Source organism: Nelumbo lutea, chromosome 3 (assembly GCF_056320005.1).
Source record: "Nelumbo lutea isolate HS-2025 chromosome 3, American lotus-T2T, whole genome shotgun sequence".
NCBI classification, from domain to species: Eukaryota; Viridiplantae; Streptophyta; class Magnoliopsida; order Proteales; family Nelumbonaceae; genus Nelumbo; species Nelumbo lutea.
In genome coordinates this window covers 68,857,876-69,002,054 of record NC_142686.1, presented here as the reverse complement: position 1 = coordinate 69,002,054, position 144,179 = coordinate 68,857,876, and the positions used below count along the sequence as shown (strand labels likewise).

At 37.9% G+C, this 144,179-nt stretch overlaps 2 protein-coding genes across 6 annotated transcripts; both read left to right on the top strand.

The window, feature by feature from the left end:
- The first annotated feature begins 32,150 nt into the window (after nt 1-32,150).
- Nucleotides 32,151-91,085, top strand: LOC148865439 (6-phosphogluconate dehydrogenase family protein). 3 transcript variants are annotated; one of them, XM_088978994.1, is made up of 11 exons: nt 32,924-33,101; nt 33,445-33,533; nt 33,825-33,939; nt 34,058-34,138; nt 52,178-52,328; nt 67,168-67,250; nt 68,372-68,467; nt 76,287-76,429; nt 81,964-82,048; nt 88,643-88,722; nt 90,733-91,085. In XM_088978994.1, the coding sequence occupies exons 1-11, from the start codon at nt 32,991-32,993 to the stop codon at nt 90,818-90,820; spliced, it is 1,122 nt and encodes a 373-aa protein (XP_088835120.1). In that variant the 5' UTR covers nt 32,924-32,990; the 3' UTR covers nt 90,821-91,085. The 3 variants fall into 3 exon arrangements, with proteins under 3 accessions (XP_088835121.1, XP_088835120.1, XP_088835119.1); XM_088978993.1 differs by having other exon boundaries at nt 32,927-33,104; XM_088978995.1 differs by lacking the exon at nt 33,445-33,533 and having other exon boundaries at nt 32,151-33,101.
- Nucleotides 91,086-115,925: 24,840 nt separating this feature from the next.
- Nucleotides 115,926-132,783, top strand: LOC148865438 (RNA-binding (RRM/RBD/RNP motifs) family protein). Of its 3 annotated transcripts, none has more exons than XM_088975615.1 (10): nt 115,926-116,466; nt 116,917-117,019; nt 117,123-117,243; nt 117,364-117,419; nt 119,106-119,153; nt 119,237-119,334; nt 130,771-130,840; nt 130,950-131,060; nt 132,295-132,367; nt 132,484-132,783. In XM_088975615.1, the coding sequence occupies exons 2-9, from the start codon at nt 116,921-116,923 to the stop codon at nt 132,343-132,345; spliced, it is 654 nt and encodes a 217-aa protein (XP_088831741.1). In that variant the 5' UTR covers nt 115,926-116,466; nt 116,917-116,920; the 3' UTR covers nt 132,346-132,367; nt 132,484-132,783. The 3 variants fall into 3 exon arrangements, with proteins under 3 accessions (XP_088831741.1, XP_088831743.1, XP_088831742.1); XM_088975617.1 differs by having other exon boundaries at nt 116,224-116,466; nt 132,487-132,783; XM_088975616.1 differs by having other exon boundaries at nt 116,268-116,466; nt 132,465-132,783.
- Nucleotides 132,784-144,179: the final 11,396 nt, after the last annotated feature.

Here is a 144,179-nt window from a genome sequence, read left to right as displayed (position 1 = left end):
CAAGGCTGTCATCATCTTGCAGGGGCGTTAGGAGTAACAAAAAATCAAGAAGGCAGGTCGCATACGCATCACCCTCGGCAAGAGGAGTAACAGAGTCCTCAGCAGCAACAAGAGAGATAGGATCCTCAATAGGAAGAGTTTCGACATCCGAAGGGACCTTCAGCTCGCTTTCTGGTAAATCCGAAGCCAAACTCATCATCTTGAGCTTTGTATCCTCGATCCCTTCCAAATAGGATATCATCTTCCAAATGAGGACGGTGTCCTTGGCATTCGCCTCAACCTCTAACACCTGGGCCTGGGCCTCCACTATGACGTCATCGAGTCGGATGTGCTCAAGCTCAGATTTCTTCAAAGACTCTTGAAGCTCACCTGTCTAAGACTTCTTCACCTTCAGATTGTCCTCTAGCATCTTCTAGAGGTGCTTCTTGTCATCTAGAGCCAAGAGGATGGCATCTCGGCCTCGGCCACCTTCACCGCAATCTGTTCACTCTTCTCCTCGAATTTCTTTAAGCGATCAAGGAGGAGCCCGACTCGGTCACCCAAGCCAACGTAGTACTGGCAAACCTATAACAAAATCATCCCCATCAGCAAAGTTAATCAAAAAAGGGGAAAAGGCAACCAACGAAGCAACGGAAGGAAAAGCATACTTCGAAATGGTGGTCCAAACCATGGTCCTAGAGGGTGAGGGGGTTCTCGTTCATCATGGAAAAACAATCCCCCTAAGGGATCATCCCCTTAACCAAAGCCTTGTCGACCACCTCGGCATCAATAGAATCCCCCTCTCGGACGGACCACTGAGGGTGAAATAACTGTCGTATGTCGAGCTCCCCCACTTCTTAGGGCTCTGCGGAAGAAGGAGCGACGAACGAAGGCCTGGTCATAGGCCCCTTTGCTGAAGGCCCCCTTTGTGAGGTGATGGCCTCTCTTCCTCACTCATGACCCTCGACTAGGCGATCTTTGTGCGCTAACCTCTTCCCCGGAGGGGGTTGAGATGCTTCAGGCGACCTCTTTTGGCCAATTTCTCATTGTCGGCTCCCCTCAACCAGCCTCTTTCCTCGGCCAGTGAAGGGATGAGAGATCCATCATATGGACGCCAAAATCTTGTGGAATAAAGGAGCGAATTTCAAAAATTTTTCTCTCCCTTTCAACTAGGAATCGCATTCCCTATTTAGAAAATCATATTTTCAATGATCAATCTTGATCCGTAAACTAAACCAGATCTAAACCAAAAGTAGTAGGAGAAGATTATACCTGATACAAATAAATAATATCTCCCAATGAAGGTGTTCACGCTCAAGGAAGGATCCAAAGACGGCTCCCACTGAAGATGGCACAGTGTAGGATGGAGCAGAATCGGCAGTATTCTTCTCTAAGAATTCTGTCCTTCGCAAGAAACAGCAGGATGACACGTGAGCACAACTTCCTATCTATTCTTTCTCAAAGAATTGGTGTCAAGATCGAATCTTGACTTCTCCCACAACTAGAGATCGAACTGGAAAACAGGGCGGCAAGAAAGAATTCTACAGGGTTGCTTAATTCTTTCTTCCGTGTTTTTCAGCACACAAGAGAATGTGAGTATATCTGTTTTTTTTTTCTTAAAGCTGCTGCCCCCTTCTTATTTGTTTTAACTCCAAAGGATCAGCTCCTAATCCAATTAGGAGTTGCTGATCCAGATCTTATTTGGATCAAAATATCTCTTTAGGTGATAAGGATTAACCCCTATCTTATCTACAGATTAGATTAGCTTTCTCCCAATCTCATTAGGAGGTTTCTAGATCTAAATCACATTCAGATCTGGACTCTCTAAGTGGATAGGGTCAAGACCCTATCCTATCTGCTAATCCATCTCAGAATTCGCCCCATATTTAACTAATTAAATAGCCCAGTTCGAAATGGGCTATAGGCCCATTAAGTTTATGTGCTCACTTAACCTTCCTAACTGCTACCCAGTTGGGCTTCCTTGTATGGCGTGGGACCCAAGCATTGATCTACACATCAGCTTGAAAGAATGGTAGGATCCATCTAATGGACGCCAAGAAAGGTGATGAATGGGTGGGCAAATTTCAAAAAATTTTCCTACCTTCACCCAACTGGGAATCATATTCCCTAAATTTAGAATGCAATATTCAAGGATTCTACTTGAACCATAATCAAAACAGATCTGAACAAAAAGGGAACAGGAAAGATTATAACTGATCCGGAGAAACAATATCTCCCAAAGTTAGTGTTCACGCCCAAGGAATATACCAAGATCCACTCTTGCTGAAGATGACACAGTTGTTGATGGAACGGAACCAGCAGGGTGCATCCTACTCATTGGATCCTTCGCAAAAACCCATTGGAAACTCTAAACACTGAATCCTTTTTAGTCTTTTCTGTAAGATTGATGTCAAGAACTGATTTCTTGACTTCTTTCTCCTACAAAGATCGAATCTTGCAAGAGTGGTTGGCGGCGGCTGGAGGGGAACTCCTGAGACGAAGATGGCTGAACAGCTTTTCTTATCTCTAGAGTTCTTGAGATCTAATCTCTGTATGCAGAAGACTTTCTTCTCTCTTGGAAAAAACTTGGTTCGAAATCTGGTATATTCAAAATATTTTTCTCCTCCTTTCTTCTTGATTAATAAACCTCCTAATTAGGAGTTATCCCAATCCAAATCAATATTTGGATAGGAGATAATCTTAATCCTATCTGTAGATTAAGTTAGTTTCTCCTGATCTTATCAGGAGGTTACCAAATTCAAATCTAATTTGAATTTGGTCTCCTAGAATGGATAAGGTCAAAAGCCCAATCCTTTTACTAACATCAATCTCAGATTCGCACCTTAAATGGGTGATCATATCAGTCCAGCTCGTAATGGGCTTTTGGCCCATTAAGTGTTCAGTGTTTAATTAGTTTCCAATCTACTGCCCAATTGGGCTTCTTTGTATGGCGTGGGACCCAAGCATTGATCTACACACCATCCACATGGGTTCGGCCTAGCCTTTATTACAAGGCCCAGCCGAATTCACTGAAAACTTAGTGACCCCTCGAGCCCATCACATGGACCCTATGGGCCCAACACTTACATTAAGTGGTCCTTGGGCCAAACCATCTTATAAAAACCCAGGGACTGTGGGCAGGTGCAAAATTAGCCCATCAGGTATTATCCTAAATGGTCTTACACTTAACCTCTCAGCCCTTAATGATCAAGCACTGCCCGACAAGAGAAGACCTCTCCCTCGGCTACAAGGAACAGTGCCGCACTCTCAACGGGATGGGTGATGTGCTGGATGGAACTACTCCCAATTCGTGAACGAACTTCTTCATCCACTCAGCTTCTTTCACAGTCTCATTTGCGGCAATGTACTCGGTCTCGGTCGAGGAGTCTGTAGTGAACTCCTGTTTGCAGCTTTTCCAACAAACAACACACAATCCTATCGTGAAAACATACCCAGATGTAGACTTTCGATCGTCTGGATCAGACTGGAAATCAGCATCTGTATACCCTTGGATCTGTAGTGAGCTACTGTCGAATACTAGACAAAACTCTTTTGTCCTTCGAAGGTACTTAAGTATGTTTTTCACAACAGTCCGGTGCTCTTGTCCTGAGCAATGTCAGGACGAGTGCACAACATGGCATACATGATGCTCCCTATGGCAGAGGCATAGGGAACGTCTTTCATGCCATCAATCTCCTCAGAAGCCTGAGAGACACCTTCTTGGAGAGTGTGACTTCGTGCCTGAAAGGAACATTTCCTTTCTTGGAGTTTTCCATGTTGTATCTTTTGACTATTTTGTCAATGTAAGCAGATTGAGATAATCCTATTATCTGCTTCAATCTATCTCTATAGAGTCGAAGATCCAGTATTTCTCCAAGATATTTCATGAAGAATTGTTGTGAAAGCCATGCTTTCACCATAGTTAGCATTCCTACATCATTCCCAATGAGTAGAATGTCATCTACATACAGAACCAAGAAGGCAACATTATCTCCATTGTACTTCCTGTAGATACAGGGTTCATCCAGATTCTGCTCAAAGTCAAATGATTTGATAGCAGAGTCAAAATGGATGTTCCAATTTCTAGAAACTTACTTAAGTCCATAAATGGATCTGTTAAATTTACATACCATGTTTTCCTGACCTACAACAATGAAGCATTGCGGCTGCTGCATATAGATATCTTCAGTAAGATCTCCATTCAAAAATGCAGTTTTGACATCCATCTGCCAAATCTCATAATCATGGTATGCTGCTACAGCTACCAGGATCCTAATGGATTTAAGCATGGCCATAGGCGAAAAGGTTTCTTCATAGTTGATGCCCTCTTTCTGAGTGTACCCTTTCGCCACTAGACGAGCTTTGTACATTTCAACCTTACCATCGGGGCCCTTCTTCCTCTTGTAAATCCATTTGCAACCGATTGCTTTTAACCCGGAGGGTGGATCTACTAGAGTCCAGACTCCATTGGTCTCCATTTAATCCATCTCTGTTCTCATGGCCTCCACCCACTTCTAAGAATCTATGTCCAATATAGCTTCCTGTAGTCATGGGATCCTCCTCACTAGTCAAAGTTTCCACCAGGTAATTATCCTGGTCATAACCATAACGGACTGGTGGCTTGGATTCCCAAGTGAATCTTCTACGTTGGTCACTACCTAGAAATTGTGGGACATCTCCCACTTCCCCTGAGCCCTCCTCATCAAGAACTATTTCCTGACAATGGATGTCCAGGTATAATCGGTTTCCAAGAACTGTGCATTTCAGCTACAAAACACCTTCTGCTCACTTGGGTCATAGAATAGGTAACCCATAGAGCCTTTTGGGAAGCCTACAAATAGGCAATGGCTAGTTTTGGATTCCAACTTGTCTATACTTTTTCTTTTAACATGTGTTGGACAAGCCCAAATCTTCAAGTGTTTGACACTTGGTTTCTTTCTGGTCCAAAGTTCATATGGAGTGTTCGGAACCGATTTGGTTGGAACCCGATTTAGCACGTAAATCGCAGTCTCTAATGCGTAACCCCAAAAGGATGTGGGTAACTCTGAGTGTATGAGAAGTGACCGAACCATATCCAACCTTGTGATTCGGTCAACACCGATGTGGCAAAATCGGTAATGCCACAGACACGTGGGATTAACTGTATCACGGGCTCTCTTCTTGGGGATTTCAGACAACATAGTTTCGGTTATGTTAGTTTCTAAAGAAGGATGTAGAACATAGAGATCGTTCTCCAATTCCACGTATGCGATGAATCTGTTATTTCTTTTAATAGTAATCGTATTACTAAAGAAGACAGAATAACCATCTGCACACAGTTTTGAAACAGAAATCAAATTTCTTCTCAAGTTTTGTACATAAAGACAATCTTTTAGTACAACTTTTCCTTCTCTAAAAATTAACTCCATGGTTCCTATTGCCACGACTGCAACAGTTGCAGTAGTCCCCAAATAGAGAGTGACTTCTCCTTCACTCAGCCTTCTGCTTACCTTGAACCCCTACAGTGAGTTACACGCATGAGTTGAAACCCCGGAGTCAATACACCAGGACGCAGAAGTTACCAATAATTTGGTTTCTATAACACAAGTTTTGAAATTACCTTTCTTGGATTCCAAGTAGGCAAGACAATTTCTTTTCCAGTGGCCAATCTTCTAGCAGAAGTGACAGGCATCCGATGCTTGGTCTTTCTTCTGCCCTTTGCCCTTGGTGGCTTTCTTCTGAGGCTTCTTTGCCTTTCTCTTTCTCTTACCCATTTTGCTTGCTTCAATAAGCATAGCTACAGGCCCATTCCTTTTAATCAGTTCTTCAGCTCTTTGCAACATATTGCTGAGCTCTTGCAAGCTGACATTCAGCTTGTTCATGTTATAGTTCATGATGAACGGATTAAAGGAAGGAGGCAAAGAATTAAGGATAGCATCTATCTGGGTTGCGAGGTCCAGCCCATATCCAAGAGCCTCCAGCTCTTTGTGCGATCATGAACTGTTCCAAGTCCTTTTGTCGAGTAGAACGATTATGCTCTTCATACATCATCCTGAAACTGTCCAATATATCCTTGGCAAGTTCGATCTGATCGAACTACCTCTTTATCGAGTTGTCTAAGGAGGCAATGACGTAACACCGGGCAAGGGAGTTTTTCTTCTCCCATTCCTGATAGTCTCTCCTTCGGGCCTTAGAAGCCCTATCACCCGGATGCTCCGAGGCAATGACGTAACACCAGCATAAGGTTCCTGTACCAGTCGGCATAGTTTGGGCCCTTCAGCTTGTTGTTGTCAAGCAACTTTGCAAATTGTCCGTTTGCCATTTTCTGATAAAAGAGCAAATATCAGTCCATAACCTAATTTGATTCATGTTCATTACATAGATATGGATTTTAACCTACGTTCCATTTCTATTTATTCATCTCTAAGATTTCCCTCATTTCTCAGTGATGGAGACTGCGAGTTGTCTCTGGAAATGTGGAAAATCACATAGGTTGCATGGAGCCAACTGTTTCAACTACATAACCCCACCACCTTTTTGTGAAAGATCATATCCACTCATCATATGAGTTTTCCCTTTGACCTCTGTTAGACAAGGTTCAGAGCAATTTTCAGGTAAACTTTTATGTCCAGTGAGTGCTTACCCATCATATTTGTGAACGCCAAGGTACCGTGAGAGAGTTCCCATTTTCTAGTGAAGCCCCTCCCACATCGATCTATGACGCCCCTATCATCTTATGAAACACTTAGATAGCCCAACAACAAATGGATAGCCCATTTTCTAGTGTGTTTCCTCATTACTGAAAGACCCATCCCTCATGCTAATGATGGAAAGCCTTTAGAGAGTTCATCATATGAATCTCCCTATCACATGCACTCTTATTAGTTGGATGGAACAATTAATTATGCCCTAGTTTGATCTAAGTCAAACCAAAGTGGCTCCCACTGACTTTCATAAAGCCAGATTTCAGTGGGTCTAAATCGGCTAGGGTTCCGCATGTAACCTCTCCATGAGGTGTGGGGCCCACCAAGGAGGCAGGTCATCCAATGACCAAAAGGGACACCATGGCAATGATGTGCATTCAGTCATGGTGTGCGCAAGAGCCATTGTCGATTCAGCATGGGTCAAACACTTATAGCCCATGTACGTAGCACATCACACATCCAAACATCTCATGCAGGAATAAATTGATCCAATAAATTAATTATCTATAAAACCCATTTGAAGCCCATTTTAAATCCATAATAAAATAAATAGAAATCCTAATTTCTATTAATAATTTCAACATATCGAATACATATACATTCAGTCTAAAAATAAAAAATAAAAAATTATTTTACAAACCAAATGTAACAAAATAACCCATAATCTACAAAATCGCAGGTTCCCTGTGCAAATCAACATTTCGATCTCCTCTTGTATGAACAGCCCATAAATCAAGAAAATCATAAAGAACAATTCTAAACAATAATCAGATTTATATAAAATTAATTTCAGATTATTCGCCCATTAATTTTGGGAACAAATTTCCCAAAACCCATATCTGCGCAAATCGGGTAGAACGCCTTCTGCCCATTTGCAAAGGTTCAGATCTGAAACAAATTGCTTCAAGATTTGAACCTGACTCTGATACCACTAAAGGGATGAGAGATCCATCGTATGGACGCCCAAATCTTGCGGAATAAAGGGGCAAATTTCAAAAAATTTTCTTTCCCTTTCAACTAGGAATCGCATAACCTATTTAGAAAATCATATTTTCAAATATCAATCTTGAACCATAAACTGAACTAGATCTGAACCAAAAGTAGTAGGAGAAGATTATACTTGATATGGAGAAGTAATATCTTCCTGTGAAGGTGCTCACACCCAAGGAAGGATCCAAAGATGACTCCCACTGAAGATGGTGCAGTGCAGGATGGAGCAGAATCATCAGTATTCTTCTCCAAGAATTCTGTCCTTTGCAAGAAACAGTAGGATGGCACGTGAGCACAACTTCCTATCTATTCTTTCTCAAGAATTGGTGTCAAGATCGAATCCTGACTTCTCCCACAACTGGAGATCAAACTGGCAAATAGGGCGGCAAGAACAAGGAAGTGGCAAGAAAGATTTCTGCAGGGTTGCTTAATTCTTTCTTCTGTGTTTTTCAGCACACAAGAGAATGTGAGTATATCTATTTTTTTCTTAAAGATGCCACACCCTCCTTATTTGTTTTAACCCCAAAGGATCAGCTCCTAATCCAATTAGGAGTTGCTGATCCAAAACTTATTTGGATTAAAATATCTCTTTAGGTGATAAGGATTAACCCCTATCTTTAATTGTGCAAATCGGGTAAAATGCCTTCTGCCCATTTAAGCAGGTTCAGATCTAAAACAAATTGGTTCAAGATTTGAATCTAGCTCTGATACCACCGAAGGGATGAGAGATCCATCATATGGACGCCCAAATCTTGTGGAATAAAGGGGCGAATTTCAAGAATTTTTCTCTCCCTTTCAACTAGGAATCGTAACCTATTTAGAAAATCATATTTTCAATGATCAATCTTGATCCATAAACTAAACCAGATCTGAACCAAAAGTAGTAGGAGAAAATAATACCTGATACGGAGAAGTAATATCTTCCAACGAAGGTGTTCGCACCCAAGGAAGGATCCAAAGACGGCTCCCACTGAAGATGGCACAATGCAGGATGGAGCTGAATCAGCAGTATTCTTCTCCAAGAATTGTATCCTTCACAAGAAACAACAAGATGGCACATGAGCACAACTTCCTATCTATTCTTTCTCAAAGAATTGGTGTCAAGATCGAATCTTGACTTCTTCCATAACTGGAGATCAAACTGGCAAACAGGGCGGCAAAAATAAGGAGGTGGCAAGAAAGAATTATGCAGGGTTGCTTAATTCTTTCTTCTATGTTTTTCAGCACACGAGAGAATGTGAGTATATCTGTTTTTTTTTCCTAAAGTTGTCGCCCCCTCCTTATTTGTTTTAACCCCAAAGGATCAGCTCCTAATCCAATTAGGAGTTTCAGCACATGAGAGAATGTGAGTATATCTTTTTTTTTTTCCTAAAGCTGTCGCCCCCTCCTTATTTGTTTTAACCCCAAAGGATCAGCTCCTAATCCAATTAGGAGTTCCTGATCCAAATCTTATTTGGATCAAAATATCTCTTTAGGTGATAAGGATTAACCCCTATCTTATCTGCACATTAGATTAGCTTTCTCCTAATCTCATTAGAAGCTTTATAGATCTGAATCACATTCAAATCTGGACTCTCTGAGTGGATAGGATGAAGACCCTATCCTATATGCTAATCCATCTCAGAATTTGCCCCATATTTAACTAATTAAATAGCCCAGTTCGAAATGAGCTATAGGCCCATTAAGCTTATTGTTAGACAGTTTTGTATGCCCTTAGCTTCAATCAAAATGATGTACTTTATGAATTTATTATAAATGAATAAAAGTGCATATTTGATTCATGTTCCCTTGGTATGTTTCTGTGTAATACCCTTAAACTGGACACTTAATGAGACTCGTGTTAGTTTAGAATGTTCACAGCTAGTGGGTCGGTCTAGGGAGATATATTCTGACAAGGCTGACACTGTGGTGCCACCAAGTCAGTTGGGGTGGCTTGTCTCAGCTACCAGGGTGAAACCCTAGGCACACACAATGTGGGATTAATTGAATCTTTGAACTGGACCAGATTTCCAGTATGCCCTGGACCTTGGAGATTGATGGGCAAAACTGGAAAGTTACACCCGACCCCTAGACTCGATTATGATACTGCACTAGGTATCGGATTGGGCTGTCTCTGATGTACCAATTAGTGAGATCCTTAGCGGGGGTCAAAACCTGGGTATATTGGGGCAGTCTGAGAATTCATCTGAGTGGGTGATCATAGTGACAGGATCAGCCCTTTTGTCGGACAAAGGTAATGATCGGGGATGCACTCTCACTAATGGAAACCAAGACTGTCCGCAGTAGATTTCAATCGTTGAAATTTGTTTTGCAAAATATATTTTATATGAGATATAAAAGTATATAAATTATGGTTTCGAAATGATTTGAAAAAGGTTTTAATTCCCGGGATCCATACTTGAGATAGTGCAACACTGTTCCTTGCAGCCGAGAGAGAGGTCCTCTCTTGTCGGGCAGTGTATGATCATTATGGGCTGAGAGGTTCAAGTGTAAGACCATTGAGGATAATACCTGATGGGCTAATCTTGCATCTGCCCACAGTCCCTGGGTGTTACAAGGTAGCTTGACCCAGGGACCACTTAGGGTAAATGTTGGGCCCATAGAGCCCATCTGATGGGTTTCAGGGGGTGCACTATCCATAACAGTGTATTCGGCTAGGCCTTGTAACAAAGGCTAGGCTGAACCCATGTGGCTGATGTGTAGATCAATATTTGGGTCCCACACCATACAAGGAAGCCCAACTAGGTAGCAGTTTGGAAAGTTAAATGAATGCATAACCCTAAATGGGCCTTAAGCCCATTTCGAACTGAGCTAATTTGATTAGTCTTTAAGGGGCAAATTCTGAGATAAGATCAGCTGATAGGATTGGGCCCACACCCTATCCACTCAGAGAGTCCAATATCTAAATGAGATTTAGATTTGGAAACTTCCTAATTATATTAGGAGCTGGCTGATCTAATCTGCAAATAAGATTAGGATTATCCCTTATCTTAAAGGGACTTCTAATCCATATGTGATTTGGGTTAACAACTCCTAATGGGATTAGGAGCTGATCCCTTTAAGTCTATAAAAGGAAGAGGGGGCGGCAGCCTTTAGACACAACGTCACAACAGACAACCAACTGTCTTGTCTTCAGAGCTGAGATCATAGAAGAGAGAATTCTACACCCTGCAAATACTCTCTAGTCGCCACCTTCCTGCAGCCGCCGCCTATAGCAGTTCGATCTCCATTGTTTGGGAGAAATCAAGATCGGATCTTGATTCCAATCTTTTGGAGAAAAGATTGGTACGAGTTGTATTCACAAGCCGTCCAGGTGATTCTTGGGAAGAATCAAGTTCTTAGGAAGGACACTACTGATTCTGCTCCATCTTGCACTACGCCATCTTCAAAGGGAGCAGATTTTGGTTTCTACCTTGGGCGTGAACACCTCCATTGAGAGATATTATTTCTCTGTATCATGTATTATCTCTCTCTCCTCCTTTTGGTTTAGATCTGGTTCAGTTTATGGTTCAAGAATGATCTTTGAAAATATGATTTTCTAAATAGGGAATTCAATTTCCACTTGAAGGAAAAGAAAAATTTTTGAAATTCGCCCCCTTTATTCTGCATTCTTGGGCGTCCATGTGATGAATTTCCTATCCCTTCACTTATGTGCTCACTTAACCTTCATAACTGCTGCCCAGTTGGGCTTCCTTGTATGGCGTGGGACCCAAACATTCATCTACACATCAGCCACATGGGTTCGGCCCAGTCGTTGTTACAAGGCCTGGCTGAATACACTGTTATGGACAGTGCACCCCCTGAAACCCATCAAATGGGCTCTATGGGCCCAACACTTACCCTAAGTGGTTCATGGGCCAAGCCACCTTGTAACCCCAGGGACTGTGGGCAGATGCAAGATTAGCCCATCAGGTATTATCCTCAATGATCATACACTTAACCTCTCAGCCCATAACGATCATACACTGCCCGACAAGAGAGGACCTCTCCCTCGGCTACAAGGAACAATGTTGCACTCTTTACTTTTATATCACATATAAAATATACTTTACAAAACAAATCTCAACGATTGAAATTGGTTGTCGGTAGTCTTGGTTTCCATCAGTGATAGTGCATCCCGGATCATTACCTTTGTCCGGCAAAGGGGTTAATCCTGTCACTATGATCACCCACTCAGATGAATTCTCAGACTGTCCCAACATACCCAAGTTTTGACCCCCGCTAAGGATCTCACTGATTGGTACATCAAAGACAGCCTAATCTGACACCTAGTGCAGTATCATAATCGAGTCTAGGGGTCGGGTGTAACTTTCCAATTTTGCCCATCAATCTCCAAGGTCTGGGGCAATACTGGAAATCTGGTCCAGTTCAAAAATTCAATTAATCCTACACTGTCTACGCCTAAGGTCTCACCCTGGCAGCTGAGACAGGCCACCCCAACCGACTTGGTGGCACAACAATGTCAGCCTTATTAGGATAGGTCTCCCCAGACCGACCCACTTGCTGTGAACATTCTAAACTAACACGAGTCTCATTAAGTTTCCAGTTTAATGGTATTACACAGAAACATACCAAGGGAACATGAATCAAATATGTACTTTTATTCATTTACAATAAACTCATAATGTACATCATTCTGATTGAAGCTAAGGGCATACAAATGTCTAACAGTCAGCCCCTCCACCAATTGCAGCTTAGGTCCGAGGTGTCCTCTCGACAGGTGCAGGAGCAAACCTCCTTGGCGTCTGTCCGCCCGACGTACCCTCGTCCGACATCTTCTTCTTCTTGGCCTGGGCACTCTCCAACAACATCCTCTTCACATCAACTGGCATCTCTACAAGAAGGTGGAATGCGAGTCAGTACCTCCAAGTAAAATGAAACACTGATGTGTTAAAAGCCAATAGCAGGACTTCTCCTACCGAGGGGAGTGGGGTTGAGCCCTGCGAAAACTAAGGGAAGCTCCACCTCCACTAGGGGCTTGGTTCGAAGGGATGGGAGATCCATCATATGGATGGCCGAACCATGCAGGGTGGCTTGGCAAAATTTCAACAATTATTTTCTTCTATCCGGGAATCCTATAACCTGATTAAAAAAAAAAAAAACTGCATTTTCAAGGTTCGTTCATGAAATAAATCGGACTAAATCTGAAACCAAGATTAGGGAGAGAAATAACTGATACGGATTCCATGCAAAAAGCTCCTCCCAACATAGGTGTTCACGCCCAAAGAGGGTACTAAATCCTTCATCCACTAAAGATGAAACAACTTAGGGTAAGGTAGGATCAACAAGTGGTTCTTCACCAAGAACCTTAGATTTTTCAGCAAGAATCAAACAAGGTATTGAGCATAGCTTCAAGATTGTTTCTTCTACCAAGAAACAGTATCAAGATCCAATCTTGATCAATCCAAGAGGTGGAAATCGAGCAGGGTAGGGCGACAAGAGCAGAGAGAGAGAACTGGAACCAGAAAGCAGTACAACTATGTGTATGTTTTCCAATTCGCCATCCTCTTTATATATAACCCTTAAAGAGTCAATCTCCTAATCTGATTAGGAGTTTCTTGATCCAAATCTTTATTTGGATCTGAACTCTTTAAGTGATAAGGATAATCCCTTATCTTACTTGCAGATCAAGATCAGCTACTCCTAATCAAATTAGAAGTTTTCTAATCCAAATCTTTATTTGGATCTAGACTCTTTAAGTGGATAAGAGTTATCCTCTTATCCTTATCTACTGATCCATACCTAGATTCACTCCCTATTTAATTAATTCAATTAAACCTATTCAAATTGGGCTTTAGGCCCATTAAGCTTTTAGGATCACTTCCTTTAATGCTGGCTAGCTTGGCTCTCTTTGTATGGCGTGGGACCCTATCATTGATTTCCACATAAGCCACATGGGTTCAACCTAGCCTCTGTTGCAAGGCCTGGCAGAATTCACTACTGAATACAATGAACCCTAGAGTCCATCAGTATGGGCTCCTAATGGGCCCAACATTTACACTAAATGGTCCTTGGGTCCAACCATCTTATGAAGGCTCGAGGATTGTGGGCAGATGTGAGATTAGCCCATCAGATTTATTATCCCTAATTGGTCTTACACATAACCTCTCAGCCCATAATGATCATACACTGCCCGACAAGAGAGGACCTCTGTCTCGATTGCAAGGTATAGTATTGCACTCTCTACTCACATGGATCTCGGGTATTAAAACCTTTTTTAAACATTTTGTGAAACCGTAATATATATGTATGTCTCTATATAAATATATTTTACAAAATAAATTTCAACAACTTTGAAATCAACTGCCAGTAGTTTAGGTTTCCATCAGAGAGAGTGCATTCCCTGATCATTCACTTTGTCCGACAAAGGGGTTGATCCTGTCGCTATGATCACCCACTCAGGTGAATTCTCAGACTACCCCAACATACCCGGGTTTTGACCCCCTTTAAGGATCTCACTGATTGGTACATCAAAAGTAGCCCAATCCAACACCTAGTGCAGCACCATAATCGAGTCTAGGGGTCAGGTGTAACATTCCAGTTTTGCCCATCTATCTCTAAGGTCCAGGGCAATATTGGAATTTGGTCTACTTCAAGGTGTCAAGAAAACCCACACTACATGTACCTCAAGCCTCACGCTAGCAGTTGAGAAAAGCCACCCCAACCCACTTGGTGGCACATCAGTGTCAGCCTTGGTAAGATAAATCTCAACAACTCTATCCAACGGCTATAAAGATTCTAAACTAACACGAGTCTCATAAGTGTCCAGTTTAAGGGTATTACACAGAAACACACCAATATAACATGAATCAAACATGTACTCTATTCATTTATACAGAAACACACCAATATAACATGAATCAAACACACCAATAAATGTCATAATGTACACCAAGTTGATTGGAGCTAAGGGCATACACTATCTAACGGAGTGTCCCCAATACGAGAATGTGGGTCATCGTAGTGGCTTTATCATCCTAAAGTAAAGGCTTGGACTTCTTCGTGGCTAAGTGCATATCCCCTAGCCCGACTTAAACGACCAACCCTCGGGACAAGAAATAAAGAAGAATTTTCTCTTCTAGTTGTGGACAGACGAAGGGTTGTCTATAGAGCGGCCTCTCTGATGATGAAAGTAGTACACACTAGCCTCGGTAGGATGTGGCCTCGGCACGAACAAGGCACAGAACAATTTTGGGGTCAAGTCCATGTCCCAAAGTCGAGCCACCACCAGCATGGCAATGATAGTCATAAGGGCATTGGGGGCTAACTGGCTAATGGATATGCCATACCACCTCAACAGCTCAGAGACGAGAGGATGGAGGGAAAATCTAAGGCCGAACTCCAAAAAGTGTTGATAGACACAGATTTTCCCCTCCTTCTGGCCGATCATCGGTATGAGGGACCCTAAGCCTATAAAATTGGGGTATGTAGTACTTTCTACCCAAGGACTTCACATGTTCGAAGCCAAGGGTATTGTCTAGCTCCGAGGGGGAGACGACCAATCGTCACCCTCGGGCAGTGTATTCAACCACCATCCTAGGTTTGGGCTCAGGGACCTCTTCCCCTTCAACTATGACAGGGGATCCCTCGGCCTCCGGCAACCTCATCGAACCAGAACTCTCATGCAGAGAGTCATCACCCTCTCGGTTGTTCTCAGTGCCTTCAGAGGCAGTCCTCTCCCTCAGCACCTCGACCTCAAGTCTCGGAGCTAGGATCTCAGCCACCAAAGAGCCTTAGTTGGGGCTGGCTAGTGACGGGGTTCAATAGAAGCTTGCTCCCGAGAGGTCAGGAAGCTCATAGCACTCTAGGTTGGAGTCAGAATAAAACATGATGATGGTGAAGTATTTACCTAATAAGGATGAAGACTGAAAAGCTTGAAGGAAAACAGGTAAGTCGAGGTCTCTGGAAAGCAAAGATCACTCAAAGGCAAGAGATCTAGAAAGCAAATGGTGGGGAAGAAATGCGACTAAGGCCCCTATTTAAAGGAAAATGGACGTCCCAGATTGCCTCCAATCCAATGGCTAAGCAGCGACTTCCCTCATGGTCCTACCTAGCGACCAACACGCGTCGCACACCTCGGGAAGACAAAACGACATCGGGCGAGGCAAATAACCCCTTTGCCATGTTAATCGGTCCGCCCAGCTTCGCCAAACCGGAGAACGAGCGACCCAACTTGATACCATACCTCCTACGGGCACGACACCATGACCCATCATGGGCATGATTTTGACCCACCAGTATGAGGACCCGTGGGATGTATGGTCCATGCCCGTCACCGGGACCCGTTCTACTCATGGGCTATGATTCATGAACAACAACACCCATCCAGCATGTGGCTAAGTCACAACCTCCTGCCTCCAAGTGTTATGCCCTCGGCGTCCTTAGCCGAGGCCGACGCCCTCACGGATTAACCTTGGCACCAACGAGAAGTAGGGCAGGGGGCAAGGACTCCTCTCGCCATAGGAGCCCCACGACATCCCTCAAGAGAAGGAGCAAACATTGAGTCAACGTCACTGCACATAATGCCAAGATCACCTCTAACGAGCTGAGGTTGATGCCCTCGTCAAGCAAGCCCAATGACGCCTCTCAACACAGGGCAAGGTACTCTCTTCGACCAAAGCTAAGGTCCTCAACTCAAACCTCCACCCCGACCTCGAGAGTGGGGGGAAATGATGTAAGCACACCTGGCCCGAACCAATGGGACGGTAGCGCGTGTGCAGCAGCAACATCCAGAGCAGACCCAATCAGCGCATACGCAGAGCAGAGCTCGGCAGGGAACGCAAAACTAATAGCGGGAGCACACTTGGCAGCCCCGATGACCACACCTCTCGCGTACGGGCCATATCCCGACTGTTCAAGCTCACCTACCTCCAGACAACCTCAAGTATAAATAGGGGAAACCCCCTCAAGATAAACATTTGGAATCTGGAACCAATAACTCTAAAAGCTCTTTGATTACTTGTGGCCTCATTTGAGTGCTCCCACCTCAGGCCATGTCCACCTTGTACTACCTTGAACTAACTTGACCATCAAAGTCTCTTCCTTAGGTACTCACCCAAGGCCTCTAATGATCTCCCTTTGTTACTCCTCGCAGGACAGGCCTATCGGCCCTCGGCCAATCCAGGCCTCGAACTACTCAGCCTCACCATTCTGGGTAGCAACAACTAGTATGTATTTTATGGGAAAAATAACTCATCAAATAACAAATTTGTCACCTTTAATGATGTTTTGCATTAAGTCAAATGGATAAGACTGCATTTGGCATTCCTTATTTTAATGATTTATCTCCTTTTTGCAGTTAAAATATCTTTATGGGCACTGAGTTTTTAATTGCAAATAGGAGATAAGTCCTTAAAATAAGGAATGCCAAATGCAGCCAAGCTAAACCTATCTAAATTAATCAAAGAATAAGATTGATTTATATAATTTACTTATTTAGTGGACTAACTAGGGGCCTAGATAACTTCTTTTGTAAAACAACTATTTTTATTAGTTTGCATTCAAATGACGTTAATAGCTCATCGTACTACTGTTAAATTTTGTCAGTAATGCCTTGTTCCATTTTGGGATTTAACATCACAAGTCACAGCCACACCAGCCATCTTAGATCAGTGTTGTCTAACTGAACCAAACATAAGTGATCCAACCATCCAATTTGATTACTTAATTTATTTAAATAAAATTGTGAAAATAAGTAAAAAATAGTAAATGATTTTTTATTATGATTCGTAAATATTTAAACCACTATTGTTGGTTCTAAGGCCCCGTTAGCTTTTCAGTAAGTTACATATCTAGGTAAGTGTTTCCTAAAAAATATTTACTCAGGTAAGTGCATTTATTCATTTTCTTTTATTTTTCAGGTAAAATAAAATATTGACCATTTTAACCATAAAAATTCCATTATCAAAAGGGGCATATTTATCTCAAGTATTGCCAAGATGAAAAATGAAAAATTTAATTTACCCATTTAGGAGATGGGTATCTCTTACCCAAATAAGTAATACCTAGTAAAATAAATTTTCTCTATTCCCCACATAAATCAGAAAAAAAAACATGAATTTCATGGTCAACGTATAATCCCATTGACCAACTTTCTTCCCTCTCAAAATCCCAAAAACGAACACCCCCTAAAAGTATAATCATTGCTTCCACCAATGGCAACGAATCAGAATTATCCTGAGGCTCACTCAATAGATGTCTAGCTGAACTGTGCACACCAGTGGCTAAAATTTGCCTCGACTATTAATTTTCAAACTTCCTTCTCGAGTACTTATCACAATGGGTGCAAGTGGGCCGGGTGAGGTCAGGGTAACGTCAATCCTAAACCAACTCGAGCTGTGGAACTCCCAATCCCACTACAAGAAAACTAAGGATATAGTGGCATTCCCAAAGTGTCACTGTATCCTTGGAAAGCCGTCGCTACATGTTTGACAGTTTAGTGACGGTTTTGAAAGGGTCGTTGATGCAATGGATACTAGGGACTTTTTTTTTGAATTTATCACTAAATCCTTTATATATTGACGGTCTTACCATCACTTCAAATCATGGTTTTCGAACCATCATTGACCCAGATGGTTGGACCATTTGGCTCGGGAACTGTCCAAGCAACTGGTTCCGTTTTATCTAAAACCCGGTCCTTGGCCAAAAACCGTTGAATTAATCAATGACCCCTTGACCCAGGTGGTCAAATCATCGACCCATCAATCCGTTCATTAGTTATTAGCCGCTTTTTATTTTTATTATTTTTTAATTTTTTGTTAGAACGAGTCATCCATTTAAACCGGACGATCAAACCATCAACCTAAAAACCGGTGGTCAAAATGATTCTATTTCCGGATCATTTTTTAAAACCATGCTTCAAACTATTAAAACGTCACTAATACATGCCTATAGTTCCGAGAACTTATAGTGATGGTTCAGGAGCGTCGGTGTAAAGGTTCAGGAAATTACAAAAAAAAAAAAGTGGGTCTATAGCGGCAACCATAGCCACCAGCATAGACCAAGGTAACCGCTGCTTATGTATTTTTTTATATTGAATTTTGTTTATGGTATTGGTCATTTAATTTAAATTAATGAAATCTCTAATTTATTCCTTTGCACATAATTTTTTATTAAAAGTTATTATAAAAGATAACTACATTTCAAGTATAATTTACATGCAGCCATGTGTTCAATATATATTAGTATTTCCAAATTGCTTAATTATACAGTCAACATGTAAAAATTTGATCAAATGCGTCTAAATCCAAAAGCTGTAGCCATGTACTCTGGATCCATTACTTGAAAATGATCAACAAAGAACTTCACCAAAAAATACAACCAGGAAAATGATTAATATTTTGTATCAGTGCAATCCATGACTTAGGTAAAACTGTTTAACAAATTGTCCAAATAAGAGAGCTTAAAACTATTGGTCCATATTATTGGACAAATCACTCAGGGGCTTTGGGGTTTGATGCTTCAATCATTTTTGGAAAGAAATAGTTTTAACACACTTCATAGTCCACCCAATTCATCTTTCATGAAAATCAATTTTTTCAGAACTTTCTCTAAGAAAGCCCGTTCTATTTTATCATAGGTTTTCTTCATGTCAATTTTACAGGCCATTATACTTATCTTTCCCTTCTTTATCCTCATAGTGTGCATCATTTCATGAGCAATTAATATATTGTCATTAATTTGCCTATTTGGGACAAAGGCACTCTGAGAGGAAAAAATCAAATCTTTCAAGAAAGGCTCGATTCTATTCACCAAAATCTTAATAATGACCTTATAAATAACATTACAAGGCTTATGGGTCTATAGTTATTTACAAACTTAGGATTATCAACTTTTGGGATCAGAGTAATAAATGTTTTATTTAGAATATGACATAATTTTCCTTAGTGAAAGAAGGCTTTTACAACCCAAGACTCTTTGACAGTTTCCCAGATTTTTTTATAAAACATAGCATTAAGCCCATCTGGGTCAACAGCTTTGAAGTCCCCAATGCTCTGAAGAGCTTTGAAATTTTCAGATTCAGTGACTTCTCTAATGATGCATTTGTTTTGCTCTTTAGTGACACACCTACTAATATTGACAATGAACTCATTCACCCCTCTAGTTCCCTCTGATTGGAATCTTTTCTTAAATTCCTCATAGAAGTGATTGAATATACTTATGTCATCCTAAAGCTTTTCCCCTTGGTCATCTTTTATAACAGTGATTCTATTTCTGGCTTTTCTAATTATAGAAATTAAGTGAAAGGATTTGCTATTCTTATCTTCCAAATTGATCCAATTAACTCTAGATTTTTGGGCCCAATAGGCCTCTTCCTTGAGAAGCAACTTATTAAGCTGTTTTTGCAAGGCAGCTTCAAGATTAATTTGAGATCTATTGGTACCATTTTTAGCCAGATTTTTTTGAACTCTGTCAAGAGAGCACAAGATGTCCTATTTCTTTTTAAAGGATTGGATGGTGATTCAATGATTCAACAACACAGGTTAAAGGTGAGAGGAAAAATAGGGGTGCAAGTTGAGAGTGGCTAGGTTGGGTTTAAGCTCAACCCTAGGCCCAACCCTATTATGTATTGGGCCTAAGTCCCAAGCATAGAGCAAGCCCAAGGCCAAGCCCAATTTGTCAAACCTAGGCCCAACCATAATGAAATTCAATGCACTTAGGTTGGGCCCGGGCTCATGCTCAGGTCAAGCTTGAATTAGTTAATCAACCCACACTAAAATTTGACATTATTAAATGTTTATTTTTATATATAAATACAAATATATGCTTATATATGCATCTATATATGGTTGGGCTAGGCCTTCGGTTATAATAATTAATGATGGACCAGGTTTGTAACAAGTTCAAGCCACCTAAGAACTAGGTGAAAGAATGGTAGGATCCATCTAATGGACTCCATAAAGGTTGCGGAATGGGTGGGCGAATTACAAAAATTTCCTACCTTCTCCCAACTGGGAATCATATTCCCTAAATTTAGAATACAATATTCAAAGATCCTACTTGAACCATAATCAAACCAGATCTTTACCAAAAGATAAATGGGAGGAATATACCTGATCCGGAGAAACAGTATCTCCCAAAGTTGGTGTTCACGCCCAAAGAATGCTCCAAGATCCGTTCCTACTGAAGATGACACAGCTGTGGATGGAACAGAACCAGCAGGGTGCGTCCTACACACTGGATCATTCACAAAAATCCTCTGGAAACACTAAACACTGAATCCTTTTAGTCTTTGTTGCAAGACTAATGTCAAGAACAGATTTCTTGACTTTCTTTTTCTGCAAAGATCTAATCTTGCAAAAAAAGATGGCGGCGGCAGGAGGAGAACTCTAAAGGCGAAAAGGCTGAACTACCTTTTTCTTTTTCTGGAGTATGAATGAGATCCTATCTCAATTCGCAGGAGATATCCTATATCTCTTCAAGGTGGTTCGAAATCTGATATTTTTCTCTCTTGGTTAGGGTTTCTCCTCCTTTCTTCTTGATTAAGAATCCTCCTAATTAGGAGTTATCCCAATCCAAATCAGTATTTGGATAGGGGATAATATTAATCCTATCTGCAGATAAAGTTAGCTTACTCCTGATCTTATCAGGACGTTACCAGATTCAAATCTAATTTGAATTTGGTCTCCAAGAGTGGATAAGGCTAAAGGCCCAATCCTTTTACTAACATTAATCTCAGATTCGCCCCAACGATGGGTGATCATATCAGACCACCTCGAAATGGGCTTCTGGCCCATTAAGTGTTCAGTGTCTAATTACTTTCCAATCTGCTGCCCAGTTGGGCTTCTTTGTATGGCGTGGGACCCAAGCATTGATCTACACACCAACCACATGGGTTCGGCCCAGCCTTTAATACAAGGCCCAGCCGAATTCTCTGAAAAACTCAATGAACCCCTTGAGTCCATCATATTGACCCTATGGGCCCAACACTTACATTAAGTGGTCCCTGGGCCAAGCCATCTTATAAAAACCCAGGGACTGTGGGCAGGTGCAAGATTAGCCCATCAGGTATTATCCTCAATGGTCTTACACTTAACCTCTCAGCCCTTAATGATCAAGCACTGCCCAACAAGAGAGGACCTCTCCCTCGGCTGCAAGGAACAGTGCCGCACTCTCCTCTCACATGGATCCCGGGAATTAAAACCATTTGCAAACAATTTGAAACCGTACATATATATAAATATATTAATTTTGCAAAACAAAATTCCAACGATTGAAATCAACTGCCGGCAGTTTGGTTTCCATCAGAGAGAGTGCAGTCCCGATCATTACCCTTTGTCCGACAAAGTGGCTGATTCTGTCACTATGATCACCCACTCAGATGAATTCTCAAACTGCCCCAACATACCCATGTTTTGATCCCCGCTAAGGATCTCACTAATTGGCATATCAAAGGCATCCTGATCCAACACCTAGTGAAATGTCATAATCGAGTCTAGGGGTCAGGTGTAACTTTCCTGTTTTGCCCATCTATCTCCAAGGTCCAGGGCAAGACTAGAAATCTGATCCGGTTCAAGGATTCAAATAATCCCATATTACATGTGCCTCGGGTCTTACCCTGGTGGCTGAGACAAGCCATCCCAACACTTGGTGGCACACCAGTATCAGCCTTGGCAGGATAAATCTCCCCAGACTTATCCAACGGCTGTGAACAATTAAAACTAACACGAGTCTCTATAAATGTCCAGTTTTAGGGTTTTACACAGAATTAAACCAAACAACATGAATCAAACATGCACTTTATTTATTTCCACTAAATAACAAAAGCACATCAAATCAGATTGAATCTACGGGCATACAAAAACTGTCTAACAGCTCCCACTTGCACTTAGGTCCAATCTGGTACAAGCCGAAGTCCCATACTTTCCACGTGTTTCTCAAACACCTTTTGTGTCAGTGGCTTAGTCAATGGGTCTGCCACATTATCCACTGATGCTACCTTCTGAATCAGGACGTCTCCTCTACCAACGATCCCCCGCAGTACATGGTACTTTCTCTCGATGTGCTTTGACTTCGAGTGAGCCCGAGGCTCTTTAGCCTGGGCGATCGCTCCATTGTTGTCACACAACAACGGGATGGGAGATGTGCTGGATGGAATCGCTCACAATTCGTGTATGAACTTCTTCATCCATACGGCTTCCTTGGCAGCTTCACTTGCGGCAATGTACTCGGCCTCGGTTGTGGAGTCTGCAGTGGACCCCTGTTTGCTGCTTTTCCAGCCAACAGCACACGATCCTATCGTGAAAACATACCCAGATGTAGACTTTCTATCATCTGGATCCGACTGGAAATCGGCATCGGTATACCCTAGAACTTGCAGTGAACTACCATCGAATACCAGACAAAACTCTTTTGTCCTTCGAAGGTATTTGAGTATGTTCTTCACAGCAGTCCAATGCTCCTGCCCTGGGTTTGCCTGGAATCTTCTTACCACATTCACCGCTGAGCAATGTCAGGGCGCGTGCACAGCATGGCATACATGATGCTCCCTACGGCTGAGGCATAGGGAACGTCTCTCATGCTCTCAATCTCCTCAGAAGTCTTGGGAGACATCTTCTTGGAGAGAGTGACTCCGTGCCTGAAACGAACGTTTCCTTTCTTGGAGTTCTCCATGCTGTACCTCTTGACAATTTTGTCAATATAAGCAGCCTGGGATAATCCAATTATCCGCTTCGATCTATCTCTATAGAGTCGAAGACCCAGTACGTATGAAGCTTCTCCAAGATCTTTCATGGAGAACTACTGTGATAGCCATACCTTGACCGAAGTCAACATTCCTACATCATTCCCAATGAGTAGGATATCGTCCACGTACAACACCAAAAAGGTGATCTTATCCCCCACTGGACTTCCTGTAAACACAGGGCTCATCCGGATTCTGCTCAAAGTCAAACGTTTTGACTACAGAATCAAAACGGATGTTCCAACTCCTAGAAGCCTGCTTAAGTCTATATATGGATCTATTAAGTTTACATACCATGTGTTCCTGACCAGCAGCAATGAAGCCTTGCGGCTGCTGCATGTAAATATCTTCACTAAGATCTCCATTCAGGAACGCGGTTTTGACATCCATTTGCCAAATCTCGTAGTCATGGTACGCTGCTACAGCTAGCAGGATCCTAATGGATTTAAGCATGGCCACGGGCGAAAAGGTTTCCTCATAGTCGATGCCTTCTTTCTGAGTATACCCTTTCGCCACCAAGCGAGCTTTAAAGGTCTCAATCCTGCCATCGGGGCCCTTCTTCCTCTTATAGATCCATTTGCAACCAATTGCTTTTACCCCGGGGGGCGGATCCACTAGAGTCCAGACTCCATTGGTCTCTATTGAGTCCATTTCAGCTCTGATGGCCTCCACCCACTTCTGGGAGTCTATGTCTAGCATAGCTTCCGCGTAAGTCACGGGATCCTCTTCACTAGTCAAGGTTTCCACCAGGTAACTATCCTGGTCATAACCATATCGGACTGGTGGTCTGGATACCCGGGTGGTTCTTCTAGGTTGGTCATTACCTGGAATTTGTGGGACATCTCCCACTGCTCCTGAGCTCTCCTCATCAAGAACTATTTCCTGACGATGGGTGTCCAGGATGTAATCGGATTCTAAGAATTGGGCGTTTCGACTGCATAACACTTTCTGCTCACTCGGGTCATACAATAGATAACCCACCGAATCCTTTGGGTAGCCTATAAACAGGCAACGACTGGTTTTAGATTCCAACTTGTCCGCACTTGTTCTTTTAACGTGTGCAGGACAACCCCAAATCTTCAAGTGTCTTACACTTGGCTTCCTTCCAGTCCAAAGTTCATATGGAGTTTTCGGAACTGATTTGGTTGGAACCTGATTCAGCACGTAGATAGCAGTCTCTAATGCGTATCCCCAAAAGGATGTGGGTAATTGTGAGCGTACGAGAAGCGACCGGACCATGTCCAACAAGGTCCTATTCCTCCTCTCTGAAACACCGTTGAGTTGAGGTGTAGCAGGAGGAGCTAATTGTGACACTATCCCATTGGCCTTTAAGTAGTCCCTGAATTCGTCAGAGAGATACTCGCCACATCGATCTGATCGAAGGGCCTTAATTTCTCTCCCTAACTGTTTCTCGACTTCCTGTCTGAACTCTTTGAACTTTTCAAATGATTCAGACTTATGTCTCATTAGGTACACGTAACCATATCGTGAAAAATCATCTGAAAAGGTGATGAAGTACACATGTTGATTGCGTGTCCTAACACTCAGGGGACCACATACATCAGTATGTATCAGGTCAAGTGTGCCTTCAGATCTTTCAGGCTTACCGTCAAATGGCCGCTTAGACATCTTACCTTGAAGGCAAGGTTCACAAGTGGGAAGATTTTCTACGGTTAGAAAATCCAAAGGACCATCCTTTACCAGCCTTGTGATTCGGTCAATACCGATATGGCCAAGTCGGTAATGCCAGAGGCACGTGGGACTTACTGTATCACGATTCCTTTTCTTGGGATTTTTGACCGACGTAGTTTCGGTTAAGTTAGTTTCCAGAGAAGGATGTAGAACATAGAGACCGTTCTCTAGTTCCCCGCATGTGATGAATTTATTATTCCGTTTAACAGTAATCATATTACTAAAATAAACAGTATATCCATCAGCACACAGTTTTGAAACAGAAATTAAATTTCTTCTCAAGTTCTATACATAAAGACAATCTTTAAGTACAAGTATTCCTTCTTTAAAAACTAATTCTACGGTTCCCATTGCCGCTGCTGCAACACTTGCAGTTGTTCCCAAGAATAGTGTCACTTCACCTTCACTCAACCTTCTGCTAACTTTGAACCCCTGCAGTGAGTTACACGCATGAGTTGAAGCCCCGGAGTCAACACACCAGGACACAGAAGTAACTAACATGTTAGTTTCTATGACACAAGTTTCGATGTTACCTTTCTTAGATTCCAGGTAGGCAGGACAATTCCTCTTCCAGTGGCCGGTCTGCTTGCAGAAGTGACAGACATCAGATGCCTTGTTCTTCTTCTGCTTCTTAGGTTTGGTAGTTTTCTTCTGGGGCTTCTTTGCCTTTCTCTTTTTCTTGCCCGATTTGTTAGCTTCAGCAAGCATAACCACAGGCTCATCCTTCTTGAGTAGATCCTCGGCTCTCTGCAACATATTGCTGAGTTCCTGGACGCTGACATTCAGCTTATTCATATTGTAGCTCATTGTGAACGCATTGAAGGAAGAGGGCAAAGAATTGAAGATGGCGTCCACTTGCGTGCGAAGATATAGCCCGGATCCAAGAGCTTCAAGTTCGTTAATGTATCCCATCATCCGAAGACAATGGTCATGAACTTTCTGCCCTTTGGTCATCTGCGCGGTCATGAACAATTTCAGGACCTTCTGTCGAGTAGAACGGTTCTGCTCTTCATACATTGTTCTTAGACTGTCCAATATGTCCTTGGCTAGTTCGATCTGATCGAACTGCCTCTGTATTGAGTTTCTAATGAGGCAACGACAAAGCAGCGGGCTAGGGAGTTCTTATCCTCCCGCTCTTGGTAGTCCCTCCTACGGGCCTCAGAAGCCCTATCACCCGGACGTTCCGGGGCAGGATTTTTCACCACCTTATCTAACTTTTCGGAAGTTAGGACCAGCATAAGATTTCTGTACCAGTCGGCATAGTTTGGGCCCTTAAGCTTGTTATCGTTTAGAAGCTTTGCAAATTGGCCGTTTGCCATTTTCTGATAAAATAGCAAAATCATTAGTCCACAACCTTAGTTTGATTCATGTTACCTACATAGATATGGCTTTTAATCTATGTTCCATTCCCATTTGTTCATCTCTGAGATTTCCCTCCTTTCTCAGTGACGGAGACGACGAAATGTCTCTGGAAATGTGGGAAATCACATGGGGTGCGTGAAGCCAACTGTTTCAGCTGCATAACCTCACCACCTTTCTGTGACGGATGATATCCACTCATCAAATGAGTTTCCCTTTGGCCTCTGTCAAACAAGGTTCAGAGCCATTTTCAGGTAAACCTTTCTGTCCAGTGAGTGTTTACCCATCATATTCAGGTTACGCCAAGGTACCGTGAGAGAGTTCCCATTTTCTAGTGAAGCCCCTCCCACATCGGTCTATGATGCCCCTATCATCTTATGAAACACTCTAATAGATCCAACAGCAAATGGATAGCCCAATTTTATGGTGTGTTTCCTCATTACTGAAGGACCCATCATTGTGCTAATGACGGAAGGCCTTTAGAGAGTCCATCATATGGGTCTCCCTATCACATGCATTCATATTTGCTGGAGGGAACAAAAATACGCCCTAGTTTTAATTTAGGTCAAACCAGAGTGGCTCCCACTGACTTTCATAAAGTCAGATTTCTGGTGGGCCTTAAACGGCTAGGGGTTCCGTACGCATCCCTTTTCAGGGTTATGGGGCCCACCAAGCAAAGAGGGGTCATCCAATGACCTTGAAGGACACCATGGCAATGATGTGCATTCAGCCATGGTGTGCGCAAGAGCCACTAACGAGTCTTCATGGGCCAAGTACTTATGGTCCATGGTCGCAACACATCAAACATCCAAACATCACATGTAAAGGAGGAATTGATCCAATGAATTAACTGTTGTAAAGCCCATTGAATAGCCCATTTAAAATCTAAGTCATTAACAATTAATGTCTACTAGGTGTATGGGCTGAATCGCAGATAGCAGTTCGGCCCATACAGCTTATCTCACAGTAATGGGCCTTTTGCAGTTTTAACCCTTTAAAACTGGGCTTTACAGGTGGGCCGAATTAATCCCTGTAATTGAACATCAGATTTGGAACAGCAAGTGTGAGAAATACAGACTGAAAACACAGTCCCTATCGAACCCCATATTCGGTCCAAACAGTTTTGGTCCAATCTAGTCCGAGAGGATCCAAAACTGATTTTCAATTCAAGAATTAATTCATGAAAGATCTGAAATTAATAATTTTGATTTCAAACAATCACAAATCAAACTATGGACTGTTCGCACCACTTGCAAAACAGAGGTTAATCACAAGGGTTGTAGTTTCACAAACTGCAAATCGTAGAAAGCGATTTCTCCAGCGCCGCCTTCTTCTTCCTTCTTCTTTAATCAAGAAAAATAACAGAAATCCTATTTCTATTAATTACATTCTTGATCAAATCCTATACATTCAGTCTAAAAATAAAAAAAAAATTATTTACAAACCGAATTAAATGAAATAAATAAATAGAAAGAAAAAGGGTGCGCAGACTATCTGCGCCAAATCTGCACTGTGATCTCCAGGTTTGAACAATCCATTAAATCAAAATAAATAAAGAACAATTCTAAATAAATTTTGGATTTAATAAAAATTAATTTCAGATCAATCGCCCTTAACAAGAAACAGTTTCTTGAAAAAAGAAAACAATCTGCGCAAATCTTGAAAGAACACCTTCTATCCATCTGCGCAGGGTCAGATCTGATTTTCTTTTGGTTCAAGATTCGAACCTGCTACTCTGATACCACTGAAAGAATGGTATGATCCATCTAATGGACGCCATAAAGGTTGTGGAATGGGTGGGCGAATTTCAAAAATTTCCTACCTTCTCCCAACTGGGAATCATATTCCCTAAATTTAGAATACAATATTCAAGGATCCTACTTGAACCATAACCAAACCAGATTTGTACCAAAAGATAAATGGGAGGAATATACCTGATCCGGAGAAGCAGTATCTCCCAAAGTTGGTGTTCACGCCCAAAGAATGCTCCAAGATCCGTTCCTGCTGAAGATGACACAGCTGTGGATGGAACAGAACCAGCAGGGTGCGTCCTACACACTGGATCATTCACAAGAATCCTCTGGAAACACTAAACACTGAATCCTTTTAGTCTTTGTTGCAAGACTAATGTCAAGAACAAATTTCTTGACTTTCTTTTTCTGCAAAGATCTAATCTTGCAAAAAAAGATGGCGGCGGCAGGAGGAGAACTCTAAAGGCGAAAAGGCTGAACTACCTTTTTCTTTTTCTGGAGTATGAATGAGATCCTATCTCAATTCGCAGGAGATATCCTATATCTCTTCAAGGTGGTTCGAAATCTGATATTTTTCTCTCTTGGTTAGGGTTTCTCCTCCTTTCTTCTTGATTAAGAATCCTCCTAATTAGGAGTTATCCCAATCCAAATCAGTATTTGGATAGGGGATAATATTAATCCTATCTGCAGATAAAGTTAGCTTACTCCTGATCTTATCAGGAGGTTACCAGATTCAAATCTAATTTGAATTTGGTCTCCAAGAGTGGATAAGGCTAAAGGCCCAATCCTTTTACTAACATTAATCTCAGATTCGCCCCAACGATGGGTGATCATATCAGACCACCTCGAAATGGGCTTCTGGCCCATTAAGTGTTCAGTGTCTAATTACTTTCCAATCTGCTGCCCAGTTGGGCTTCTTTGTATGGCGTGGGACCCAAGCATTGATCTACACACCAACCACATGGGTTCGGCCCAGCCTTTAATACAAGGCCCAGCCGAATTCTCTGAAAAACTCAATGAACCCCTTGAGTCCATCATATTGACCCTATGGGCCCAACACTTACATTAAGTGGTCCCTGGGCCAAGCCATCTTATAAAAACCCAGGGACTGTGGGCAGGTGCAAGATTAGCCCATCAGGTATTATCCTCAATGGTCTTACACTTAACCTCTCAGCCCTTAATGATCAAGCACTGCCCAACAAGAGAGGACCTCTCCCTCGGCTGCAAGGAACAGTGCCGCACTCTCCTCTCACATGGATCCCGGGAATTAAAACCATTTGCAAACAATTTGAAACCGTACATATATATAAATATATTAATTTTGCAAAACAAAATTCCAACGATTGAAATCAACTGCCGACAGTTTGGTTTCCATCAGAGAGAGTGCAGTCCCGATCATTACCCTTTGTCCGACAAAGTGGCTGATTCTGTCACTGTGATCACCCACTCAGATGAATTCTCAAACTGCCCCAACATACCCAGGTTTTGATCCCCGCTAAGGATCTCACTGATTGGCATATGAAAGGCAGCCTGATCCAACACCTAGTGAAGTGTCATAATCGAATCTAGGGGTCAGGTGTAACTTTCCAGTTTTGCCCATCTATCTCCAAGGTCCAGGGCAAGACTGGAAATCTGGTCTGGTTCAAGGATTCAAGTAATCCCATACTGTATGTGCCTCGGGTCTTACCCTGGTGGCTGAGACAAGCCATCCCAACACTTGGTGGCACACCAGTATCAGCCTTGGCAGGATAAATCTCCCCAGACTTATCCAACGGCTGTGAACAATTAAAACTAACACGAGTCTCTATAAATGTCCAGTTTTAGGGTTTTACACAGAATTAAACCAAACAACATGAATCAAACATGCACTTTATTTATTTCCACTAAATAACAAAAGCACATCAAATCAGATTGAAGCTAAGGGCATACAAAAACTGTTTAACACTAGGCTCAAAACCAACCCAAAAAATAAAAAAGCCCAAACATTTGGGCCCACACCCTAATAAAGTACAAAAATTCTAAGCCTAACCTATGTAAAATTATTAGCTAGGTTGGGCCCGCTCAAGGTTCCACTCTTGGTTGAAAATTTTGAGTTTTATCTAAATTGTTTAAGAGGGTTTTAGCCTATAGGCTATAATGACGGTTAAAGATTGTTTATAACAAAAAAAAAAGTTTTAAATAACAGTCTAAAGGTCAACTGAGACGCTTAAATAATAGTCACTAACAATTTTAAATTTAGTGGTTTGCCTAGGTAAAAAGTCACTAATCCTGAAAATAATGTGACGGTACTAAGTTACATAGTGACACTCATTGATGAGCGTAACTAAAAGGTCTACAATTAGTAACACGCACAATAGATCGTTCCCGAATATGTAAATATAGTGACAAACATTTGTGAACGTCACTGGCTTACTGTCACTAAATCTCATGGCTCAGTTTGGAAGGAGTACAAATACAGATATGTATAATGCAAATATATACAAAATGCAAAGTTTTGCACTCTATAAATTTGCATTTGTACTCCTTCCAAACTGAGCCCATATTTTTAGGTTGGGCTCAAATTGGAATAAATTTGTTCACTTTATTCTTCAACCCTAATCTTAAAAGGAAGTTCAAACCAAAGCTTTTGGGTTGAATTTGAGATGGACAATACTTCCCATAGGTACACTAAAAAAAAAATCACCAGTTCTACATTTTCCGTTCTCCTTCATCCCTTGGTCCCCAAGAGAAAATTTCTGTCTCTACCATTAATGCTATGCTAATCGTTTCTTTCAATTCATTGTTCTAGCCTATGATATTAGAATTCAAAAAATATAGACTACAACTTTCAATGGTTTATACTTTTTTATTGACATATCCGCAAATCCCTTCATATAGTATTATATTAATATAAAATTAAATTTGAAGATAGTTATTAATAATGTAGAATATTTGCTTAGGGTTGAAGTAACTAAAGAATTGCTTATTTATTTTTAATATTATAAGACATCTAATCTTATTATTAATTTTTGTATTTAATAATTATATTAAATAAATCTTCTAAGATAATTAATAGATCAATACTAACTTAAAAATGAAAAAATAATTAATAAATATTTCAATTTGTAAGTAGATAACAATCACAAAACCTATGATGAGGGTCATAATAATGCAACGGTGACCACCACAAACCTTGCGTGAAGACTATGTCTATCACCAAAATTAATACAAACCACACTACAAGTAGTTGAAATCAAGGGCAGAGAGAGAAATTTTTTATGAGAGGGGCCAAAACCTAAACTGAAATAAGTATGGATGGGCCCATATGGGGGCAACCATTGGGGTGGGGAGTTTGAGAGAGGGGAATTTTACATAGAAAACTCTATTCCAAGTGGAGAATTCTGGACAATAGGCATGGCTCCCCTACATCCCCTTGGCTCCACCCCCTGGTTGAAACTGTAGGACCACGTGATTCCCTAAACCACATTAGACCTGCAATGACGCTTTGCAATGAGCCTGTTGATCCCCTTATCAACAGACATGTCATTTAGAAGAAATAACTGCGAAGAGGCACACTGCAATAACAATACTAAACATCACATTGCAGCCAATGGTTGATGTGCTATTACATTCGCCAAATCCCTTGACTTGACAAAGCATTGCATGATGACACTAAGACATCGCCTAATACAACAATGATGATGGTTTATCTGCGATATGGCATATTAACCCTTAGATGCTTGTGCAAATGAACGTCATCCCACGTGATTACAAGAGAATTTTCAAAAGGGTTGTAGCTATAAACGTGCTCATGTGATAACTTTAAAGACAGGTTCTTGATCCTAAAGAGATTTTCATGAACACATGGTGAAACCCTAAATTATTTACCCATTACCAATTCAATGAGTTATAACTGCATTTGTGCCTTCTGGGATAGGAAAGTATCCCTCTATTGTTATTTTTGTTCTTCCTTGTAATCACCAAGGATCAAAATTTCAATACAATATGACCCATAACGGGTATATTACATTGTATCATATTGGTGGTTTAACGATACGCCTTTACAAGGTCGTATCGAGGTCTGACTTAGTTTGATTTAGGGGGTAGACCAACCTTAGGCTGATCCCCTTGAACTAGTTTAAAAAGGGGGAGGGGGGAGAGTGTATTGATATTTTAAATCTGAGGCCTGAAACCCTACACACGAGATTATCTGGAGAGAATTGCAAGAATCTTTAACAACCGGGCCTTCTACTTCCATAACTCCCCATAAATGTGCCATAACCAACATCCTTACTTCCCTGACCTCTCCAGTCGTTTACCGTCACTCATGGAGACCTCCTTTGTAGCTTTACCTCACCGATTACGAATTCATGACAATGAGTTATTAGTTATTACTTTCTTAAAAATATTTTTAGAGATCCAGTGGTTCATTCGATATTGGCTGCATGTTAAATCCCGATCATAACCAATTATTTTATTTTTTTATAGGAAAACCAATCACGCTAAAAGACATCTTACTTTTCATTATTTAATATATCACAAAAAACGTTGAAACAAATATCTGCTGCAGTTCTGCACATGCACCGGATGCAAGATGGATTTTACCATTTTTATCTTTTAAAAATTTAAAAAATACAAAAAATTTAGAAGGGTAAAGAAGAAAATTAATTCAGCCAGTGATCTCGTCAACATCGTTAATTGGACAAATTGGCGGAAAACAGGGAGTCTTTATCCCTAATTAGTAATTAATTAGTACTCATCACACGGTGTTAAAAGTGAAATACATATACACCCCGAAAGAATAGTATGATTTCATTTACTTCTTTTTTTTGTGTCGGAGTATAAGCCAGTCTACTCACTAGGCACTAGACATCAATGGCGACCTGCAGAGGGAGAGTCCTCCAAGCTATTTCCAAGTGCGAATGGACACTTCTTTCATCTTTTGTCCGAAGGTTCTCTTCCTGCAACGTCCCATCCGAGTTGGAGGTGGTCTTTCTTTCGTTCTTCCATTTTTCATTGTTCTACTGTTCTGGTTCTAATAAGTAATCACTATGGTACACTCCAGGCCTTAGTTTTTGTTTCTTCTGCATTTGGCTTTGGAGGAATTGGCTCTAGTTAAGCTCAATGAATGCATAATCACTTAATCAGTTCTTTGGGATGTTAACTATTGACTGAATATTTGGAAACAAGACCATTGTTTATGTGTTCTTTTAACGATAAGTTTGGGGTCTTTTATGTGGGATTGCTTTTATTTTATTTGTTATGCGTGTATGATCTTATTTTCTGTGAGGAATTTGCTTATAGTTTCATTTTCATTGATAAACCGCAGAGGGTTGGATTTATAGGTGTTGGAAATATGGGTTTTCATATGGCAAATAATCTAGTTAATGCCGGATACAAAGTTGCCGTCCATGACAAGTAATGTGTTTATATTCTATCCTCAAATTGTTTTAACTACAATCGATTATTTGATCTTCTTTGAACCATATTGAAAGCTTATAAATTTTGGTTAGAAAAAAATATTGGAGTGTAATCTCTTGATCATATTAACTTGGGATCGAACTGTATACTTAGAGGTGAACTGAGCATTTTGTTCATGATTGTTTAAAATTTCAACTTTGATTTAGTATGCAATTCCTAGATGACAATATGTTTACTTTTGCATTTATCTATTGTTAAAGAAAGTTGGGAGTCTGAATGGTTTTGCAGAAACCGTGATGCCATGAAAAAATTCCTAAAAAAGGGAGTTGTTGCCAAAGAGACGCCTTTTGAAGTTGCAGAAGCAAGTGATGTTGTTATCACAATGTTGCCTTCATCATCTCATGTGAGTTTAAATATTACATTTTGTGTGTCTTCTAGAACTCCGAGCCTCATTCTGCCATGTCCCCTATTTTCCTTGCTTTTGTGCATCTATTGATGCCATGAAAAATTTCCTAAAAAAGGGAGTTGTTGCCAAAGAGACGCCTTTTGAAGTTGCAGAAGCAAGTGATGTTGTTATCACAATGTTGCCTTCATCATCTCATGTGAGTTTAAATATTACATTTTGTGTGTCTTCTAGAACTCCGAGCCTCATTCTGCCATGTCCCCTATTTTCCTTGCTTTTGTGCATCTATTGATTAGAAATGTTTTGTTTCACCTGGTACTTCTCCTGTATAAAGAGAAAAAAGAAATCCTGCTCCTTCTCCTCCATACTCCTTTGGTTATTATTGTTTTGGAAGAGAATTTAAATTCTGTTTCCTAATAAAGAGAAAATCACTTAAGCTTCCCTTGACTCGACTGATAATGGAGTCAATATCCCCTAGCTTCAGTGAACTTCTACTAACAATGCTTATCATAGGAGTTTTGTTCTATTTTTTTCTTTATTTTTTTTCAATTATAGCAACAAAACATGTTTTTTGTTCAGCAATACAAAGAAAAAAAAATTATTAAAGAAGAGAGAGAAAATACAACAAGAACTTGTGAAAAACAGTCCAGAACAAGACTAGCCCCACCCATAAGTGTTACAATTGCACCCAAAACAAATTTTGTTTTTGAACCCCTTGCTTAGCAAGACTGTCTGCCAAGCTGTCAGCAGATCTTCTAATCCATCTTGCTTGAATATTCAGAGCAATTTGAAGGGCCTGAATTCATTTTTGAGTTGCCAAATCACCCCTTCGCCTTTTCTCAGCCAACCTACTACAATCTTTGAGTCGCCTTCAATGATCAACCTACCAATATCCATTTCTTTGGCTTTTTCCACCCCAAAAATTGCTGCTAAGAATTCTGCTCTTACCGAATCTCCTTGCTCAATTGGACCTGAAAACAGGGCTGGCTAGCAGCACTTCCATCTCTGAATACCCCTCCAATACCTTATTGGAAGGAATCTATGGATACTAAGATGTGTGCCTTGATTGAGAATGACACATGGGAGATGGTTTTTCTTCCTCCTAATGATGCTCAACTATTGGTAGTAAATGGGTATCGTCTGTTAAACTAGAATGTAAGGGGTTGATTATGAAGAAACCTTTGCTCTTATTGTCAAAATGATAACGGTCAGCCTAATTCTTGCATTATCTACTATTTGTGAATGGTTAGTTTTTTAAATGGATGTCACTAATGCATTTCTTCATGGTACCTTAAGGGAAATTGTTTACATGAAACCTCCACCTGGATGCTATACTAACCAACATTTGGTATGTTGTCTCAAGAAACCACTATATGGATTGAAGCAAGCTCCTTGTACCTGGTTTGAGCGTTTTCATCATGCTCTTCTGGAAGTTGGTTATCATTAGAGTCTCTATGGTTCATCTCTCTACTTTTCTTATGGAGATTGTGGTCTCAACATTTTGTTTGTCTATGTTGATGATATTCTTTCATAACATTTGATCTTGAAGGAATTCAACAACTTAAGTTATTGCTCCAACGTACCTTCAAGATGAAGGATGTAGGTACTATGACTTTTTTTTTGGTTAGGAGGTGCAATCTTCTTTGAGGGGTCATTTTGTGAATCAAAGAAAATATACTACAAATTTAATTCAACTAGCTTACATCATTGACTCCATGTGGGTTGACACTCCTATGGAAACTTAATGTGAAATTATCTCGTGATGAAGGTGAGCCCCTACAATTTCCTATTATGTGTCATAAGCTAGTTGGGAGTCTTATTTATCTCATTGTGATCCACCTGGACATTGCTCATGTTGTTCAAGTACGCTAGTTTATATTTGCACCTAAGCATCATCTCACTGCGGCTCACCATATTATTCAATATCTTTGTGGGACTCTTTATCATGGATTGCTTTTCCCTTCTTTATCTTTGATCCATCTCTGTGCATACTTTGATATCAATTGGGTAGGGTGTCCTGATTCATGTCAGTCTACAACAGGGTGGTGGGTATTCCTTGGTGACTTTCTTCTCATGGAAATGTGAGTATCTAAGTCCTCTACTGAAGCTGAATATAGGGCAGTGTCTGCTGCTTGTTGTAAAATCGTTTGGTTGTGGGGTCTTCTTAAGGAACTTCACTTTCCCCTTTGAACTCTTACACCATTATATGTTGGTAACAGCAGTGTTATCCAAGTTGCTTCTAACCCAGTTTTTCATGAGCACAACAAACACATTGAGGTTGATTGTCATTTCATTTGTGATCAATTTGTTGAGGAGACAATCACTCTCCCACACATTTCATTTGAGCTCCAACTTGCTGATATCTTTACTAAAGCCATGCCTCATGTGTGCCATGAGTTCCTTGTGGGTTGAGGGGGAGTGTAGATGGGGCTTGTATTGTATTGTTATTTTATTCTTGTACTAGTGGGTCACATTGTATTTTAGTAGAATATATTAGAGTATCTTGTAATCTGCCCACATAATAAGGGGAATTTATGTAATTGTACATAGCTTTTTCTTATACAATAAAATACTCTCTTTGGGGGTGGGGGCATTCATTCGACTCTGTATTCAGCTTCAGCACTTGACCTTGCCACAACAACCTATTTCTTGCTTCTCCATGTGACCAGATTTCCACCCACAAAGGTGCAATGTCATGATGTAGATCTCCTGTCTCCATGGGAACCAGCCCAATCAGCATTTGTGAATGCTTCAACTTCTATTTTGTCATGCTTCTTAAATAGTAGCCCTTTCTCGGGACATGACTTGTGGAGCATGCATGAATTGGTCCAATTGGCTAACTACATGGACTGAATATGCAATATCCAGCCTACTGAGAGATAGATACAATAGTTTTCCAACCAACCGTTGATATTTTTCTTTGTTAGGATATGGTTCCTCATTACCGCTTTGCAATCCATGATTTTTCTTTGTTAGGATAAGTCAAGAACATACTTTCTTTGACAGATGTAAATCGCTTCCTTGGATCTAGCCACTTCTATTCCCAAGAAGTATCTCAAGTGCCCTAGATCCTTGATTTCAAATTTTGAGGCTAAGAAACCTTTTAATTCCATAATTTCCTTTGCATCATTTCCAGTAACCACAATATTATCAACATAGACAATCAGAGTTGTCAACTTTTCACCATCCTTCTTATAGAACAATGTATGATCTGCACCATTATGTTTGTATCCTATTTCTTCATTGCTCTGCACAATCTCTCAATCCATGCTCTTGGGGATTGTTTGAGTCTATAGAACGCCCTTTTTAGTTTAGGAAGGCATTCTTAGCATCCAATTGATGTAGTTCCCAGGAAAAGTTTGCTGCTAAAGAAGGTAACACTTTTATTGTATTTAATTTGGCAACTAGAGCAAAAGTCTCCTTGTAATCAATACCTTCCCTTTTGTTTGAACCCTTTTGCAAACAATCTAGCTTTATATCTTTCAATAGTGCCATATGCTCTATGTTTAATTGTGTATGTTACAGGCCCACGAATAGGATCTCGTCACGGGTCGGTCCACAGGGAAAACCTCCTGTTTTCTCTTGTTCCTCCCTTTTCTTGAGGAACCTATCTTGGCGCCTTAATGGTGATTTGTTCAAGAAATCACCAACTCTCCTCTACTCTGTCTTGATTGAGAATTTCGATGCCTTTATTGAATATTATCAGCTCCTTAAATAGGAGATTACAAGAGATAAGAGTCCTTACTAATTAGGAAGACTCCCTACTAATCTATACTACTGAACAGATAAGATAAGAACACTGAATAGATAAGACTCCCTACTAATCCTATTACTAAAAACAGATAAGATAAGAATGCTGAATAGATAAGATAGAACTTTATCTAGCTGGAATTAGATAAGATGAGAACTGAGAACACCCAATTATTGCTGCTACCGGCAGCAATACTTCTTCCCAATAAACGCGTCCACATCAGTGTAAATCCACTTACACCCCACAGTGTTCTTCCCATCTGGTAGATCCACTAGCTTGCAAGTGTTTGCTTTTAATAATGCTCTCATTTCCTCATCCATAACTTCCTTCCATTTGGGGTCAACAACAACCTCTGAAAACCTAGGAGTAGAAACAGAAGACAATGCACAAACAAAAGAGTGATAGGTAGGAGACAAATGAGAATACGAGACAAATCTATTTATAGGATGGAGATTGCAGGATCGAACTGGTTTCCACAAAGCAATGGGAAAATCAGGATCAAGACTAGTGGATGTAGTGGGAGGAACCATACCTTGACCGATTTTAGAGGCATCCAATTGGTTGCAATCATGAACTAGCAAGTTTCTCTTTCTTTTCATTTGATAAACACTTATATCGCAATGGTTAGGAGCAGTATGTAATGGAACACCCATCTCTTCCCTCCCTAAGGGCCTTTCCAGGGGCTTTTGGACTCTTCCAAAGACTTCCACACATGCCTAGAGCTTCTTAGGCTATTCTTTGTAGAGATATCTAGAGTTTCCTTGTAAATATCTTGTATTCTAGAAAGAGGATATTCTTAGGAGATTCCTAGAAGCTTCCACCAAAGGAGGTGGAATGTGTGGTTGTAATAAGGAGGTGGAAACATGTGGTTGTGGTGAGGAGGTGCTATCCAACGGTCCACATAAGGAGGTGATAAATGAAGGGCTAAGATTGCACCCCCAAAGGAGATGTAGAGCCCTATAAATAGGAGTGGCTGCCCCCCCTCCCCCCCCCCCCCCCCCCCCCATTTGTATCCAATAAGCTTTGAGTTCAATAAAGCCTTAACCTTCCACAAAGAGCTCTCTTTTTCCACTTGCCTTAAAGCTTTCCTTCCCTTTGTTTTCTTATTTCTTTGTCTTTAAGTCACTTAGCTTGGGAAGCTATCTTTTGGGTGTTTGGCTTACTCTTTCTAGGAGCCAAGAGTGCCACATGACTTGGTCTTTGAAGAGTCGGGTCGTGACAAGTAGCTTCTTTGGCTTCTTCATCACAATGGTTAGGACTAGTGGCTTCTTCATCAACTGGACAAGTAGACTCAGTAGGTTCAGAAGGAACTAGATCAGGAGTAGTTGGAAGAGGAGGAGCAGGAACGAAAGGATTAACCCCCAAGGAAGTCTCTTCCACCCCATTAGTCTCCCCTTGAAGAGGATTCTGAGGAGGGTCAAAAAAGGACTGAGACTCATGAAAGGTAACGTCTTTTGTAATGAACTTCCTCCCATTAACTGGATCAAGACACTTGTATCCCTTTTGTGTAGGAGAATAACTTAAAAACACCCCCAGATTGCCTTTGGATCCAGCTTTGTCCTTTTAGGATCCTTGATATGAATGAAACACACACAACCAAAGACCTTTGGGGGTAAGGAAAAAGCAGGTTGATCTGGACACAAAAGAGAAGAAGGAGCCTTCATACCTAAAACTCTAGATGGCATCCTGTTTATGAGATAAGATGCAATGAAAACAGCATGAGACCAGATTTTCTTTGGCACCTTGTTTTGAAACAAGAGAGCACGGGCAGTTTCCAATAGATGTCTATTTTTCATCTCTACAACTCCATTCTATTGTGGAGTGAAGCTGCAAGAGGACTGATGTAATGTTCCCTCATCTTCAAAAAACACATTTAGAGAATTCTTGAAGTATTCTCTTGCATTATTAGAACGAAATTGTTTAATCTTTTTCCCAAACTGAGTCTTAATTATTTTATAGAAAACCATGGTGATTCTATGTACTTCCTCTCTTCCTTTCATCAAGTAAATCCAAGTACATCTTGTAAAGTGATCAATAAAACTTATCTTTATAAAGTAACGATAGCCATCGATGGAAGTAATGGGTGAAGGACCCCACACATTGGAATGAACCAAATCAAAAGGAGCATTAACTTCATTACTAGAGCTGGGATAACTTTTTCTACAATGTTTAGACAATTGACACACTTCACAAAACAGACTCTCAATTGACACATTTTGAAACAATTCTGGAAACAATAAACAAGGTAAAAGATAAATGACGCATCTAGCATGCCAAAGATAGACGGTAGCACTAAACTCCTTGCATTCCCCAATGTGACTTGTTGAAGTTTGATGAGCTGAACTGATATCTTCATTGAGGTAGTAGAGACTACCAGCCTCATGACCACTTATATTTATTTCAGGGGTATTTATGTAACTCCACTACAGTTAAGATGCAAACTATAAATACTAATCTGATGGGGTGGAATAATCATTGAACCACACCCTTTCTTTCTCTCTTTCTTCTTCTCTTCTTCTCTTCTCTCTTTTCTTCTGTTCGTGACCTTCTTTTCACTTCTTTTTCTACTGAATCTATATCAGAAAAACAATCAGTTTCTTGTCTCATTTATCCAAGTCGAACCATAGCCCGATTTAGAATATCTACCTCTGCTGCCGTAAATTCAGGTACTTGGGGAAGTAGTGGTCTGTCCCACACACGAAGAAGCACTCAAGGTGATAGGCTTTTGCACTCCATCCACCAGATTTGAACTTGTCACATGTCCATAAGGTCCCGGACCTTTATTCAACTTTTTTTCCTTCTTAAGAGCTGCTGGTTTAAGGTGAGGATGCAAGATCCAACAGGTATCTTTGGTATGTCTTTCTCCCCCACAGTGAGAGCACTACAAGTTTCTTTTATCTCCCCCTTTCCCTCCTTTTTGTGTGGCTGAAACAAGGGCTGAATGTTCACCCAGCTGTGGAGGGGCTTCTACCTTCATTTATTTTCTCCGGATCTCCTCATTTCTAATTAAGTAGTAAACATGCTGCAAAGAGGGAAGTTCATCTCTCCCCAAGATCTGAGAACTGATGCTCTCATAAAAAGAGTTGAGTCCAGCAAGAAATTTGAACACTCTCATTTTCTCAGTTTGCTTTTGGTGCATTTCTTGGTCCTCAGAATTCTTCCAATTAAGAACAAGATGATCAATCTCTTTCCAAAGCCCCTCAAGAAATGTAGGTTGCAACCAATAAACTTCCTTGAGTCAAGGCTGCAATGTCTTGTGTCAGTCTAAAAATTCTTGCATTATTTTTCCTTTGCCCATAGGTGATAGATAATTTCTTCCAAATCTTATGAGCTGTAGGGTAATGTTGGACTGTCCTAGCAATCTTTATCATAACAAGTGCATTTTTTTGTCCAAGTTCCATATGTAGGTTCTTCCTTCTTAGGTTCTTTGACTTGTCCATCTATGTACCCTAGTAAACCACAGCTTGTGATGTGAAGTTTTGCAGAAATCGACCACTCCTTGAAGTTGTATTCATCTAGTTTCACATTAGTGATCTGAAGATTTGGGAAACTAGTGTTCTCCATGTTGAATGAACTCTCACTTGGGCTGACTTTCCTTGGAGGTTACCTCACTAGAATTTGAGGACATAATGAACTGTTTCTGGTGTGAAATTTTACCCAAAAAACAGAAGAAAACAACCAGTACTACCGGCCTGTAGACTGGAGAATACTCCAGCACAAAACAGTAGGACAAAATTTGAGGAACTTGGGCTGCAACACAAAACAATCACCTGTTCTGCAACCAGGCACTGTTCAGCTTCTAAAAACTTGAAGTAGAGGGCAACAACCTATACTTCACTCCCAGTCTGATGGAAGCCTCTTGTTAGAGCTAGCTGAATAAGGGTAGATTAGTCAATTGATTTCTGTTAAGTTATGTGCTTATGTGGCAGTCTTTATAGAGACTTCCTGTCTCATACTTAAGTGGGGGCAGTTTAGTCTTTATACTACTAATTAGAACCTAATCAATATTAAGGGTCGGCTAATAGGGTTTAACCTTTTAGGTTCGACTGTTCTTTCATCATCTTCTTCTTCTTCTTTTTCTTCTTCTTCTTCTTCTTCTTCTTCTCCTCTTCTACTGGTTCGGACTACTGTAGCAACAGAGAAAACATGGTATCAGAGCAGGACGTTGCCCTCTAATCTCCTCACAGATTTGTGACCTGCTCCTTTCTGCTCGTGGCCTCTTCTTTTTCTTCTTTCTGGGCTGACAATGGAGAACACAGGTTCGGCCTAGGTCTGAGAACACCTCAGTTCCTCTTTCTCTGTGCAGAACCTTTTTTTTTTTTTTCAAGAGAACAACTTCAGCAGTGAATGGTCGACTGAAGCTCTCAAAAGAAGGTTGGTTACCTCCTTTTTTTTTGTGCTGTTGATATTTCTGGATTGAAAGTCTTCAAAAATCTGTTAGGACTGATCAGAACCTAGAGAACCAGGTTGTTGTTGCCTTGGTTCTTGGAAAAAGGTCCAAGAACAGGCTGTGTTTACAGTGGCCGAATGGTGTAAGGGTTACTGCAGGTGGCTGGATGGTTTAAGGGTTACTGTAGGTGGCCAAATGGTGTAAGGGGTACTACAGTGGCACTAGTTGAGTTTTCTTTGGACTTGTAGTGCCCTCTGAAAAAGGTCAGACAGGTCTGCACCATGTGTGACAGCTATGGCTGTGTGGTGTTGCTTTTGATGCACAATCTCTGCTGAGTAGCTGTAAGAGGGCTTGTATGTGGTCAGTAAATGCTGAATTAATATCAGTGTGATTCATGGTTTTGTGAAATCAGTAGTGGTGTGAACAAGAACAAAAGCTTGTGTACCTATCATTGTGTTTGGGGACTGCTGTAGTTCCTGGAACATCAAACTCCTGACAGCAGTACTTAGTTGGTGACTGGGAATTCATATTAGAAGCAGCATTGGAAGAGCATCATGGCAGCAACTGGAGATGGTTGTAGTGATCAGAAACCTAATGTGGTGTTTCCCTCTGACTATCTGGTTGTACAGATGACTTCAATTAAACTTAATGGTGAGAACTATGTTCCATGGGCCAAGTCAGTAGAAGTTTTTCTCAAGGCAAAGAGGAAAGTGAAGCATGTGAAGGAAGATAAACCACCAGCTGACTCTTTAGGGTTTGATGATTGGGAACAGGAAGATGCCCAAATTATGACATGATTATGGAATAGTATGAAATCCAAAATAAGTGCCAACTTTATGTTCTTAGGTACAGCTAAGGACATATGGGAACATGCCAAGAAGCTATATTCTGGGTAGGATAATACTACAAGGGTATATCAGCTCTATCAGGAGTATTTTGATCTGCAGCAAGGGAATAAAACCCTAAAAGAGTACTATGCCAGTATGAAGAACTTCAGAAATGAACTCAATGTCTATCATCCCCTCACTCCAGATGTTAAGGTTTAGCAACAACAGAGGGAACAACTAGATGTCACTAGGTTCTTAGTGGGGTTGAAATCAGAATATGAACTAGTTAGGGTCCAAATATTAGGGGGCTCTACTCTTCCTACACTTGAGGAAGTGTTTGCATGACTTCGTAGGATTTCTTTGGGACCTACAGAGAATCCCACACAGTCTGACAGATCAGCATTTGTGATAGCCAGAGGAGGTGGACGTGCTACTAAAGGGGGAGGACATGCCTCCCGAGGAGGTCGTGGTGGTGGTCGTGATTCAGGGGGAGGTTGTGGCAAAGGAAAAAGTAACTCTACAAGGAAGTGTACCCATTGTGGCAGGGACGGACATTCGGTAAAATTCTGTTATGATCTCCATGGCCCTCCTTCTACATGGGCCAATCATGCTGTAGCTGGTGGGGTTGATGTTAGTGATAACCAACAGGCAGATCTAACTCCTTCCACATCTACATCTGTTTCCGGGAAGGAGATGGTGAGTGTACTGCGTGATGAGTATGAGTGGTTCCTCCAGACTACATCATAGCATACTACTGCCACCCTTGCCCACTCAGGTATAACTTGTCTGTCATCCAAACCCTCTCCCTGGATTATCGACTTTGGAGCCTCTGATCACATGGCCGGGACTCTAGGTGTGTTCCCTTCCCTCTCTGAAACTTCCACATCTCAAACTGTTACCCTTGCCAACGGTTCCTCTTCTCCCATTTGTGGTGTTGGTAATGTTGACACGACTTCTCTCTCTTTATCACCTGTTCTATATGTCCCTAAATTTCCATTCAATCTTATGTCTGTTAGTAAATTAACCAAGACTCTTAAATTTCTCTATTACATTTTCCCCTTCCTTTTGTGTTTTTCAAGATCTCAAGACGGGGAAAAAGATTGGTGGGGGGCACGAGGCTGGTGGATTGTATTACCTTGATGGTGGTGGATCGTCAGTTGCACTTCAGACTTCTCTCACTCCTCTACAGTGGCATCGTCAACTAGGACATCCATCTCTCAAGGCACTCAAGATACTGGTTCCGTCTTTGAGTCATTTGTCGTCGTTACAGTGTGAGTCGTGTTAGTATGGGAAACATCGTCGTGTTCCCTTCAGTCCTAGAGTTGAAAGTCGTATGTTGAGTTCTTTTGCTTTGGTTCATTCAGATGTTTGGGGCTCGATCAAAATAGAGTCTTATAATGGTTACAAGTATTTTGTCACTTTTATTGATGATTGTTCAAGGATGACATGGATTTACTTAATGAAAGAAAGGAGTGAATTATTTTCCATTTTTCAAAAATTTCATGCTGAAATACGTACACAATTTGGTGTTTCAATCAAAGTTCATTCAGATAATGGTCGTGAATACTTTCTTATTTCCTTTCAACAGTATTTAGAACATCATGGCATCATTCGTCAAACTTCATGTGCATCCACTCCTCAACAAAATGGGGTGGCTGAACGAAAGAACCGTCATCTCCTTGAAACTACTCGGTCTATTCTTCATCATATGAGTGTTCCGAAATGGTTTTGGAGTGATGCTGTACTTACTGCGTGTTTCCTCATTAATCAGATGCCCTCCTTCATTCTTCATGGTCGATCTCCCTTCTCTATCTTGTTCCCCACCTTGTCTCCCTTTCCATTAACACCTCGTATCTTTGGCTGTGTGTGCTTTGTTCACAATCTGAGTCCTGGAATAGGCAAGCTGGATGCACACTCCATTAAGTGTGTCTTTCTTGGCTACTCTCGGACTCAAAAAGGGTACAAGTGTTACAATCCCATTACTCGGAAGTGCTATGTCTGTCCTGATGTCACATCTTTTGAGTCTGTCCCCTTCTTCTCAGAACCTGAAGTATCTGTGTCTCCACCTTTGCTTCCTCTTCCTCCGTGATCCCGTTCCGGGTGTTCCTGTTGGGATTGATCCTTCACCTCCTGCAGATCCCTACTGAACGACCACCGATCCGGCACGCGTATACTCATCGATAGACACCGGCTCATTCTCCAGCTTCTACCTTGTTTGCGGATCCTGTTGTTGCTCCTGTCCTTGCACCCTCAAGACTGATCTACCCATTGCTTTACGAAAAGGTAAACGTAGTTGTACCCTCCATCCCATTTCCAATTTTGTTTCAGTATCTCGCCTTTCCGCCTTACATTGCCAGTTTGTTTCACTACTGTCATCTATTTCTATACCTAAGAATGTCCAAGAGGCTCTTAGCTCACCTGGGTGGCGGTAGGCAATGGAGGAGGAACTCTCTGCCCTTCAGCATACTCACACATGGGAGCTCACTACTCTTCCACTTGGTAAGCATGCTGTGGTTTGTAAATGGGTGTATACTGTTAAATACTTGCCAGATGGTAGTGTGGAGAGTCTGAAGGCCAGACTTGTTGCTAAAGGTTATTCACTGTTGTATGAAGTAGACTATGTGGAGACCTTCTCTCCAGTGGCTAAGATTGGCTCTGTCCGTGTGTTAATTTCCCTGGCAGTTATGTATGATTGGCCCTTGTTTCAACTTGACATTAAAAATGCCTTCCTTCATGGTGACCTTATGGAGGAAGTATATATGGAGCAACCACCTGGGTTTGTTGCTCAGGGGGAGGATGGTAAAGTGTGCAAACTGAAAAAGGCAATTTATGGGTTGAAACAATCGCCTCGTGCTTGGTTTGGGAAGTTTAGTGAAGTAGTGAAGAATTTTGGAATGAAACAATGCCAGGTTAACCACTCGTGTTCAACTATGATTCAGAAGCCAGAAATATTTTATTAGTGGTCTATGTGGATGATATTGTCATAACTGGTAGTGACAAATTGGGGATCGATAAACTAAAGGTCTTTCTGTAAAATCATTTTCAAACAAAAGACCTTGGGACATTGAAGTATTTCTTGGGTATAGAAGTTGCTAGATCAAGACAAGGTGTAAACCTGTGCCAAAGAAAATATGTTCTTGATCTACTAGATGAAACAGGACTATTAGGTGCAAAACCGGCTGAAACTCCTATGGAACCAAATGTTAAGTTGAGCAGTGATACAGGGGAAATATTTGATGATCCTGGAAGGTATAGACGGCTAGTGGGGAAGATGAACTATTTGAGAACTATCACGAGACCAGACATCTCCTTTGCAGTCAGTGTGGTGAGCCAATTTATGTAGAAACCTCGTATACCTCACTAGGATGCAGTTCTTAGAATTGTAAGGTACCTGAAGGGAGCTTTGGGTCGTGGGTTATTGTACAAACCAGGAGGAAAACTTGAAGTAATTGGGTATACAGGTGCAGATTGGGCAGGCTTTGTGTCTGATAGAAGATCTACTACAGGTTATTGCACATTTCTCGGAGGAAATCTTGTGACATGGAAGAGTAAGAAGCAGACGGTTGTGGCTAGAAGCAGTGCTGAAGCCGAGTACAGAGCCATGGCACACACTACATGTGAATTAATATGGTTGAGGAATCTCCTACAAGAAATCGGGTTCTCCATGGATAAACCTATGAAATTGTACTGTGACAATCAAGCTGCACTCCACATCTCATGCAACCCTGTTTTTCATGAGAGAACAAAGCACATATAGATTGATTGCCACTTTGTGAGGGAGAAGGTCCTTACTGGAGAGATAAGCACAGAACATGTGGGCTCAAGTGATCAATGGGCAGATTTGTTTACAAAAGGCTTAAGCTTAGGGAGAATGAACTATAAATGTAACAAGCTGGGATTATATGACATATATTCTCCAACTTGAGGGGGAGTGTTAGAGCTAGCTGAATAAGGGTAGATTAGTCAATTGACTTCTGTTAAGTTATGTGCTTATGTGGCAGTCTTTATTAGAGACTTCCTCTCCCATACTTTTCAGTTTAGTCTTTATACTACTAATTAGAGCCTAATCAATAAGGGTCGGCTAATAGGGTTTAACCTATTAGGTTTGACTCTTCTTTCATCATCTTCTTCTTCTTCCCCTCTTCTACTGGTTCGGACTAATGTAGCAACAGATAAAACACCTCTAAATAGAACATAAAAAACTTCCACAAAAATATCTGAAAACCTTCTTGGACTGCACCTTCCTGCAGTTCAAAATCTTAACCTGCTTACTGCAGGTTACTCTAGTAGTCTAGAGACTACTCACAGCTTGTCTTGCCCTATTGGAGCATTACCAAACCTCTTCTAGGTTCCCTTGGATCTTCTCCCAAGGGAAAACCCAAGGAAGCAACTGAGTTTAGAGCACCACGAGCAGAACTAGGGTTTCTTTAACACCCTAAGTAAAGAAAATGAGAAAAAAAAGAATAGAAGAACAGTGTATAAAATTTTGAATCAGTGAAGAAGATAGTATCAATGCTCTGATACCATGTTTGTTTTCAGTTCTATAGAAGAAGAGAAAAATAGAAGAGAGATTTAGAAGAAATAGGCGGCACACCTTCTCCAGCCCTCCAAGACAGCTTTTATACTAGGGCAATAAGAAAGAGATACAATGACAAATCTGCCCCTGATTAGTAGGCAGTAAGAAAACATAAAAAACAAAGTAAGCCCAGGCCCATTTAGCCTAGGAAGGAAGTTACACAAGTGTCATGACATAACATAAACAGGCCCAAGCCCACAATGCTAAGCTACACAACAAAGAAGGACGGATCATGGCGTTTCTGCATTGACTACCGCGCACTTAGCAAAATCAGTCCGTGACAAATTCCCTATCCCGGTAATAGACGAATTCTTAGACGAGTTAAGGCATGTATCCATATTCTCCAAGTTGACCTACGTGCAGGACATCATCAAATCAGATTACATCCAACTGATATATCCAAAGACAGCCTTTCAAACTCAAGATTGGCATTTTGAGTTTCTAGTCACGAACGATGTCTTTAGACCCTATCTTCACAAATTCATACTTGTTTTCTTCGATGATGTAGAGAACACTGATGTGGGCCCCACAGCTGTGGTCCCCACTGTGTTCGTAGGACAGCATGTGTAATTATTTGTTTCAGTCATAGTAGTGTCAGTTGGGGTCAGTTTGTTATTTCAGTTGTTATTTATTTCAGTTTTTATTTACTTTATTTGTCATGTAAGTACTAAGGGCAGATCTGTCCTTTTCTCTATGTACTGAACATAACCTATAAATACTAAGAGAGTGGCGGCGGCAGATGTGTTAGAATCTGTCCCTCCTTTCAAACCCTTGTGTTCTCCTGTTTCTCCTCTTCCTTCTCCTTCCTCTCACTTTTCTTCTGTTTTTCTTAACCTAAAATCTATTAGGGTTCAAAACTGATTGAGTCTTGATCTTCTACTGATGACATTCTAGTATATAGCCCTGACTAGCCACAACACTTGAAACATTTGCGGACAACACTAGAAATTCTCCAACAGCACCAGCTTTTTGCCAAACGATTTAAGTGCGAGTTTGGTCAAACTAGGGTTCACTACCTAGGTCATGTGGTTGAAAATGGTAGTGTTTCAGCTGATCCAGACAAAATCAGATGCATATTACAGTGTCCCATACCCAAGAATATCAAAGAATTAAGGGGTTTTTTTGGGCCTCTCCAGATATTACCGTAGATTCATAAAAGGGTATGGATTGATTGCTGAACCCAACACAACTATTGAAGAAAGATGCATTTGTCTGGAACACTCAGGCCAAATTAGCATTTGATTCTCTTAAGCAAGTGGTCACTTCATCCGATGTGTTGACATTACCGGATTTCACCAAAGAATTTGCGGTAGAGTGTGATGCTTCAGGAGTTGGGGTCGGGGCTGTGTTGATGCAAGAGAAAAAGCCCATAGCATACTTCAGCAAAGCATTGTCTATGCAAGCATGTGTTAAATCAGTCTATGAAAACGAATTAATGGCAATTGTGATGGCAGTACAGAGTTGGCATTCTTGCGTATGAGTAGGGGTGAGCACTATTCGGTTAAAACCGAAAAACCGAATCAAAAATTTCGGTTTCGGTTTTTGGTTAAATTGGTTCAGTTAATTCGGTTTTTGGCTAATTCGTTTTTCGGTTTTGGTTTTTAGAATTAGAATTTTGGTTAACCGAATTAACCAAACTTTTTATTATTATATGTAATATATAATATATAATATATAATATTTAACATATAATATATAATATATTATATATTTATATATTAATATATAGTATACTGAAATTTGATTTCATAATATATATTTTATAATATATGATATATATTATATGTTATAATATATATAATAGAGTATATATTATTAAAATTCAGTTTTGACCGAAATAACTGAAAACTGAACCAAAAATTTCAGTTTTTCTAAATTTCGGTTTTGGTTTTTATTTTTTTACTTCGGTTTATTCGGTTTGGTTTTTAACCGAATAAACCAAATGCTCACCCCTACCTATTAGGACTCAAATTCGTCATTAGATCAGATCATAGAAGTCTGAAATTTCTTGTGGAACAGCCAGTGCTCAGCCCAGAACAACAAAAATGGGTCTCCAAGCTCCTGGGTTTTGATTATGCAATTGAATACAAGGCAGTGGTCTCCAATGTGGCAGCTGATGCCCTTTCAAGAAGTCCAGAATTGCAGCTCACGGTCATTTCGAAACCAGTCTACCCATTCTTGGAAGCACTGAAACAAGAAACCCAGCCTCATCTTAGCTTGCAAAAACTGCGAAATGCGTGTAACCAGAATCCAACTACAACACCTGGCTACACTATTATGGATCCCATGCTATTCTATAAAGGTTGGATGGTCCTTCCAGCATCATCGAACCTTCTACCTGAACTCGTTCATCTCTTCCACTCTTCAGCACTAGGAGGGCATTCAGGTATCTTCAGGACTTAGAAATGCATTTCAGGCCATTATTATTGGCCAGGAATGAGAAAAGCCATCCATGACTTCATTTCAGCATGGTTTGTCAACAGTATAAGTATCTAGCATAGTCACCGGCTGGAGTGCTTCAACCGTTACCCATTCCCTCTCAAGTATGGGAGGACCTTTCTATGGACTTCATCTCTGGATTACCGTCTTCCTCTGGTAGGTCAGTTATTATGGTCATAGTGGATCGTCTCACTAAATATGCCCACTTCATGGCACTATCACATCCCTATTCAGCAGCTATGGTTGCAGAAATTTTCATTAAGGAGGTAACCAGATGACATGGTGTCCCTTACTCTATTGTATCTGACAGAGACCTAGTTTTCATGAGTCAGTTTTGGGAGGCTTTCTTTCGACTCCAGGGTACTAACTTGGCGGGATCATCAGCATATCACCCTCAATCAGATGGACAAACTGAGGTGGTAAACTGCTGTCTAGAAACATACCTCCGTTGTTTCATTGGTGATCACCCCCGACAATGGCTCAAATGGCTGCCTTGGGCAAAATTATGGTATAATACCACATACCATGTATTAGTAGGCATGACGCCCTTCCGCACCTTATATGGAAGAGAACCCTCAGCCATTTTACCATATGAGAAGGGATCAACTGCAGTAGCAGCAGTGGATGATCACCTCACACAACGAGATCAAGCTGGCTCCACGCTTCTTTGGTCCTTTTAAAATCCTAGAAAATTGGTCCTGTGGCATACAAATTAGACCTCCCTTTTTTTTCTAGATTGCACCTAATATTCCATGTATCTTGCCTCAAAAAACACATCAGTGGTGTAGTTTACAGCTCCATGCTACCAGTTTTTTCTCTAGGTGGCATCCTACAAGCGGAACCCCATAAAATTACCAACTTCATATGGGTTAAACGGAGTCAGCACAATATCAAAGAAGCAAAAGTCCGGTGGAACTACCAGCAGAAGATAGTACATGGGAACCGTATGATTCACTTGACGAAGAGTTTCCTCATCTCAACCCTGAGGACAAGGTTGACCTTGAGGGGGGAGGTACTGTTAGAACCACGAAGGCAATAGACCCAAGTTGCATCTGGGTTTATTCAAGAAGGAATCCAAGAGAGCCACGTGGGCATAACTGAAATGTAACAACCAAGACTGTAACAACAAGAATCCAAGATTTGATTCAGTGTAAGCCTATATAAGGCAGACTGCTAATAACAGAAGTTAATGTTCTCTCTCTCTCGCTCGCTTGTTCTCCCTCTTATGGCAGGAGGCTAGACACCTCGAGCAGTCTCTGATTTAGGCAGTATCTAACACTAGGACATCCTAATCGAGGACCAAGTGGCCACTTGAGCCCCCAATTTATTTTTGTGGGAAGACAACTGATATAGACTTGACTGATAAAGACTGTGAATAGTCTACCTTCTGATGTGAATTCAATATGAAAAAAAGAAGAAAACTGAGAACAGAAGAAGAGAAGAGAATAAGGAGAAGAAAAGAAGAAGAAGAGAGAATGGAAAAAAGAGTGCAGTTAGGCTAGACTTGTCGCCCCACTCCACTATTTATATGTTTGCAATTTACAACATTAGTGTAGTTCCACTAATGCCCCTCCCGTCTACGTAAGTAACACAACTAACATAAACTGTCATAACTAACACAACTAACATAAATAACATAAAACAAAGACAAACATGAAGTGGGGACAACACTAATAATTATTTCTCTACATCTCTACACTCCCCCTCAAGTTGGGAATAGATATTAGTCACTCCCAACTTGTGTAAATCTGTTTACAACTTGATCTTTGTACCTTAGTAAAGAGATCAACTAGTTGCATATCAGAGGCAATATATGAAAGACACACTTCTTGAGAAGCAACTCTCTCTCTCTAATAAAGTGTCAATCCACTTCAATATGTTTAGTTCTGTCATGTTGTACCAGATTATTAGCAATGTTAATGGGTGGCTTGATTATCGCAATACAACATCAAGGGTGCAAAATTCAGGTGGTCATAACTTTTGTGTTGGTGATCTCCTGGTGAAAAGTTTTTGGTGGTGGCATTCCTTTGCGTTTTCCTTTTTCCTAACAGTGTAAATTATCCCCAACGATGGGTTATCAGATTTTCTCTATCATAGTATTGTGTCTTTACATGATTTATTTTTCGCTTGAAGTGTTACCATCTGATGCTGTAGATCTATTATTAGCTGTAGAAAACTGGCAGAGATTTCTACTCTTGCTCTGTCTTTCCTTTTCCCTTTTAGGTACCTGGTATCCATTGAACTTTTTTATGCAGGTACTGGATGTCTACACTGGACAAAATGGTTTACTTCATGGTGGGAGTCTCCTAAGACCATGGCTGTTGATAGATTCCTCCACAGTTGATCCACAAACTTCAAGAAGACTTTCTACAATCATTTCCAAATGTGCCTTGAAAGAAAAGAAAGGTTATGCCTAATGAAGATTATTTCATCCATCTTCATATTTAGCATTTGGATCTTCGTGTAGATTTACTTAAAAATAATATGCACGTTTTCTTTTCTTTTAGTATATTTTTTTGGGATAAGCACACTGCACTCCACATAAGAATTCTGAATTCCACTGCAGACCTACAACAATTCAAAATTTCAAACACCTCCACCTATAACACCAAACACCCCCTCCCCCCGTGTATTGGCATCAATTTCGAGCACCTACCCCAACTGTACGGTGGAGCTAAGATTTGTTGGGGTGGATTGAATAGTAAAAACCCATTTTTTTGGTTAATAGTTTTAATGGAATGCAAGCCCATCAATGGGTGTCTTGTTTGTAAGCTTGATTATATAAGTTATAAATCAAGTGCCAAGGTTGAGTATCGTGTCATGGAACAAGGAGTGGCTAATTTTTAAGGTTAAAAAACCTTTTGAGTTGGGGTTCTAGCATTCAAATTCCATGTCTTTATATTATATTGTGACAACAAGGCAGCCATTAGCATTGCCAACAACCCTGTTCTTCATGAGAGGACCAAACATTTAGAGGTGGACAGCACTTTATTTGTATACAATTTGAGTTATTTGTGGTGAAAGAGTTGTTGAAAGTATCTAAGATGATGCTATACAAGTCGGGCTTTGGGCCTAGGCCAAACCGGGCCAATCTTTTTTTTTGTTTTTTTTATATTTTGATTTTTTTTTCATTTTTTGCTAAGTGTTAAAGTGGTACAAACTTTGGGAAAAAAATTTAACAAAAAATATTTAACAAAATACAAAATAGACAACAAATTGGAAAAAATGGAAATTTTATTTCATTTGAATTTGAACAATACAATAGATGAATGAAATATTGGAAATGGAATAAAATATAAAAACAATATAATAAAATTATAAATTTAAAATAAAAAATTACATTGTTGAAAAAATAACTAATAATTTAAATAAAATTGAAAAACAAAATCTACAATAATTTTAAAAATTCTATACAATTATTGAGTATACAAAAAAATGTTGACTTCATCATTTTTTTTAAGTTCCACCTACATCTCCTTGACCCTGACCGTCATCTACTTATGGTGAAACATTAGGTGAAATGTCATGCCCTCCTTTATCTTGTAATCTATTCTTAGCATCTAGACAATCTTTCAAGCATATGCACATCTACGAACTTTCATCATTCATGCAACTTCTCTTGTCGTCCAACACCCTAGTAGTTGTACTAAAACAAGGCTTTGATGGAACTATAGACTCTGAAGGGGTTACTAGATCACATGCCACGGTGGCAAGAATTGGATAATTTTTTCCATATTCACTCCACTAGGCTAGAATATTGAAATTATTTATTTCTTCTAAGTCAAAGGAACCACCTAAATTAGAAATATTTGCTTGTAAATAAAGATTAAGTTCAACAAATGAACTTGTTGATGAAGTGACAGTAGATTTCTGCCATTTTACTTATTAGAGACCAAAATTTGTCTTTCCACTACTAGAACTAGATGTTTCTAAAGTGGAAGTTGTAGTTTTCCTATATCCTATCATTTAAGATTCATATAAACTGTACATTTCAAATAATAAATTATTAATTTCTTCTTTTTTATTTTCAATTTTAATATTCATATTTTCACAACATGATTCAAGTAAAACATCTAAACTATCTTTCCTAGTCTTAGGATCTAATATTGTAGCTAAGCAATAAAGATAAAAAATTTTCTCCCAATATATTTTAAATTTATTTTCCATTAATTCACCAATACTTTTAAATTTTGAATTATTTCTATATTTTGCAAAACATTCAGTAATCATAAATAAATGATTAACTAAAATACACTAGTTGGGTGATAAACACCTGAAAATTCATTAGTTGTATCATACAAATTTTGTAAAAAATCTTTTATACATATGCCATTTTCCAGTCATTTTAAAGTATAATATCATGTGACATTTTTGCATTATAAAAATCAGTAAGAATTTGTTTCTAAGAAATACAACTTTCTAACATTGAATGGGTAGAATTCCACCTATGTTGAACATCTAATACAAATTTTTTTATATTTTAAACCATAATTTTGACAAAAATATTTAAATTCTTGTTTTCTTGTTCCAAAACTTCTAATATATATAATGAAATTTTTTAATTTTAGAAATATGATGAGAAATAATATTTAAAGCATCCTAAACACATAAATTTAAGATGTGACATGCACATCTAATATGAAATAATTTACCATTTAAACATGGTTTTAATTGAGATTTTAAAATATTTATCATAATTATATAAAGTATTTAAAATACTTATAGCAATTGCTAGGCCAATATGTGGCCATTCAAGCCTAGTAAAACATAAAATTCTTTTTTTGCAAGAGCCAATTTTCATCAATAAAATGACCATAGCACAAATATAACTTATATTTTATTTAGAAGTCTAAATATTAGAAGTAATTGCAACTTTAGAAGATTTGATACAGTAGAAATTAAATTCTGTCTATATAAAATTTTTTCAAAGCATCTTATGTAATAGTATTTCTAGACTTTTTTTTTAAATTGTCTTTAAATAATAAAAATGGTTGTCCAGCATGTACATATATTTTGCTAATTCTTGCGTCATTTTTTTTAGAATATATATAAAAGCGCAAAAATACTCACACCAATTTGTGTTTGTGATAATTGTTTCCCTTCTTTTTCTTTATTTTTTTGACGGCTGAGAATGTGTCTACCTAAGTGGCCAGTACCACCCTTACTACATAACTAAGGTCACTCCTATATTTACGGTAACAACTCTTTTTCCCTTGCCCTCAACCTCTTCTATGATGAGTATTCCCAGACCAGGCTAGTCAATAATGCCATTCTTTTTCTTTCCCTTAGTAACAATACTAGGGGTGGGAACTCCAACGATATTAATAGCAATCATACCGGTGCTAACACTATCTTATTATGATTGAACATCATCGACATTGAACATGTTGGCAAATTGGTTTCTAGTGATGTGGGTTTTGGTGTCTCTATCTGCTACTTTTGAATGGTCTCTACACCAATTTGATGTTAAAAATGCCTTCTTGAATGGAGATCTACATGAAGAGGTCTATATGTCTTTGCCTTCGGGAGTGTATGGAAAGGAAATGCAAGGAAATGTGTGTAAACTGCAAAAGTCCATTATGGTCTCAAACAGTCTCCTCGGGCTTGGTTTGAGAAATTCAAGGCTGCTCTTGTCTCATTTGGTTACACATAAACTCAAGCTGACCATACCTTGTTCTTGAAAAGAAGTGGCCCTCTGGTGACCCAGGAGATCAGTACAGTCAAAAAGTTTCTTAACTCTGAATTTGATGTCGAGGATTTAGTAGATCTCAGGTATTTCTTGGACATTGAAGTTGCTAGATCTAAGGATGGTATTTTCATTTCTCAACGCAAGTATGTCATTGACCTCCTTGCAGAGATTGGTAACTTGGGTGCTAAACCAGCCTCCACTCCTATTGATCCCAATCATAAGCTTTATGCTACAGATGGTGAACTTTTATTTGATAGGGGAGTGTTTTAAAAACTGCTTGGGAAGTTGTTATACCTCTGCATGACTTAGCCAGATATTTCCTATGCAGTAAGTGTTATTAGTCGGTTTATGCATTCTTCTAGAGATACACATTTAGATGCTGCAGAAAGAGTTTTGTGTTACTTGAAAGGTATTTCAGGGAAAGGCATTCTATTTGCCAAATATGGGCACATGAAGCTGGAAGCATACACTGATGCTGATTGGGCATGATGTATTGATGATAGGAGATCCACTTCGGGTTATTGTGCTTTGGTGGCAGGGAACATTGTTTCATGGAGGAGTAAGAAACCGTCTGTACTTGCCAGATCCTCTACTAAAGCAAAATATAGGGCAATGGCACATGGTGTGTCAGAATTACTATAGTTGTGATCACTTTTAGAAGAATTGGGGGTTAACTATGAGAAGCCAATGATGCTCTACTGTGACAACCAGGCAGCTATCAATATTGCACATAATCCTTTTCAATATGATGGAACTAAGCACATTGAAGTTGATAGACATTTTATACGAGAAAGAGTTTCCTCAGGAGAGGTTTGTTTGTCATTTGTCGCCTCAGAAGAATAGTTGGCTGATGTTTTGACCAAGGGAGTTCCAAGAGGGAATCTGACACTATATAAGCAAGTTGGGCATGATTAACATCTATGCTCAGCTTGAGGGGGAGTGTAGAGAGATTGGGCCGAATGGGCCCTAGTATCTTTTCTTGTAGTGTGTTATTTATTTATTTGTTTGTTAATGGGCCTATCTTTATGGGCCTGCTATTTCTTTTTGTAAGTTCTCTTTATGTTACTACCTAGTTGGCCACCCACTTAAGGGCATATTTGTAATTAGCCTAAAGAATGAAGTTTAACAAAAGGATTAGAGAAGGGAGGGAAGAGATAATTCAAACTCTTCTTCTTGTTCCTCTTCTTTTCTCCATCTTCTTCCTTTGTGCTGCTATTCTCTACTTTTCTTCTTCTCTCTTATTTTAATCAGCTTTATATCAATTTTGGAGGACTGATTCACATCTCTACTAAAGGACAATAAGTTAATAGGAAGCTTGGGAACACAAAGGTCATGAGGTAAAACATGTCCATTGGGAAGGGATACAAATCCTTGACCAGCAATGGTGGAGAATGATCCATTAGCTAGTTTCACTTTCTACCAGAGAGATGAGTGTCAGTTTGAAAAAAAATTGACTTACCAGTCATAGGTTAGAAGCCCCCGAGTCAATGATCCAAAGGGAATCTGGAATTGAGGTAGATACATGAAATGCAAAAGCATTTCATGGCGGCTGAACAATGACAATGAAGCCCCCGAGTCAGATTTGGCCGCCCCCTCTCATTGTTATAGTAGTCGAATAAGACTACAATCTGTCCTAGGTTTAATGAGAAAAAGGCAAACAAAGATTGAAAAGAAGAAGAGAAGAGAAGAAGAGAAGAGGAGAAGAACTAGAAGGGAGAATTCATAAAAGAGAGAGTGATTTACAATAGCCACCCCACTCTTATAATTTATATTAATATTCGATAACAGTAAAAGGGCTGAATTACCCTTACTGCTGACATGGCAAAATAATAAAAGAAAACTAATAACAAAAGGCTGAAATAAACTACCAACTAACAAACTGAAATAACTAACTATCAATTACTGCTATACGAACACAGTGGGGACCACATTAGTGTTCTTTACACTTCCCCTCAAGTTGGGAATTGTTGAAACACAAATAAAGGGAATATAAGTCTACAAGAAAAGGCCACGTCAGCCTTTAAAGAATATAATTAACAGCCAACCACTAGAACAAACTAGACAAGTGGACTGGACAAGTGGAGAAGCTGGTACAACAGAATTAACAGCCAACCACTAAAACAAACTAAATAACAAACTAGACAAGTGGACTGGACAAGTGGAGAGGCTGGTATAACAGAATTGTAACAGCAGTGTATAAATAACAACAGTGTTATAACAGAATCGATTATTGAATTGGGAATACAATCTCTCTTCCTTTCTCTCTCTCTCTTCTCTCTCTCTCTCTCTCTCTCTCTCTCTCTCTCTCTCATTTTGGAGGCACCCTGAGTTAGGCAGTTCCTAACAAGTTGGTATCAGAGCCAATTCAGAGCCAAGATGCCAAGCACAAGATCATCAGCAATGGAGAACAAAGTCGATTACATGGAAGAAGAAATGCAAAGAATATCAGCCGATATCAAAGAAATCAAAGAAAGCTTTGCATCCTTGCTGGAAAGACTGGCATAGGCACCATCTGCGCAAATTCAGCAAGAACGCAGTGACACCAGTCATCGAAGTGGATCAAGAACTTCAAGAATCGAGTTTCCCATCTTCACAGAAGGAGATCCCACTTCTTGGCTTCTGCAAACAGAAAGATACTTCGATTATCATGACACACAAGGCCCTGATCGTGTTCCACTAGCCTCTGCACACTTGGAAGGAGAGGCGATCGTCTGGTACCAATGGTACCGGCGACGACACCCAAGGGCCACATGGGCCGACTTCACCGACCCTTAACCATGCGATTTGGGGTCTCAGCCTTTGAGAATTATGACGAAAGCCTCGCTAAGCTACGACAGACCGGCTCCGTCCAAGATTATCAGATGGCGTTTGAAAGATTGGCAGTGCGCGTACAAAGCTGGCTAGAAAACGCGCTTGTCGGCAGTTTTGTTGGAGGACTTAAGGAGGAATTGTGGCTGGAGTTAAAAGCCATGCAGCCCACCATCGTTCTTGAAGCAGCAGCAATAGCCCGATTCCATGAAGACAAAATAAACCGGGTGAGAAGGATCAGCCAATCCTTGGGAGCTGCGATCAGACCTGGTGTAACCAACCAAGAACCTGGAATCTTGGGTAAACAAGAGCCCAGATCAGGAGTAGGAATCACAGGCAAGGATGCCGGCTCTGGTTCAAGCCTCGGCTCAGCCAAGAGGTTAACCTGGGCTGAGATGCAAGCTCGACGAGAAAAGGGCCTTTGCTATGCATGTGGAGACAAGTTCGGGCCAAGCCATCGCTGTAAGGTCCCACAAGTTTTCTTCCTGCAACCTGAAACTGAATATGTCGAGCAATCAGCCGACATTGAGGAGCCAAAGGATGACCAAGAATGGGTACCAGGGACAAAGGAATACCCGGAAGTATCCCTGCAAGCCTTGACCGGTCTTGCTTTTTCTCAAACGATGCGAGTAACCGGACTGATACAGGGGCGCCATGTATCGGTTCTGATAGACAGTGGCAGTACCCTCAATTTCATCACCCAAACCTTGGTCAGGCAACTAGGGGTTCCAGTCCAACCATGTGCAGCCTTTCGGGTGCACGTAGTTAATGGGAGCAACCTGGTATGTGACAGTACGTGCACAGAATTAAAGATAAGGATACAAGGACATGAGTTCGAGGTGGATCTACACCCCCTGGAAATCAGTGGAGCAGATGTAGTTCTCGGAGTCCAATGGTTAAGGCAACTAGGGCCGGTGATATGTGATTGGACCCGCCTCACCATGGATTTCCAAATGGGCAGCTCACAGGTGCATATTCAAGGGCAGTTGTCCAAGGGTCCAAGGCCTATTAGCCTCGCCTCCCTAAGGAAACAAGCAGCAGACCCAACCCACATCGTTTTAATGTAGATAGACTCCCACAAGAACGGCCCCATTCTAGCCCAAGAAAGCAGATCTGAAGAGGGCCGCACACAACTACAGCAGCTACTTCAGAAGTTCTCAGGGATCTTCCAAGAACCTAAGGAAAGATTTCAGGTGCATACGCAAAGGAATCACATCGAACCAGAGGCAGCGGTGGTATGGTCAGGTCTCCCAATTGAGGATGCAACTTGGGAACCTTACTTGGATTTACAGAATAGATTTCCACATCTAGACCTTGAGGGCAAGGTCGCTTTCAAGGGAGGAGGGACTGTTGAGACACAAATAAAGGGAATATAAGTGTACAAGAAAAGGCCACGTCAGCCTTTAAAGAATATAACTAACAACCAACCACTAGAACAAACTAAATAACAATCTAGACAAGTGGACTGGACAAGTGGAGAGGCTGGTACAACAGAATTAACAGCCAACCACTAGAACAAACTAAATAACAAACTAGACAAGTGGACTGGACAAATGGAGAAGTTGGTATAACAGAATTGTAACAACAGTGTAACAGCAGTGTATAAATAACAATAGTGTTATAACAGAATCGATTATTAAATTGGGAATACAACCTCTCTCTCTCTCTCTCTCTCTCTCTCTCTCTCATTTTGGAGGCAGGCTCCCTCGAAAGAGTCCCTAAGTTAGGCAGTTCCTAACAGGAATAGATATTTGTCATTCCCAACTTGCATAGTTCTGCTTCTAACTTTTTCCTTGGAACAGCCTTGGTGAGAAGATCTGTAAGCTGCATGCTAGTCCACTTCAATATGCTTAGTTCTGTCTTGTTGTACCTGATTATGGGCTATATTAATAGCAGCTTGATTATCAAAGTACAACATTAAGGGCTTCTCATAAGCAATGCCCAATCCGTGGACCTATATTCAACTTCAGCACTGGAACGAGAAACAACATTTTGTTTCTTACTCCTCCAAGAGACATGATTACCTCCTACAAAAGCACAATATCTAGAGGTAAATCTTCTATCATCAACACACCCAGCTCAATCAGCATCTGTGTAAACTTCTATCTTCATATGATCATTATCCTTGAATAGAACACCTCTGCCTGGACACCTCTTCAAATATGCCAATATCCTCTCAAATGCAAGTAGGTGAGTAGTTCTAGGAGAGTGCATATACTGACTAACAACATTGACTGCATAATTGATGTCCAGTCGTGTGAGACAGAGATAGAGGAGTTTTCCAACTAACCGTTGGAACATAGCTTTATCTTTAAGGGCCTCTCCACCCTCTGCACTAATCTTGTTATTTTGTTCAATAGGTGTGTCAATAGGCCTAATGCCCAACTTTCCAGTTCCTTCCAACAAATCAAGAACATACTTTCTTTGAGAAACAAAAATCCCATGCTTGGACCTAGCTACCTCAATACTCAAGAAGTATCGTAGCTCTCCCAGATCTTTTACCTCAAACTCCTAATGAAGGAGTTACTTGAGAGACTCAATCTCATGTTACCACTCCCTGACACTATAATATCATCCACATATACAGCAAGCAAGGTTAAGGAAGAATCCACTTTCTTAATAAACAAGGTGTGATCTGACTGGGCCTGTACATAACCGAACTTTTCAAGGGCTTGTCTAAATCTATCAAACCAAGCTCTGGGGACTGTTTTAGTCCATACAAGGCTTTCTTCAGCCGACAAACCTTCTTTTCTGTTTCTACACGATAAAATCCAGGAGGCTACTGGGTTTCTTCCCTTTGGGCTGATCAACTAGCTCCTAGGTATTGTTTCTCATAAGGGCATCCATTGCTACCTTCATTGCATCCTTTCACTCAGGAACTGACAAGGCTTCCAGCACTGTTCTGGGAATGGGAATATCATCAATGGATGCAAGAAAGGACTTGTAAGAGGGGACATATGATCATAGGAGACAAGAATTGGGAAATGCAGTGGGTTGTGGATGTGGTGCAATGGCGTTTGCCTTTACGGACTGCAATGGGGAGCTCAAGGCCATCCAATGGAGGTGAGGGCTCATTAAAAGGTGGTAAAGGCTTAACAGTAAAAGGTATCTCATCTATAATATCAGATAAAGAAACTATGGTACTTGGATCTGGATCCACAGAAGGAATTGGGGCTGGCCTGGACTGTTGATAACCAAAATCAACATCCCTCCACCGTTTGTGATAGACTCTCAAATCCCGACACCTCTGACAACCCTCCCCATTACATCCCTCTTCACTCAATGGGACAGGTAAAGGAACTTCTGATGATTTAACCCCAACCTCACTACTCTCCCCCTAAGGAGAAACCCTAGGATAATAGGGTACATGCTCAAAGAAAGTGAAATCTATAGAGACAAATCTCCTCCCAGACGTGGATTCATAGTTGCAATATCCCTTTTGAGTTTGTGCATAGCTAAGCAAAATACATTTTGAGGCCTTAGGATCAAATTTGGAATGATGAGGGCCAAGAATTTGAACAAAGCAAGTACAACTAGGGATGACAATTTTCCCAATCCCAGGCGGGGACCCGACTTCCTCGACCCCATCGAGTCAGGGATGGGGGTTGTTTTGGCGGGGCGGGGACGGGGACGGGGATGGGGATTAATAGGAAATTAGGAATCCCCGATCGGGGTCAGGGTCAGGGATAGAGATTGAGGTCCCCACCCCGTTCCGACCCCAATTATGTATATATATTATTATATTATTTATATTATATATTAAAACATTTAAAAAATTATAATTTAAATTTTTTATTTATTTCAAGTAATTTTATTTTTCAAATAAATATTGTTATCTAAAAAAATTCGGTGATTCAGGTCCCTGTGGAAAACCCATCCCCGTTGGGGATTGGGGATGGAGGACAAATTTTATCCCCGGTGGGGATCGGGGACGAGGACGGCGGTTACTTTTATAATCGGGGTCGGGGACGGGGAATATAATCCCCGCCCCGAACCTGCTCTGTTGCCATTCCCAAGTACAACCAAAGGTTTTAAGGGGAACGGTAAACAACTCTTTATCAGAATATAAAAGGGTGAATGGAGGTTTCATGTCAAGAACCCGTGAAGGAATTCGGTTGATGAGATATACTGTTGTAAGAATGGCATCTCCCCATAAACGTATAGGCACATTGGAGTTAAACATGATGCTTCTAGCCACCTCATATGTGTTTATTCTTTCTCTCAGCAACCTCATTCCACTGAGGTGTATGAGGACAAGTACTCTGATGGATAATCCCATGGTCAAGCAAATAAGAGGCTAATGGTTTTGCAAAGTATTCTTTCGCATTATCGGATCTACAAATTTTGATTTTGACCCCAAACTGGGTTAAAATCATCCAATGAAAGATCCGGGTCAAGGCAGGAACCTCATCTCAAGAACGCATAAGGTAAACCCAAGAAAAATGGGTATAGTCATCAACAAATAGCAAGAAATATCTGTGCCCCCCATAGCAGTGATGTGATAAGATCTCCAAACATCGGTATGCACAATGTCAAAAGGAATACTACTTTTATTACTCAATGAATAAGTTGTTCTACAATGCTTTGCAAGCTCACAACTTTCACATCTCAAACTGGACATCTGGACAGACTCAAACAAACTAGGAAACAAACTCTTCAAAGACCGAAAAGATAAATGACTCAACCGATTATGCCAAAGCATAACCTAACCAACAGACTGAGAAACAAAAAACATCTTGGCTTCTCTATCTTCCCAATGAGAACTCCATCCAAGCAGATAGATCCCATTCATCTCACGGCTAGTCTCAATCACCTTCCTTGTCTCCAAATCCTGAAAAACACATCGATAAGGGAAAAAGTCACTGAACAATTCTGGTTTTTAGTAATGCTACTAACTGAAAGTAAATTAGTACTAAGTTTAGGAACATGCAAAACCAAAGACAAGGAAATGGCATTAGACAACTTGATGTCTCCCTTGCTAGAAATGGGAACAAAGGAACCATCAACAATGGACACTTTGTCTCTGCCAAAAGATAAGTGGTAGGTAGTAAACAGTAAGGATGAGCCATTCATATGGTTAGATGCACCTGAGTCTATTACCCAACAATGTTCAATGTTACCTGGAGCTAAAGCATGATAAGTTGAGGCCCAAGTACCTGAATGAGCAAAAGCTAAGGTGGGAGGAGCTGATGGCGGCTAAGGTGATGGAGCTGAATTACCAACTTCACTTTCCAACTGAGTCTAAGCAGCCCGGACAGCATCTAGGGTGTCTAGTGATGTGCCTCTTGTGCCCGATGAGGTTGCACAATCAGTATTAACAGACATATTAGCATTACCTTTTTTGTTCTTGAGTTTTGCTGGAACTAGATGATGATGCAACTTCCAACATGTGTCTTTAGTATGCTTAGGTTTCTTGCAATGTTCACATACTAGGTCCCTTTTGTCCTCCTTTATATCTCTCTCCTTATCACCCCCAGACTTAGGTTTAACTACTGACAAGGCTGATTCGAAGGGCTGATGCTGCAACATAACCTTTCTCCTAGTCTCTTCACTATGCACTAAGGACCAGGCTTGAGATAGACTGGGTCACACTGTCTCTTGTCAATAGTTGTTGTCTCACAATATCATATTCAAAATACAGATCAGCTAGGTACTCAAAAACCCTATTAGTTTCAACCTACTTTCTATAAGTCTGTGCATCCTTCTAACTTTCCCACTCAATTGTTTCTAGGTGGTCAATTTCATGTCACAAGGATTTCAAGGTTGAGAAGTAAAAGGAGACTGGTTTCTCTCCTTGCTTAAGATTATTAACCTCACATTTCAGCCATAAGCCCTAACAACATTAAGGGGTTGGGAGTAGGTCTCTTTCATGATATCCCAAATTTCCTTAGTTGTTTTTGCCCACAAATAGTTTCGGATATGTGGCTGCATGGAGTTGCACAACCATGTTATAACCAAATAGTTCTCCTGAACCCATTTGACATAAGCTTGGTCCTCCTTAGTTGGTTCCTTCACATCCCCCAATAAATAGTTCAGCTTTCCTCTACCCCCAACAGCCATCATGGCTGATTGGGCCCATTCTAAGTAGTTTGATCCATCAAACTTAACAGTTGTAATCTGAAATGTGTTCTCAGACATGTTACCAGAACCACCAGCCCCCAAAACACCTTCCCCTTGGGTCTTAAACTCTATTCTTGGTTAAGAGTTAATCAAAAAACACTTTTTTAATCATTGTAAATTTGTAATAAGAGAAACTGCACCCAGAAATTGATAACAGCCAACCTAGGAGGATGAATTAAGTTCAGCAACTACCCCGAAACAGTGAACAGCTCTACTAGATCTTCAGAGAACAAAAAAGAACTCAGATTGAATAGAAACAGGCCCAATACTGCCCTGGAATCAACAACAGTCTTGAATTTTTAGGGTTTTCTCTTAAAACCCTAAAAACCTCAGGAGAAGAGAGGAGATTTACCAGCCGCACCTCACAGAATAAACAAAAATAATTTTTTTCGGATCGATCTCAAGGAAAGCAACTTCATGAAAAAATTCTGGCCGCCACCTTCTAACTGATGTCTAAACCCTAATCTCGAGGATTCGAACCTTCTTCAGATTCTTCCTGATCACTAGAACTCTCCAAGGCTCTACAATCTCTTTAGTAGCAGCCACACACTGCCAGTAACCTCCAAGAATCAGCCGATTCACCTTTTTCTGCTGAAAACTTCCAAACCTAGGAAGTTCTCATGTAGTCGGCCTGATTAGACTAGCATAAGAACTCGAAGGAATTCAGAAAAGAGAGAGTGACTTACAATAGCCACCCCACTCTTATAATTTATATTAATATTCGAATGACAGTAAAAGGGCTGAATTACCCTTACTGCTTACATGGCAAAATAATAAAAGAAAACTAATAACAAAAGGCTGAAATAAACTACCAACTAACAAACTGAAATAACTAAAATAACTAACTGTCAATTACTGGCATACAAACACAGTGGGGACCACATCAGTGTTCTCTACAATTATTTAAAGTAAAAAGCAAGTACAATGACAAGTATGCCCTTATATGGCGGCTGAACATAAATACTCAATAAAGAACTTAAAAAAGGCACTCTAAAAGACTCCAAAGGGTCCCAGCAAGTGTGTTGTGGTGCCCACTACCTATGAACCTATCTAAACAAATAATCAATAAAATTAACTCATAAATCTACGCACAATCCTCAACATTGTCAACCAGCCAAATAGGTTCAGATTAGAGAAAATAGCTAATTGTGAGTGAATAAATAGGTTTCAGCAATGGAAGAGGAAAAATAGAGAGGAGAAGAGAAGAGAAGAGATAATTTGAGAGAAACATATCATGGGGCTCAATGTAGGACCTCATTGCTTTTATACCTTTTTAATAATAATAATGGCCAAAATGCAAATCTGCCCCTACTAAGATGGCAGCAGTTATAACACCTTATAGCAACTTTAAAAATATGGCACAACCCACTAATAATGTTATTCTACTATGTTTATCAAAAAAATAATAATGTTATTCTACTAGTTCGAACAAGAGAGAGAGCACAAGAATTCAGGGGTGTCAATAGAATGAATCAACCCCCACCCTCAAAGAGTCCTATATATTAATGATATGTACAATTACAATAATGTCCTTACAAGGCTGAAAGAAGAGGAAAAGAAATAAGAAAATATATGTAAGAGTAAAACAGGGACATTAATATTATAATACATCAAGACTCTCCACACTCCCCCTCATTTTGATGCAAAGACATAAGCATCAGTTTGCCCACAAGAAAGATAGAACCAGAAAGAAACAAGTCTCTAAGAAGTGCCGGTCCACCTCAATGTACTTGGTCCTCTCACGAAAAACTGGATTAGATGGAATCTTGATAGCACTGGTGTTATCGGCATAGAGAGTAGTAAGAAATTGATCAAAAAAAATATAGAGTAGTAAGAATTGGGAGATGAACACCAAAGTCTACAAAGAGATATTGAAGCCAAACTATCTTATTACAAACAGATGACATAGCCCTATACTTGGCTTCTTTAGATGACTTGGGACTGTCTATTGTTTCTTGCACTTCTGGGAAATGAGGGAATCACCCATAAAGCACACAACCGGTCCTCAGTTGGATAGGAGAGGAGGAAGAAAGGAATAGTCTCTGTGATAACGTGCATGAACATAACAAGAATCCGATGAACAACAATCACGTGAGGCTAATGAAGAGCAGAAACTAACTGACTAACAACCTGAATTGCGGGAGAGATGTCAGGATGAGTCATGGTAAGTTAAATGAGAAACCCCACAAGTTGTTGATATAGAGTGGCATCAGGAAGTAAAGAGACTTTAAACTTAGATAACTTGTCATTCAGCTCTAGAGGGGTATCAACCTATTTGTCATCAGTAATACCAGCCAATTTAACAAGATCAAAAGCATTATTGGTGCTGACAAACAAAGTATCCCCAATCACTACATTGGACTTCATGTCCTAATCATATGAAAAGAACTGTGGAGAAGAGCTAAACCTGGTATCAGAGCAACAAAGCTATTTCTTCTTCTAACTCTTTTCTATGGTAGATAACATGGTATCAAAGCTAAACCTGATTAGATGAAAAATGCAATTGTAATAGGCTATTGTACCCATTAATTGCTTCATGTGATAGATAATTGTTGTGGTTTATTTATGTATGTTCATATGATCCAACAACATTGGCTTCTAATGACTGATTAAGGATATTTTATATAGGTTATGAAAAAACCCCTTTCATGTTGGATGCTCCTGTCTCTGGAGGTGTGCTTGGTGCAGAAGCTGGGACTCTCACTTTCATGGTTCTGTTTTAAGCTTAACTTTGTTACAATGCATTGAAGTTAACTCTTCCTAGTATAACTATGCTCCTTTAGATTGAACACTGCAGGAGTGACTGTATATATATCCTACTCTTTTTTTTTTGGCATGATTAATTTAGCTATATAGTAAATAGGGAGATTGATACACTTCTCCAATGAATTCACTTCCATTTTATTATTTTTATCCTTGTTAACACAAAAGACAATGGAGTGGATGCAAAAGTTAGGGCTAACTCAGTCCAGAACCTTTGCTCAATGTTGGGTTACTGCCTAATACAGGAACCACTTCGAGGGGGTTCACCTCCACAGAGAAGGAAGAAGAAGAAGAATTCAGAAGAAAATATCTCTCACCTCCCTCTCCCCTCTCAAGACTACTATTTATACTATTTTATTACAATCATTATTTACTTATCGGTTCGTAACCGATTCTGACTACCCATGTGCAGATTCCAACTGATTAAACCGATGTGTCCTTCCTCCGAGTGTACACAAAATGAATTGGGTGACAGGCCTGGTTCTCTCCCTCTGCTTCTGGGTGGTCATCTGCATGGGCCCTCTCCTGGGCTTGAGTCTCAGCTGAGCATGATGGGCCCTCCGGGTTCCCAACACTCAACCTGCTTGCACCTTTATTTGATCAAGTTCAGCTTCAGGATCAGGGGAAAAATAAAACATAACTCAGTTGTAGAGCAGTTGGGTTTTGATTATTTCCTCGCTTAGGACAAGAGAAACAGAATCTCATTATCCTAAATTATACATGATATAAATTCCTAACCTTGTGCAGAAAACCTTATCCAGTTATTCATTTATCAAGAACCGTCAATTAGTTGACTTTCTACATGATGTACCACCAGATAAATTCTCATCATTTGATGTGTCTACCTTTAGTGATGTGTAGTCTTCTTGCCAATGGATAACTGTATCTTGTTTAGCAACTCAAGTTTTACCTTTGATGAAATCAAGGATACTCTAATGCTAGAACTGTTTGGATTGGTATCTGAATGCTAGAACTGTTTGTTTAGCAACTCAAGTTTTATCCATTTGTAATAAAAAACCACAACTTTTTATATTACATTTTAAGAATATAAGCTGTCAATTCAACTCAGGTTGGTGGATTAGAGGAAGCTTATCTGGCTGCAAAACCCTTATTTCTCTCAATGGGAAGACATGCAATATATTGTGGTGGGCCTGGCAATGGTGTTGTAAGTTCTCTTATATAATCTTCACTAATTAATTTCTTTTTGAAAGCTTATTATTTGTTAATTCCTATAAAAGAGGGTACTGAAATAATATACATGTTATGTTCTATTCCATGTGTTTGCTCATTTTGCATATATTCTTCAGTATTCAGTGGCCTTTAAGTGACATTGTATTTTTTTCCTTATTAGTGCTTTTCCATGTGCTTCATTCAGTCCTTTTGGATAAGATTGTAAGACAGTGACTTTTCATCAAGCAACGAAAATAACCAAAGAGTATTTGAAATAACATGATGCATTGCTCTATAATTGTATTGGGGTCTAGACCTGCAAACTCTCCTCAACAATTAGTTTGGAGAAAACAATGGTGAGGTTCTAGTAAGAGACAGCCATAGAGGCTGGTCGGGAGGTTACTGTACTTGTTTATTGTCCAAATATGGCCTATGCTGTGTTTAGTCAATTTATGAAATCCCCTAGAACATCTCACCATGAGGCTGCTGATAGGGTTTTTAGGTACTTGAAGAATCATTTAGGAAAGGGGCTTCTCTTCACTAAACATGGGCACATGTAAAGGCCTATATTGATGTTGACTGGGCTGTCTCAATGGATGATTGAAGGTCCACTACTAGTAATTGTACTGTAGTTGGTAGAAATTTGGTGACTTGGAGAAGCACAAAGCAATATGCTGTGATATGATCTAGTGCAGAGAAAGTAGTATTGTGCCATTGCACATGAAGTGGTTGAAGTTTTATGGCTGAGGATATTGTTGGCTGAGTTGAGATTCCCTATATTTGGTACTGTGTTTTCCTACCATGGCAAGAAGGCAACCATTAACATTTCTCACAACTCCATCCAACATAACAAGCCAAACATGTAGAGGTTGTTAAGCATTTCATCCGTGAAAAGGTGGAAAGAGGATAAATTTGTCTTCCTGTTGTAGTCTCTGAGGAGAAAGTAGCTGATTTATTTACTAAGGGTGTTACTAGCTTGTGCTATAATGAAGTAATGAACTATGTAACAAGTTGGGTATGCCAAAGTTGGTTTGGATGCAAGAGAAGAAAGGTGAGAGAGAACAGTATGGGTGTGTCTACACAGACCCAGAAATAGATATTTATATTAAATACATAAAAGGACAATTCTGTCCTCAAGATACAAATAATGTACAAAAAAGTACAAGAAAAAGAATCTAGTATACAAGGAGTATAATATAAATATAATCCCAATATACAGAAAACGTATAAAGACAAAATTAACTATCTTTGTCTCTACACTCCCCCTCAAACTGATACCAAGGAATGAGCGTCAGTTTGTCCATGACATAAGTGTACTGTGCTCTTGTCATAGCTTTAGTAAAAAGGTTTGCAATCTGGTGTCCAGAAGAGACATGAGGGAGAGAAATATGGCATACAAGATGGAGGTCCCTAATAAAGTAACAATCAATTTCAATATGCTTTATATGCTCACAGAACACAAGATTGGAAGCAATCTTTGATAGCACTGAGATTGTCAGCAAAAAGTGGAACAGAAGACTGGAGGTCAATATGAAGGTCATGTAAGAGAGCCTTAAGCTAAATAATCTCATTTCAGACAGAGGACATGGCCCTATACTCCACTTTAGTAGAAGATTTAGAAACAATAGATTATTTTTTACATTTCCAAGATATTAGCGAATCCCCTAGAAATACACACCAACTAGTAATCAGCATCAGCAAAGGCAGAAAGACGGAGAGATGATGATGATGAAAAAGAGTAGGCCCTGAGATAAAGTCCCTTTTAACATATCTAAGGATACAATAAACAACTGATAAGTGTGGTTGTCGAGGAGAAGACGCAAACTGGCTCACAACCTGCAGACCATATGAGCTATCTAGGCATGTCATAGTGAGATAAATCAAGCTGCCTACTAACTGGCGATAAAGAGTAGGATGTTTAAGGAGAGGACCAAAATCCTTACTGAGTTTCAAATTGATTTCCAAGGGAGTGTCAACCAAGTTAGAATTTAGTGAGATTATCTATCTGAACAAGGCCTGTGACAAAGTATGTTGCACCTCCAAACCCAAAAGATAAGTCAAATGACCAAAGTCCTTCATCTTAAAGGAGTCACTCAAGTCTCTTCAAATCAACAAGCCCTTCTCGATCATCTCTTGTAATGATAATATCATCAACATACAACAGAAGCATAGTCATTCCCTAAGGCCGATGTAAGGAAAATAGAGAATAATCTGAGAGGCTCTGAATAAATCCAACACCAATGATGACAGGCCGAAATCTCTCAAACTAGGATCTAGGAGCCTGTTTAAGACCATACAATGATCTCTTGAGATGACAAACAAGACAGGAGTTATTGCAATACAATGCAGGAGGCTTCATAGACGTTCAATTCCCCATGAAGAAAAACATTCTTCACATCCATTTGATGAATCTCCCATTGTTTAATTGTAGAGATAGCGAGAAGTAATTGAACACTAGTCATCTTTGCCACCGGTACACGTGTCTCATAATCTATCCCATACTCTTGCTTGTAGCCTTGAGCAACAAGACAAGCTTTATATCAATCAAGGCTCCCATATGATTTCAACTTTATAAGATAAACCCATTTGTCACCAATAACAATAGCATTGGGAGTAGGTGGGAAAAGCTCCTAAGTGTCATTTTCCAAAAGGGCTTGAAGTTTAGTGTCCATGGAATCATTCCAACGGGGAATAGCAGCTACCTTGTTGGTAAGACTTAGGAATATTTGTAGAGAATAGCGCAACAAAAAGAGAGCTATGGTTTGAAGGAAAACCATAGCGGTCAGGAGGTCAAGAAACTCTAGTTGAATGACATAAGATAGGAACAAATGATGGACAAGAGAACTTACAGGAGCTGATGGCATAGATGGACCAGCATCCGATGATGAAGGAAGATGTATAGGGGCTGGAGCAACTGGCAACTTCTAGAAGGTCTGAAGAGGCTTCAAAAGAGATGTGGAGGCTTCTAAGGAATCTATAGAGTCAAAGTTGTGTAATAGAGATACAAAAGGAGTAGGCAGCATAACAATATGTTCATAGAAAGATATATTCTCAAGGAAAATAACATTGCGATATATTCGAATGCAATGAGGTTTGGGATCATAGCAAAGAAATCCCTTATGATTAGGATTATAGCCCACAAAAGCATACAAGGCAACTTGAGCAATTAACTTAGTGTTCTTATGGTGGGAGGTGAACAAAACAAACAAAACCAAAAACACAAACATGGAAAAATCAGAAGGGTGATCAAAAAGAGACTAGAAGGGTGAAGAATTACCTAGAACTGATGAAGGAAGAAGATTTATCAGATACATAGCAATGTTGGATGCCTCCACCCAAAACCAAACAGGAACATAGGAATCTTACAATAAGGTACTGACAACACTCAAGATGTGTTTATCCCTTCATTCTGCCACCCCATTTTATTTGAGGGGTACCAGTACATAATTTTTGGGATCAAATGCCTTGTTGTTTCAAGTAGTTTTGAACGTCTTCATCAAAATACTCTCCCTCTAAGTCAGAGCGAATGATGCATATATTAGATTTGAACTGAATAGCAACCTAAGCTTAAAAATTCTTGAAGGTTGAGAAACTTTTGATTTCTTTCAAAGGAAGAAAATCCAAGTGAAATGGGTACAATCATCAATAAAAGTCACAAAATATCTATAGCCCAATCTAGATACAACTAAACATGACCAAACATCACTATGCATTAATTGAAATGGAATAGTTGCATGTTTAGAAGAAGGAAAATGTAGAACATGACTCTTAGACAAGGAACAAATAATGCAAGTTCTATTAGTATCCCTAAAAGAAGTAACAAAGGATGGAAAACTACTAGAAGCAAACAAAAAATCTAGTTTGTTAGAATAAGGATGACTAAGGTATCTATGCCATAAAAATCTAGTTTCTTAGTAGTTTCAAAACAAGGAGTAGTAGAAAGTAAACAAGAAGAAAATATGGAGGAATCCTTCTTCTCAAATTCCAAAGCAAACAGTCAATATAGTCTATGCCCCTTCCCTTTCACCTCTCTTATTCGTTGGTCCTGTATCAAACAACCTTCATAAGAGAAATAAATAGTGTTACCATCTTCAAAAAGTTGTCCAATAGAGATCAAATTAGTTGTAAGCTTAGGCACAAATAAGGTTTTGGGTAGGTAAAAGTGAGAGGACTTAGAGGTTGACAAAAACAAATCATCACCTCCAAGAATATCTTTTTTTTAACCATTAGCAGTCACAATGTGTCTACCAGAGAAGGTTTAGGGGACTAACCGAAGGAAGCCCCTATCATATGATTAAAGGCCCCAAAATCGTTGACCCAACGATGATAAGGTGAGACACAAAAAAGGAAGACTTACTAGACAGACCAATTGTAAAGAATGCATAATAGATAGTGGTGGACATAAGTTGGCGAATCTTTTCTTCAGTCATGACACCTAAAGTATCCCCCTTTGACATCAAGGGTGGAGTAGAAGTAGATGAACCATCTAAAAGTCTGATATGCCTTATGTGTGTACCTTTCTTCTAATTAGAACCACTTCCCTTTGGAGACCGAATGTTCAGTAATAGTATGCCCACGTTGCTTTGCAATAAGTACAAATGTTCTTACAATGTGAAACATGTCTAGACTCCTTACACTCATAACACTGAACATGGGAGATGTCTTTCTTTTTTTTTAGGTTTAACAGCAAGAAAAACAACATCAAAGTTGGGATCCTTCTTCCCCTCAGAAGTTCTCCAAGAATAGTATCCAGATCTTGTGTGGTACCTCTACTAAGAATATTTTACCTTACAACTTCATATTCCTGCCTAGATGCATAAAAAAATGCTTAACTTTTCTCCTGTGAAAGTGTTTCTTCATAAACTTCACACAACAATCGGAAGGGCCCTCACCCAAATGTACCAACTCATATTCAGTCCACAAATGAGCAAACGCTGCATAATACTCCTGAATCCTTTTCTCCCCTTGATAATAGGAAAATATATCAATTTCAATTTGATATTGCCTAGAGAGATTTGATTGTTGATAAACCTTTTAAAGATATTGAAACATTTCATATGCAGTCCAATACCCACACATAGGAATCAGTGATTTAAAAGGCACGCCTAGGTGCATAGGCGAGGCACATTTTAGGGTATGCCTCGAGGGGACTTGTGTGAGAACTAAAATCATCATTTTTAAGACCTAACGTGGATTTGTTTGGGCTTGCCTCGAGGGGCGTGGCACAAAGGCAGCTTGGAGAATCAGGAATGTAATATGTTTTACATTACATTAGTTACTTGAAGTAATGCAATTGAGAGAAAAAGGAGATTAGAGGTTTTACATGCTTGAAAATGTTTTATATGTTTGATTTTATTTTTAAATTCTCATTTGGATATGCTTTACATCTTATGTTTATGTATTTTAATTTTAGATAATAGGTTTTTTTAAAACATTTGTTTTAAATTTTAAGTTTATATTTTTTATTAGTATTATGTTCAATATTTTCTTTTGAATTTTCTGACATTTTTTTTTTATTTTTTAGCATTTTTTTGTATAGTCTTGCATCAAAAAGGCATGCACCTCGCCTTGTGCCTCAGGTGCAAATTGACCTCTGCGCCTTTTTTGCGCCTTGCGCTTTTAAAACACCGATAGGGATGGCAATATCCACCTTAATCGGCCCAAGAATCCAAGATGCAATATTGGCTTTACCCTTATAAATAACCCCACAATCCCTTGCCTTAAACATGGAATTGGAAGTGTAACTTCCATAATGCATAGTTGGTACCATCGAACTTAACAACACAGTATAATGCTCCTGGATCTTTTTCTCCCCTTAATGATAGGAAAACATATCAGTTTCAATTTGATATTGCCTAGAGAGATTTGATTGTTGATAAACCTTTTAGAGATATTGAAACATTTCATATGCTTATCAATACCCACACATAGGGATAGCAGTATCCACCTTAATCGACCCAAGGATCCAACATGCAATCTTGGCATTACCCATCTAAATAACCCTACAATCCCTTGCCTTCAACATGAAATTGGAAGTGAAACTTCCAAAATGCATAGTTGGTACCATCAAACTTGATAGGTAGGAGATCAGTTTTCTCCAAGGCCATTTCAGCACAAGACTAAACAAGTAAAAGAGAGGTAGCAGCAAAAAACACTTCCAAGGCTTACCCTACAACTAGAGAGTAAATCAGCAAGAAGAAACCAACCTGAACTTCAAGGAGGAATTTCAGCAAACACCCTTCTAGGCAAAACTGAACAGTTCTTCCAGAAACTTGTAGAGGCAAATATTATAACTTCCAAGATTTTTTTTTTCTGGAGGAAAACTAGTTTATCTAAAGACAAACAACACCACCAAGGATATTAAACACTGCCGCCTGTCCAGATATGGTACCTGTAACGAAGTAACAGCCCAAAGAAGAGATCAAAACTCTTCCAGATCAAAATCAATATACCAGCAGAATACGGGAGTAAGAGGAGAAGATCAGGGTGACCCAAAAACTCAAGTTTCTGTAGACTCAAACCTCTAGAATTTGAGAAGGATAAGAACTCCCAACACAGAATGCACAATCTTTAGGAAAATGGCACGTTAGGGCTGTACAGCCCTGTGAGAATTCCACTAACAAGGGTAATCGTACAGGGAAGATTCCTAAAAGGACAATTCAGAGGCAAGAGAAACAAGTCAAATGAAGACCTGCTCTGATACCATGTCAAAGTAGGATGCAAGGGAAGAAAGGTGAGAGAGAACAGTATGGGTGTGTCTCAACTGTCTACACACCCAGAAATAGATATTTATACTAAATACATAAAAGGACAAGTCCTTCCTCAAGATACAAATAATGTACTAAAAATGTACAAGAAAATGAATCTAGTGTACAAGGAGTATAATATAAATATGCTCCCAATATACAGAAAAAAGTGAAAGACAAAATTAACCCTCTTTGTCTCTACAGGTTGTGATTGATATCCACCACCCAACTTGAGGGGAGTTCTTTAGTAGTCTATATTCATCTACATTTGGTGCAAGATTATTTTTGTCTTTTCCCTGTTATGTTTCAAACATATATCATTTAAGTGTGCACCACCCAACTCATTGTTTTGTCTTATCTTTTTCTTCTTCTCTCATTCTCTTCTTCTTCTTCTTCTCTTCTCTATCAGTCTCTTAATGTCATTATTAGTCTTGGATTATTTGTTCTTTCGCATGTTCACCTTTATATTTGAATATGGTATATATACTAATATCAATAATAAAAGAAAAAAAATGAAATCCATTATAAGAAATTCCTAGTAGACATATTTTATCGATTTTGTCATTTCAACTTTGTCTTCAAACCTCTAATTGTTTAATTGTAAATATCCATTACCATCTGTTGTACATTGGATCTTTTTATAATGAATAAAGTATTTATGTCCCCATGCTTGAGAAACTAGTCTGTATATAATATGTGCCTCACCCTGTCGTAGTGTCGTTAAATGAAAGACATTACACAATAGAAAGGTTCGACCTTTTAAATTATCAACATCAAACTACAGATTGACCATGCCATAATCTGAGTGTCATCTAATACATCATCTACTAGCTAATTTCAAATAATCTTAGGAAAAAAAAAAACAGTGATTATAAAACTTGTATGTTGGTTAGATGTCTATAATCTTGTTATCTCAAATCATAAATTTCTGTAATCCAGTGTTGCTTTCATAAAATTGAAATTGGCATCAAATCAACTAGTGTTTTGATGCCCATTGGAATCTTATGACTTTGTGAGGCTCGGCAACTTATGACTTTGTGAAGCCTTTGGCATGGGTTTGTTATTTAGGCAGCAAAGATATGCAATAATTTGGTGATGGCAGTGAGTATGCTCGGGGTGTCAGAAGCGTTTTGTCTTGGTCAGTCTTTGGGAATTACTGCAAATACATTAACAAAGATATTCAACTCTTCAAGTGCCCGCTGTTGGAGTAGGTATCATATATTTTCCTTAACCCTTCTTACTGGTAACATTTTGTTTTGGTAATTCTTCTTGCTGATAACATTTAATAAATCCAAATTCACAAGACATAGTTTCTTGAATTGTGTAGCAAGATCAGATGTCCTAAGGAGCACCTTTTGCAGATGACCCAGAAAAAAGAATGTGCCAATAGCAATAATATACATTTAAACTGGGGCACTGAGATTTTCCATCTTCATCTTAAGAGAATTTAAAACCTCCTGAGATTCTAAAAGCATCTATTTCTCTTGATTCAATAACAATAATATACAATTTAAAACTCTATCTATTTCAAAATCCCTGAAGCATCTATTTAATAAAAAATTCCAGGGCCAGGTGTAGTACCTGAAGACAAAACAGAAGTACTTAATGCCACTTTGAGAAGGGAGACAAAATACATTCTTGGAAATCTGAATGCTAAGTGTTATTCATAAGTGTCCATTTTCTCTCATTCAACTTGCTAATCCCCTTGCTCCTACAGATTTGTATTCATATATCAGATCCCAATAAATAAGATGGTCCTTTTCTGAGTTTATTACTGAATGGTACAGGGAACCTAAGAAACTTCAATCTTCTTGAACCATGGTTTAAAATATCCCTAATTTCCCTAATATTTCCATGACCATTTCCATTTCCATTTCCATGGGTAGCAACATGGAGTTTTACCAGAATTGACATTTTCCCAATGAACACTACCAGCATTATGTGGAGAACAAGAGATACTTTGCACGGCTTATTTCCATTTCCACTTCCATGGGTAGCGACATGAAATTTTACTAGAATCAACATATTTCCCAATGAACACTACCGGTACTATGTGGAGTCCAAGAGATAGTATTATAACATAATTTGGTGGTAATATTGTAGAAATGAAGTAACAATTGTTATTGTTTGCCTAACTTACATGATTACCACTTGGAGCTAGCTCAATATTCATTTCAAACATGAAGTTAAATATTACTTTTTTGCTTGTGTAATAGATTATTTGGTTGATCTATTACAACCATTTACATTTTCTATGAGTTAAAATTTTGCTTTATCATGAAGCTTTGAATCTTAAGGTTTACAAGGAAACTTCAGAACGTATTCTTTTGTCTATAACGTTAGTTTCTTAGCTTTTTTTAATGATATGGAACAAGACAATAATTTAAAAAGGCGTGACTTAGCTTCTTTTATCATTTCATAAAATATCATTCTATATTTTGCATATTTTCCAATGGTTGCACCATGTCTATAAGTTTTACAACATTTTCATACGATATTTCCGACATTTCTGATATGTTTCTTATATTTGGATGACCAACGTTTCCACCGACATCGACATTTTAAACCCTGTTCTTGATCACCTTAGTCGGTGCTCTGGATAGAACAAATATTCTTGAAGGTGTCATTGTTCTCGGTTTCTTCTTGGAGGGTTGTTGGCATAATGTGTGTTGGGTTTAGTTCATTTACTTTTTTTGGTATATTAGTGGTGTTTGGGGGTTTATGCTTTTTTCTCTCTTTATGATGTCTATTCTGCTTATATTGTGTTTGTTTTCTAGGTATCGGGTTTTACTGTATATCTGATGTAAAAGAACTTATCAGAAAAAAACTCAAATATGAATTGCCACCATTTTTTATAGAAAAAATGTGAGAGAAGTATCAAGTTAGCTTGAGATCAATTTCAAGCCATTACCAAAATTCTTGACAAATCCTCCTAGATCAGAATCTAGGGTTCTCCCTTGACCATATGGTTGTTGATGTCACCCATATGGCAATGATGTCAGCATGTGGTCTGTGCGATCACTTTGGTTTCTTTGTCTGGATCAGTCTGATCTTTGCTCTGATAGCAAGTGGAAAGTGTAGAATGGATGCAAAAGAGAAGAAAAGTAGAACTAAAAAAGAAAGAATTAAAGGAGAAAGCTTAGAGGGAATAATGAATTACATTAGTTTGTTTACCTACTCAGCTTTATTATTTATTGGGTTTGCATAACAAGAGGTGAAAGAACAATTATACCCATAATTTACAAACTCACATCCATCTGTCTATATTTCTCTACAACTAGTTGAGGAATTAGGAGTTTCAGTTCTTCTATGGTAGTTACAACATGGTTTGTAGTTTCAATATCAATGGGCATTTCACCATGTAGAGATGGAGATATCTCAGAGATATTTCGTTAATTTCACTATGATATATGGAAAATCTAAAAAATCCGGAAAGTTTTCCAGAAACATGGCAATAGTTAATAAACCTTTAAGGAATCATTATAAAAAGTATAGTTGCACCTTAAGGCTCAAAAAACATAGCAAAGAACTGTATAAATCAAATAGGAGAAAATTAGGAGACTTTAATAGGTACCTTTCTCTCTCTCTCTCTTTTTGCCTTTTAGCCATATTCTCTTCATTAAATATGTCAATTACTTGCTATTTTGACCTTTGTCTTTTTCGTTACTAAATGTTTTGATTAGGTTGAGAACGCTCTTTGTAGTTATATGCATTTTCTACTTCTTTTGAATTATAGCGACTTAGTAAGTGAATCATATGAAAATAGTAAGCCAATTATCCAGTCACAAATTCTCCTTTGGTTCTTGTAGAAAAATACTTTGAAAAAATTATGATGATTGTAATGAAACATTGGAAAGTTTTTAATAATACTCTAAAGTTTTAAATCTTAAATATATAGTCTTTCAATGAAATCTAAAATATCGCTGACATATCGGCAAAATATTGGAGATATTTGTGAAAAGAAAGATTCCCAGAGAATTTTGTATTGCTACTTAGCAAAATGAGAAATATCAGGGATATTTTGCCAAATATCGCTGATATTGTAAACCGTGGTTATGATGAAGGGATGAGAGATCCATCCCATGGACGCCCAAAGATTGCGGAATAAAGGGCGAATTTCAAAAATTTTTCTCTCCCTTCAATTGGGAATCACATTCCCTATTTAGAAAATCATATTTTCAATGATCATTCTTGAACCTTAAACTGAACCAGATCTGAACCAAAAGGAATAGGAGAGAATTATACCTGATACGGAAAAGTAATATCGCCCAACGAAGGTGTTCACGCCCAAGGAAGGATCCAAAGACTGCTCCCACTGAAGATGGCGCAGTGCAGGATGGAGCAGAATCAGCAGTGTTCTTCCCCAAGAACTCTGTCCTTCGCAAGAATCAGTAGAATGGTACGTGAGCATAGCTTCCTTCTCAATCCTTTCTCAAAGAACTGATGTCAAGATCCAATCTTGACTTCTCCCACAACTGGAGATCGAACTGGCAAACAGGACGACAAGAACAGGGAGGCGGCAAGAGAGTATTCGCAGGGTGCAGAATTCTCTCTTCTTGATTTCAGCACTAAAGAGGATCTGATGTATCTCTTCCAAAGGCTGTCGCCCCCTCCTTCTTTTTGTTAACTTAAAAGATCAGCTCCTAATCCCACTAGGAGCTGCTTATCCAAATCATATTTGGATCAGCCTTCTCTTCTAGTGATAAGGATAAACCCTTATCTTATCTGCAGATTAGATTAGCTTTCTCCTAATCCCATTAGGAGGTTTCTAGATCTGAATCACATTCAGATCTGGACTCTCTGAGTGGATAGGATTAAGACCCTATCCTATCTGCTAATCCATCTCAGAATTCGCCCCTTTAATTAACTAAATAAATAGCCCAGTTCGAAATGGGCTTTAGGCCCATTAAGCTTATGTGCTCACTTAACCTTCCTAACTGCTGCCCAGTTGGGCTTCCTTGTATGGCATGGGACCCAAGCATTGATCTACACATCAGCCACATGGGTTCGGCCCAGCCTTTGTTACAAGGCCTGGTCGAATACACTGTTAAAGACAGTGCACCCCCTGAAACCCATCGAATGGGCTCTATGGGCCCAACACTTACCCTAAGTGATCCCTGGGCCAAGCCACCTTGTAACACCCAGGGACTGTGGGCAGATGCAAGATTAGCCCATCAGGTATTATCCTCAATGGTCTTACACTTAACCTCTCAGCCCTTAATGATCATACACTGCCCGACAAGAGAGGACCTCTCCCTCGGCTGCAAGGAACAGTGTTGCACTCTCCACTTATATGGATCCCGGGAATTAAAACCTTTTTGCATACATTTTAGAAACCATAATATATATACTTTTATATCTCATATAAAATATACTTTGCAAAACAAATCTCAACGGTTGAAATCGGCTGCCGGTAGTCTTGGTTTCCAACAGTGAGAGTGCATCCTCAATCATTACCTTTGTCCGACAAGGAGGCTGATCCTGTCACTATGATCATCCACTCAGATGAATTCTCGGATTGTCCCAATATACCCAGGTTTTGACCCCCGCTAAGGATCTCACTGATTGGTACATCAAAGACAGCCCGATCCGACACCTAGTGCAGTATCATAATTGAGTCTAGGGGTCGGGTGTAACTTTCCAGTTTTGCCCATCAATCTCCAAGGTCCAGGGCAATACTGGAAATCTGGTCCAGTTCAAAGATTTAATTAATCCCACACTGTATGTGCCTAGGGTCTCACCCCGGTAGCTGAGACAAGCCACCCCAACCGACTTGGTGGCACCACAGTGTCAGCCTTGTCAGGATAGGTCTCCCCAGACCGACCCACTAGCTGTGAACATTCTAAACTAACACGAGTTTCAATAAGTGTCCAGTTTAAGGGAATTACATAGAAACATACCAAGGGAACATGAATCAAATATGCACTTTTATTCATTTACAATAAACTCATAAAGTACATCAATTTTGATTGAAGCTAAGGGCACACAAAACTGTCTAACATATGACTCCAAGTCTTCAGATGCATATCCTCCAACAGATTTCAAAGAGGATTATACCCACAATAAGTCTTTGTCTTAGGCACCAGTAGAAATAGATGGATCTTTCAGAGAATATCTATTGAATGTTCCATCCTGAACAACCCCTTAAATGTCCAAGTAAAATAAGTTCACATATCATTAACATCTCCTGGGATGTTATTGAAGCATGAATTTAGCCTCATATGGCTTCAACTATGCAAGTCTCCCAATTAATGCGGGTTTATATTTTTTATCAGGTAATGCAAATGGTGTGGATCATCTTTGTATCTATCTATCTTAACATGATGCAATCATTCCAATTTCTCACTCACTATAGCTTGGGTGATTATTATTTATTCACTTTTTAATTCGTGTATCACCACTTATTTTGCAATTTGGGTTTATCCATAAGTGCCAACTAAATGTTGGAAATTCTTTTATCTGAATCATCAGGAGGGCTGTGTATTTAGATGAGTTGTCTTTCTCTTGTACTGTTAAGAAAGTTTTATCTAAATCATCATTTAAGTTGTCCACTAAATGTTGGAGTTTAAACTTCATTTAGTTTTCTTTACAATTCATGGGAAGGTTGACAGAGGCTTGTAAAATGCTTCATTATCTTTAGGTACTAGCTACTTTATCAAATATTGTTTTCATCACTGACATGCTATCAAGATATTCAAATTTTACAGTGGTTTGGTTAGTTTGCTGAAATGCTCATACATGGCAGTGACACCTACAATCCAGTTCCTGGAGTGATGGAAGATGTGCCTTCTTCAAGGAATTACACTGGTGGATTTTCATCCAAGCTTATGGTATGCTATTATGATTTGCTTGCTAAGTTATAAGTAAATATTTGGTCACTGAAATCATTCTAGGAATAATGGTAGCATGTAGTAGATGTTTCCAATCAAATACCTTTGGGATTGCTTATTTCTAGTTCATTATTTAGGAGTTTGAAACCTCATCTATTTATCCTACTCTTTGATGGGAAGTATTATCAAATGTACTGTATGTGAAATTTATATTGTAGAGAAGATGGGCCGAATGGCTCATAGGTTGTTTATTCTTCTTGTTATTTTGGGCCCATCCTGTCAATATTAAGTTATTTTTAAGTTCTTTGTAAATTCTTGCCCAACTAAGGGCCTCCTTGTAATTACTCAAATATATCTAATAAAACAGTGTTAGAGGGCTGAGATAGAGTGAGTTCGAAAAACTCTTCTCTGAACCCTCATTGCAGAACACACAAGTCTCCTCTCCTCTCTTCAGTTTCAACATGGTATCAGAGCGTATCTGAACTTGAACATCCTAGGGCTGGAGACTTAGTCACATACTGCCTGATTCTTGGAGGTCATTGGACGAGCCCAAGACTAGAATCTCTTGGAGAAGGGGTTCGGTGACCAGGAAGAATCAGAGAAGAAGAAAAAAAGGGAAGGGGAACAACTCGGTTCTGTTTTTGAAGCTCAACTGTGTTTGGACTGTTGAAGCTCGAACTGTAAGTTGTGCTCAGCTTTCTGGTTCTGTTTTGTATTACCTTCGACTGTGTTTGGACTGTTGAAGTGTCCGAAAATCCTAGCTGTTCTGTACTACCTTCAACTGCATTAAATCTGGTTTAACCCAGAAATTTCTGGGCTGTTGTTTCTCTTCTTCTTGGACTGTTAAAACCTGCTGAAACATCCTTGTAACAAGGCTGTGTATTGTTACTCTTGTTCGGCTGTTTTAGGGGGCTGTACGAACTGTTTTTTGGGGTCTTTTCTCTTCCTTGACAGTGGGGTTGTCTCTATTGCCCACACTGTGTTTGTGAAAAGGCCTATTCAGCAATACCGATTGGTACTTATTCTTCTTGGCTGAGTGTACAACCTTGAAAAAGTACTTCGGCTGAGTGCACAGTGCCTAGGAGTTTCTGATTACTTCTTGAAGCTTGAACTCAGTGTGTTGCCTCCTTGTGGTCGGCTGAACTCAGTGTGTTGCCTCCTTGTGATCGGCTGAACTCAGTTTTTGCTTGTTCTTATCCAGCATACTTGTAGAAGTCATCTGAAATCATATTTGGAGTGTTTACATGATGTACTCCTCAGAGTTTGAAAACAAAAGTGATGCTGAATATGGATTGGGTCAGGAGACTCCAAGTGATTCCTTATTGACTGTGACCACAGTTAAACTAGATGGAACTAATTATCTGGCATGGTCACAATCAGTAAAGATTCATGTTTGTAGTAGAGGAAAGTGGGGGTTCATTTCGGGGAGTAAGAAGGCTCCCCCAGAAGATGATCCATCCTACGAGAAGTGGATGCAAGAAAATTACACTGTTATTGGGTGGCTTGTGAACTCAATGCAGCCACAAATCAATCAACACTACCTATGGATGAATTCAACAAAAGAAATTTGGGACAGTGTTGCAGAAACCTATTCCCAAAAACTCAATGTGGCCCGGGCATATAAATTGAGAAGTGATGTAAAGAACTTAAGGCAAGGAGAGAAACCTCTTGCTGTATATTTCTCAACCCTAAAATCCCTATGGCAAGAGATTGACCTAATAGAAGCTGTAACTTGGGACACCACTAATGATGTAGAGACCTATAGAAAATTGGTTGAAAGGAACAAGATTTTTGAGTTCTTAACTGGACTAAACCCGGAATATGATATCACAAAATAGAATATTCTTTCCAAGGAGTGTGAATCTTTGTCACAAGCTTATGCATTGGTGAGTAGTGAAAAGAACAGAATGGCTATTCAGGTTCAAGGGGCTGATATTAATGATCACTTTGCCAATATGGGGATTAAACCTAAAGGGAATGTTGGAACTTCTAGTGGCACAGGAAAGAAAGAAGTTGTATGTGAGTACTGCAAGAGGTCGAAGCACACCAAAGACAAGTGCTAGAAGTTACATCCTAATCTTGTTCCCATCAGGTTTCAGAAAAAATATGATAGTAAAAGATCAGGAAGTGCAAATGTAGCTGCCAGGCCAGATAGTGAAGAGATGTCTGCTTCTGCACAGTTGGCAGCCATGAGAGCAGAGTATGAAAATTTTGGGAAGATAATCAGTCAGCTTAGTGATGTGACCTCTGCTACCGACCCTTCAGGAAATTCTACTACTTCAGCATTTGCTCATTCAGGTATAAGGGCTTCTGCTAATCATGCTACCTCTTCAGGTAATCTCAAGATCCCTTGGATTATTGACTCAGGTGCTTCTGACCATATGACCAATTTGTTTACCTTGTTTGTTTCATATGACTTACTTCCTGGACGTGATAAAATCACTTTAGCTGATGGTTCACTTGCCCCTATCTCTGGTAAGGGAACCATCAAGGTTACGGATTCCTTGTACCTCCCTTCTGCCCTTCATGTACCTAAACTAAATACAAATTTGTTGTCTATGAGCAGTTTAACCAAGTCACTAAACTGTTGTGTAAACTTTTTTCCTTCCTATTGTATTTTTCAGGATCTAGAGTCTCAGAAGGTGATTGGGAGTGGCCATGAGGCGAACGGAATATACCTGCTTGATACTTCGGGACAATGCACTGATCATCTTGGGAATGTTGCTCTTGGATCTGTCTCTTCAGAGTCTGTTAGTCGAATTATGTTGTGTCATTGTCGTTTTGGTCATCTGTCTTTTTCGGCTTTGAGTCATCTATTCCCTGGACTGTTTAAGGGAATTAGTCTGTCCAGTCTTCATTATGAGTCTTGTGAATTGTCAAAGCATTGTAGAAGCAAGTATCCTTTGAGAAATAAAAGATCTTCTATTCCTTTTAATATTGTGCATTCTGATGTGTGGGGGCCTTACCACTTACCCTCCATGGGTGGCTACAAATATTTTATCCTGTTTATTGATGACTTTTCACGATTCACTTGGATATTTCTGATGAAATCTCGTGATGAAGTTCCAAGACTTGTAAAACAATTCCATGAATTTGTTCTAACCCAATTTGATACCAGGATTAAAATCTTCGGATCGGACAATGCAAAAGAATACCTTGAGAAAAACCTATCCTGCTGTCTTTCTGACATGGGGGTTATTCATCAAAGCTCATGTGCTAGGACCCCAGAACAGAATGGGGTTGCTGACAGGAAAAACAGGCATATTGTTGAGCTTGCAAGAAGTATCTTATTTGCCTCACATGTTCCTACCAGGTTTTGGGGTGATGCTGTACTTACTGCTACCTATCTTATAAACTGCATGCCATCCAAGGTTTTGGAGTTTAAGTCTCCCTTCACTCTTCTTCATCCGGACAAAGACCTTTTTCCTGTTCCTATTCGTGTCTTTGGCTGCACCTGTTATGTACATGTTCCAAGTGTCCAAAGGCATAAATTTGAACCCAAAGCCCAAAAGTGTATCTTTCTTGGTTATTCCCCTAAACAGAAGGGTTATTGCTGTTTTGATCCAAAGACTAGCAACCGGTATGTCTCAATGGATGTCACCTTTGATGAGTCTTCCCCTTTTTATGGTTCCTCTCCAGAAGGACATTGTCCACAGGGGGAGGATTTGACACAGGTGTTTGCTCTTCCTCTTCCTGTCCCTGTTGAGTCCCTTGATGTGTCTGCCCCTCCCTCAAATGAATCAAGGTTGGATCAGTCGTTCCATTCTCCTTGTCCCGGTACCCTACCTCCTCGTCCTATCCTCAATCCCAAGGTGTATCAAAGGCAAAGATCCAGAAATGTGCAGGTTGTTTCTCCTACAACACATGAGCCTCCTACACTTCCAGTCACAGAAGAGACAACAGGTACTGGTTCAACACCTTTGGATTCATCCTTCCTTGACCTTGATATTCCCATTGCTATTAGAAAAGGAAAACGGAAGTGCACTGCACACTGCATTTCCAAGCACCTTTCTTACAGTTTGCTTTCACCTTCATATTTTGCCTCTCTCTCTTCTGTTGCTTCTCATCCTATTCCCAAGTCTGTGTCAGAAGCTCTTAAGATTCCAGAATGGAGGGATGTTATGAAATCTGAAATAGATGCCCTACACAAGAATGACACATGGGAAGTGGTGGATTTGCCTGAAGGGAATGATCCTGTTGGTTGCAAGTGGGTCTTTACTATCAAATATAGAGCTGATGGCACCATTGAAAGGTACAAGGCCAGGCTGGTTGCAAAAGGCTATACACAGACATATGGGATTGATTATTTAGAGACTTTTGCACCTGTTGCCAAGATGACATCTATGAGGGTTCTTATATCTTTAGCTGCTCATTTTGACTGGCCCCTTTATCAATTGGATGTGAAGAATGCATTTCTGAGTGGTGAATTACATGATGAGGTTTACATGTCTCTTCCTCCAGGGATGTATGGAACTGATATAAAAGGGAAGGTATGCAGGCTGAAGAAATCTCTTTATGGACTAAACAGTCCCCTAGAGCATGGTTTGAGAGATTTAGAACAGCACTTGTTAACTTTGGTTATGTGCAGACACAGTCTGATCATACTCTTTTTGTGAAGAGGAGTGGATCTCTGGCAGTATACCTCATTTTGTATGTCGATGATATTGTAGTGACGGGTAATGATGCCTCAGGAATTCATGATCTAAAATCTTTTCTTCATACAGAGTTTGAGATTAAAGATTTGGGGGAATTGAGATACTTTCTTGGCATAGAAGTGGCTCGATCCAAGGATGGGATTCTTATCTCCCAAAGAAAGTATGTTCTTGACTTGCTCTCTGAAACTGGAAAGATGGGTGCTAGACCAGCTGCTACTCCTACTGATACGAGTCATAAACTCTCAGCCTCAGAAGGGACATTGTTAGAAAACAAAGGAATCTTTCAGAGACTTCTTGGGAAACTTTTGTATCTATGCATGACTCGGCCAGATATTGCATATACAGTCAGTTGCATTAGCCAATTCATGCATGCTCCTCGAGACACTCATTTGGCAGCTGTAGAGAGAATCCTATGTTATTTGAAGGGCTCCCCAGGAAAGGGTATTCTGTTTGCCAAGCATGGTCATATGAAACTTGAAGCTTACACTGATGCTGACTGGGCCGGGAATATTGATGACAGAAGATCTACCTCTGGGTATTGCAGCTTGGTAGTTGGTAATGTTGTTTCTTGGAGAAGCAAGAAACAATCGGTTGTTGCTCGGTCTTCTGCTAAAGCAGAATACAGGGCCATGGCACATGGGGTTTCTGAATTATTATGGCTAAAATCTTTGATGGAAGAACTTGGAGTTGAATATGACAAGCCAATGATGTTATACTGTGATAATCAGGTTGCCATCAACATTGCTCACAACCCAGTGCAACATGATAGAACCAAGCATATTGAAGTTGATCGACACTTCATTAGGGAAAGGGTCTCTTCGGGTGAAGTGTGTCTTCCTTTCATCACATCTGAAGGACAGTTGGCAGATTTTCTTACCAAAGGCATTCCCAAGGCAAAACTTCAACATGATACCAGCAAGCTTGGCATGATTGACATCTATGCTCAGCTTGAGGGGGAGTGTAGAGAAGATGGGCCGAATGGCCCATAGGTTGTTTATTCTTGTTGTTATTTTGGGCCCATCCTGTCAATATTAAGTTATTTTTAAGTTCTTTGTAAATTCTTGCCCGCTAAGGGTCTACTTGTAATTACTCAAATATATCTAATAAAACAGTGTTAGAGGGCTGAGATAGAGTGAGTTCGAAAAACTCTTCTCTGAACCCTCATTGCAGAACACACAAGTCTCCTCTCCTCTCTTCAGTTTCAACATATATCATCCAACATTTTCCAACCACTAATTGTAATATCAATTATCTGTCATTTAACATCTAATACTTGGTGTTGTTTGGTGTTAATTTCCATCCTAGAGCTTGGTCCACTATTGGGACCACCATAGCAGTGCTTGGTGGACTGAACATGAATTTTGGGCAGCGGGTACCACAAAACCTGCCGTCAGACACTTGTTTTCTGACATTAGTTACATATTCCAGTCAAAGAGTGGTTTGTCTTCTTATAGCTTATAATGTATGATACTGTTCTAAAGGGATCCTGGAAACAAAATCCTTGTTCCAATCATGAAATCTTGAAGAAAACTGAACATAGGAATTGGATTTATTTGATTTGTAATATAAAAATATGATAGCTATCTGCTTTTGTCAAGGGCCATTACTCACTGTTTTCTCTGCTACCTGGAGCCTCAGGAGAGGTGGACTGGATACAGACCTAACATTTGGCTTTCTGTACATGATGTGGCTGCTGTTGGACTTGAATCCACATTCTTATAGTTTTCAGCTTAAGATTTTACCACCGCACCAAGCAATGGTCCCTTACTTTTGTTCATAAGGACATGATTGCCTGATGTTGAGATATTCCTCAAAGGATGTGTTGACTGATTTACCTGATTGTAGGACCTTTCTGAAGATATTTTGTGTTTTTTTTTTTAAGACTTGGTTCCAACATTCTGTTTGAGAGCCTAAAAGATTATTACTTTATATGATGTAGGCTAAAGACTTAAGTCTTGCAGCAACCTCAGCCAATGAGGTAGGCCTCAAATGTCCATTGATGCATCAAGCACAGGAAATGTAAGTAGTCTTGAACTTGTAAAAGATGGTTTATCTGGATAAATGGCCTAGCCCTACAAAATGTTGTTGAACCTCTAAGTGATATATTTGGAGAATAATATTAAATTAATTCTTATTTTATGAATACAGACTCCAAAGTCGCACATTAAGTCAGTTTATCTAGTTTAAGAGACTGTAAAATACATGTTAGATTACAGCCTGTCTTAGTCCAATTCACATATGATCAAAACTGTCTTAACACTTGTGGCATTTCATAACGTGTATAGAACTATCATGCTTATAGGTTAGCCATGTTTTCACATCGCTTGTCCAAAGGGTCATTAGCAAATGTTTGTCCCAACCATATAGGGTCTTGGGAGGGTTAGACCGGATACAAACCCAACCTTTGGATTTTTTTGCATAAAGTGGCTTCTCTAAGAGTAGAACTGACTTTTTGCTAGTTCTAGATTTTACCATTGCACCAAGCTTCCCTTGTTTACTTCTGTCTAAGCCAGCTATATATTCTAGCATTTATTGTACTTTTTTCTGGAGTAACCTTAGCAATAAAATAAATTAGTTAAAAGATGCACAGGAAAAAGTAAACAAGAGTAAGAGGTCTGCCATATCTTTTGGTTAGAGGCTTTGTGGCAACTCCCAAACAACACAAATATTGTTACAGAAAGTTGGAAATGTATAAATTATGAGTAAGAGATCTGCCATATCTTTTGTTTATAGGCTTTTTTTTTTTTGGCAACTCCCATATCCCGCAAGTACTACTTAGTTCTCAATGTATTTGACTTACTTTTCCCATAGTCTGTTTTCTTGGAAAAAACAAGAAAATGAGATAGGGAGTAAAAGAGTAGGGTGTGGAGAGAAAATAGGGCGGGAGGGTTTGGGTCTTTATTGCTTTTTTACAGAGGAAAAGTAAACAATTTCTTTTCTTTTTAATTTTGGGAGTTAAGTGGAAGAGCATTAGAGTTAGAGAATAGTTCTTATCATTTTAATGGGTCTTTTTTGTTTTGAGGGGGCCAAGGAGCCCCCAACATTATACTTGGCTCCACCCCTGAATATAATATTTTGTAATATATACTTATGTATATAATATAGACCAATTAAATATATTATTATATAATAAAATATTATATATTGCAGGCTGGTCCTGAAGTGTGGCCCAGAAATTTGCAGGACTAATACGGGCATGGGCCCAGAATGATCACCCCTATCTTCAGCCAATTAGAGGGACAGAGAGAAAAGCATGAAGTACTAAAAGGACCAATCAGCAGATCAGGGTATCACTTCAGTCAACCACATGGAAAAAGGAGAAATAAGTATAGAGAAAAAGAGAAGCCAATCAAGGATGAACCTGCTCTGACACCATGTAGAATACATACCTTAAATCTAGAATTCTTGAGAGAGAAAATAAGAGAGCAGAACAAGAGAAGACTACCAAGCTTAGAGGGGAAGAATCTAGATGTTGAATGGGAAAGAAGATGCACTCCCAATTAGCTAGTAGGGGATTTATATTAATCATCATGTAATGTTAGGCAAGTTACATTAATGACCCTGTTTGGTAAAAATACACAGAGACCAAATAACCCTTGTACCACACTAATTAAATAACAGAAATAAAACAATAATGAAAAGGACAAATATGGAACTATATAAGACTTGAAATTTGAAAATCTAGTATATAATAACCAGCCGATCATTCCTTTTAACATTTAGCATCCTGTCCCCCTTCCTCACTCCTTTTTATCAAAGTTTAACAAGAAAACTAATCCAAATATTCCAATATTCCTGAAACTGTGCCTTTTTTTTTTCTTTTTTCTTTTTCAACAGTCATTTCAATGGTTATCAATTGTTTATTTCATCTTTCCTTTTTTTCTCTTTTTCCATTGGGAAATCTCCTTCAGGTGTCCATTCGATTCTGATTTTGCACTATTTGGATATGTGATCCATTGGAAGTTTGCATATGAACCAAAATTGTCAGTTCATACTTGAATTTTGTAACAAGCTCCAATTCTGGTGCAGATATACAGAGCTATGCAAAGAGGGTCATGAATACAAGGATTTCTCCTCTGCTTTCCGACACTACTATCCTGGCAAGGATGAGTTGTAGTTTAACAGGTAAAGCAGCTACCAGACGATAGAGAATACAGCACCTCAGGTCCTTTACTCACCATACAGAATCTTTGGTCATGCTGCAGTCCTATGCTCCTTTAACTTCAAATCCAGTGCATTTGACCTTGAAGGGAAAATTCCTTAGTCCATACATTTTGTGACATGTCAATCATTGCCTTACATTTTAGAAACCTTTAACCAGTTTAACCTTATTTATTTTTCGTAAAATCATCAAAGCTTAATAAAGTAAAACTCTCAAGACATCCTGTTTCTTTGTTGAGTTGCTTACTTTTTATTACCAATTAGATCGTTTGATTGTTCAACAAATATAGAAAGGAAAACAACAGTCTTTGAATTTCAAAAGTAGGTAGTTTTGAAGGAGCTCATGTCCAATGGAGGAATACTATGCTCACCTACAATATAAATGGTCTTAGGGATGATACCTTGGATTGGTTTCGCAACCATCTGAATGATGCTAGAGTTCTGCAGTAGGTGTAGAATTGAGGGATTGCCATTGCTTTTAAGTGAGCATTGGTTAGTTTAAACCAGACAGAAAAAGTATTAGGGTTAAACATACAAAGTTATATCCTCAGACTTGAAGAAACTCATAGCTAGATTATGATAAACTTATAACTAAGAGTTAACTGGCTTTCAGTCCATCTACAACTTGTTAGAGTCTGAAATGAGTGAGGGTTATTGCCCAGGGATTCAGTCCATCCAAATGAGGAAGGTAAGTAGGTTTCAAGTTGTAAAGAACAAGTTGAAGAGGGATGGAACACCAACAGCTACATGACGATGAGCAGAATGAACATGAAGAGACAGGACTCAATGAGATAGACGAGTGTGAGTGTGTGTGTGTGTGTGTGTTGAGTGGAATGAAAACCCTGATGGAGCCTGGAGGTGAGAGCGTCTGTGGGGTGAGGTGGGCGGAGTACAGATGATTGTAAAGCAACTTTGAATTTTTCTTCCCTTGAAAATCTAACTAGCCCATAAAATTATGATAAATAGGTCAGAAATTCTAAGGGATTTCGTCAATAGTGAAGAAATGAGGGGCTCCATCAAACTTGGAAGAATGAAAAGGGGTTTGTGACATGTCTTGGTTTTAATTTCAAATTCTGCCACTTTTGTTTCTAATTTTAATGAAAATAACAAAAAAAAAAAGCATCCAACTAGTTAAATGGCTTTTCTAAGTGACATGAATTCTGGCATCTCGTAATATAGGTGGACTCTAAAAATCCCTTTGAGTCAAAGCGCTTTGGATCACAAGTGGGTTTTGATGTTGCTCAGCAAGGTGAGATCTGGGAAAGCATTGAGATCACGGCCAAGGAGGTTATTGAGGTCACAAGTAAATATCATAGACCCTGGGTTGGTGTTTGGTTTTCCGACAATGGAGGCTTTTAGGGGGCGTTATTTTTTTGGATTTTGAGAGGGGGAAAGGTTAATTAATGGGATTTTGGTTCCCATTGACCAAGAATCTCATGTTCTTTTTTCAGCTTTATGTGGGGACTAGGGAAAGTTTATTTTTCTGGGTAGGACTTACACAGGAAAGTGATACCCATCTCCTAAATGGGTAAATAACACATGGGGGAAAGTTGCCAACACTTGAATGGGACAAAAATGCCCCTTTTAATAATGAATTTCTATGGCTAAAATAGTCATTGCCTTATTTAATTGGGAAATAAAAGAACATGGGTAAATGCACTTACCCGAGTAAGTGTTTCCTAAGAAAAATTTACACTTACCCAGGTAGTTGCATTTACCTGGGCAAGTAACTTACCAAACAGTGAACGGGGGCTCACAGTTAAGTTGGTAGAGCTTGGAGTAAGGTAGTGCTAAAGAGCTCAACGAGTGGATAGAGAGAGGTGAGTAAAAGGCAAGGGAATAAGAATAAGAGAGCCTAGAGAGTAGTACCTTCAAAAGGCTCGCGTATTTATAGGGAGGACTCAAGATCAAGGCCCAATGTTGGGTTGGGCTCAAGTTTTAGCCTGAATGTATTTTGTGGCTCAACCCAATCCGTGAACATGTCTGTGTAACTCGCCTCCCCTGCTTACTGATGGAGCGAATCCATTAGAAAGCAACTATTCCATGCCCAATAAACCATGGATCTGTTGGGATGGGATCTAGTAAGCACAATATAGCAAGTACGTTCAATGAATACTTTATAAATATTTTGACAACTATCAAAAATGGGTTTTAATCTTTTTCAAGGGTAGATTGGAGGTATTTTAAATGACAGGTGTTGAAAAATTTTCTAACTGCTCATTGAATGTGCTAATAACGTTGTGCCAACCTAATCTAGACTAGGGTTCGCTATTTGCTTTCTTTATTGGTATTAGTAAATTTGCACATGCTTTGCACGTGGCAATTTTAGATGATGAAGATAGTAATATACATCCAAATTATTTTAAGTTTTGTATATATTTCTGTGTGTACAAAACTATTCTATATTAGAGATGTCCCAAATGTTTTCTACAAATGTTTTGTATTTTTGTGTTCTTATCTTTGTTTAATTTTTATTATTTAATTATGACATCATGGCTTGACCCATTTAACCCAGATGGTTGACCTTACCTACCACCTAGAAAAAAGGACAATTTCATTTTTTTGTTCAATTTTGAAAAAAAAATATGAGATTTATATTATTAAAAGTATTGGATATAAATCTAATAACATAATTTATTGGTGAAAAAATATCTTAAATATTTCATTTAATGAGAGAGTTGGTGAAAAAATATCTTAAATATATCATTTAATGAGAGAATTGGTGAAAAAATATCTTAAATATATCATTTAATGAGAGAAAATGGATGTTGGTACCTCAAATATATGACTTAATGAGAGGGATTTGGATGAGGTGAAAAATAATAGTTCGAATTACATTTTTTATATTTTCATGTGTATAAAAATAGTTCTTATTTATGACACTTATTTTTGTTTAATATGCTGAATATACAATATTAGAGATGCGCCTAAATTATTTTTTTTTCAAAAATTTATGTTTTTTTTTATTTTTTGAGTTTTTATCATGTTTTTTATTTTTATTATTTAATTATTAACATCAAATATTGACACATTTGACCTAAAAGTTGAACTATTGACCTAGACCAAATAGGAAATCAATTTTATTTTTTGTTGGTTTTAAAATTTGTATTTCATTTGCATTATCAATAAAAACAATTTTTGTTTATGACATTTTTTCTTTAATATGATTAATATAAAATATTAGAGAAATGACCACATTTTTTATTTAACTATGACATCATGGATTCACCCAATTGTCCCAGATGGTTGAATTGGTTTACCCACCACTTGGACGGAAGAATGGTTTCGTTTTTTTTTTTTTTGTTAATTTGAGAAAAAGGTAAATTATTGAAACCTCCCTAAAGTTTGGTAATTGCAATCGTCTCCCTTGAATTTTATAATATAGACGCAAGTAGACCCCCCCTCTCTCTTAGAATCCTCTAGCAAGAGACACAAATGTCCAAAATACCCATGTAGTTATTATTGAGGTTAGATTTTGCATAACAAACAATACAAACTTTAAACAACAAAAAAAAGTTTAAAATTGCAACTTTACCTTTGAGATATTCATACAAAGGGAAAATATATAAAATAAATCAATTCCAAAAAAGATTGGAAGGGTTTGGAGTAGTGATTGATATGAAGGGAAAACATGGAAAATAAACATTTTAGTTAAAGTAACTACGTGGTTATTTTGGATACTTTCATGCCTCTTGTTAGAGGATTATAAGAGAGGTTCTACTTGCAACTATGTTAAAGTTCAAAAGAGGTGATTGTAATTATCAAACTTCAGATGAGGTTTTCAACAATTTTCAGAAACTTCGGGGGATGTTTTAGCATTTTAGCCTTTAAAAACATGGGTTTTATATTGTTAAAAATTATTTTTTGTATTTGATAAAAATCTAATTATTAGAATTATCAAATAAAAATAACTTAAATACAAGATTTAATGTGAGTTAATACCATAAATATAAGACATAATGAGAGGGAATTAAATAAGATGAAAATTATAAACAATATTATATTATTAGTCCTTAGAATTAAAGAGGGACTAAATTCAAAAATAGGGGTAGTTTAGTAAAGTTCTACACCCTCATTGGCACTTTTAATAGTGTAAATAAATATACTATATGTACGTCTGTATGTATGTATAAAATAAAAGTAAATATACATAAAAAATTTTGACTTTACGTGGAAATTTTAAACTATAATAAAAATTATCATTTTTAAATTTTGTATTATTATTAAATTTTAAACTACAATAAATATTTTTTTAATTTTTTATTTAATATGATGAATATATAACATTAGAAATGTTCGCAAATGTTTTAGACAAAATTCTATATTTTTCATTTTTTGTGTTTTATCCTTTTTTTAATTATTTATTATTCAATTATGATATCGTGAGTTTATTTGAAAAGTTGGATAATTGACTCACCATCTAGACGGAAAAATAGCTTTGCTGGTAGATCAATTTTAAATTATATATTTCATCTCCATTATATAAATATTTTTTACTTATTACACTTAATCTTTGTTTGATATAATTAATATATTAGAGATGTGTACAAATTTTTTTATAACTTTTATATTCTTTTGATTATTTGTACTTTTTTACGTTTTAAAGAGTTATTATTTAACTATGACATCATCGGTTAATCCATTTGACCCACGACCCAAAAAGGAAAATAGTTTGGTCTTTAGGTTGACCTTAAATTTTTTATTGCCTTTTCATCATTGATAAAATTAATTCTTATGTATAATACTTATTTTTTATGAATATAGTAAATGTGTGTTATTATAGATGTACCCAATATTTTAATTTTTTATAAATATATAATATTAGATATGTGCCCAATTTTTTCTCTAGTTTTTTTTTTTACTTTTATTTTTGTGTTTCTTTTTATTATTTATTTTTTAAAAAATTATTATTTGACTATGACATCATTTCATTTCTAGGTTGATTTTAGATTTGACATTCCATTTTCATCATTAATAAAAACACTGCTTATATTTTATACTTATTTTGTTTAGTATGATGAATATACAATATTAGAGATATGCCCAATTATTTTTGTTTTTTCTATATTTTATATTTTATTTATTTTATATTTTATTATTAAGTTATGGCATTGTAGATTAACTCATTTAACCCCAAATGGTTGAATTGCTTACCCACTACCCAGAGGGGAGAAAATGGTTTTGTTTTCAAATTACTTTTCAAAATATTTATTTTTATATTATTAAAATTAATAGTATGGATTTAACTAGTAGATTTTAATGATGAGAAAAATATATCTCAAATACAAGATTTAATAAGAGAATATAATATTTAATGAGAGAGAATACGAAAATAGTTTTATTTTCAATTGGTTTTAAATTTCATATTCTATTTCCATAATTAATAAAAATATTGTTATGTATCATAATTATTATTGTTCAACATGTCGAATATATGATATTAATAATGTTCCTAAGTTTTTCTTTAATTTCTATGTTTTTTTTTAATTTTTTAGTATTTAATTGTCGCAACCTGAGTTGGCCCATTTGACCCAAAATGGTTTAATTTCTTACCACCACCTAGATGAAAACATTATTTTTTCCATGTAGATTTTAGAAATATAAGTTTTTAAGTTATTAGAATCATTAATTTATTATGTATGGATTTAATTAGTGGAATTTTGTGATGATAATAAATAAAAATGCTTTAAATATATGATTCAATGAGGGTGAATGGGAGTTAATACTTTAAATGTGGGATTTAAGGAAGGAATTAAATGCATTGAATAATAGTATTCAATTTACATTTTTTACCCTCACAATAAAGGAACCATATTTCAAAAAAGAGGGTATTTTAGTCCAAAAAATTACACAAATTTTAGAGGCTATTCATACTTTTTATAGTAGTATAGATCTGTGGGTTTTTTTTCTTTTATTTTTTTTGTGGGAATTACTCTTCTAGGCGCTGATTTGTAAAATCGTAAGGTCGACAGCCCTCAATATTTATAACTTATAAGTCGTGGTGCGGTTTAACTGTGAGAGCGACACAAAAGAAGGAAATATTGTACCTCCATTTTGTGTTAGGTGTTCTTGATGGGAATCAACTTAAGCTTATAAAAAACAAAAACAAAAAAAAAGAAAAGAAGAAGAAGCAAAGTTTCTCCTATGTTTATATGGCATCATTACAATGGTGTGGGGACCACATGGGAGTTAGGTTAATAATGGATCAACTTGGGAAGACCCTAGAGTCTTCAATAATGAACCACCTTGCATGTGTGATGTGATTTTTTTTTAAAGGAGGAAAGGAAATATTGTGCCTCCATTTTGTGTTAGGTGTTCTTGATGGGAAGCAACTTAAGCTTATCAAAAAAAGAAGCAAAGATTCTCCGATGCTTATTTGGCATCATTACAATGGCATGGGGCCTACATGGGACTTAGGTTAATAATAGATCAACTTGAGAAGATCCTAGAGTTTCCAGTTTACTTTAAATGTGGGGTCAAGTTTGTTGTTAGATAGAACTTATTTGACTTTCTTACATCTCTAAATAGCAATGGTATTTTTAATTTTGCATGTTGAGGGGTTATGTTTGGGGATGGGTTTTAGTCTAGTAATTTTATTTTGTTTGGCTTTATGTTTATAATTATTTGAGGGCAGGTTTAGTCTAATCTAACTTATTTTTGTAAGTGGCTTGTTGGGCAAGTTTTTTCCTTAGGAAGATTTTTTTCTTATTAAGCTTATAAAGCTCTTTTGGAGAACAATTTTCACTGATGAACAAAGAAAGTTTCTCTACAGAATTTGGCATGATTGCCAAGTTGAGGGCAGTATCAATACGCCCATGTATTGGTAGAGGCGTAACAGTAGTAAAAGTTGTGTTTGTGTTTTGCATTTGTGTTTTTTTTTCAAAAAAAATGGTTTTAAGGGACACTTTATTGAAAAAGGGGGTTCCTGAAACACCTATAAACATGTGTATCGTCTGATACAAGATGTATTGTATTGAAATTTTGATCCTTGGTTGGGGTGTGATTGTCCTCACCCTTAGGTGTGATTACCTAAGGTTTTCATTTTATTCCCATCTCTTCCTTTCTCTTCTTTCTTTGTTAGCTCTTTGTTTTTGTATTACACATGTAGACCTTATTGTAAGAATAATGTTGAATTACAAAAAGGCCAATCCCGTGAGGCTAAAATAAGGACTGAATTACAAAAGGGTCAATGTTGAATTACAAAGATCTACACATGTAGATCTTTGTTTTTGTACTACACTATGGTTGAGGCTAAAATAAGGAAGGAAAGGGCTTCAACATCATAAAGGTCAATCCCGTGAGTAATGCATCTATACAAGAAGCCTTCCACCGTCTCTTTTGGAGATGGCACGTAAAGTACTAGAGCAAGATCAACATGAGATATGATATCTATGAGGTAGCTGGAGATATCCAAGGATTAAAATATTTGTATTGGGTATTGTCAGCTTAGATACAAATATAAATATGCTAGAGAAATGCATAAAAATCACATAAATACATTAATAAACGTTAAATGTAAAGTTGAATTATTTATGAATAAGGTATAACCACATGAGAAATGCACACTTTAATAAGTTATATGAACAAAAACATTACAACCAACTGTTAAATAATGTATATATCTTACAATAATATTACAAGCAATTTATCAAATAATGTTTAAAATTTCAATTTAATAAAAAATATTATAAAATACATTAAACACAACGAATTGATGATGATACAAAATAATATTGTACCTTTAAAGTCTAATATTTGCAATCCAAGTATGTGATTTTAATCCAGTATTTTGATTTTTTTATTACTTAGATAATATATAATTAAGAATAAGCAAATAATGCATATAAATAAAATTATTAAGAAGATAGTAGAAAGACTTAGTCATTTAGTCATTTAATAACATACTTAGCACTAGTACCACATGGAGTTACATAGAGGTTGATAATTATAACCAAGGTGGCTAATATCAATCTAATATATATTTATGATGTAATTGCAATATTTGGTCCAACTCATAAAATTGTAATAGTATTCTTTAAACTCATTCAAGAGTTGTTGATATCTCTTTTGAGGGGCATTATGTTCCAATTCCATATGAAGATGTACAACTACTATCGACATATCCTTAGGAAGTATCAAAACCAAAAAACCAAGTAGATTACTAAGAAGTACTTTGTCCATATGAATCACAACCATAGTCTGGTTTATATCCTGAAGCTAATGAAGAAAAACTCATATTACCAAAATTTCATCATAATATTGAAATCGTCTTTCACAATTATGAATTTATTGTCTTGCTCTAGAGCTAGAATGATCTTAATCTTGGCATGATCCACCACCATCATTATTATTATCACCAACATGACCATCATTGCCATCGTCATGTCACTATCATCACCATTGTCATAGCAAGTTGTGTTTCTTTTGTATCTCTTAGAGTGCATTATTCCTTAGCCCACCTATCAACATCTACACCTAATCTTTCTTGTCTTACTTTTTTATTTTTTATTTTTTCTCTTTTTCTTTTTTTTTTATGATTTATTATTGTGTTATTGTGTTGTTTTTTATTTTATTTGCTTTTTTACTTCTTTTTTTTATTTTTTAATTTTTATTGTTTTTTTGACTTTTTATTTTATTTCATTAGACTTTTGACTTTTATTTTTATTTATTTATTATGTTTATATTTATATTTTTTATTTTATGTTATCATTCTACATGGACCCACAAGGAATATGTAGATAGACAAAAGTTGAGGTGGTTGATACCCTAAATGACTAGGTTAGCACGTAGAGTGTGATGCACAGGGAGTGTTTGACATTTAGACTCTATGGCTTCAACAAGGTTGCCAGCCTTCAAACCTCCACCCATCGAACAAATGGGCTTCAAAATTGGTGGCTAATGGAGAACTTTCAATGTGGCCAATCTTATAGTCTTCTCCAAGATGACGCAGGCAAAGTGTATGTAAGCAGATAAACAATAACAAAAGCAAAGCAACAAGCAATTTTCTAATAAGTATCAGAAAATAAACAATTGTTATCATAACACAAAGAGATAACATAAAAGCATGTCCATATACAAAAGGAGCAATCCAATCTAAACAAACCCTATGTGGGGTCCACCTATGGCCTAAAAACTCTCTAGGGGAGTTGCCAATCCATGAGTGTCAAAAAAATAACTCACTTGGGCTGATTTGGAATTGCCACTCATCAGTTAAGTGAAATGGAGGTGATGTGACCTCTAGGAGTTAAATCAAAATCATTTTGATTTATAGTGACTCCAAATCCAAATCCAAGGTGTCGCTTGAATCAATCTAGGTAAGACTTGGATGGGAAAGAGAAAAGGTTAGGCACCCTTCTCCTATGTTCAACAGGTGAGGCCAATATGGGTGATTTCAAGACAAGCTTAAACATAAAACACAATACCATGGAGGAAATGCTAACATGTATACTTTGAAATCTTTCATCAATATATATGTGAGTAGACCTGTTCATGGGTTGGGTAGCCCGACGGCCCGGCCAGGCCCGTACCCCGATTAGGAATGGCAACGGGGCGGGGCACTCCCTCCCCGTCCCTGCCCTGAAGTCATGATACCTTGCGCCATACCCGCCCCATCCCCGATGGTGGGGCGGGTTCAGGATAGGGCATCCATTCCCCATCGGTGATGGGGAATCCCCGAATTTTCCCTGCTCCAAGGCAATTAATTAAATTATCTATTTTATGGACAATTTATACATAGGATATAGGAATTTGGGGGTATTTTAGAATTTAATTATAATACTTTAGGGGTAATTCAAAAATGAAATTATGGGACCCTAGGATTTTAAAAATTTAGGGAAAACTTAGAGATATTTTAAATATCAATATTAAACCTAGAAATATTTTACTAATTTACCTTTGGGTTCGGGGTAGGTTCGGGGAATTATATACAAAACCCGCACTCGGTTCGAGGAAAATTATTTCCCCATCCCCGCCCCGTCCTTATTTAGGGTCGAGGAAAACCCGCCCCGTTCGGAACAGGGCGGAGCCCTGGTTTTATGGGGGAAATTGCCATCCCTAACCCCGGTCGGGCTTGGACATGTAGTTAAGCCCACAGGCCTAACCTTGGGCCCAAAACACCAAGCCCGACTGTGTTTTAGGCCAGGCTCGGGGTTTGTCAAAAAAGCCTGGCTCGACGAGCCCAACCTGGCCCCACTAATTCATATGATATAAAATATATAATATTTATAATATATATATATATATATATACATATATATATATATATTAATACATACATTTTTTTATTTTTTCTGTATAATTTCTAAACTCGGAACTCCCAAATTTCAAAACCCCATTTAAGCCTTACGTTCCCCTCTCTCTCTCTCTCTCTCTCTCTCTCTCTCTCTCTCTCTCTCTCTCTCTCTCTCTCTCTCTCTCTCTCTCTCTTTGTTCAGGCATCAAGTTGATCTTTCCCGGGCTTCGAGCTTTTTATAAGGGCCGGGCTCGAGCTCAGGCCTTAAAAAATCTGTTAATGAAGAGTAAAATCCCATCAATCATTGGAAAACATGTCACTTTGGCTAATTTGGAGTTGCTACCCATCAGGCAAGTGAAATGGAGGTGATGGGACATTCAGAATTTACACCGGAAAGCATTTTTTTGTTTATTAATAACTCCAAATCCCGAGGCACCAACTAACCAGCCTACACAAAACTCGAATGGAAAAGGGAAGGGATTAGGCACCCCTCTTTTGGGTTTAATAAGTAGGGCCCACATGGGGTTTTGTACAAGAACAGGCATAAAACATATTATTTAATTAGCTAAGAGCGTACTAGAAGAACAAACAAAGCATTGAAGAGAATCCCCCCTAATTGTAAAGTTAATTCTTTAATTAATTTTTTACTATTTTTTATTTATCATATTTATCTTTTTATTTTATATTTTTATTTATTTTATTTTTTTAATGTAATTATTTGTTTATGTTATTTCCTTATGAGATCCTATTTAATATTCTTTTTATTCATTTTTAATTTTTTTTTGAAAATTTTATCTAGTATGCCTTTTATTATTATTCACTTTAAAACTAGCTATTTTCCTTTCTCTCACCTAAGCATAACCGAACCTATTGGATTAGCCTATCCATTTCACTTTTTGCCTAATTACCAGAAAACTAGTGGGAAAACAGATGAATGTTACCATTCTCTCTCTCTCATTCTCTCTCTCTCTCTCTCTCTCTCTCTCTCTCTCTCTCTCTCTCTCTCTCTCTCTCTCGCAGTGACTTAGGAACTTATGTGACTGATAGACCAAACACTGATTTTTATGCCATAGGGCCGGAAACTAATATGAGTAACTAAAAGATTAATATTTGATTGATCAAATATCGATTTCTATACCATAAGGTGGAATCATAATTGATATTATTAACTAAAAGTTGATGATTTTTTGCAAAAACAGACTTTAATGTTGCAAGGGGCTTTGTTCCTGAAAAAGACTTTAAAATAGATATAATTCAAATAAGAAGTTGATGATTTTTAATTGAAACATTGATGATTTTTATGCTTGAATGTGAGACTTTAAAACTGATGCAACTAAATGAAACAAAATATATTTCTTCTTCATGATGGACTTTGGTGCCACAAAAGACTTTGTTGTCGCGAGAGACTTTGAAGTACTAAAACAGATGATTCCTATGCCTGAAGGCAATAGACTTTAAAACTGATGCAATTAAATGAGACAATATAGATTTCTTTGCCATGAGGGACTTTGATGCCGCCAGGGACTTCGATGTCACAATGGGTTTTGTTGCCAGAAGGAACTTTGGAACAAATTTATTTTAAATAAGAAATTAATGATTTTTAACTGAAATGTGAGAAATTAAAGATTTTTAAATGACACATGGATGATTTCTATGCCTAGAGGTTAGAGACTATAGAAATGGTATAATTAAATGAAATATTATCAATATCTACGCCACTAGAGACTTTGTTGCCGCGAATGACTTTAGTTTCACGAGTGATTATGGGCAACAATTTGCCCCAATTTTCCACATTCATTTCTTTCTATCGCTTTTTCTCAAACAAAATGATTGACATTCTTACGCATAACTGAATATCTAGCATCTGCCTACTACAAGGGTTTATTTTGAAGGAATGACCACTATGAATGTTTAAAGGGGTATAACTAGTGGATTAAACAGATAAAAGAGGGTCTAAAGTGAAAGGGATAAAGAAAACAACCAAAAGATGGCCTTCCTGTTGAAAGGATTAGAAATAAGGTTTGACATGATCGAACCAAGTTTGGTGGCTGTCTGAATTTTCAAAATTTTCTAACCCAACCAAGGAACTAATTTCCTAGTGATTTTGAAATATGAAATTTCAAGATTGATTTTGCACTACATTGAACCAGATTTCAAATTCAAATTAAAATTGACCATACCTGATATGGAGACCATAATGCACAACTCCTAAAGTGGTAGTTCACATCCAATATTAGAACCAAAATTGACATGTAACTAAGGATGGTGCAATGTGTATGTGAAGTCAATTCAGCAACACCGTTGGTCTCCAACTTGTTTCGATCGAAGTGGGTTTGTGAGCTTGATACGCCTTGATGTTTTTCTTGTAAAAACACAATGAAGGACTGATATAAATCATCCCTTATCAAGGCTAAGTTGAACTAGGGTTTCTAGGAGACAAGAGAGAAGAAAAGAGAACAAGAGAGTGGAGAGAATGGTTGGTTCGCCCCTCCCCTCTTAGTCCTTTATAGAGCACTCTCCTAATCTAATTACGAGTTGATCCAAATCAAATTTGGATTAGGACTTTGTCTTTAATTGCTAAGCATTATCGTCTTAAGAAGATAAGTGCTTCATACCCAAACCCATGCCCATTTTCAACCTAAGTCATTTGACAACCTAAGATCACTTAACTAATCATATTAGTAATGGGCCTTAGGCCCATTTTCACTAATGGTTCACGTTCCAAGGTGTTGCATGGCCACTTTGGACTAGAATATTGTATGGTGTGGAACCCACAAAGGTCTTACACAAGTCCATGTGCGTTTAACCCTACCTCTACAAGAGGTTAGGCCGAATTCATTACTTAGGGCAGTATCAGCTTGGGCTCAATTTAGGCTCAACATTTACACCTAAATGATCTTTGGATTCAACAACCCTACGAAGACCCAAGGATAATGGAGTTATGTAAGATGAAACTCATAAAGTAATCAGCCTTGTAATGGTTTCATACACCAAATCTTTCGGCCCAAAATCATTAGAACATTACCCATAGAGAGTGACATCTTCCCTGACTACAACTTGCGATATCACACTCTTTGCTCAGATGGATTCTAGATTAAAACCTTTTGCAAACATTTTTCATAAAATAATAATATAACATATAAATATATTTTGTAAATCAAATTTCAAATATAGTTGAAATCCACTACTAACAGTTTAGGTTTCCATCAGAGAAAGTGTAAATACTAATATTCACTTTGACAAAGGGGTCATCATATCACCATGATCACCCATTCAAGTAATTTTCCAAATAGCCCCAACAAACCCAGGTATTTGACCCTTGATGGATCTCACTAATTGACACATCAAAGACAACTCAGTCCAATACCTAGTGTAATATCATAATCAAATATGGGGTTAAGTGCAATTTTATAGTTTTGCCCATCTATCTCCAATGTCCAGGGCATAATTGGAAATTGGTCCATGTTCAATATTTCTTCAAAACACCCACTAGTTGTGCTTGGGGTCTAACCCTAGAAGCTGAGACAAGTTGCTCCGCCAATTCAGTAGCACACAAATGTCAGCCTTGTCAAAATAAACTCCCTAAGTCTATCTAATGCTTGAGAACATTCTAAGCTAAGATAAATCTCATAACTGTCCAATTTAAGGAGTAATTCATAGAAAACACATTGATAAGAACATAAACAATTATGTACTTTATTCATTTGTTGATAATTGCTTATGTACATCAATCTGATTAGAGCTAAGGGCATACACTTTTTAACACTCCCATCATTTCTTTACTGAATGCATAACCCATAAGAAAGAACTACATGTCAAGCAGAATTTGAGTTTAACCAACTCAAGGGTATTTATGTCATTTGATAGCTTTAACACTTGGAAATTTTGAGATTACTCAAATGAGAGTGATCCTACTCTTGGTATTATAGCTCTTGGGTTTCTGTTTTCTCCTTCCTATTTTTTATTCTCATTTTTCTTTCTTTTTTTTCCTTCTTTTCTATTTCTTTTTTATCTTTTTTTTCCTAAAACATTTTCTCCAGCCTTTGGAGAAAAAGCATCTTGGGAATTTAATTGGATTGACCAAGAAGAAGGTCCAATGGATCAACTTAATGGGCTAACTAGGGGTATTAACAATGCAAGGAGTTTTGGGGAATAGAAATGATTGATAATGATCTTCAGTACTTTCTGTGATTAATCAGGAAAGCACTAAGTTGTTATGACTCCTTCATTTTATGTTGACTCAGGAAACGCATCTAGAGGAATGTATATTGAGTCGTAAAAATGCTTGGGAATGGATATTGGTGCTTTGGGTTGATAGGATTACCCCCCCTTAGGCATTTCTAGCAACAGACCTTCGATCAATAATCATTGTTTCACAAGGTCTTGCCTTTGGGAATTATTTAAAATTCATGATCAAATGATGCTACACTCATACAATCCCCTAGGGGAAGTGGCAACTCTTTGTTTTTCCAAAGTTGGGAAGTCTTCTTGTTAAAACTTATTATTGTATTGAAAGCAAAAATGTAAAACAATAAAATTAATTAACCAAGTAAAAAGCTTTCATTAATTTAAAAAATAAGTTGTGTGGTGATCATGCCGCTTTCCAAAAAATAAAAGCTAAACAAAATGTAATAACTAGAGAGTGGTTCTAATGCAACAAAATAAAAGTAATAGAGTCTCTAATGAAAACTTTTCTTTGGTAGTGGTGGTATCATGACTGGAATTTCACTAGTATGATCAAATACACCTTGATCGATGAGGTCTTGGATAACAAACCTTAGTTGCCAACAATGATCAGTGGTGTGTCCCAATCCTTGGTGATAAGCGCAAAAAACATTTTCATCATAATTTTTCAGCTTTGGCTCCAAAGGGGGATTCAGGTTAATGGTTGAAGGTACCCCTTTATAAAGAGTAAGGGTATCAGTTGAGCATGAGAGCACAGTAAATGGCTTAGAACCCTTCTCTCTTTTCTTTTTGAGATGGTTAGCTATTTGTGGTTGCTTGGGCTGAAACAGGTGACAACATTTGTGGTGCCAACTTGGATGATGATGCATAGAGTGGAGTTGTTTGAAGTGGGATTAATATTACAAGTAGCGCCTTGGGCATTATAGGCATACCAAGGGAACACCTTATAATCACCATGGACTCCTGGTGGTTGGTCAATTCTCCAAAGGTTCAGAGAGATGATGGGAAAGAGAGAGAGAATGCGGGGAAGAGAGGGAAAGAGAAGAGAGAAGGGAAAGTATCTTTTTGAGAAAAAATAAGCATGGGGGCTAATGTAGGTATATGTTTGATCACCACAACTGTAGGAGCACAGAAGGTGCTAAACCGATACCACAAGAACACCCGCGACGAGTCCATGACTAGTTCCACATCCGCGATGATCTCGAAACCCGCAAAGACTTACGACGAGCTTAATAAACCATCACAGACTTGTAATGAGCTTAGTAATCATCGCAAACTTGCAATGAGCATAAAACACCACTCAAGACCCATGGTGAACAATGGGTTTCACTTGAGATTTGTGATAACATCGTTGATCTTTTCCTTTAACACGTGGCCATTGGAAAATCCATAAGGGGACATAGCCTATATGTACCACATAAGAATCCATAAGAGAAAGGAAACTTTGTCTTTCAAGGATGTCACTAGACACATGGCAAAACCCTAGTGGTGCTCCCTTAATAGCCAACATAAAGATAAAGATCACCTTTCCTAATAGGAAATGTCTCCTTTTATATCCTTCTCCTTATAGCCTTGGGGTCCTGTCTATATAAAGGGGAATAACTCTTCCCCACAACAAACAATATGATAGGACTTTGACCTAGGGTTTCTCAGAAAGAGACTCTCCCTTCTCTCTTTTCTTTCCCTCTCTTCCCCACATTCTCTACCTTTCCCATCGCCTCTCCAGACCTTCAAAGAATTGACTAACTACTAGGAGTCCATGGTGATTACACACCTACAAGTTATGTTAGACAGTGTATGCCCTTAGCTCTAATCAGATTGATATACTTGTTGTTATTTTTTGTAAATAAATAAAAGTGCATAATAGATTCATGTAATTTGGTATGTTTTTGTGTAATACCCTTAGACTGGACACTTATGAGACTCGTGTTAGTTTAGAATCTTCATAGCCATTGGATAGATCTGAGGAGATTTATCCTGCCAAGGCTGGCACTGATGTGTCGCCAATTTGGTTGGGGTGGCTTGTCTCAGCTGCTAGAGTGAGACCTGAGGTACATGCAGTGTGGGTTTTCTTGAAACCCTGAATCGGACCAAATTCCAGTATTGCCCTGGACCTTGGAGATAGATGGGCAAAACTGGAATGTTACACCTAACCCCTAGACTCAATTATGGTACTACACTAGGTGTTGGATTTGGCTATCTTTGCTATGACAATTAGTGAAATCTTTAAAGGGAGTCAAAACCTACGTATGTTGGGATAGTCCAGAATTCATCTAAGTGGGTGATCAAAGTGACATGATCAACCCCTTTGTTAGACAAAGTGAATGCACTCTCTCTGATTGAAACTTAAACTGTCGATAGCGGATTTCAAATGTGTTTGAAATTTTATTTTACAAAATTATATATATATATATATATTATGGTTTCAAATTGTTTACAAAATGTTTTGATTCCTGGGATCCATGTGAGTAGAGTGCAACACTGTACCTTGCAGTCGAGGGAGAGGTCCTCTCTTGTCGGGTAGTGTTTGATCATTAAGGGTTGAGAGGTTTATATATATATATATATATATATATATTATGGTTTCAAATTGTTTACAAAATGTTTTGATTCCTGGGATCCATGTGAGTAGAGTGCAACACTGTACCTTGCAGTCGAGGGAGAGGTCCTCTCTTGTCGGGTAGTGTTTGATCATTAAGGGTTGAGAGGTTAAGTGTAAGAGCATTGAGGGTATACCTGATGGGTTAATCTTGCATGAGCCTACAGTCCTTGGGCCTTCATAAGATGATTGGACCCAAGGACCATTTAGTATAAATGTTGGGCCCATTAAGAGCCCATGGTGATGGACTCAAGGGTTCATTGTGTCCTACAGTGAATTCGGCCAGGCCTTGTAACTAAGGCTGGGTTGAACCCATGTGGTTGATGTGTAGATCAATGTTTGGGTTCCACGCAATACAAAAAGAGTCAAGCTAGCCAGCATTAAAAGGAAGTGAGCCTGAAAACTTAATGGGCCTAAAGCCCATTTCAAACTAGGTTAATTGGATTAATTAATTAGGGGAAAATCTAGGTGTGGATCAGCAGATAAGGATAAGAGGATAACTTTTATCCACTTAAAGAGTCCAGATCTAAATAGAGATTTGGATCAAGAAATTTCTAATTTGATCAGGAGTAGCTGACCTTGATATGCAGATAAGATAATGGATTATCCTTATCACTTAAAGAGTTCATATTCAAATAAAGATTTGGATCAAGAAACTCCTAATCAGATTAGGAGATTATCACTTTAAAGGGCTATACATAAAGAGCAGGGTGGACCAGAAAATGGTTACACAGTTTGACTATTTCTACATCTAGTTCTCTTTCACTACTCTTGCCGCCCCACCCTATTCGATCTCCATCTCTTGGAAGTGACCAAGATTTGATCTTGGAATTGTTTCTTGCTAGAAGAAACAATTATGAAGTTGTGCTCACTACCCCATTCGATTCTTGCTGAAGAATCTAAGGTTCTTGGCGAAAAACCACTTGTTGATCCTACCTCATCCTAACCTATGTCATCTTCAGTGGAGTGAGGATTTGGTACACTCTTTAGACGTGAACACCTGTGTTGAGAGGATCTTTTTGCATGGATTTCGTATCAGGTATACATCTCCCTAATTTTGGTTTCAGATTTGGTCCGATTTGATTACAAAAATGAACCTTAAAATTTGAGTTTTCTAAATTGGGAATACGATTCCTAGATGGGAGTAAGAAAACTTTTGAAATTTCGCCCAACCACCTTGCATGGTTCGGCCATTCATATGATGGATCTCCCATCCCTTCAAATTGATAGTTTCAAGTGCAGGTGCGGATGTTGTGAGGGCTAGCAAGGATAAGGGTAAGCTTGATGGGGGTACATTGGATGGGTTTGCCCCATTTTGAGTGATTAGCTAATCAACCTTAGAAACCAACGCACTCATCATCTGCTTGATCTCATCAAATTCTTGCTAGGTCATAAACTAATTATCCATGGGAGTAAACATTTCTCTAAATAAAACACCAAACTAAAGAAGTTGAACGTATTATTTAAAATGCAAAACAAAGTGATGATCTTTATTAAAGAAGACTAAGTAATCCAAGAAATAGGACACATGTATTATTGTTATTATAGAGTAGTGGCAACATGCATAGAACCTTTAGATTAATGCCTTGTTCTTATTTTTATGTTATTCTTTCTCTTCCCCTTTTATTTTAAGGGAGTATCAAACCTCAAACGACAGATAATCATATGCATTAGACAAAATAAAGGGAAAAACATAAATGTGCACATGTGTGTATGCGCTATTAATGGCGTGTATGAAATGTAAGAAACTGATGCAATGAATGCTTGGTCGAGGTAGGGCAAGACCTATTGGGGAAGTAACCTAAGGCTATTCAGCAGGTATGAAGAAGTCTAGAATTGGAAAATTATATTATTTAAATGGAAAGATGGTTGAATTTCAATTGATTATGAGACTTTTTTTTTTATTTTATTACCCTAGTTAAACCCAAGCATCACTGCCCAAGTTGCCTATGTACCCTTCATGAGGGACCAAACCAAGCATAGTTTAGGTTACTTATGACTTTAATTACAAAGCGATAAAAAGGAAAAGAAATCCAAAAGACCAAATTTGTGATATGTCACTAAGGCTGAAATGCTTCATTGTCAATAAGATTCTATACTGTGAGTGAAAAGAACTAGGGGTGATCATTTCAGCCCGGCTCAGTCTGACCCGGAAATTCCAGACTTGGGCTTGGGTTTTGTGTTCAGGCCCAGGTCCACATCAGGCCTGCAAATTTTAGGGCCAGGCTTGGGTTTAATACTTCAAGCCTGGCCCGGCCCACATATATTTAAACTTACACATTTTGTGTATAATGTATACATATGTATACACTTTTACATTATATTATAGATTTTATATATAAATAATATAACATGACATGTATAATTTATATTATATAATGTATAAAATATGTTTATATGCATGTTATGTCACTTAATATATATATATATATATATATATATATATATATATATGTAATGTTTTATATATGAGTGACATTGGCCCGGAATCTAGACCGGACCCTATAAACTTGGGCTAGGGCTTATGTTTTAGGCCCGGAACCTTGAGTCGGGCTGGGCCCGGGCCTAAGCTATAGCCCTTATCATAAGTGCCCATGATCACCCCTAAAAGGAACACACTAATCGATAGGATGTCCTGACACTTGATGATAATCACAAAATGCACCTGATTTAAACCCTCGAGGAAGCAAATTTGGGAACTGGCTTTTGCTGAAGTGGAATCACATGTCCTCGTACAACTAGGGAAGCAACTGAGAAAGTGGCACCAAGAGTGGAGTAAGCCTTCTCTCTTAACTCCTCTATCTAATTGCGAGGGAGAAGTAAGATGCTTTCAACCTAAAGGCCTAACTTGATGATGGTTGATAACAGCTTGGACTTCATTTACTTTACTAGATGGTGAAAGGTTTGTAGTTTGGCTGCAACTTCTTGATCGAATGTCATGCTCGATTCTCTTTTTATTGGTGATTATGCCCTTAAAATCCTTAAAATCCTAACACTTCATGAATGTTGAGAATGGTGGCTCTATGGTCCTTAGAAACAAGTCAACCATCTCTTCCAAAGGGATGGGGGTCTTCAACTGAGTAGCAACTGATCTCCATTGGTATGCATATTTAGAAAAAGATTCCTTTAATGCTTTCCACATGCCTTCTAACATTCATTTTGTCGGAATTAGATATATGCCATAATCAAACTGATCCAAAAAATCTATAACCACTTGGTTCCAAGTCTTCTTATTTATTTCAAGTGGCATAAAACTGGGTTAATGCTTCACCCTCTAAACTTCGTTGGAAAAGTTAGACAAGAGCCCTTGATGCTCTAAGATGAAACATGTCTCCACAATATGTGCTCAAGTGCAATCTAGGACAACCTCTTCCATTAACTTTTCAAAGTTTGGGATTTTGACCCCGTTTTGGGAGTTCTAACCCTAGTTATATGCATAGTTTGTTGAAATCTTGTGCAGAAGGGGACCAAATGTGCCTTAATTCCTCCAAATCTTTCTTCAACTTAGCTACATCTTCATAGGTGGGTACTACACTCAACAACATTGCTACTCTTATTAGAGACTGGTGTTGATTCTCTTTCTCAACATATAGCTCTCCAGAGTTCTTTGATTTTGATGACATTATATTCTCGGAGTCCAAAGTCTTAACCCTTTTGCAACTGAATGCCATGGTCTTGAAAATCTCCTCGGGTTTAGAAAGGTGATTGGCATTTTTTTAGTTTATTATACTTTGGCATTATATTTATTATTAATTTTTTGCTCTTTGTTATGAAAAATCCTTTTTTATTATTGTAATATTTGCCATACTCTTCTTTTTGATTATTTGATCTATCAAAAGGAGTGAAGGACTAGCTAGGAATTATATGGTGAGGGTTTGATTTAAGGCAACCAATTTGTGATAATGCATAATGCAAAATTTATGTAAAAATCTATGTAGTGCCATCAAAACAATAAAAAAGTCAGCAATAAAAGCGAGTTTTCCCTAGATCAGAATGCACACTAGAGGTAGGTAACGAAATATGCATGAAGTTAGAAATGGACTGCCCACCTACAAAGAGAGTAGGTTGCTATCAAGGATTAAATTATCGACACGATATGTAAATTGGTGTGTATCGCAATCAATTGATATGGATTGATACGTGATGATACACGCTAATACATGGGCGTCTCTTGTTTAAAACCACTATTACAAAGATTCAAACCCAAGTCCTCATGCCTGCACCACTATGCACCAAAAATCTTGAGTCGTAGTGCCATCATTTAAGTTATGATATAAACTAAAATAAAATAAAATTTATTAACTTCACTATTAACATGCAACTTAAACCCATACTATATGTTTACGTTCAATAATTTCAAAATAATATTAAAATTAGTATTTTATAAACATTAATGAAGTAAACAATCTATTAAATTTACATTTCTATCAAAAATTGTTTTTTACTCTATATAAATTTATACAAATAAAAATGTTAATAATAAAATAATTATTTTAGTACTTAAAATTCATAAATTTGTACATTATATGTATCTTCAAATTTTGATATATTTTTATAAAATACTCATTGATATTTTAATTTAGACTAAATAACATATTTATTATTTACAAAAATAAAAAATTGTTTACAAAATATTCAAGAATATAATATTAAAATAATTTATCAAATCCACTAATTTAATTTTATATAAAAAATGATTTGTTATTTCAGAAAATTTATAATGGAATCATTACTTTAGTAATTAAAAATTATGAATTTCATAAGATATGTTTCTTAAATTTTAATAATTTTATATATTTTCAGTTAAGATTAAAAGTAAAAATATGATAACAATATATGTATCTTATAAAAATTATGAATTTCATATGATAATAATTTTGATATTATCAAACATTTCAAAATTTAAGATTTAATTGACTTTTTTGTTAATGTTGAAAAGTAAAAATAGAAAATAATTGCTACAGTAATTAAAATATAATAATTACACATGTTTTGTGTCTTTGACTTATCGAATTTAACATAATAATGGTTTTGTACATGTATTAATTTGTAAAAACTATATAATATGAGTATTAGACTCTTGATTGATGGATTAACAACAAAATTGTATGATATTTATGTATCTTGTTATATTAGTAATATATTTTTTTATCATTAAAATGTACATTTTTATGTATTTAGATCACCCCTATCCGATTTGAGAAGATCCGATCCTATATATATTATATATTTATAAATATAAATATATATAATACATATATATGCTATTTATTTATTTATAAACATATTATTTATATTGTATTTTTATAAATTTTTTATATTGTTTATTTTTATAAGAAACATGTATATATATGATGAAAATAACTAAAAAATATTTGTAATTTTGTTTTTTTTTTCTTTATTTAAATTGGTATATTTTAATTTTCTTTTAATAATTTACTAATTTTTAAAGAAAACAAATTGAATCATATCTGATATGAAGATCCGACTTATAGATAGGATTTGGATTCAAATCGAGGCCTATCAAATCAGGTCGGATCGGATCCGACATGAACATTATCTAGGCGGATTCGGATAGATCCTATTTCGAATTCAATCCGATTCATTTGCATCTCTAAAAAGCTTAAGCCTATGAGTGGATCTTTATTGTAATCGGATTTTGCAATTTTAACATGCTTTACTTTTTATAATGCGTTTTATGTCTTTATCTCTTAGTTGGCTGAGCATTCCTCACTAATTGCTCTTATCCTATTGAATTTGATTCAACGACAATTGTAGAAGGCTTGAAATTGGCTCATAACATGCCATGCATTCCATTAGTGCTTGGGGCGGTGACTCTAGGTCCATCATTGAAGCTCTTTTGTACAAATGAGGGTCCACCTCGGTTGATCCATACCACTATTCCAAGTTAGAGGTACAATCAAATCTAGTTTTAATCAAACAGTTTGGTTTCGAGATTGATTATGTTCGATTCTAATCGAGTTTGAATTGAGTTCAAACTTGAAGGTAAGTTTGATTATACACATATACAGATATATGCATACATACATACTTTGAACTTTTAAGTAAAGTGTAATTCATTGAATATTTAAATCGAATTAAGCTCTAACAAAAAATACATAATAGAATTTTAGTCAAATTGAACCAAGACATGCTGAAATTCAATGACTCAACTCAATTACGCCCATATCCTATGCTGCAAGCAGCTTCTCTCGTGGTTTTATTATAGTATGTTGCTTTTTACATATCGCTTTTGTAATTGAGTGGCCCACAAGCAAGCTCACTATGCTATGGCCAGTGAGGTACAGTTGCTCCAAAACCAGGTATTCAACCCCAATTTTTGTTAGGTATTTGGTGTTGAATGAGATGTAATTCATTGTCCATTGATGAATGAAACTTGCCTTGGGCTCTGAAGAAAACATGTATCCATTCCTTAATAATTAAGTTTTAGATTTTAGATTATACAGTCATATAATTTTATTTAGAGTGTTTTTTTTGGGGGTGTTTCAAATAGAAACTAGGGAAAATACGTTATTTTCAAACTTATTTTATACTAATTTAAAATTCGTTTAGAAAATAAAAAAAACATAAAAAATAATAAAGATTTACTTTTAATACAATAAATAAATAAATTTTATTAATAAGACAATGCTTTAATTTCACTTAAATTAAATAAAATTCAAAATAGTTAATATATACTTTGAGTTAAGATTAAATGTAAAAATATGATAATAATATATGTATCTTAGAAAAATTATAAATTTCATATGATAGTAATTTTGATATTATCAAACATTTCAAAATTTAATATTTAATTGACTTTTTTTTGTTAATGTTGAACAGTAAAAATAGAAAATAATTGCTATAGTAATTAAAATATAATAATTGCACATGTTTTGTGTCTTGGACTTATAGAATTTAATATAATAATGGTTTTGTGCATGTTTTACTTTGTAAAAACTATATAATATGAGTCTTAGACTCTTGATTGTTAGATTATCAACAAAATTGTATGATATTTATGTATCTTGTTATATTAGTAATATATTTCTTTATGTATTTTATGCTTTATTTGTGGCTATTTTGACTTTTAAAATTAGTGTAATTGATGTATTTACGAAATTTGTATCATTTTCCTAGCGTATACATGCATTTCCAAAGTGTATATGTGTCTAAATTTTTCAATAGATATCCGATGCCGATACTTTGATCATTGGTGTATGTGTTATTTGTTATCAAAATTGAAATAAAAAAGAATTTTTGGTTTAAGAAACATGTTTTCATCTGGTTATTTAATATCATGTTCCATAAATCATACAATTTTTCATATTAAAAAATTCGTTTTTGTTTTAAAAACCACTATTTTGATGGTTCCAAAAACATGTATTGGAACATTTCCAATTGCCTAGTGGTAAAGTCTACTGTTGGTTGTAGCAAAGACTTTGGGAATGATTTCTACTTGCACATGTTTTTTGTTTTTGTTTTTGTTTTATTTTTTTGCTGATGCAACGATTTTAAAAGCAAATGAAAACAGAAGCATTCATGTTATAGAAACACCCCCTTAATGAATGTGTTTTAGGCTTTTCAACAGATAACCCCAATAGTTTGATGACCTCATGAATTGATTTATTTTAAGATATAAAAAAAGTTGATAGTTTATTATGAATTTGTAATCCTACAAGTGGCTATTTTGATTTTTAAAGTTAGTGTAATTTATGCATTTACTAAATTTATATTATTTTTTTAGCGTATTCATGTATTTTCATATCTTTTGTTTATATTCATGAATTTTCAAAACGTATTTGCATCCAAACTATCCGATATAATACTAGATACCGATACTTTGATCTTTGGTTGCTATGAGTTAGATCATCTAACCAATCATTATGAGGGTGGCGATGGAAAAGTGGGAGGTAAGGAGATTAGTGTGATGGGTATTAATTGGTTAGGTTCCATTTGCATTAGGAACCCTTTTCGTCAAAACCAATGTTTCGAATATCAGATTGGACCGACTGGTTAAACTGTAACCTGGACGCCTTCGGCTTCGGACATACCCCAAAATGTTCCATTAAAAATCGTAAAAAACTGCCCACTCGTTTGGTTCAACTTGAAAACCAGTGAACCGGTCTCAGTTTTCTATAATCGGCCCATTTTGTTACACCCCAACTTTTATCACAAAAAAAAAAAATAATGCAAAATTGAATCAAATAAAAGTTAAGATCTTAATTTACTAAAGCTGTATTTAATTGCAATGCAAATAAATTTACATTGATGTAAAACTATGTCAATGTAAATGATTTGAGTATAAATTATGACTTATTTTTGCTTCAAACTTTAGAAACTTAAAACGAAATTAAACGAGAATTTACATCTTTTTCATTTGTGCTACTACAAATAACATTACAGTGAAACCAAACGCAGCCTTTACAAAACGGCAAAACCAAATCCCCAAAACCCTCGTCCCTCTTTCTCTATCGTTCGAACTCAGTCTCCAGCCATCACCGAACATCGCCTCCTCCACCGCTAGCAACAGTCGCGATTCGCAGTCTCGCCGACGACCGCCTCAAGCAGTAGCCGACGACGCCAGGTACTCTCTCTCCTCCTCTTACTCCGCTTCCTCCTCCTCCTCCTCCTCCTCCTTCTCCTCCTCCTTCTTCTTCTTCTTCTTCTTCTTCTTCTTCTTCTTCTTCCCGCCGGTGCTGTTCACCCTGTCCCTTCAGCTCCGTTGGTCGTTTGTTCTCCTCCTCTTCCTTCATCTTCTCCGGCTGTGGCTTGTTCACCGCCACTTGTGTGACAATGGTTCCTCTCTTATCCACTTTTCTTCTTCTCCTCCTCCTTCCACCGCCTGACGCCTATTTCTGCAATCTCCAGCAATTTATTTTATTTTAAAATTTAAATATTTATTTTTAATTCCTGAATTCGAAAATTTGTTCACATTCATTAGTTTTGTTTACATGTTTGTTCAAATTCGATTGATCTTTGTTTCAGTCTTTCATTCCACCAAATTCTATGCGGGTTTTCCCTTTTGTGCTTGCAGAGAAATGGGTGCCAAAGCGAAGAAAGCAATGATGAAAAGAATAAAGAAGGGCTCATCTCAATTGTCATTTTCTAATCGTAAAAATGAAGCTGCTGATTTCTTGGTACGTGGATCGATGGTTTTACTGCTTTAGTGATATTCTCTTTTGCTCTACAATTTGTTATTTTTTCAATATTTGTTGTTTACATATCTTGTGTTGTCTGAAGCCATTAGAAGGTGGTCCTGGGAAAAAACTGCTTCATGGACAAGAGGAACCTAAGAAAAATAAAGCCACTGTTGTGTATATTGGCCGTATACCACATGGGTTCTATGAGGATGAAATGGAAGGTTGATTCAATTTTTAATTTTTTCCTACAAGATTCAATTTTTAATTTTGAAGTACTTAATGTTCCTCTTACCTTATTTTTGCCGTTACTCTCTATCTCTAAGTAGATGGTTTGTGTACAGGTTTTTTTTCACAGTTTGGTACGATCAAGAGATTAAGAATTGCCCGAAATAAGAAAGTGAGTTTCAGATTTATATTTATACTAGTGGTGACCCCTGCGATGCACGAGATGCTGTATTTCTATTTTTTATGTATAGAGTGGTAGAAAAAAAAAATTCTTTTCCTTTTTAGATATTGAGCTTCAAACTTCCCTTTTTATATAGCTTATATATTATGAGAAGCACATAAACCAACTGATGGTGGCTTAGTTGATACCTTACGGGTTGGGGCAATGGGCTACCTCCCATTGTGTAGTTCTATAAAGCCAAAAAATGTGCTTAGCATGAGATTAATAACCAAGTTAAAAATATAATTTCAAAATTAAATTAATGAAGATAATCAAAACTCGTATTAAGTTCTTTCTTACTACATTTTATTATTGAACCAGAACAATCCATTAAACAAATCTTCATTAAATTAAATTAATAAGAACAAAGGGGAAAACCTGAACCCAAGGAAAGGAGCAAAATAGGGGGAAAAACCTGATAACCCAAGGAAAGGAGCAATTAATGATTTATTTAGATTGGTTCACCCCATGTACTGGTGGGAAAATTTGGCCTGGTTTTTACACATTAATTTGGATCCAAGCTAAGGTTCATATTTAGGTTGACCCTTAACCTAATCCAACCCATCTAATTTACGCCCTACTTTATTAGTAAGAGCCAAAAGGGATTAAGAGATATTTAAGAGAAAAATAAGGATTTAATAGGGAGGGGAGATGTTACAAATATTGACTATTAAGGTGAGAGAGTAAACATGGATTTTATGAGAGACAATAAAGACGCATGAGCTTTTTAATGATTTAATCAAGGTTCAAAGTATCGATACACCCCTGTGTATTGGAAAAGGTGTATCAGTACTTAAAACTATGTGCCTTTATGTCAGCTTTTTTTTTTTTCAAAATTTGTTTTTTAGGCTTATTTTTTAACTAAATTTTTATTAAAAAGAATAGGGATCCTGAGGTGTTTCGGGACCCCAATGATACGATATGATATGCCCGATCTATCGAAATTTTGAACCTTGGATTTAACATAAAATAAATATGCACATGTGAGAAAGGAGAGGAGGAGGAGGTATGTGAGCTCTGTGTTGAGAGGACCCTCACCTCCCCACCTTTTCTTTATTTTGTATAGATTTTTACAAGTAAACTTTTTTTAGGTTTGTGTACTGGATTATTCATGGCATTTTGTTGAGTAAGTAGTATAACGTTTGGGGTTTAGTTTTGTCTTCAAAAAAATATTAATTCTTATTATTTTTCCAAATGATTTGTCTTATATACTTTTTATTGGTAATAGAAAATGTCTGTAACAAAGTAACACTAAAAGAATCTATCAAAAAGAACAATGAACCCATAAAAAAGGCGAGGATAGAGGAGGGATAATTGCTGGGGACAGAGACACCACTAAATGGAACTCGAAAAACCCATAGAGAAATGGAAAAATACATCAACTTGGAAGGATCTACCAACCCGAAGCCCAAGCTTGGAACAGTTGTTAACTCAGGCCATTCCGACTTGCACCCCTATTATTTTTATTTAATTTTGTATATATTTTTTATTATTCTTAAATATCCTTGCAAGTGAAGTGTCCATAAAAGCTTTTATTCTTCTAATAGTTATTGTGTGATAGGTTCTGCCAATGTTATTTAGCCCTGCCATGTTTTTGGTTCATTGATCTTGACTTCTCCTTGTTTTGGTTATTTACAGACAGGAAACTCAAAACATTTTGGCTTCATCGAATTTGAGTGTCCAGAGGTTATACCTACTCTAAGCAGGATACATGCTTCCTCAACTCCATTTCCAGAGTTTATTACAACAATTTCTGTTTTTAAGTGCAGGTGGCAGAAATTGTAGTTGATACCATGAATAATCAACTTCTCTTTGAGCACATATTGAAAGTGCAACTTGTTCCACCAGAGAGGGTTCATCCGAAATTGTAAGCACTTTATTTGATTAATGTAGTTTAAGAAACTCAATGGCATTAGGCAAAATAAAGTACTGATAGAAGAGGAAAAAAATAAAGTTAAGGTAAAAGAGATTTTCTCCATCTTGTCCTGGATTGGGTCTGATGAAAGATTTTCTGTTTGGACTGCTATGCCTTTTAGGGGTCTGCCTGTTGTCACTCCCTTTCTCTTAGTCTTTCTCTAGGCTTAGTTAGACCTGAACTACATGATCCCTTTGCCCATTCCTCTCATATGCAAAGAGGTCTTATTTAGGCTGGCCTTTTGGGATTTGATCCATATTGGATTTGGGGGTATCAGTGTTGATGAGATTCAACATAACTCACATCAGTTATAGCTCTGAATAGAGTGCAGTGGGAAAATGTGGCCAACCCCAAATAGTTGAGATTAAGGCTATGTTTTGAGCTGATGAATCCAATGTTTTAAAATGTGGAGGGATGCCACAAGGCATTCCACTAGGCTGATGCAGGAGGTGTAGTTCAGAATTTAAGAGGCATAAGCCTCCTAAAGAGTAGGTCTAGGGGTAGGAAAGCCACAACTTCTTCTTCTTGGTGTCTATTTTGCTGAGAACTTGCACATTTTACATTGGTACTTTAAGACTGATATATTTTTTGATTATTAATTCTTCTTTTTTTTTCTTGATTGGTAACATTGAAAATTTATTAATTGAATAAAATAATGGATTATACAATGTGCCATCAATAGAACCCCTTGATATGGGCTTGCAATTTGCCCCTTTGTTTTGTGCTAGAATAAGCCTCTTGCATGGGTGTGCATGAGACATATGCCTCATGCAAAAGGTGTTTCAGGTGTATGCATCAGACATCCACACCTCCAGCTTATGCCTCAGGGTGTTTTCAATGTGCCTCATGCCTCTAGGTGTGTATGTCTCAATTGCCTTTTAAAACATTGGATGGGACTTGTTGTAGTTTCCTTGAAATCATACACTTTTCACCTTTTCCTTCTATCATCATGGCCTCAAATGTTTCAATTGGGAAGTGTTTTAGATTTGAGTAGGGAAGCAAACAAGTGGAATTGAATTCAGACTGGGCTGTATCTGATTTCAATTTGACAAGATATATCCAATATCTGGTTCAATATAATATGTGATTGATCTTCAATGTTTGGATTCCAATTCGATTTGAGAGCATTATATGATATCTGAAGTTATATTTAATTTGATTTGATTAATGTGATTTTTTTGAACCGCAACTGTTAAATTTATTTATTAACAGTTTGGGAAGAAAATTGAAATAAGAGGTAGAGGTGACTACCAATGGCACATTACTTGCTCTGAATACAAACAAGATTGGGGGACTTCAGAAGATGACAGTGGAAAAAAAGGAAGATAGAGGGTTTAAGGGGTTTCCAAATGCTAACTAGTGGATCTGGTGAGAAAGGGGTAGAAGATCTTGTAATCAATTGGAACAGCGGGGGGGGGGGGAGAGAGACCTGGTAATGTGCTTCCAGTGGTAAGTGACACTTGTCTCTTTCCTTTTGAATCTGAAATGAGGAATATCTTTTCTGAAGGGAGATTAGAGTATGTGATGGGTCAAGGACACGAGACACAGCCGATAATTGAAGAAGGTACTACAGATAACTTGCATGAGATCGAAGGAGAGAGAACTGACTCAGTAGCCATGGTGGACCAGGTTGATGACAGGGCGCATGATGAAACTGAAAGAGGTAATATAAATTTTGAATTCAAAAGGGTGGGAAGGCCGAAGGGACGTTAGTGGAGAAGGAGAAAGGGTTGGGGACACTACAAAAGCATGTAAGAGATTGACAAAAGAAAAGGAGGATTAGCAACAAAGAAAGGGAGATAGGGAAATAGAAATAAAAAGGGAAAGAAGTGGTGGGGTGAAAGATTCCAGGGTGTATACTATAAGGAAGAGAAATTATAGGACACAGTCGATTTCTAACACTTCTTAGACATGTCTGAAAGGGGAGGATGGTTCAAGTGAAGGTGAAATTTGAGTAGATGAGACTCATCAGGTCAAGAAAGCAGTTGGGTTGGAAAAGATTGTGAATAAAGAGGTGGAGGTAAGCAAAATCCTGGGTTTACATTTTTATGGAGGAGTGGAATTTGCAAGGAAAACTTTTAAGAAGTCATACAAGTGTGATTTAAAATGCCTGAAACCAGTATTGAGAATTTGTTATTGGAATGTTAGGGGATGGAGAAACTTCAGGAGGGGGATAGTGAGAAATGTTATTAGGGGTAATAGTGTGGAGTTTGGTTGTAAAAACAAAATTGGAAAAGGTGGATATGGGTATTTTAAGTGACTTGTGGAGTTTGAATAGTCGTGGATGGGTAGAGACTATGAAGTGGAGGGTTGCTAATCATTTAGGATGTATCATAGTTGTCAAGGTGACAAGGTGCATAGGCTTGCCTCGCCTAATCACCATAGTTTTCAAGGTGACTAAGCGAGGCTAGTCGACCACTGGGCGCCCAGGTGCCTAGGTGATGAAATTTGAAAATATTAGTTTTATTAATTTTTTAATTTTCCTACACTTTTCTAAACTATTTTATTGGTTTTGTATGCTAACTAGCAAGCGTATACACTAACCATTAACACTAGAATCATTCAAATGAGTATAATATTCATATTTGAATTCACCTTTATCTGAGGCCTTTCCTTCTTTCTTTGGACTTTCCAACCTTAAAGGCTCAGTTTGGAAGGAGTACAAATGTAAATATGTAGAGTGCAAAACCTTGTATTTTGTATTATTTTGTATGTATTTGCACTGTACATATGTATTTGCACTGTACATATTTGCATTTGTACTCCTTCCAAACTGAGCCAAAGGAAAACCTGTGTCTGAATTTGTCAGCTCCTCTTCTCAATCAGGTTTGGATTGGAACTCGGGCCTTACCAGGAACCTTAGAGAGTTTGAAATTCCCAGTGTTACTGCTTTGCTTAGCTTGTTGAATTCAGTGGTTTTGGGGGACAGTGGTTCAGATTCTAGAGTGTGGGCCCTTGATCAACTACCCTAGGATATATGGTTTACTTAAAGAAATTCCATCAAGGCACCTCCATGTTGCCTAGCCTTGCCTTGGCGCCTTAAAAACTATGATAGAGTGCTCTGGCTTTGGGGTAAAATGGTGCAAATGGATCTTGGGTCGTATTGAGACTTGTCATTACTCAATCCTGGTGAATGGGTTTGTAGTGGATCACTTTTCGGCTACTAGGGGAATTAGACAAGGGGACCCCTTTTCCCCATTTTTTTGTACTTTAGTTGCAGAAGTGTTGGGAAAATTAATAGAGAGGGCAGTTCAAGGAACTTAGTGAGGGGGTGGAGGGTTGGAAGAGATAGTGTACCATTACACACCTACATTTTGCTAATGACACAATTCTGTTCTGTGAAGGGGAGGATGTGAGGTGGGCCAGAAATTTGAAGGTGTAGTGCAATTTTTTGAAAAAAATGTCAAACTTAAAGGTTAATTTTGTTAAGATCTGTGTGGTAGGGGTTAACATGGAAGGAGAGTTGAGAGACAGAGCTGAAATTTTGGGATGTGTGGTGTCATAGTGGCCTATGATTTACTTGGGGATGCCTTTAGGGAATAATTCGAAGAACAACGGTTTTTGGAGCCCAGTAGTTAAGTCTACATTGGCTAGCTTGCCGGTGTATTACTTATTTGTGTTTAGGATCCTAGAAAAAATAAGTAGAGTGTTGGAAAAGTGGATGTGAGATTTTTTATGTGAGCCAGGATTGGGTTAGTCTCCAAGTGTAGGGCAGAGAGTGGCTTGGGTTTAGGTAATATTCAGAAGAATAATGAAGCCTTGTTGGGGAAATGGTTGTGGAGGTTGGAGGGGATAGGGATAAGCAATGAACCAAGGTTATCTTGAGTACTCATGGACAAGTAGATGATGGCTGGGATTTGGGGCTTGTGGCAAGGACTAATCTAGCCTCTCTTTGGAAATCCATACATGCCATTCTTTCGTCCTTTTTGCAATATATCAGGTATTATTTTTGCTTTGGGAATTTGGTAAAATTTTGGGAATACTTGTAGGTGGGGGATGTACCCCTGAAAGACCAATTCCCCTCTTTATTCTCCCTTTCCTGTTTCAAAGGAAAGTGTGTCTGATTTTTTGATCCCTGTTGAGTCAAACTTTGGGTATGATTGGGATTTGGGTCTTAGAAGAGGCCTTAGGGAGTCAGAATTTGGAACTGTGGTGGACCTAATTCAGATTTTGAGTGGGGTAGTTTTGGATCCTTCAAAAAGGTATAGTAGAATTTGGACCTTATCTCCCTCTAGGGCATTCTCTTGTGCTTCCTACTTTAAGTCCTTAACACAGTAGAACAATAACTTCATACAATCTTTTCCAGTCAAGGAAGTATGGGGTGAGCCGATCCCTCCAAGGATTGGAGCTTTTTGTTGAGAAGCCTTCTTGGAAATATGTAACACATGTTATTTACTCCAGAAGAAAAGGCCAAATTGGTGCTTGGCCCCAAATTGGTGCACCCTTTGCAAGGCTAATGGTGCTACCACTTGCTAATTTCTTGCCCTTTTGCTTATGATATTTGGGAATGGTTTCTCTCTTTATTTGGTTGCAGATGAATCCCTCCTCTAGATGCACGAAGCTTGTTTGCTGGGGTAGGATTATGTGGAGGTGTGTGAGGCTGCATACTTCCATGCTAGATCCTTTGATTGAGTCTTATTCCCAATGCTAAAAGTATTTCGATTCCCTTCCTCACTTGCCATTATCTAATGAAAATAAAACCAATGAGCAAATGAGCAACGAGTCAATGGCAACAATAAATTAAGTTAATTAACAAGCACAAATAAATGGTAATAATAATATAACATTTTCTTAGACTTGCCAAATCTGATACACATTTACTAATGATACATCATACATGAACAAAAACATCACTTGATCAATAGATCAAGATAATATTAAAAAGGCTAATATAAGTGCGAATTCATGGACAGACATAATACATGCAAGAAAAAAAAGAAAAACATAATGAATAGAAGAGGGGAATGATATATATGATCAGTCCAGCATGCAAGTCCTTGCCCATTTATTTAATTTTTCAATTTTAAGTTAAAATTCTCCAGTTTTGTTTCCTTTAGCAGCACGGCTTCTGGGTTATGATTTCTTTATTCCTTCAGTCCCCTTATAATCCAACTTATTAACTTCATGCTCCTCCCTGATCCTTCCCTACTATATATCTCCCAGCATCAAATCCTCAATCGTCCTCATCCACACACTCCTCTTCTCATTCTTCGTCCTGCCCTTTATTTTTCTCTAACCATTCTTTTCTTCTTTTCTTCTCTCTCTCTCTCTCTCTCTCTCTCTCTCTCTCTTTCAATCTGTTCAAAAGATAAGCTCACAAAACCTTCACCTCTCCAGAAGAGACCAAGAGACTTTCCTATCCTGACCTCACAAAACCCCGTCTTCCAAAACTGTCCTGTCCCCCCTTTCCCCTTCCCCCCTCCCTCTTCTGTTTCTCCCTTCTCCCCTATTTCTTCTTGTGATAAACCCAATAGCTATCTTCTCCTATTATAAACCTTTTTATGAGTGTCTCCCCCCTCCTTGTCCCACCATTTTCTTTCCCCCTTCTCTCCTGTGTTTTCTACGCCACCTCCCCTTCTCTTACTTGACTCGGTTGTGAAACTGGGCTCGGAGAACTTACCTCATTATTTCCAGGATCTTTCTCTGGGTTTCTGTCATTTGTATAGAATGTTAGGAAGAATAAGAAGCTTCAGGGATTTTGTGAGAAGGAATGAGTTAATTGATTGTAGAATTTTGGGATCAAAATTCACTTGGTCAAATTGTTAAGATCCCTCCTATTCTAATAAGATTGGACAATATTAGGTGTTTCAAAGAAAGTTTTTTAATATAACATTGGTTTGTTTTAGAGTATGTTTTGGTTGTTGATGTATTTTGTTATGTTGTTTGCATTTTTGATTCTGGTGACTCTTCATCACCCTGATGTTATCTTTCTTTTTATTAATAAAATTTTTCATTTTTATTTATCACCAATTTTTTTTTATTAATGTGATTCCAGGAGGCTTCTTGGAAGTATAGATATGCTGTAAGAGAGATAAAACATCTTGGTTGATTTTGGAGCAATTGTATCACTGTTAAATTTATTTATTAACAAGGAGTTTTAAATATGTACAAACATGTGTCAACCACCTCAATTCAGTACTTTACCACAAATGATTAGCAACCACGTAAATCCAGCAGTCATTGTCCACCTACAGCACACTATTCCTTCTTGGTAACAGTTCAGTAGATGGCTAAAAATATCAACACACAACAAAATCACCCATGGTGACTGAACCAAAACCAAGAAGAGACTGCAACCCTCACAAATCTGTTTTTTTTTTTTTTTACAATTGAAACAGATCAGAAATAAGAAAACAAATAAAGAATACAGAGGAGAGGAGATTGTAGCCTCCATCAGATGAGATCACACTCTGATACCATGTTCTGGTACAGGTTGAGAAATCAAGAGGAAAAGAGCAATAGAAAAGAAAAGAGGAGAGAAAAGGAGAATAGAAGGCTGTCATACCAATAGGAAAAGAGATAAACTGATCTCTCCCAGTTTATATGTAGATTACTTAAACTGATTACAATTACTTTTTTGCCCCTAAGTATGAGACACCTTATTAGGAATGAGACAGAGCTAGACACTTAAAAAATAAAATACAATGACATAAATACCCCTATTTATTACCACTTAGCATATATATTCATAGTTTTCATAATTATTAATATTCGTGTTCACACATCACTAACTAGTTGATACTCATGGCACAGTCACCTGGAATGACTAAAGAATCAACCAGATTGACTAGTTTACAACAAAGTTGTTTTATAGATTTATTTATTTGTCTATCGCTAATTATTTAAAACAATATGGTATATGCTTTTATATTTACATGCATTATGTTATTTAAAGTATTTATGATGGTACATGGTTGGCTGATGGTATTTAAAATAGAGAAAAGAATAAAAACAAAAGTGGAGAGATTATTCTTTTGTGTTTTCTTCCTATCAATGGAATGCTGTTACAGAATTCCCATAAGCAATGGGTACATTAGATAGTTAAAGATTGTATGAAGAAAGAAAGCTGTAAATCCCTATTCTAAGCACTCCAAAGCATCTAGTATCCCTAGTTATCACCCTAAATACGACTCCAGATCTCCTGCCCACACAAACTCTGCCCACGTCTACCCACATACCATCACAGCCACACATGAACATCTTCTCATCTCCCTACATAGTATTATGCAGGGGGAGATGTTCCCAATTCACGGGGGGTAGTTTGTTGTGGGTAGACGTGGGCAGGGATCTGGAGTCCCTAAATACACCCTTCTGCATAAATATATTTTATACAATGGAAAGCTTGTTTGTTACTCCCACAAGTGGAGCCCCATTCACCCCTTGCTTACTCCCCTTACCATTTTCCTTATTTCTCTAATGAGATGTTTATTCTTCCATGGCCTTGTTATCCAACCTAACTTTTTCATAATGACTATGAAACAAAATTGTAAATTGTATGTTTAGTATTATTCTTTTATTGCATGTTTATAATCTATATAAACTTATTTATGTGATTTCATTGATATTTGAAACTTTAAAAAATATATTCTTTTTTTTAAGTTGTAAACTATATGTTTGGTATTATCTTTTCTCTTTTATTGCATATTTACCATAAATTAGTATAAAAAGGGAGAAAAGACAATGTATGAACTAGCAAAGCTGAGAGAAAGGAAAGGCAAAGATTTAAACCATGCTAGGTGCATTAAAGATGAAGTTCAAAGGTCTTGGTAAAAGATGAGAAAATCAAACAAAGATGGAAAAATTGTTAAATGAACAACAGAGAAAGGGTGCTAATGGAGGAGAATCTAGCAATAGTAGTAGTGTTAAAAATAATATGTACTTTCATAGAATTAGACATACTAAAGAAAAGAACACTAAATAAGATGAAGAAGGGAAAATTGTTATGATCTGATGGGATTCCAATGGGAGTATGAAAAGGCATGGGAGAGGTAGGTTTGCTATGGCTAATCAAGCTATTTAATAAGATAATGAAAGAAAAGAAGATGCCCGATGATTGGGGAAAAACATTATGGTGCCTATATTTAAGAACAAAGGTGATATTACAAATTTGTAATAACCATTAGGGGATTAAACTTATGAACCACACTATGAAAATTTGGAAGAGATTTACTGAACAAAGGTTACGACTTGAAACAAGTGTATTAGAAAACTAATTTGGTTTTATGCCAGGGAGATCAACCATGGAAGTTATAATTCTTTTGCGATGATTGATAGAAAAGTTCAAAGAGAAGAAGAAAGATCTTCATATGGTGTTCATTGATCTAGAAAAAGGCATATGATAGAGTTCCTAGATAGGTATTATGGTGGATCTGGGAAAAGAAAGGGGTTCAGAATAGGTATATAGACCTAATTGAGGATATGCATGAGGAATCAGCAACCAATGTTAGAACGCTAGTGGGGGAGGCTTCGGATTTTATACCTCTGGGTCTTCACCAAGGTTCAACACTTAACCCTTGTCTATTTGCATTAATCATGGATGAATTGATTAAACATATTCAGGAGGAAGTTCCATGATGCATGTTTGTGGTGCAGGAGCTGAAGAGTCAAAATTGGAATTTTATGATATTTTATGTATTTCTGTATTTTTGAACAGTAGGGGTATTTTTGTCATTTTGCAATTTTCTGTGGGGGGTCCAATGATAGGGTTTAAATAGTCTAGTTATAGTTTGTTTATGTTTAAAATTTCAGTCATTGCATAAGTAGGATTGGAGTTATTGAGTCTTCTTTAAATTGAAATAGAATAATATGACTGCTTTTTTGAGTCCTACTAGGACTATTGAGTCTAATAGTTTGACTCCTAAGACTATTATGAATCTAACAGTACTCCTAGGATTGTTATGAGTTTAGAGTCTATAAATATGTATGGACGTTTTACACAAAGGCAATGAATTATTATTGAGTTTTCTTCAGCTTATGCTAGCTATGGTGAGTGATTCCCATGCCCTAGAGTGATTCTAGGCATCCTGTGAGTGATTCCAGGTATTTTCTCTCTTCTTTCTCTCCCTATTTTCTCTTATTCCTTCAGGAAGCTGTTACAGCCATTGACAGTCATAAAATTCTGATTAAAAAGACCATTCAACATTCCCTAAGGACTAGAACTGAGCTGGTCCTACATCAGTTTGTAGATGACATGCTTTTTAATTGATGAAACTAATGAAGGATTAAATGCAAAATTAAGCTTATGGACAAACGCCTTATAAACAAGAGGTTTTAAAATAAGTGGGACTAAAACAGAGTACATGACATGTAAATTTGGTAATAATGGGAGTGCAAGTCAAGATACACTTGGGATTGGAGATCAAGAAATAACTCACTGTGACCATTTCCAGTACCTTGGCTCAATTATTCATGACAAGGGAGAGATTTGGGAGGATGCCACCCAAAGAATTAGAGAAGGATGGGCAAAATGGAGGGGTGTCTCAGGTGAATACCACTTAGATTAAAAGGAAAATTCTATAAAACAGTTGTAAGGCCAACTATGTTGTATGGAGCAGTGTTGGAAAGTCTAGAAACATGTCTAGAAAATGAATGTGGCTCAAATGCAAATGCTAAGATGGATGAGAGGAACTAGAAAGGATAGGATTCGGAATGAAATTATCCATAGGAACCTAAGAATAGCTCCAATAGGTGATAAAATAAGAGAGTAGACTAAGTTGGTTTAAGCACATGCATAGAAGATCGCTAACTGTGCCAAAGTGATTTGTTGCACAATGAAAGGGCTAGAAGAACTCGGGGTAGACCAAAAAAGACATGGGTAGAAGTAGTAATACATAATTTAAGCACTAATAATTTAACAATGGATATGGCTCTAGGTAGAATGGATTGGCAAAACAAGATTCATGTAGCCGACCCCATATAGTTGCAATAAGTCAGGAATGATGATGACCATGATTATGGTCTTCTTTTTCAAGTTGACTAGTCAATGCCTAGGCACTTACTAGTCATTGCATTAACTAGAGAGGCCAAAATGAGTAGTAATTGCTTTATCACATTTACAACACTGATTAAAATTCAATTATTGTATATAATGCATGTATCATAATGGATAGGATTGCCTAATTAAAATTGGATGAAAACCAATTCATTTGCAGCCTAAAATTGAGATTTGGTTGTAGCTCTGTTGTGTAACCGAAGATGCTTTGGAATTGAGAGTTTCACGCGTATGGGTTGTTTTGGATTTTTTATGTATTTCCTTATTTTTAGACAGTAGGGTTAGTTTGGTCATTTTATGTGTTTGTGGTCTGGTCTTAGAGTTTGATTTGCTTGGTAATAGCAGTTGTATTGTATAATTTCATAGTCATTGGTTAAGTAGTTTAGGAGTTATTGAGTTCTTTTCTTTTGTGATAATGGCAAATTTGTAATGACAGTTCATCCTAGTTCTAGTAGGATTAGCCACCCAAATAACCATTAGAACTATCAAGAGCAATAAGTTCATCATAGGAGTTTAGTCAACATTACTAACAGGCTAAAATCAGTCAAAGTATGGTTTCTTTGAATTTACATTATAACCCAAAACAACATTGTCAATTTGGCTGTCTTTTCTTTTCATTACTTAGCACCAAACCATGCCCATTTGCTTTCATACTCTGATGCCCCCATAGACCTTTCTAATCTTTTACAAAAATTGCATCCCAGATTCCACCTAGAACCATTTTTAAGCATTCAAGCAAAAAAAAAAAAAAAAAGAATTCACAAGACATTATGAGAAAAATTGAAAAAGCTTATATGTTTTGCAATAATTTTCAAAACTTGAAAAGTCTTCAAAAACCTTAATGATTTACACTTGTTTCTTGCATTTTTTTTTTTTGCAGATTTAGCACTCTAGGAATGAGGTTTGGAGTTTTAGAGTTGTTTGGGGGTGGAGGAAGGCTTATTTCGGGGGAAAGAAGCCATCTTTCCCTGTTATTTTTTTTTTCATTTTGTCTGTATCTTTTTCACTGCGAATTGACTGATACACTATATGCTCAATACATGGCTGATATGGGATGATATGGTGGAAAAAAAAGACAATACCACCTATTTCCTACTGTAGTATTCCATATCGAGCCCTCAAAGATACGATACAATATGCCTTGTATTGGACGTAACGTGTCAAAATTTTAAACCTTGTTGCTATTATTGACTTATTGTGGTAAAAGTATCTATTATTTATAAAATTGTTAAAAATTTCAAGGGTTCAAAAATATTGACTATTTTCTCACATAATGCAACTCTCAAATTACTGTCATAGGCTTCCTGGGTTGGTCAATGTTACGGTGATTTGATTGAGAAAAAATTGTTAAGGTGGTTTGGTGGTAAATGGTTGCTGATATTACTGTCTTTTTTCAGATGGAATGGTCCAAAACGAAGGTACAAGCCATTGAACTGGACCGAAATTGAACAAAAACGCCACAATAAGGTACTTCAAGTAGATATATTCCTTGTCATGCTTTGTAAAGCAAAACAGAAGGGAAGGAAACAACTACTTTGGTTATTAATTGATAATGTTGTTTATGATATATATACAGGAGCGAACATTGGAAGAGCACAAGAAATTGATCAAAGGAATCCTGAAACGAGACCAAAAGAGGAGAAAGAGGATAGAAGCTGCTGGTATTGAATATGAATGCCCAGAAATTGTAAGAGCATATTTTCTCTCATTCATGGTCCTTCGTGTCAGACTGGACCAGTGGAGTCTAATTTCAACATTACAAGTAGTACAAAGAATTAGATGAGCTAAAATTTTAGTATGTTTAGTTTGGCTCAAGCCTACCCTTGAGTTGGATTTGGATCAGATTCAGCCATATTCAAGTCTGATATGAAATCCAGCCGTATTCAAGTCTGATCTGAAATACAGACATATTCAAGTCTGATCTGAAATCTGATTCGATCTAGCAGTCTTAGATCAAATTTGGATATTATCAGGTTTGAGATTGGATTCAGATTTAATTTGAGTCTGTTTTATTTCTTTAAAATAAAGAAAAACAAAAACATTTAAAAAAGTTAGTACTTTTTTAACCTTTTTTTGTCTATTTTATCATACACATTGGGGTATTTGGGTGGGGATGGAGCAGGGTGCATGTGATGTGAGGTATACTTGGCTTACCTGCAGTTCCATGGTTTGATCTTGCATCCCCATTTTTGGAGGGAGACCGGATTTAACTTATATAACAAATTTATATCAATACGAAATACTGATTTTATTTATTAACTATAAATTTTACATAATTATATGTTATCTATGTATAAATACATTATTATGTTGTATATATGTTCAAAACCATAGGGGCCATTACTTGGTGTTATGATAAAATCTCGGTCTGGCAACTGTAAGAACACTGGTTCAAGTCTGAGATTGGCTACTTTGTTTAAAAAATGCCAGAGATTAGGACTGTATCCAGCCTATCCCTCCCATGATCTCAGATTGCTGGGACCAACATTGGGTAATGGACTTGTATATCTGATCCACATCGAATCTGATTATTAGACAGATCCAAGTTCTAAAATGAGCCCAATGTGATTATGTAAACAGATAATCTGAATATGAAATAATTGGATTGGATGTTTGGATTAGGTTTCAGGCTTCCAGACTCCGTTGACAGTCCTATTGGCAAGTTATCAAAAGTGGAAAATCTAGTCAATATGCTGTAATTGAGAATCGATATTGCCTAAAGCTGTCTTTGTTTGGAGCTATATTTTCCTCAGTTTGTATTTTCATATACATTTGGCTAATTACTAGCTAATAATCATAATCGCATTGTGTTTACACGTGTTAAGGAAATTTCCTTATTTTGTTTTGTCCCAATCAATAGAGAAACCTAAATTCAACCATGATGATTTAACTACTTACATTTCTTGCCTTATTTTTACCAGGTGGGTAGCATCCAGCCTAGTTCAAAGAAAATTAGGTTTGATGAAGATTAGGCTTCTGTGAGATCATACAATGGTAAGCTCTTGTCACTTCTCACGTTTCAAATCAGTATTTGCATAGACATGGAAGGGTTCCTCTTCATTTTTTTTTATACTGTTTTTGGTAATTTTAGAAACGTGGTTTTGCATCAGAAGAAATTAAAGGAAAAAGAGGCACGCCTGTTGGAGCTTTCCTATTTCTGGTAGAATGAAAATCAGCCAAATGAAGGTGCAAGAACAGTTTTGAGTCGATCCGACCTTTTGCTGCAACCAAATTGTTCATGTCTAACCGAACAAATATGTCTTCATGTCTAAACTTTTTTTTGGTAAACGTTTTCATCCCAAGCTGTAACTAAGCTAAAAAAACAAGTATCTTTTGTTAGGGGGATCTCATGGATGATGTATTTCTTTAAGCTTTGAAATTAGTATTCTCTTAAGGCTTAGCACATGAAACTTTTCGTAGATTGATGGTTGACCTTTTCAGGATTTTTATTGAACTGATGGTGCTCTGTATGCCCTATTAATTTTATGGTTGCGTACAAGGCCAGATGGTTAATCCGTTAATATACAGTCAAATGCATTTCTTTTCTTTTTAAGCGTCAGTCAAATTGGGTGAACCTGGCTATCCGCTATCCGATACATGCTGTTTTGTTATGTGAGATTGTTCCAAATGCAATTGGCTAGGATTTTGGGATCATTTCTTATTAGGCAGAAAATCCACCCTGGACGCGAGATCGGCTTCAGTCGGTGCGTGTTCCGTTCGAACAGCCTTTTCGGCCTTCCAGTGGGAATATCTCACGTGATTTTCGGCATCTTCTACTTTATAGCCGATCAGCCATACTCACGAGGCGTCCAACTAATTATATCGGTAAAATAGGGTGCGGCCGTCACTGTTGCAATCGGGCGGTGCTAGTTCTAGCTAAATCATCATGCCGTGTGGGCCATGGCAAGTTTTTTGAACTGTCGTTGATCTGGATGGTTGGACCGTTTGGTTTAGGAGTTGTTTAGACAATTGGTTTCATTTTACCTCAAACCCGATTTTTGGTCAAAGATTGTTGAAAAAGTTAATCACCTGTTGGTTGGGTGGTCAAACTGTGATCTGTTGTTCTGTTCAATAGTTTTTGATAGTTTTTTATTTCTTTAATTTATTTGTCAAAAAAGGTCATTTGTTCGAATTAGATGATTGGATCATCGATTCAAAAACCGGTGGCCAGAAAAATCGATGGCCAGAACGATTCTATTTTTGGGCCATTTTTTATATAGTGGGACAGTCACAAAGGTATCTTAGGCCCACGAGTTGGCATGGGCAAGTGGACTATGCTAATATAGCTCGCATGGTGGCACGAATGGTGGCTTGGCATGGCATGGCACGAAGTTGCCACATGCTGGTCCATCCAAATGATATAGCCATTGGGCACCTTGCACCCACCTAACGTTTAACGTTTTGGGTTCGTTTTATTTTTATAAAAATACCTCCAAACAATTATAAATAGCTAATTTGGGGGACATTTTGTTTATTTTGGCTTTAGGTGAGGAAAAATTACTTAAATGTTCCTGTAATTGTTATATAATAGTTTGGGGGCATCTTGGTAAAGTTATAAATACATGTGTAAAGGTGTAAATTGGGCTGTGCTGGCTGGCTTGGCATGGCACAACTTTGTGGGCTGCCTATGCTTTGGTGGGTCGTGTGAGGCTGTGCTTGCTTTTTCTGGGATATTTTAGAGGTCAGGCCCAGCAAAGCCCATGGCACGAGCCTAGGTGGGCCTAGGTTTGGCCATGCTACAGGTTAGGTCAAGTCATGATCGGCATTTTTTTAATTTTGAAAGAAAATAGTGAAAAAATTAAAATAAATTAACTAAATTGAAAAAATTGAAAAAAATCTTAATATTTTATTTTATATGAACTTTGATGTATACAATTGTTTATATATATAATTAAAAAAATTATAATACAATTGGAATAAAATAGTATAATAAAATTGAAAATAAAAATTTATAAATATATATTAAAATTATATATTATATTAAATATTATTACATATACATATACATATACATATACATATACATATACATACATACATACATACATACATACATATATATATATATATATAATTAGAGGTGTCAATTGGACGGATTTGGTCCAACCCAATCCAGTCCAATGTGAATCCACTTATAAATGGATTGGATACAATCCAAACCGAATGAAATATCAAAAATTATATAAAAACACTTTTAGCATTGAAAAACACTTTTATAAAAGTACTTTGATAAAAATATTTTCATAAAAGTGCTTTTACAAAAGCACTTTATTGAATGTACTTTGGAAAAGTGCTTTTGTAAAAGTACTTTTGTAGAAGTGTTCATATATATATAATTAGAGGTGTCAATTGGACGGATTTGGTCCAACCCGATCCAGTCCAATGTGAATCCACTTATAAATGGACTAGATCCAATGCAGTCCAAATCCAATACAAACCAAATCCAATCTAATCCATTAACATGTAAATGGATTGGATTCAATCCAATACAAAGCGAATGAAATATAAAAAATTATATAAAAACACTTTTAGCATTGAAAAAACACTTTTATAAAAGTACTTTGATAAAAATGTTTTCATAAAAGTGCTTTTACAAAAGCACTTTATTGAATGTACTTTGAAAAAATGCTTTTGTAGAAGTGTTTATATATATATATATAATTAGAGGTGTTAATTGGACGGATTTGGTCCAACCCGATCCAATCCAATGTGAATCCACTTATAAATGGACTAGATCCAATCTAGTCCAAATCCAATCTAATCCATTAACATGTAAATGGATTGGATTGGATCCAATCCAAACTGAATGAAATATCAAAAATTATATAAAAGCACTTTTAGCATTGAAAAAACACTTTTGTAAAAGTACTTTGATAAAAATATTTTCATAAAAGTGCTTTTACAAAAGTACTTTATTGAAAGTACTTTGGAAAAGTGCTTTTGTAAAAGTATTTTTGTAGAAGTGTTTATATATATATTTAGAGGTGTCAATTGGATGGATTTGGTCCAACCCAATCCAGTCCAATGTGAATCCACTTATAAATGGACTAGATCCAATCCAGCCCAAATCCAATCTAATTCACTAACATGTAAATGGATTGGATTGGATCCAATCCAAACCGAATGAAATATCAAAAATTATATAAAAGCACTTTTAGCATTGAAAAAGCACTTTTGTAAAAGTACTTTGATAAAAATATTTTCATAAAAGTGCTTTTACAAAAGAAATTTATTGAAAGTACTTTGGAAAAGTGCTTTTGTAAAAGTACTTTGGTAGAAGTGTTTTTGTAAAAGTACTTTCGAAAAGTACTTCAGAAAAGTGCTTTTGTAAAAGTACTTTTACAAAAATACTTTTGTAAAAGAACTTTTTGAAAAGTACTTCCATAGACTTATAAAAGTACTTTTATAAAAGTGCTTTCATAAAAATACTTTTGTAATAGTACTTTCGTAGAAGTGTTTTCATAAAAGTAGTTTAAAAAAAGTGCTTTCGTAAAAGTTCTTTCATAAAAGTGATTTTCTAAAAGTGCTTTCGTGAAGTGCTTTTATAAAAGTACTATAAAAGTGCTTTCATAAAAGTACTTCTACAAAAGTTCTTTTATAAAGGTGATTTCATAAAAGTGCCTTCGTTTTAAAGTACTTTTGTAAAAGTGCTTTCGTAGAAGTACTTTTGTAAAAGTGCTTTTATAAAACCTCTATGAAAGTGCTTTCATAAAAGTACTTTTGTAAAAGTATTTTTATAAAAGTGTTTTTTGTAAAAATACTTTTTATAAAAGTATTAATATAAAAATGTTTTCATAAAAGTACTTTCATAAAAGTGATTTTATGCTGTTTTCAGTTTTGATTGATTTCAAATTGGACAAGGGTTTGGTCTCATGATCAGATTATTGGAAATTTGGTTTAGGTCTAATTCAAACCAATAAGAATATGGACCAATTTATTTTGGATTGGCCCAAACCAAAAATTATAATGAATTGTCATACATATATATATATATATATGGGCCGTATTGCGGGCCCATGCCAACATAGTCAACTTTGTTGTGTTGTGTCGTGCTGGCCCCACGGTCGATATGATCCAATTTACAACTCTACCTTTGTGAAAGATCAAAATGCCCCTCTTAATAACTATAAAATGGCTAGTTTTTAAGGGTATTTTAGTTAATTAAATTATTTCCAACTCCTATAAATACCTTACCCTCATTCTAATTCTCATACTTTTTTATACTCTTATATGCTTACATATTCTCTCATACACTTTCATACTATTTCTTGTACTCTCTTAATCTCTTGTACCTAGTCCCTAATTCTCAACTTTGTTTAACAAAAAGAGCATTTTGCTCAAGTGTCTCAAATAAGCAATTTGGGAGGTTTAGAAGAAGCCTTATTAATTGAAATTAAGTTGTGATTCCGGATTGGTGGACAAATAAGTGGAAATTAATTTTCATTTCTTTATGGTTTAATGTTCCCTTTTTTAAAATGGTTAATGTTGAAGGAATGAGAGATCCATCATATGGATGGCCGAACCCTGCAGGTAGGTTAGGTGAAATTTCAAAAATTTCCTCTCCCCTCATATGGGAATTGCATTCACTGTTTTAGAAAATCTGCATTTTCAAGGATCAATCTTGAACCCTAAATCGAACCAGATCTAAAAACAGAAGCAGGAGAGGGATATACATGATATGGAGAAACAATATCTCCCAACAGAGGTGTTCATGCCCAAGGAAGGAACCAAAGACTGCTCCCACTGAAGATGGCGTAGTGTAGGATAGAGCACAATCAACAACGTTTTTCCAAAAAACTAGATCCTTCGCAAGAATCAGCGTTCTTCCAAAGAACCAAATCCAACATAGGTTCCGCATAAGTCATGGGACCGTCCTCACTAGTCAAGGCTTCCACCAGGTAACTATCCTGATCATAGCCAAAACGGACTGGTGGCCTGGATACCCGGGTAGATCTTCTAGGTTGGTCAATACCTAAAACTTGTGGGACACCTCCCATTGACCCTGAGCTCTCCTTATCAAGAACAACTTCCTGACGATGATTGTTTAGGATATAATCACTTTCCAAGAATTGTACATTTCGACTGCAGAACACCTTTTGCTTAGTTGGGTCATAGAAAAGGTAACCCATAGAGCCATTTGGGTAGCCTATGAATAGGCAACGACTGGTCTTGGATTCCAACTTGTCCGCACTCATTCTTCTAACATGTGTAGGACAACCCAAAATCTTCAAGTGTCAGACACTTGGTTTCTTTCGGTTCAAAGTTTGTATGGGGTGTTCGGAACCAATTTGGTTGGAACCCAATTCAGCATGTATATCGTAGTCTCTAATGCATAACCCCAAAAGATGTGGGTAACTCTGAGTGTACGAGAAGTGACCGGACCATATCCAATAAGGTCCTATTCATCATCTCTGAAACACCGTTAAGCTGTGGTGTAGCAGGAGGAGCCAACTGTGATACTATCCCGTTGACCTTTAAGTAGTCCCTGAATTCGTCAGAGAGATATTCGCCTCATCGATCTGATCGAATGGCCTTAATTTCTCTCCCTAACTGTTTCTCGACCTCTTGTTTGAACTCTTTAAACTTAAATGGCCGTTTTGTCATCTTACCCTGAAGGCAAAGTTCACAAGTGGGAAGATCTTCTACAGTTAGAAAATCCAAAGGACCATCCTTTACCAGCCTTGTGATACGATCAACACCAATATGACAAAGTCGATAATGCCATAGGCACGTGGGATTAACTATATCACGGATTCTTTTCTTGGGGATATCAACCGACGTAGTTATGGCTATATTAGTTTCTAGAGAAGGATGTAGAACATAAAGACCGTTCTCCAGTTCCCCACATGCGATGAATCTGTTGTTTCTTTTAATAGTAATCATATTACTAAAGAAGATAGAATAACCATCCGCACACAGTTTTGAGACAAAAATCAAAATTCTTCTTAAATTCTATACATAAAGACAATTTTTAAGTACAATTATTCCTTCTTTAAAAATTAACTCTACGGTTCCTATAGCCGCAGCTGCAACACTTACAGAAGTTCCCAAGTAAAGCGTTACTTATCCTTCACTCAGCCTTCTACTTACCTTGAACCTCTGCAGTGAGTTACACGCATCAATTGAAGCCCTAGAGTCAATACAGCAGGACGTAGAAGCTACCAATAAATTGGTCTCTATGGCACAAGATTCGAAATTACCTTTCTTGGATTCCAGGTATTGAGGACAATTCCTCTTCCAGTGGCTGGTCTGTTTGGAATAGTGACAGGCATCTGATGCCTTGTCTTTCCTCTGCTTCTTGGATTTGGTGGCCTTCTTTTGGGGCTTTCTCTTTGCCCTCCTCTTCTTGCCCGATTTGCATGCTTCAACAAGCATGGCTATGGGCTCATCATTCTTAATCAATTCTTCGGCCCTCTGCAACATATTGCTGAGTTCCTACAAGCTGACATTCAGCTTGTTCATGTTGTAGTTCACGATGAATGGATTGAAGGATAGAGGCAAAGAGTTGAGAATGACGTCTATCTGGGTTACCAGATTCAGCCAGGATTCAAGAGCCTCCAGTTCGTTAATGTAGCACATCATCCGAAGATAATGGTCATGAACTTATTGGCCCTTGGACACCTGCGCGGTCATGAATTGCTTTATGACCTTCTATCGAGTAGAACGGTTTTGTTCTTCATACATTGTCTTGAGACTGTCCAATATGTCCTTGGCAAGTTCGATCTGATCTAATTGCCTTTGTATTGGATTATCCAATGAGGCAATGATATAGCAGCGGGCTAGGGAGTTTTTCTCCTCCCATTCTTGGTATTCCCTTCTCCGGGCCTTAGAAGCCCTATCTCTTGGACGATCCTAGGTAGGATTCTTGGCCACCTTGTCTAGTTTCAAAGGTTAAGACCAGCATTAGGTTATGGTACCAGTCGGCATTGTTTGGGCCCTTAAGCTTATTGTCGTCAAGAAGCTTTGCAAATTGTCTGTTTGCCATTTTTTGATAAAAGAGCAAACATCAGTCAACAACCTAATTTGATTCATGTTATCTACATAGATATGGATTTTAATCTATATTCCATTCCCATTTGTTCATCTCTGAGATTTCCCTCCTATCTCAGTGATAGAGACAATGACTTATCTCTGGAAATGTGGGAAATCACATAGGGTAAATGGAGCCAACTATTTCAGCTGCAAAACCCCACTACCTTTCTGTGAAGGATCATATCCACTCATCATATGAGCTTTCCCTTTGGCCTCCTCTATCAGACAAGGTTCAGAGCCATTTTAGGTTAAACCTTTCTGTCCAGTGAGTGATTAGCCATCATATTCGTGAACGCCAATGTACTGTGAAAGAGCTCCCATTTTCTGGTGAAGCCCCTTCCACATCAGTCTTTGATGCCCATCATCTTATGAAACACTCAGACAAATCCAACAGCAAATGGATAACCCATTTTCTGGTGCTTTCCTCATTATTGAATGACCCATCTTCATGCTAATGATGGAAGGCCTTTAAAGAGTTCATCATATGAATCTCCCTATCACATGCACTCATATTGTTGAAGGGAATAAGAGTTATGCCCTAGTTCAGTTTAGGTCAAACCAGAGTGGCTCCCACTGACTTTCATAAAGTCGGATTTAGGTGGGTCCTAATCGGCTAGGCTTCTGCACATATCATCTTTAGGAGGTGTGGGGCCCACCACTGAGGGAGATCATCCAATGATCTTTAGGGACACAATGGCAATGATGTGCATTTAGCCATGGTGAGCGCAAGAGCCACTGTCGAATCTGCATGGGCCAAGTACTTATGGCCCATGAACATTGCACATCACACATCCATACATCACATTCAGGGATAAATTGATCCAATCAATTAAATATCTATAAAGCCCATAATTAAAGCCCATTTTAATCCATAACATTAACAATTAATATTATCTAGGTATATAGGTCGAATTAGGGTTAAGCAGTTCGACCCATATAGCTTGCCTGCAAAAGAGGGCTTTTAGCAGTTTTAACAATTTAAAACTAGGCTTTATAGGTTGGGCCGAATTAAACTATTAATTAAATATCAATCCTTAGGCCCATCAGTGGGAAATTAGGGCTGACAATCAACCTCCATCAAACCCTAGATTCGGTCCAACCAGTTTGGGCCAATCTGGTTCGAATGGGTCTAGGGTTTGATCTTTAATTAAAGATTTAATCCAAGAAGCTGATATGAAATTAAATACTAATCAAGAAAAACAAGAATCAGTCAAAGAGGGTTGTTCGCACATTCCATCCTACAAAACAGTGGTTAGATCACAGTATGCTATTTCACAAACTGCAAATCGAAGATAACAATTTTCCCATATGCGAAATCTCCTTCCTACGCCGCCTTCTTCGATCCAAAAATAATAAAATAGAAACCCTAAAATTTCTATTAATATTACATCAGATCGAATCCTATACATTCAATCTAAAAAATAAAAAAAAATTATTTTACAAACCAAATGTAATGAATAAATCAAGAGACTGCAAATCGCAGGTTCACTACGCCAATCAAGAATCCGATCTCCACTTGTACGAACAACCCATAAATCAAGAAAATTATAAAGAACAATTCTAAATAAAATTCTAGATTTATAAAAAATAATTTCAGATTAATCGCCCTTTATCTAGGAAACAATTTTCCAGAAAAACCCTAATCTGCGCAAATCGAGTAGAACACCTTCTGCCCATTTGCGCAGGTTCAGATTTGGTTTAATTCGGTTCAAGACATGAACCATGGCTCTTATAACACTGAATGTATGAGAGATCCATCATATGGATGGCCAAACCTGGAAGGTAGGTTAGGCAAAATTTCAAAAATTTTCTCTCCCCTCATATGGGAATTGCATTCCCTGTTTTAGAAAATCTGCATTTTCAAGGATCAATCTTGAACCCTAAATTGAACCAGATCTGAAAATAGAAGCAGGAGAGGGATATACTTGATACAGAGAAACAATATCTCCCAATGGAGGTGAGGTGTTCATGCCCAAGGAAGGAACCAAAGATATCTCCCATTGAAGATGGCATAGTGTAGGATGGAGCACAATCAACAACGTTCTTCCAAAGAACCAGATTCTTCGCAAGAATCAGCTGTACGACACGTGAGAATGACTTCCAATCAGCCCTTTCACAAAGGACTGATATCAAGAACCATTCTTGATCACTTCTATTGTCATGGAGACGCACTGACAATGGCGGCACGGAGAAATCAATGCAGTCTTACTGGAAGCTGTTTTCTCTCTTATGTAATCTCTTCTCTATAGGTGAAAATGTGATCTTCTTAAAGGCTTCCGCCCCCTCCTCCTTTTATAACCTCAAAGGGATCATCTCCTAATCCCATTAGGAGTTGCTGATCCAAATCATATTTGGATCTGAATTCAACTTAAGTGATAAGGATAGACCCTTATCTTATCTGCAGATTAGATCAACCATCTCCTAATCTTATTAGGAGGTTTCCATATCAGAATCTGTACTAAGATGTGGACTCTCTGAGTGGATAGGGTTAAGACCCTATCCTATCTGCTAATCTAATCTCAGATCTGCCCCTTAATTTAATTGATCAAATAAGCCTAGTTCAAAATGGGCTTTAGGCTCAATAAGTATAGGTGCTCACTTAGCCTTCCCAACTACTGCCTAGTTGGGCTTCCTTGTTTGGCGTGGGACCCAAGCATTGATCTACACATCAGCCACAAGGGTTCGGCCCAGCCTTTGTTACAAGACCTAGCCAGATTCACTGGAAAGCTCAGTGAACCCCTTGAGCACATCACATGAACCCTATGGGCCCAACACTTACACTAAGTGGTCCCTGGGCCAAACCACCTTGTAACACCCAGGGACTGTGGGCAAATGCAAGATTAGCCCATCAGGTATTACCCTCAATGGTCTTACACTTAACCTCTCAACCCATAATGATCAAACACTGCCCAACAAGAGAGGTCCTCTCCCCCGGCTACAAGGAACAATACTGCACTCTCTACTCACATGGATCCCGAGAATTAAAACCTTTTTGCAAACAATTTGAAACCATAAAAATATATATATATATATATATATATATATATTTATATCCGTATATAAAATATATTTTGCAAAACAATTTTCAACGATTGAAATCGGCTGCTGGCGGTCTTGGTTTCCATTAGAGAGAGTGCATCCCCGATCATTACCTTTGTCCGACAATGGGGATGATCCTGTCACTATGATCATCCGCTCAGATGAATTCTCGGACTGTCTCAACATACCTATGTTTTAACCCCCGTTAATGATCTCACTGATTGGCGTATCAATGATCGCCCAATCCGACACCTAGTGCAGTATCATAATCGAGCCTAGGGGTCAGGTGTAACTTTCCAGTTTTGCCCACTAATCGCCAAGGTCCAGGGCAATACTGAAAGACTGGTCTGGTTCAAGGTTTCAAGTAAACCTACACTGCATGTACCTCAGGTCTCACCCTGGTAGTTGAGACAGGCCACCCCAACACTTGGCGGCACATCAGTGTTAGCCTTAGTAGGATAAATCTCCTTAGGCTTACCAAACGACTATGAACATTCTAAACTAACACGAGTCTCATAAGTGTCCAATTTAAGGGAATTACACAGAAATACACCATTATAACATTAATCAAATATGTACTTGATTCATTTACAATAAATGTCATAATGTACATCATTCTGATTGGAGCTAAGGGCATACAACTGTCTAAAAATTGTTAGCACTCAATTTTTGCTCGGTCTGTTGCTTGAACCTCAATTCACCCTGAATGCTTGGTCGGACCATTCCAATCACTCTGAAACATTCAAAAACCTAAAAAACATAACTTTTAGCCCAAAAGCCCTCAAATCAATGGTGAAATCTACCCAATACCAATCTGATGGCCCCAATCAACCCCCATATACACATCCACCCATAGATTAGACACTACCACTAGACCCTAGACATCCTTAAATGCTTGACCACAAAATCTCAACTCAAAATTCCTTTGTTTGCCCTCTCATCAAAACAAATATTCCATTTCAACCCCTGTTGTTAGTCTAAAATGCGCACAACCTAGATCCCCTTGATTTAAACACATATGAGTTAATGGGACCATATGATCGAGCCTTAGACACACCAAGACACTTGCCTATAAAGTCTTCCATTTTCCCTTCTATCAAACCAAGATTCAAGTTTGGATCTTATCATTGACCCATATTCCAATGATCTTGACTCCCCTGAACAGATCGGACATTACCACAAGATCCCTGATACCTTAAAATACCCCCTTGTAAAATTTTAGCCCAAAATACCCTTGTTTATCCCTCCATCGCAATAAGATTTCATTTCCAAGCTTTAAATTGATCGAATTAAAACCTTTCTAGATCTGCCGAATTTAGGCCAAGTTGGGCCAATCCAACCCTACCATTAAACTCAAAATTTCTAATAACCCAATCCTACCAAATTTTAACACAAAATACCCCTGCTAGACTACTCATCCAAAAAGATTCTATTTCGACCAATCTTAGTAGCCCCCCCACACAAAACCACCTTGTGCACTTAGACCTGTCTCAACCCGAGTCACAGGTTGGGCCACGTAGGAACGCGGGTCATGGATGGCACGACCCTCTTGATCGTGCCGTGTCATGCTAGCCCGTGGACTTCAAACCCCAGACCCAACACGACACAGGCCACTGTACCGGGCCTGGCATGGCTCGTGGGCTGTCGTGCCATGTCGGGCCACAGGTGGCCCAATCCAATTTACACCTCTAGGTGGTCTGAGGCTCATGCTTTGCTTGACAAAGTAGTACAAGGC

What these genes read in the sequence shown, in the direction of transcription:
- LOC148865438 (XM_088975615.1), top strand. Translation starts at nt 116,921, where the DNA reads ATGGGTGCCAAAGCGAAGAAAGCAATGATGAAAAGAATAAAGAAGGGC. An exon ending in GAATTGCCCGAAATAAGAAA is followed by an intron (nt 117,420 to 119,105) that starts GTGAGTTTCAGA and finishes GGTTATTTACAG; the next exon opens with ACAGGAAACTCAAAACATTT. An exon ending in TCGAATTTGAGTGTCCAGAG is followed by an intron (nt 119,154 to 119,236) that starts GTTATACCTACT and finishes TTTTAAGTGCAG; the next exon opens with GTGGCAGAAATTGTAGTTGA.
- LOC148865439 (XM_088978993.1), top strand. Translation starts at nt 32,991, where the DNA reads ATGGCGACCTGCAGAGGGAGAGTCCTCCAAGCTATTTCCAAGTGCGAA. An exon ending in TGTTGCCTTCATCATCTCAT is followed by an intron (nt 34,139 to 52,177) that starts GTGAGTTTAAAT and finishes TTTTTTATGCAG; the next exon opens with GTACTGGATGTCTACACTGG. An exon ending in AGTGCCCGCTGTTGGAGTAG is followed by an intron (nt 76,430 to 81,963) that starts GTATCATATATT and finishes CATACATGGCAG; the next exon opens with TGACACCTACAATCCAGTTC.